General features: G+C 45.5%; 1 long non-coding RNA gene across 3 annotated transcripts; it reads left to right on the top strand.

Annotated features, from left to right (window-relative positions):
• The first annotated feature begins 28788 nt into the window (after nt 1-28788).
• LOC137449740 (uncharacterized) lies at nt 28789-135237 on the top strand. Of its 3 annotated transcripts, none has more exons than XR_010989477.1 (5): nt 28789-28923; nt 64129-64201; nt 74173-74229; nt 101654-101991; nt 134715-135237. It is a non-coding gene; the product is annotated as an uncharacterized lncRNA (long non-coding RNA). The 3 variants fall into 3 exon arrangements; XR_010989475.1 differs by lacking the exon at nt 134715-135237 and adding an exon at nt 118323-119645; XR_010989476.1 differs by lacking the exons at nt 28789-28923; nt 134715-135237 and adding exons at nt 37551-38909; nt 118323-119645.
• Nucleotides 135238-143281: the final 8044 nt, after the last annotated feature.

Below are 143281 nucleotides of genomic sequence, written 5' to 3'. Positions count from 1 at the left end.
ACTGTGATGGATAGAGGCTTACTCGGCTTACTCGGTGCCGGGGACGATTAGCCTCACGTGGCAGGGGCAGCTCCCAGACTGGGTACCACAGGCCAGGCCAGTGATAAAGGCACTCGTTTGTACACACCGCAGGAAAGACTTGCCTCAGCTCCCATGTTGTCACAGAGGGGCTGGCATGACAGTATTTTAGGTTCCCTTCTAGACAAAGGCAAAAATCATATGCGGAAGAAAAAAACATGTGGCATTGAAGCTTCTGCTTCATTTCAGTTCCCATCCAGAATCGAGTAGGATACATTTCCCCTAGTTTGTTTAAAAAAAAAAAAAAAAAAGAAAGAAAGAAAAGGAAAACGTTTGCTCTGTCCATATGTTGGAGATTTGCTTTTATTTCATGCTTTCACTTGTCTGCACCTTGGTCTGTATCTTTGACGTGGTTTTTTCTTTCCGGTACTTAAGGGACTAGGAAACTACTTTCTCTAGGTGCCTGTGAGATACTTGTATCCTTCCCTTCTGTGATTATTGAGAAATCCATGACATTGCAGCGCTTGAACTCGGGGGGGATGGGAGAGGTGTTTTTTTTTTTTTTTTTTTTTTCTTTCCAATCCATGATTTCTATTAGCAAACTTGTGGCGTTCAGACGAGATGGGATCGGAGCCATCCCTTACGGTTAGAAGCAGCAGCAGACCAGCGGCAGCAAGGGCTCCCGCACTTCCCATTCGCTGAGGCTGAAGCCGATGCCGTTCTTCCGCAATGGGTGCCGGCCCGAGCGAGCCATCCCGCACGGGACGGGGACACGCACCTCTCCCCGCGCGGGCTGCGCTCCTCAGCGCACCTGCGGAGCGACGTCGCCACCGCGGGTTTTATTAATTATTATTATTATGATGATGATTATTTAGAAATATTTATTAGTAGGAAATGTCGGGGCTCACTGAGGCGCGGGGTAGTGCCGGGAGGGCATTAGTGCCAGGGGGGACAGTGCGGGGCGAGGGGCGGCTCCGCGGGACAGGGGAGCGGGGGCGGGCGCTGCGCGCTGCCCCGGGCTGCGGCCGGCGGCGGCGGCGGGGGGCGGTGACGTCACAGAGCCGCTCGCCAGCACAACGTTCCATTGAGGCGAGCGCGTGCTCCGGCGAGCACATGGGCAGCGGGGCCCGCACTGCTCCGCGCCCCTCCGCGCCGCCCGGGCTGGCCTCAGCCCCGGCCTCTGCCCCGCGGCCGGCCCGCCGACCCGCTTCCCGGTGAGTACCGGGGCTGCAGTTAGCAGCGGTGGGTAAGGAGAGATTGTTTGCATGGTGGGGGGGTGGGGGGTGGTGTTGTTTATTTATTCCTTTTTTGTCTTTTATATTTTTTTTCCTCATCCCCTTGCTTTACTTTTTGTATGTCTCCGGTGGGGCTTGCAGGTCACGTCAGAGTTCCCGTTTTAGGCGCTGGGGCTGGTGCAGATGGGGGGTGGGGGGTTGCATTTCAGTTTATTTAGTTAATTTTTTAAAGCGCTGGGTCACCGGTGGGTTAAAAATAGCAATCGCAAGCCGAAATCCATGTGGATGGGGAGGCGAAGGGCTCGGGATGCCTTCCAACGTCAATAAATGGCCGCGTTAAGGGCCGGCGATGTTTGGGGTCCGAAGTGACACGGATGGATGCGGTGCCCATCCCCCCTGGCAGCCCCCGGTCCCGCTTGCCTCGCTTGGCTCCCCAGGATCCGAGACAGCCGGAGCGGGGTACGCGGGGTGCCCACTCACTCCTCTGCTGGCCTGGGAAGAAAGTGGGGGCAGGGAGGTGGTGGTGGGGTCGCCGTGGCTCGGGGCGGTTGTGGTTGTTTGCGCTCTCTGCACTGCGCGGAAAATGCGCACTGTACGCTGGCCGGGTCGCGAGGGTGCATGCGGGGCCGGCCGGCAGCTGCCTGCTGCGGCCTGCGAGGGTCTGCGGGGCTGTGCTGTGCTGCCCGGGCCGCTTTAGCACGGCAGTGAATGTCGAGCTGGGTAGCACGAGGAGAGCCTGAGGAATAAAAGAGAAGATTCTTTGGAGGCTCTAAAGACCATTTTTACACAGGGTGTTTTAGGCCATCTTTTCCTTAAGTACAACTTTTAAATGCCATATTTTCTTTTTGTTTGTAATAATATCAGAATGTTTTCATTGACAGGGTGCTTAGGATTTCCATCTTGGTTTCTTAAACTGTTGGTTGCAGCATCTTAAAAATATCATGAGAAGAAATCCCAGCAGAACCGATAATTGTACCTGAAAGATGCTGGAGGCCTTGAGTGAGATCTTTCTAATTGCCTTCATGTTGACAAGTTTAGACATGTTTGCCTGTCCATGTATCTGGTCAGACACAGTGGGTTGTGAACCCCGCGCTAGTTCCTCTTTGCTGATATGACAGTATGCATCATTTAAGCCATTGATTTGGAACAAAAGAGCCTTTCTGAAGGTGTCTTGGAATATAGCAGCCACTGCTGAATACAAAGAGCACAATACACGATGTACATGGTCTCTCTGTATGAAATGGAAGTATTCATTGTGCAGAAGTACTGTCTCACTAATGTCAGTTTCTGCCGACTGGTCTGGATTATTTTAAAAACACTTATATATGCTGTTGTGAAAACACAAGGATATCAATAAGTCTAGCACTGAAGTGTTGACATCACTGTGAGAAATAAGGATACAAACTGGCATTTAGTTGTGTTTCATAAACATCCAGTTTCCTTTCTATTGTGATTTTTAAGATTGTTTGATAAATATGTATGTTTTCCAAGCACGTGGACCAGTCAGATGCTTCTTTGTGCTAGGTACTGCATATCTCTGTTAAATGCCAGTTCACACCCCAGGGAGTCTCAGGTGATCCTTCATGCTTTACATCATTTTAGTAAAGCACCTCTAACTTTGTACTTTTTTACTCTCTTGTGTTTCTCTTAGCATTAAGTCATGAGTCTGGCTTACAGCTTGCTTAGTATTGCTAGAATTCTGATCAATCTCACAGTAACTTTGTCTATGTTAAGTTATATTAAGGTAATTAGTTGTACAGGTGCAGTTTGTCAGCCAATGGGAATGCCTCTATACCTGTTAGGACCAAAATACACTGTACACCTATACATTCAGCATCCCTAGGAGCCTGACTGTATTGGTCTGACTGCAGGGACAGTGAGAGCAGTGCCAGCTCTCGGTCTCAGCAAGGCCTGAAGGATTTTGCATCTTCTGCATCTGCATGCTGATGTCTATGCAACGTCAGAGCGATTCTGCAGTAATGAAAATCAGGAAGGGCTTAGGCCTGCCGCTGTTGAAAGGCCCATCTGTTGCAGAAACAAACTGCGTGTTTGAATTAGTTTGGAAAATGGAATATTGGCTCCCTAGGTGAACACACATGCTTGCAATACAACCTTGGTGGGAGCTAGCAGCTTTCAGGCATGATGCTGAGTTCTGTCTCCTGACAGCACAGCATGATCATGCAGCTCTGCAGCTCTCTCCCTGTGCCCCTGCCAAACCAAAGCATAGATCTGGGTTTAATTAAGGACCTCATCTCCTAAGATTAGAGCCTATATTTAGTTCTTTGCAGGATTCAAACTGTATCTTCCTAATTTTACTTGAAAGGCTTTACAAAGACAGCTTATTCTTTCTGGAGATATATATATATGTGTGTGTGTATATATGTGTGTGTATATATATATATAAATAACTTAATTATTAGCAGGGGTGGTGACCCGTGGTGCCAGTGTTGTAGAGCAAGGCTAGGCAAAAAAAACAATTGTGTATCTGTATACTTTCAAGGTATCAGTGTGTCTTGTGTTCATTTCTTGTGTTCATTTGTCAGTTTCGGCTGAAGATACTCAGTGGGTTGTTACAGTGTTTTTCTACAGGCCTGTTTCTTCAGACTTTTTATGCAGTTACACTGGTGCAGCTGTAGTGTGAATTGCAAAGTAGGGCTTACAAGTATGCATATTAAAAAAAATACATATTTTTTTTGCCTGTCCATTGGTCTATGCAGACGGTAGTGCTTGCAGGCTACAGGAAGGAAAAACGACCTGGGAGGTGTTTCTGCTGCTTGCAGGGATGCTAGGGTTTTGTCTTCTACCCCCGGTACATGAATTTAGTGAAGGTTACTGTCACGTACCTGTGGTGCAGCACACTACAGCATGGAGCAGTTATGTGATGCAAGTGCATTGCCAGCACCTCACTGTTCCTCTTCACGGTGCATTACTGCTGGAGAGATGGAGGTGATGGGCACATCTCCTTGACCCCTCAGAGCAGAATGGTCTGAGTTCCTGGTTTGTGATCTAGGCAGGGTGCAGAGCTGTAAACTGAGCTTGGAAAGGAAAACACATACCTGGTCAGGAAGCTTTTGCCTGTTTGCAGTGAGGTGATACAGATCATATTTTGAAGCACGTTGTGTAATTTTTCTGTCTCCTTGCTGGCTGACAGTTTTTGTACTGAACACCTGCAGCTTACTGGTGAGATTTATGAAGAGTGAGAAGGGAATGAAGACAATGATCTGCCTCGTGGAACCATTAGCACGGCGATGGGGCACATTTTCCTTCGTCACAGCTGCATCTGCTCCTGAACTGGTCTGTCTTCTTATGTAGCAAAGTGCTTGGTGCCCTGGCAAGCAACACCACTGGACATTTGCACATTGTTTATTTATACCCAGAGATGCAGTGCCTGCTATTTGCCTTGTTGGTACAGTTCAGTGGAGGACAGCATTGTTATGAGTTAGCAGTTTTGCCATAAAGCATTGTTCCTGAGTTTTTTCTCACTTCTGTCTCTGGCAAGTGCTGGAGGTCATGTAGGATGGGACTTCCTGGGGGTGCTTTTTCCTCTTCGCTCCAAGGGGGCCATATGAGAATCAGTGAGACAGTTACTGGGCGCATCTGCTCTGCTGAGATGAAGACAGCAATCTGCAGGGTGACACAAACATGGACTGTCTGGGCATACAGTGTGCTTTGGACGGTCTGCAAGCATCCGGATCTCTATGATCTCGATGCCTGTTAATGCATTGCTGGCTGGTGTCATTCTTTATGTGAATTCAAAGCATGATTGTGAATATCAAGTTGGAGCTGTATCCTGCAGATCAGGGGCTGGCTGAGTATCACCCAGGGTTTCCAGGAAGGTTTGTCCCACCCACCCTGCTGCCTGTCACATTTTCACTGCTACATATGGTTCCATCCCCCATCACCTCCAAGGACTGCCTCTGGTATAGTACATAGGGCAGCAAAAGGCTCTCCAGAGCAGCAGTGACAGGTGGAGCTAGAATAAGTGTCTGGTATATAATTCAAATTGGATGTTATGGCACAGGTCTTCAGTGTCAAGGATGATGAGCCACTGGAACAGATTGCCAAGAGAAGGGGCAGTTTCTCTGTCATTTTTTCATATAAAACTGAAGGTGGAAAAAGCAGTAGAAGAAGTTTTGTATAAAAAGTATGGAATAGGTTCCTGCAAATCAGCTAATTAGAAAGTCCATTGATGAGAGAGAGGAGATGACTGTGCCCCCACCCCTCACCTTAGAAGTTTGGGTTGTGTGGGCATTGGGAGCAAATACATGCTTTGGAAGAGTGTGCTGAGCTGAGGTGGGGCACTCTATAGAGAAATAGCAGCCCACAGGCCTGGAAACCCTGTGCACTTCCATGGGAGAGTGTTGTTGCACAGGAGTGTCATTGCCTTGTGATGTTTTGGAAGACAACATTTTGTCATCTCTTTTGAATGCCTTGGTAAGGAATATGCAATGCCAAATGTGTGCATGGGCAAGAGCTGCAGGACTTTGAGGGCTTCTTGAGATGAAAAGATGGCATCACTGGGGTTCTCACCTACAAGCTGGGGGCTTGTCCAGCCATGGGACCCAGCTTCTCTCTTGGGGATGGCAATGAATGGCAGAGAAACCTAAAGGTAGCCCCCAAAAGCTCCTTGTTCGGTGAGATGAGGTCCCTACTGCAAGTGCAGTGCCCAGAGCTGTAGGCTGCTTCCTTCGTGGCAGGTGGAGAGCAGAGGTGGGTGGGAGAGGCAAGACCACATTCCATCACATAGTTTATTAAGCAGCTTGTGGAGGCCCTCAGCACAATGTGGATTGCACTGAGAATTCCCAGGCTCTGAAGTAGGCCAGTGCAGGGATTTTAGTGTGGAAAACTCTGGTCCAATCCTAACCACCCCCTGTTGTCTTCCCTTTGTCCAGCCAGTATCATGCAGTCCACTTCTTGGCATTCTGTAAACTCCCTTTCTGTGCCTCTCTGCTTCTGGGGTAACTGTTGATTGGATGCCTGGTCTGCACTTGAGACCTGCCAGTGGAGTTGAGCTGGTTAAGGGCTACGTCATGCTGGTAGTGTCTTTGGTGTGGGTGCAGCATCCTGATTCCTTGCACTGGTAGAAGTCATCATACTAGCAGTGCTGAAGGCTCCTTTGCATCAGGGATTTACACAAAGGTAGCAAACTCTACAGGTTCAAAGTCAACCAGAAGCAGATACAGGCCAGCCCTTCTACTGCCCACCTATGTACTACTTGCCTTTGGTCTCGGAACATTTGATGCCTTTTCCAAAGGATTTAAGAGTTTGCTTACCTTGGTTTTTTTTTCCTCCCCATCAGGAGTACTAAAACTTTGGATCTTTTAGCTACTGATGCAGTGACAATGGCCTGTGAGGTCCTGTATGAATGTCAGCTGGGGCTGGGGAACTATTGCCAGTAACATAGAAAGGAGGGAAAAAAAAATCCGATTTAGAAGTTTTGGTTTTGTTAAAAGCAATGATCTGTGACTCTTGGTTCATGCTTTGTATTTTGAGGCCTAGATTTGGTGATATTGCAGCTATGTCATCTTGAAAACATCAACTGAGCAAAATTTCAGCCAAAATGCAATGCATTACATTGCCTTATGCAGTTCCCTACTCAGGCAGGGAATGAGCCCTGAATGCCTGAGTGGAGAGGGCTTGAAGGCTGTGCAAGGATGAGTGCCAGAGGCTGGAGTGTTACAGCCTTTGGAGATTTAGGAAAGGTGGCTTTTCATGGCCAGCTTTCAGCCAAATGCTGTGTTTTTGCAACTTGGTGTCAGATCAGGTTTTGCCATCCCTGGCTGTGGTGCAGCGCTGACTTACATGTGATGGTTTATGTGGTGGCAACAGCAGCAGTGGGCTCATGCCTCAGTATGTGGGACACGGAGAAATGGACAAAGCCTAGGCTATGCTTTGACCCTTTATGTTACATCTCCTCTGCATGGAAAAAGGTTTAGTATGCGTCTCTCTGCTAATGTTAAAGTTTGGTAACAGTATTATTATTGTTATTACTATTCTCCTACTCATGATTAGCACTACCATTATTATTCTATTAGCTGTGTTTGAAGCATAAAGTTTATTATATATTAATGTAGTCATGCTGTAGTAGTCTCTAGATGTGTTGTAAATAGGTAGTCACATTTATCAGTGTTGTGACCTGTAATTTAGCATGCAGAGCAAAAAGCTACCATATGTCCTTGTGGAAATAATCAGTAATGTTTCCAGGCCTATTAAAATAATAATGGGTTGGTTGGTTTTCTTCCCCTTCCTTAATAAGAGTAGGAAAGTCTGAGATACACCTTCCCAGAAATGATTGTGGAGGGAGTAAAGGCCAAGAGCTTTGTGCTGTGGCACAGGCAACTAAAATGTTGCTCGGGGTTTAGATGGTGATGTTTGCTATGTCAGTTGCTGGATGATTTGATTTACAGAGGTCTCACATCTGTCTCTGTTTCTTCTCAATTTGCTTTTGCAGGTGGGCCAAGTTTTAAATTTTTCTTCAACGTTAAAAAGGTTACTATTAGATTATGTAAAAATACTAACAGAAAAGTATGCATGTTTGGTGTTACAGTCAGCCTTCTTTAGGAGCTGGGAGGTTGAGCTGCAGAAGGGTTCTTCCCCCCAGCACTTCTCTGTTTCTGTGGTAACCGCAGAAAAATTGAAATGCTGAGATTCAAGTCTGTTTGTGGAACAAGATGGAAGGAGGCCTAGCTTTCAGGAATGCACAAGAGGAGTAAACAAATGAGATTAAGAATAGCAGGTTCAGACAGGAGGGAAGATGCTGCTTTTTGCAGTCTCAAAATGCTGAAGCAGTGGGAAGTTAATTTTGAAATGTTTTTCTTATCTTGGTTGCTAGTATTAAAACCCACCAGACCTGCTTGTTACATGTGGCTTGGAGAGATGCTGGAGTTCCCAGTGTTTGGCTGTGGGTAGGATTTGGGAGCTCTGCCCTCAGGAATTAATTTCCTCTCCATCTCCTGTGTTTCTGCTTGCCTCTTTCATCTGCAAACACATCAGGACAGACACTGCCTTCTGTGTAGTTGTTCATGGCATATGACAGTAGAGCCCTGATATCAGGTGGGCTCTCAGAGCTTCACAGAAATGTTTGAGGCTCTGTACTTTTGCTTGGCGTGGTTGGAAATGTCAATGGTAACTTTTGTAGGTTGCCATCTTTGAGGGAGAGATCTGGTGGCTGCAACTGACACAGACAGGAGAAAAGCTTTTGAAAACTTCTCCCCAGGAGGCTACATTGTAAGTGCAAATGGAAGGTTTGGAAATAAGACTTTCCTTTGCTTCCTAGCTTAGTATGACCGGTAAATGTGTTTCATCTTCCAGAGCACCATTGATGGCCATTCTTCATATGGAGGAGGAAATGGAGGTAGTTTGCAGTGATTTTATAATTTTGCTTTTAATGATAAGTGTATCAAGTACAATTTACAGGTTCCTAAGTGGTAACTTGGTTGTAACTATTCTTGAGGCAGGCTGTAGCCTGTTGACATTATCTGGTGACATAACCTGTATGTCATACTTCATACCTGGTGTCCCTGTCTTCCTCCCACCAACCTTTGCACTTGGAGCCCCAAACTGCCTTACAGTAGGTAGTTTGGCCAGGCAACTGAGGCTCAGGTGACCATGACACAATCTATATTTTTTTTTTTTAATATTTTTGCACCCAGTTGCTGCCAGGAGCTTGGGGCCTTGGATGCTGTTTGCTTCTTGGTGAGCAACAGTTCTCTGAGCTCCAGCAATACAGAAGAGCATGAAGAAGGGGTGGAAGATTCTGCCACTGCCATGTGGGCTCTGTTGTCTGATGGTACTTGTCCATGGCCTGTCAATTGAGTTGGTGTGTTGGGAGTTCTCTTGAATTTTCTCTGGCAATAAGCTCTTCTCTAGCTCTGCTTCTGGTGTTTCTGTAATCTCTGGTTCATTAAGAGATCTAGCCCCATCTTCCTGGGAAAATTCCTGGCCTTGGCCTTGATATTCATTGTATATTGACAACAGCAATGACACACCTGTGTAGGGAGCCTGTGAGTGAAGGAAGCTCCACACAGTCCAGAAAGTTCCACATCATCTCCACCTCTCTGTGGGCAGCTTGCTGTATCTTTTCTACACTGACTTCTGTTGAAAATGCTGATCAGTTTTTGAGGTCTGTTATTTCTTTTTTTAGGGTGCTCCCTGTAGTGCCTCAGGTAGCAAAAAGAATGTTTAAAGGTTTGTGCCAAAGACCATAGGAGTTTTCTGCAAGGAAATGAAGCTCTGCTTTCCAAGGGTCCAGTTTCACATGAACTGAGCAACCTCAGGAAATGAAGACCACAAAAAATCTCATCACATTATGCTCCAAGTTGCAAGATATGTTCAACTGAAGGTCCTTTTCTAAATACATAGCAACATTTTGTATGATGTTTAAAGACAGTTAAGGAACACACAAGGAAAGTAGGACCCTCCACTGCTGAGGTGGAAGAAAAAGAAGAAAGAACATGTATTAGGTGCTAGTTCACCCAGAAGATAATCTGGTGATGACTGCGAAGTTTAAACTGAGCATTGAGAAAAACACACTTGACTGTACTTCCAGGTACCTGAAGTGATTTGAGCCTTCTCAGAATATAGAAAAGTTAGGAAATAGTGAGACTGAGGTGTGTGTCCAGGCATCCTTAACTCTGCCCTCCTTTTCCTCTGTTCACCCCTTTCAAATTAAGAATTTTCGGGGGTGCTTGGTCCAAGATGGACCGTGGTGGAGACCAAGATTGCATCATCCAACAGGCTAGGCAGATGGGCAGAGTCCAAGGGCATGAGATTTAACACATCCAAGTGCCGGGTTCTGCACATTGGCCACAACAACCCCATGCAGTGCTACAGGCTGGGGTCAGAGTGGCTGGAGAGCAACCAGGCAGAGAGGGACCTGGGGGTACTGGTCGATGGTAGGCTGAACATGAGCCAGCACTGTGCCCAGGTGGCCAAGAAGGCCAATGCCATCCTGGCCTGCATCAGGAACAGTGTGGCCAGCAGGAGTGGGGAGGTCATTCTCCCCCCATACTCAGCACTGGTTAGGCCACACCTTGAGTCCTGTGTCCAGTTCTGGGCCACTCAGTTTAGGAAAGATGTTGAGTTGCTGGAATGTGTCCAGAGAAGGGCAACAAAGCTGGTGAGGGGTTTGGAGCACAAACCCTATGAGAGGAGGCTGAGGGAGCTGTGGTTGCTTAGCCTGGAGAAGAGGAGGCTCAGGGGAGACCTTCTTGCTGTCTACAACTACCTGAAGGGAGGTTGTAGCCAGATGGGGGTTGCTCCCAGGCAACCAGCATCAGAACAAGAGGACACAGTCTGAAGCTGTGCCAGGGGAGGTTTAGACTGGATGTTAGGAAGAAACTCTTCATAGAGAGAGTGATTGCCCATTGGAATGGGCTGCCCGGGGAGGTGGTGGAGTCACCACCACTGGAAGTGTTTAGGAGGAGACTTGATGGGGTGCTGGTGTCATGGTTTAGTTGATTAGATAGTGTTGAATGATGGGTTGGACATGATGATCTCAAAGGTCTCTTCCAGCCTGGCTGATTCTATTCTATCCATGGGCATGGGTAGTGAGATACATCAGGAACATGCATTTTATCTGTCAGATGTGTTAAATGTTAAATTATATACATACACACACATATATATATATATATATTTTTTTTTTTGTTTTAGATTGTGGATGGGCTCATAGATTCCAAGTTAATTCACATGTGATTCTTCATCCCTGTCTCTTTTGTATGTCCCAAAATGTGATATTTAAACAAATCATCAGTCAGAAGAAAAAGATTGTTAAGATTGTTAGGGACATTATGGCCACGTTAGTTAGGGGGTTGTTCTTTGTGTGGTTTGAGGGATGTGGTAGTTTTGATGTAGGTTACTACTTGATGTTGGTTGTTTTAGTAATGGAGGATCTTTATACAATCTCCATTAGTGGTTTAAGTGGGATTGCAGAGAACAGGGAATGGGTGGCTCGTTGCTTGTGCTCTTTTGTACTTAACCTCTTCCCAGTTTCCTGTCTGAAACTAGATTGTTAGATGTGCACATCCATGATTGTCATGTATGGTGAGATGATAGCATCTCCTTTGGCATGTGTTTTGCTCCACTCTGGTCAGCTCATCTTATTTGCTTATACTTTCTATCTATATCTTGTTTTCACTCTAGGTCATTTCTTCGCTGGGGCAGAGACTGACCTTTCTATTATATTTTTATGTAATACTCAGCACAGACACATTTGTTGTGTCCTGCTCTTGGTGATGCTGTATGTAATGCCAATAACTAATAGAACTGATACTTCTCTTGGGGATCTGTGGCTGGCTGTGCACACAAGGGAGATGTGATGGCCGTAAGTCTGCTGCTGCTGTGAATAGCAGTAAGTATGGGAGCTACCTCAGTACAAGCAAACATCCTCATGCAGGTGAAGATTGTGCTGACCTGTCAGAGACAGTGGCCCGTGGTGAGCTGCTTCATTCAGGACAGTGTAGATAAAGCATGGCGCAGTCTTTCTACTTATATATATATATATATATCTGCATCCCAGTAACTTCTCTATGTATTCTTACATATATACAAACTTGTAAGTGAAAACATCATTGCCTGGTTAGCTCTAATTTTGCTTCTTCCTCCTAGTTTCCCTCTGCTTCTCTTTTTCTGTTCCACTTCGTGTTTGGCTTTTGTGCCTGTGGTGTTTTTGGTGTTTTTCATAGGCATATTTCCTTTTTTTTTTTTTTTTTAAATACATTCTTTGCCCTTTATTTCCTCTTCTGCCTTTTCATTGTTAACCTTTTCATCTGTGTGTTTCTGCTCCAAATCAGTTTATAATTTCTTTTTGTGTGGCTTCTCCTTTCTCTTACCAGGGCCGGTTGGCCAAATAACTTGTTAGCGTCCCTGGATGCCCCGAGAGTTTGTGGCCCGAGGAGCAGCTGCAGCTGTACCCCTTATTTCTTGAGAAAAAAAGGAATAAAGGAGTTGGATCTGCTTTCATTTCCCTTCTTTCTAAAGGCAGTCTTGACCCAAGAGTTTAGGCTTTGCATGCCTACTGGTAATTGCTGTTGGTGTGGCTGAATGGGTGTTTCTCAGATCTTAGGCTTAAGAGCAAAACTGGGGTTAATGGCCATAGTGCTTCTTCCTTGCACCCCGGGCTTAGTGACGTTCCTTTCTTTGTAACTGCAGTCTCCACCCCAAACCCAGGCTCTGTATCCTTGCTGCTACCTCTCTTACCTCTGTGCTGCTGATTTTAGTAGCCTTCTGGCTCGCTGCAAGCCCAGGGGTTTTTCGCTTGGTTTCAACGCTGTTTCTGTCCTCCAGAGGATGTGGCCCTGGTTTGCAGTGGTCCTGCAAGGGCTGCCTTGCCCTGATGACAGAGGGCTTTTGGGTGTGTGAGGCAGTTGAGCAGGTGGGTTTGTGTGTGCATCGGTGATGGTGTGAGTTGAACAGTCCCCATGCCCAGAGGGTGCTGCCTGGAAAGAGTGGGTGAGCTGTGCTGGGAGCCGGGTGGCAGTTCAAATAGAGTTGGAGGGCATGTTCTACGCAGTGCTCCCCACTTCTCTGCAGGCAGTGCAGTGTCTGTTAGGGGCTGACTCACAGATGATAAAGCTGAGTATTTTGACTGCTTCCCATTACAGAAATGAGGGATCTGAAGTTGGGGAATGCTTTGATGTGAAGAACACACTCAATATCCCTTGACAGTAGACATTTTATTCTTGGCTGCATCAGCCTTGCAGCAGTCAAGTTGGTTGTGTGGCTTTTCTTGCACAGCTGCTATTTTTTCCCCAAAAAAATCCCAGGACTCAGCACTGCATTTCCTGTGCTGGAAAGCCAACGTTTCCCAGCTCCAGTTTGTGGTGTTGGTTTCTTCGATGGGTGGCAATTCCTGAACGTGCCCAGCCTGCACTCCATGGAGGTCAGATTGGGTGAGCTATGCCAAACATGGTTTAGATGAGTGGATCTGTGCAGGGGGCTCTCCCTCAGATGGGTGGAAAGTATTTTCTTTTTTTTTTCTTTTTCTTGGAAAGATGTAACCTAAGCAGAATACTTTAAGGGGTATCATCAAGGTGAATAAGCTGAAACCAAACTCCAGACTTTCCTCTTCGTGTTGCTGATGATAATACCTGAAATGTGAACACTCAGTGTCATGTTTCGTTCATGATGACTTTCCCCACCCCCCCACAAAGCAGACTTCTTTCCTAAGTGATGCAAGTGCCCTGTGCCATCCGTCCCTCCCCTCAGCCCACCTTAGACAAGGGGCCATTTCAGGCCACGTTCATAACTTGATCTTACCAATGACCCTTGCACCCCAGGATCACTTAGTGCCAATTGTTAGGGTGCTTTGCTATTTTCATGACACTCAGGCCTGATCCTATTTCTCTTACATACCCAAATGAGATTGTTTTTCCCCCTGGTTTAGGTTGGCTTGAGAGTGGGCTGTTTCTCTACTTGTAGGTTTGCTGCTGTCAGTCCACTGCATACAACGATAGCACCTGAAATTCCGTAGGAGCTTTTGGGGTGGCATGATGGTGAATGGCATTGGTTGACTTGGGGGATTCAGAGGACCTTGTCTTGGAAAGTATAAGGAGCAGCCAGTGTCTCAGCTAGCCAGGCAAGCAGTTCCAAAAGAGTTTTTAAAAGGTCTGTTGTCTCCAGAGCTGTCTTCGTGTAGATTGCCCCTAGTTTGATGGCAAGGTTTGTGCTGCTGCTGCCCCTACATTTTTGGGTTGAAGTATGATAGACTTGTTGTACCAGGGTAGATGCTTATGTTTTTTCCTAGCCAGCATTCTGTTTCTGGCCCTGGTCAAAGACAGGTGTTACAGGGAAAAAAAACAACAAGGTGGGTGAAAGTGAAATAGATGTCTAAAAAGTACCCAGATAATATGAACAGTTTTATACCAAAACGTTTCAAGTTCAGGTTGGCTTGTGCCCAGGTCGTGCCTGCCCGCTGGAGGGCTTGGTGCTGAGTTGTAGGTGGCAGATTTCAGCTAGCTTAGAGCATCTAAACAAATAAATCTTTTTCTCCACACATGCCTCCCCCCCCGCTGCTATGGCCTATATCTAAGTGTGTGGCCTTTGCTACTTGAGCGTCTCTTTTAGGCAGCTAAAAAGTTTTTCTAAGTAAAATATGTTTCTGTGTTGCAGTTGAGAGATAAATATAGCTGGTGAATTGAAAGAAGGCCATAGAATGTGCTATGTTGCCTTTCCCAGTGTTTTTCTTCTTTTTGTGGTGATTCTGTGCTAACTCCTAATGGAAAACCTTGTGAAAGATGTTATTTTTCCCGTTGAAAGAAATTACATGCCAGAATGCCATTCACTGTCTTACCCTGCATCCAGGAAAGGATTAAACCCCCCACCCCTCTCCTTCAGCTCAGTGCTGTGTTTGGAAAGCAGGCGCGTTTGCAGTCCAGCCAGCTCTAATAATAATAATTTGGGCTGAGAAGCTCAGAGCAGCCTGTGATTAGCAAAATAATTATTGCACAGTGTATAAATTGAGAAGTGGGGGTTTTGACAAGGCAAAAGGAACGCATGCTGCAGCTGCTGGGGGGGGGGCAGTTGGCTCCTGTCACCTTGTTGATGTTCTCCATGTCAAACTGGGTGCAGGAACAATATGGAGCAAAACATGCTTGTAAAATGGTGATTGCTTTTCAGGCTTTCCAGTAAATTCTGCTGATGAAAGAGTAGCCAGAAAACTTGTAAATAAGAGTTTTGCACTGTGCTCTGCTCCTCAGGGTAAATCTTTTTGTGTGTGTGTGGTTGGACTCAGTGATTTCAGAGGTCTTTTCCAATCTTAAGGATTCTGTGATTTTTCTAGGATTCTGTGATTTTTTTAAACATTTTTAAACTTTTTTTTCAGTTTGGATGAAGTTGTTGCATTTGTTTTCTCTGAGAAAACCAAACTTTGAGGAGCTGTTTGCTTTAGGACCTAAAAAATGGGCTAGGAAACCTTCCAAAACTTTTTCGTGAGTGCTGGTTCAGATCCGGGTCAGAGGCACTGAGACAGACATCTCTTTTATACGATGCTGTTCTGACATGTATAGAGCCAAGTTTGTAGGCTCATAGCTGATGACTCGTTGCCTTGAAACCTAATCTTCCCTGCTGCAGAATAGCAAGCAGGACATTTTACACATGCCTTCCCCTCCATGCTTCGTCAGCAAAGGCAGGGTTCCTGCCCTACAGCAGGCAGGCTGCTGTGCTGGAACTGCTTGTGCAGGGAAGCTGGGAGATGACACTGTGCACAGGAGTGCCATCAGCTGTCACTGGTGTGAGGCTTTGGGGCAGAGTTCACCCCTGGCTGTGTGTTTAGGCAGGCCCAGGATGAGGGGCTGTTGGACCTGATCCAGGCCAAAAAAATGAGCAAAGGTTGGGAAATGCTTCCTAAGGATGGTGTTGAGATGGGCGTCCCCAGACCTGGGCTGTAGATGGGTCTCTGCCTGGGCTGCTGCTCAGTCTGTGTACCTCCCCCTTTTAAAAATAATTTATCTGCAAATAAATACTGTATAAATAGAAATTAGCCATTTGGGGAAAAAAGGGTTAAGGTAAAATAGATGTAGGGTACTCTTACGGGTTTAGATCAGTTTAACTGAGGCCTATTAAGCTATAGATCTCTTCCAGTCTGCCTTAAGTATTTGCACAGGACTTATACAAGTAGTGCTCTGATTTTTGTTCCCTCGTGGTGCTTGCTACTGTAATAGACAAATAATAATAATATTTTCTAAGTGCCTTAATTAGGGTTGTTTTACTTGAGGCAAGCAGGTGGAGTGCATCCTTTGATCCTTTACAAGCTTTGTTTTTTGTGATTTCATGTTCTTCTTTCCTGTATCTCTTTTGTTGGCAATAATCAGAAGGATCTCTTGTGTTCGTGCATGTATGTGCATGTATGGCTATACATACCACACATTCTCACATGCATACTTTCGCTCTTTTTCTGTAATATAAAGTGTATGTATACATATATAGTCAAAGATAGCCCTATATTGCCTGCATGCAACTAAACAAGTCCTTAATATCACCACATAGAGTGCAGGAAAGCCCAGTGAAAATTCTTCTAATAAGAGGATATTCTGGTCCTCTTGATAATCAGCCCCCCATTGTAAGCTTGTTTTGAGTCACAGGTTTAAATCTTTGTTCCACTGGAAAGATTTTTATGGGCAGCCCAAACAGGCATTAAATCCTTTTTTTAAATTACATTTTTTTTTTTTTTAAACAGAGTTGCTTAAAATAGTGCAGATTCTGAATCGGAAGAGTGACTCCAAGGGAAAAAAGCAAAAAATTAAAACAATACAGATCTTAATTTGGTGGCACAAACCTTTTGTCCCAGCCCAAACCCTGACAGAAATTTGGCAGAGGCAGCAGTTTGGGTTTCCTTGCGGTGAGACACTATGCTTGCAACTGCTTTGTGCGGCTGGGGTTCCATCTTCCCTGCTGGTTACCCTCCCAACCTCCCCCCAACCTCTTTTATGCCAGAGATGCCAAAACAATGCCACTTCTATGCAGATTTATTCCCATGTTTCCTGCATTCCTCCTGTATTTGCAGCAAGAAGACTTTTTCTGGGAGATTGTGCTAGCATTCTGGATATGTAGCAGCCCCATGATTTTGAGTTTTGACCTCATTCTTTTCCCTTCTCCCATACTGCAGGTAGGACATACCCAAACAAGCCTGTGGCTCTGCACAGCTTCTCCATTGCCATCATTCCACTGGTCCTGCACAGCTTCTCCATTGTCTTCATTTTCAGTGGTTGTGATTGCCATGGCAGCAGCAGTGCTTGGGATTATGATTTTGTCGTGACAGAGCATGTTGTTGAGACACCCTGTGTCTCAGAGAGGGTGTGACTTGTGCTGACAGGATGGCCAGTGTGTCAGAGGAGTCGGTGCCCTGGTCAAGATGAGCTGGGAAGCCTGCCTGATTTTCCAGGGCTGTAGAGGATACTCCTGGATACATGATGGATTTTGCAGGCATCATTGCAGCGATAAAGCTCAAAGCTCTTAAATTTCCTTTTGCTCTTAATTCCCAAGACATCCAGTATTGAAGGGTGGCACGTATTGTTTTCTCCTTCTTGTCCAGTTGCTGGTCTTAGTGTTGATGTAGCAGCTGTGTGCCCCTCAGACATGGCATTGCCCTTGTGCCTGCTGTGCTGCAAGTGGATGAACAGCTTTCAGTGCAGCTCCTTCCTTACCCTCTCAGGTCCTGCTGGCAGAGGGGAAGGGCTTCCCTCTTACCAGGCTTTACTTATCTCAGTGCATACCTTGCTTGTTTGCACTTTGCCTGGGTAAACAAGAACTGCACTTTCATTGCTGCTTTTATGGCACAGGAATGGCAGTTGTTGTGTAAAGTGCTCTACACCATGCAGGGTCTGCATTCACTCCACTTTTGCAGTCTCTGATACTTCCTTCATTCCCCCAACTCTGATGCTGAAACATCTTTCCAAAATTAAAAAGTGGCAGTGATCTTATTTTTTCCTTTGAAACAGTCCCTGAGCAGGGAGGCATGGTGAGGTTAGCATATGGAGCTGAAGTATTTATTATTGATGATGCCTTTAAATCATTAAAGACATTTTCCTTGCATTATTTAGGGGAATTATGATATTCATCATTAATGGAAAGATGTCTGGGGAAGTGTGTGATTCACACACATAAATACCTTCTCTCCTTCTTTCACTATTTGCTGCCTGTCTTCTCCCAGCTCTTGATTGTCCCTTTGGAGTCAGTGTTTGTACCTTCTGCAGCCTTCCCCTTGGTATAGGTGATGTGTGGCTGCATAGAGGTGAGACAGGTAACTTGCTGTGTCACCAACCACTTACAAATAAGGATGTGGTAATCCAGCTAAGGAAATAAGGTTTAGAAACACTTAGGTACATTTGGGGGCTCTTTCTAGCAAATGTTACTCAAATTAGTGTTCTTTATTTTACTGTCAAGTGTAACTGGAAGCATGAGCAATCCTGGCATTAGGTGTGCTTGTCTCCTTGTCTCCCCACAGTATGATGCAATGTTGCAGCTGGGTTTTATTGCAAAAGGAGACAATGTTAACTGATAATTTGGTTGTGACAGGGTTGGCTTACCTCTGCAGAAGATGAGAGTCTCCCTGCATCAGTTAGTTTTACTGGATCCTTAATTGTTACAGCATTTTTTTTTCTTGCTGCCACACAGCAGCAACTTTTTTGGGGACAAATTTTCAACATGAGTTTTGTAACTTACTTGCTGCCCTACAGGAGTTCAGTATTCATCAGTGGAGCAGGCTAACATCCATATAGTAAACTCAAGTCTTGGAAGTAGCTTTACATCATTAATATAAAAGCTATATATATTTTTTAAAGAAGAGGGTATTTAGGTGGAGTCTTAATTGTTGATATTATTTTGGCTGAAACAATGTATCTGCCCTGTGCAGAGTCTGACTCTGGGAGGCAAGATGGAGGCAAGAGCAGTGTGAGGAGCCTCCATGCTAGGTCAGGAAATATGAACATCAGCTTCAAAGGGTTATGTGGAAAGGATGAAAAATGTGCTTTGAGTGAGTGGCTTCCTCTAGAGCATGCAGAACAGAAATAGCCTTAAGTGAAAAAAAATGAATTTAGATAAGAGATTTCCCCCTTCATTCTTCTTCCTGCCTCTACAGACATTTGTTCCTGGCTTTCAGACTCAAAAATCCCACTTGTGAGAGCCTTCAAAAGAGTTAATGTTTTTTTGTCTTCTCTCCATACAGCTCTATATGGGAATACAATTTCTGTGCTGCTACTTCACCCTGTTTTATTGACACTCTGCTTGACCAGCCTCTCATGCTGGAGAGGGTGAGGTGTTGCTCACCTGTCATCTCAAGCTTGCTTGAGTGCCCTTACATGGTCTTTCTGGAAAGAGTGGGGTAGCACAAGCAGGGACCTCACATGTGCGTAGCAGCCTGGGACATAATGATTTGGGGAGAGAATGGGGAGGAAAGACTCAGAAATTTTTGTACTCTGTCATATTTTGCAGCTGTTCTTGGGGCTCTTTGCGTGAGCTGTTGAACCCCCCCACACTTGGTTATGAAGGGCACCAAGTAGTGGTATTGGGGGAAAGGAGGCCCCGCGCCCTGGCTTTCACTGCCAATCAGTTCAAGTCCAAGAACATAAGGATTTATTGTTTCTCTCACTCCACCTAATCTCTCCAGAGAGGCTCTGTTTAATGTCTTACCCTTGTTTGAAATGTGGAATTTATCTGCTGCTATTATTATCCTAACGCAAAGGGGCCACGAGACTTTTTGTTTGTTTCATCCCAGTCCAGTCCAAATCACTTTTTGCTGGGATTCCTGGCTCTGGGATGGAACTGCCCAGGCCATGTCCTTTGCAAAATAATGTTTTTCCCCTTCTTTGACAGCAGCCTGTCCTGCAGCTACAGCTCATTTTATTCTGAAAAGTGAGTGGAATGGCAGGCTGTGCAGGATGTTTCTGGAGGTCTTATTCCCAGAAGCAAGGTATCCTTCATCACCAGAGGAGGCAGAGGATGGCCTTCTTAGACAGAAACTCCATGCAACTCCACTTTTGTGTGTCTGGATTCCTTCCCAGCGAACTCTAATCCATCCCGGGAGCTAAACTGGGCCCTTTCCAGAGAGTTGCTGCTGCTGAGTGGGATGCATCTTGTCACCAGCAAGTGACTGCCATCCTCTCTGAAGTTGCACCACACCCCAGTGTTTTCCCCTGTGCCTCCCAGGAAGCGCTTCGCAGCCAGCTGTCCCTTGTGCTGTGGATAACATCCCATTTATCTCCTGTTTGGGACTGTGCCGGCGCTCACGGCCGGTCATGCAGCTCCCACGAGGCCACGTTGGCTTTGCCGGTGCTGAGTATCCTCACAGGCACGTGGTCCTGGCCCCCTCCGGCTGCTGCTTTGGCAGGGAAAGGGGAGAAAAAAAACCCTGAATTCTTCACCGCTGACTGCAAAGGGCAGTTGTTTACTGGGATTTTGGTCAGAGGGAGCCTCAAACAGTGAGGCTGCTCTGAATCTGAGCTGTGAGGTTGCACCAGATGAATCACAAGAGCGGGAGGGAAAAAAAAAACTCTTGAGTCATACTCCCTAATATGATAGAGTGGATTTGCTTTGGGGTTTTTTTATGTGCTCCTATGTGCTGACTAATGCTTAGAGAAGCATCAGAAGCCCTTTCTCTGCTGTTTAATCCATGAAGAATGCTGCCCTGTCTCCCCACTCCGTGTCTCCATGGTCTGTCTGAGCGCAGTGTCCTCGTATCTTCTCAGCCAAGCCTGAGTCCCCATCCAGGAACTACTCCCCCCTCCTCCAAACCCTTCAAATGCCAGTGGCAGCAGCCTGGATGCCAGTGCTGGCTCAGAGGAGGGGATATGCCGGTTGCTGTTTGTACCCCTGCCTCTGTCACTGCAGAACAGCAGAAGGGGAGTTCCTTAAAATACCTCTGGTTTGCAACAGGCTCTGAGCATCTGAAAATGATTTATGAAGGGGGTTTAATATGGTGACAGCCACCCAGCACCCACAGCCTGCTGATATAAATACACTGCAGCAAAACTAGCTGTCATCTTCTCGGAGATGTTCCTACAGCTACCTGAGCCTAAGACCCTGAGGAAGTTTAAATTGATATGTTTTAAAAGGGCATCTGATTTTTGACATTTTGTTCTGTCAGCTCTGATTGTGCTTTTGGGTTCAGACTGCATAGCAATTCCTTCTCTGTTAAATTCCTTCTGATTAGATCTCCCTCCCCAAAGGATGGAAGTAATTTCAGTTCTTGTTTAAGGAAATGTACCTGCTCCTAGCCCTTTGCTTCTACCACAGTGTGGCCAGGGATGGAAGATGAAACTGAGTCCCCAGGACTGGTCCCATTTGCAGAGGCAGCCGACATCCCTAGTGAAGTTGCTGAGAGACCACAGTGGCTACAAGGGGTTAAGTTGTGGGTGGTAAGCTTGTCTCCCCAGAAAGGGCAGCTTTGGCCTTGGGAGCCAAGTTTTGACTCTTACTGTAACTGATTAGATTAGTATCCTGGATGAAGTAACTAAGTGACATTACTTATGCTATACTGCCAGTATAAGCTGCTGCTTTTGACTGTATGCATTAAAATACATCTTTTAGTATTTACTTTGCTTCAGCTGTGCAGAATTGAAAACTTAATCCATGGATGCACGCCTGTACTTGCAGAAAAATCAGTGTGAGCAATTTATATTTCAGTGAGAAAGTTGTTTCGTTGCAATATGAGATTGTTCTTTTTGCCTTAAAATGGCCTTAATTAATTTGCCATTGTTACAGGTAGTAGGACAAACTGGGTCCAGGAGTGGCAGTTCTGAGTTGCTGGGGATAGATCTGAGTTTCACTGCCCTTTGGGTGTCCTACACCCAAAACCACTCAGATGGAGCAGTGACCCATACTAGGAAGCTTATAGGTTGTTTCAGTTTTCAATCCCCTTGTGTAAAGTTGTTTTTCAGTTCCCTGATGGCATTTGCTACCTCCCTGTAGGAAAAGAGGAAGGAGTGTTTCAGGAGGATAATGCATGTTTGGGCAATGCAAATGCCACCTATGGTAGGTGGTGTTGCCCCCACTTCCCTGCTGCTGTGTACAACTCTTGCTGAGCAGCTGAAACCAGGTCCCACAAAAAATAAGCTTCTTCATCCAGAAATAGCCTTTTTTCCTGCCTTTTCTTCCTACTGCCTCCATAGAGCTATTTCTAAATTGATTGCATTTTTTGGAGCTGTGGGTGTAGTCTGAATTTTCTTACAATTGTCTTTTTGTCAATTTAGTGGCTCCTGGCAGATCTTAAGTCTGGATCAAGTCAAGGCAAACGTGAGATGGCCTGATCTGTGGAAAGGAGCTAATACGTCTTTGGGAGTGAGGATGGGGAGTTAGCAAGTCTCTGGATATGGATTTTTTTTTTTTTTCTTCTCCCATGTGTATGAGATTTAAGGGGGAAAGGCAGGCTTTGGATAGTAAAGTGAAAATTGTGTTTTTTTAAATACTAAACCATTTGTCTGTATACAAAATGTTGCTGATTTGATATTTCATTAATTTGCCTTTTTTTTAGCCATGTTACCCGTAGCTATGCAGATGATGTGAGTGATCTTACTCGACTTTGCTCACCTGGTACACAGACAGACCTTTTCCCAGTCAAATCCAGCAGCTTGACTTAGGATCACTCCCCAGCCTGCCTGATTGCTGCCTTTGTTTGCTTTCTCAGCCATCCTATCTAGGCCAGCCTTGTCTGCTGACGTGATGTGACCCTGTGATCTCTGAGGATAGCAACTCCTGACATATGAGTGAGCAGGGAGGATAGTAATGTTTTGAATAAATATCCATCCAGGTGAGCCTGGCCAAGAGTCTGAAATGACAAGTGGATTCTATTTGCAAATTTCCCCTCCCCTTATACTTAATCTGAATAAAATGGTGATACTAATTAAATTCATGCTCTGCTGGAATGTAGAAGAGGCTAACGATGAGTGCATTAAAGCAGGTGACATGATTCCAGCAGCTTTACTGGGAGGAATGAATTACCGCTGCGAGGCTTTGATAGAATGAGGGCAAATTTGTATAAGATGCCAGCGTTTCCTCTTTGCTTTGTATTTGCATAATTCCACGTGCTTCCACAGGACTCCTGGTTTGCAAATGGTTGTCCAAATGTTTGGTAATCCTCAGCAGCTTGGGGCTGTCCGTGGCTCTATTTTCTTGTCTTGAAGGGTGGGGAGACATCACGCTAGATGAGGTTTTGCTGAAGGTGGAGCTCCTCCAAGAGATTGGCACATGGCCGGGCACAGCAAGACCTGTCTAAAACTGGGCTTGTTATATTCCAGAGTAAATTTGGGTACTACCTTAATTTAGATTGAAAGCAAAACTCCTGGTTATTCCTGAGCAGCCGTAGTTGGGTGTACCTTGTGGTTTATTGTGCTGAGGTGACTTCAAATTTGTCTCTGGCTGGTTGCTTCCAAGCTTTAAAGAGGCTGGAGAACCTGTGATCAGGTTTTGCTCTGTGTTCTGAGTGCCAATGAGATATATTTCATCTTAGATAAATCCTGTGCTGCAGCTGTGCCTATATACAGCTGCCTTTTCTGTTCATTCTGTTGTGGGTTTGAAGACATCCAGGGTCCCAAGTTCACTGTGTACTATGGGGCCTGTGGGACCACTCAGAAGATGTGCAGCCTCACAGGGAGATGGGGGTATCCTGTCTGGTACAGACCCACCGATCTCATGAAAGCCTTCACAGCTCCTGAATCAAACTGTACATTAGAAGGCAGTGGAATACATGAAATGAATCAGTTCTTGTGTCCTGGTAGTTGTATTGAGCTGCTGGCAGCGTCCAGAAGGAAATAGCGTCATGTGTTGGCAAGGCAGCAGCCACATTTACTGGCTTAACTGAGATTTGGTCTTTGAAAATCTGCAACTGAAAGGCTAAATTATGAATTTTGGACTGGAAAGTAGCTTTTATCTAAACATACAGATCTGAAAGTTGGAAACCTGTCAAAGGTACAGGCAAAATACCGTGAGTACCCATGAAAACAAATGGTTTAAATTGAGCAGTAATTTCCCTCAAAAAGTGATGGAAGTATTTGAGGGATAAGAAACCAGAGTGTCTGCTGTAGCAGCAGGCTGCTGGGTGGTAGGGTGGAGATGCACTGGGTGGTGGTAGGGACAGTGCCTCTCCTAAAACAGTCAGATTATAAGTGATTTATTGTCACATGCATGTGAAGAGCTTTCAGTAGTAGACAAGGGTGATGGAGCCTTACTTGTTACTTAAGTGCTGGCTAAGGGTAACAAAAATCAAACAGCAAACGCTACTGAAAGCTCTGAAGCTCTTGTCTTTGGAAGAGTGGGGTAATCCCTATGGACCTCGGGAGGTTGTGGCAGGTGATCTCCCAGTGATGCACCCCTTGTGGTAGATGTTGTCATCTGTCAGCTGTCAAATCTGCTTCCTGGAGGCTGCCATGCTTGCCATGGTTGGCAGAAGGGGAGTTGTGGCAGCCCCTCAGTTGTTACGAGTTGTAGCTGAGGAATTAGTTTAAATCATTGATTTAATTAAGCTGGAGAATGCAGCAAGTTGTTTGTAGATGATGGTGATAAATGCTAGCAGAAGTGTCCTCTTGTGTCTGCCAGCTGTATGGATCTGCTCTACAAAACATCTGAGGTTCAAGGCTCAGCATTGAGCAAGAGCGGTGGTTGGTTTTGATCCTGTCTGGTGATTCCTGTGTCACTATGTTTAAAAGTCATCCTTTTCTCTGTGAGGCTTTTCACATGGTCTCTGGAGGGTTCACATTCTTCAGAATTATTCTTGGTCCCTTTAGATAATGCAGGGCTGTGATCTTTAGGTATTATGGCCTAATGTGCTTTGGGGTGTCTTAATGAATAGGACTTCATTAATGCAACTGAGCCACTTAAAAATAATATACAATAAACTATTGCAAGTTTCTGGGTTGTGTCCATCCATGAGAGTGCTTGAGGGTTTGGATTTAGAATACAATTTCACAGATGCCTCTTTCTGGGCAGGCACACAGGAGAAGCATGGCAGGAAGTGGTGATATTAAGCAGTTGAGGATCACAAGTTCTCTCATCCTCTGATTTCCCACAAGTGGGACTATTTATACCCCTGTTGGGCTGTACTACAGTTGGAGAATGGAATTCCATGGAGAATGGAAATCCCTCCCAGTCCCACATGTGGTCTTCAATGGCTTTATGCTGTCGTGAACACTCAGAATTGGACAGGAAGATAGAATGGCCTTACCTTGGCTTGCATGCATTCATGCAGACCTCTGACAACATAACTGTTAACATTCCAGGAAATCCATCTATTGCCCTCATTTTTTGGTCCTGACTAGTAATGGTGCAGGTATTCAAACTGCATGGGGAACCATGTGGGAGCTGTGCAAGTTCCCAAACCTGTCTGAGAGTACACGGACCTCCTCAAAGTAAAACCATGTTCAGAATTGCTGCACACACTTAGGTTTTGCTTGCAACAAGCCCTTTGCATCCAACTTGAGTAGCCAGGTGGACCAAGGTTGGCAGCTGTGAGAAAATACTCCCCTGAAAGAGTGAGTTCTTACACAGATGTGGCTTGTGTTGGTGAGAACAGCTAAACTGGGCCTTGCAAACTCAAGGTCAGAACAGTCGTGTAGCTGTGGAAAGAGCAGGCTGGCTTTGTCATATCTGGATATTGACATGTTGCATTTTCTGGTGGTAGGTGGTGGGAAAGCACGCATCTGCTGTGAAATGAACACCACTTTCCTTGGAAAAGTACTTACCAAGATAGCAAGTCTTTCTTGATAAATGTAACTTTGCAGACTGTGTTTGTAGCCTCATGAAAAAAAATGGAAAAGGTGTCTAATGTGTTGAACTATTTAAAGGACAGGTCTGGAGGTTTGAAGGTAATGAATTCTAAAAATAAACGTTAAAATGATTCTTGAGCTTGGGCCAGGTTATTTCAAGATCAAAATCAAGGCCAAGGCTCTCCAGTATAGGTTTTCAGGTCATTTTTATTGGCTATGTTAACCCATGCTCCTTTTGAGGCAAGGAAAAATGGTAATATCTACCAGGATCTTGTCACTCCTGAAAGTGTGTTTCTAAGGAGCCCTGGCTCTTCTGTCAGTCTTATGTTTGCAGCCCTATTGCTGTATTGTGTGAGGCCCTTTCCTTTGATACATCAGTTTACTCATCAAGAAAAAAATAAAGCTTCATGCTCTTCTTATAATCAAGACTCTGGTAATATTTTCTGGAGGGGGAGGTATGGTGATATAGTGACAAGGTGTAGAAGGATTTAAAAAAAGATACTTGAATGAATACATAATTGCCATCAATGTAAACCCAGATAGGCAGATGAAAACAACAGTGACTAACAGCTAATGTAACAACCTCTTGAGCGTTCTGATGTCTCAGCGGCTGTCTTCAGCACTTGTGATAGCTCAGAAGTCCATTTTGTGAGCACATCAGCTTAGCTGGAAAGAGACAACTGTCTGCCTGTTTGGAATCACCCTTGCACTGCTGCATGTGAGAGCCAGAGTTGCTTGGCACCGGAGCCACGTGGGCACTGGGGAGGACACAGAGGAGAGCAAAGTTGAATTAGGACCAGGCATGAACAGCCTGGTCCAGCATGAGAGGCTGTGTGAGTATTTTGACGAGACCAACATCAGGTGAGGATCTGAATATCCTCTTGTTGCTAATTTCTTATACATTTCTGTGGACTGATGCACTTCTGGTATGTTTTTCCTCTGTAAATCTCCTAAGCTGGATGTCTGTCCTGGTTTTGGTGGGGATAGAGTTAATTTTCTTTCTAATAGATGTATTTTGGGTTTAGTATGAGAATAATGTTGATAACACTGATGTTTTAGTTGTTGCTAAGTAGCTTATCCTAAGTCAAGGATTTTTCAGTTTCCCATGTTCAGACAGCAAGGAGGTGCACAAGAAATGGTAGGGAGCGTGGCCAGAACAGCTGACTCAAGCTAGCCAAAAGGCTTTTCCATTGTACTGAATGTCATGCTCAGTATATAAACCGGGGGAGGTTGAGGTGGGGGATGGATCACTGCATGGGGACTGGCTGGGTGTTTGTGAGTGATTGCCTTGTGCATCACTTATTTTTCTTGGAACTTTTCTCTCTCATCGTGACCTTCCTTCTCATTATTGCAATTATTTATTATTATAATTATTAATGTTTTAAAATGTCAGTTATTAAACTGTTCTTATCTCAATCTATGAGGTTTTTTTTTTGTTGTTTTTTTTTTTTCTTTTTTCCTTCTGATTCTCTTCCCCATCCCACCAGGGAAAGGGAATTATTAGTTGCTGGATGGGTTAAAGTGCCACAATCTACCAGATCTCTTGCTGGCTCTTAGGTCACCAGTCTGTAGTGTTTTGCTGCCTCACAAGAAAGCTGGGGACCTAAAGCTGGAAAAGCCAATGCAGCTTTTTGATATGGTGGTGATGTTCTTGATGAGCTGTTCCCTTGTGGCTCTTTCTGGGAGCCACAGAGTCCTGTGTGTGAAGCTGCAGAGGGATGAATAGGGGCTGAGGTCTGGCAGGAACTTCGGGGGATGACACCAAGCTACCTTTTCCTAGGACACCTTGCTCTGATCCCCTGGCTCTGGGGATTGCTTTGGGCATGGGGTCCCCCCGCTGCAGCCCTTAACTTGCTGTGTCTCACAAGGACATAACTCGTACCCCAGGACCTGTTGGAACAAGCGGCTACGATGGGCCGTGTTTTTCCAAGATAATCTTTTATCAGAAAAGCAGCTTGTCAGATGTAGGTGAAAGGTGATGCTGACATGCTGCTGGCACAGGTCAGCAGCCACTTTCCCGCCTGTGTCCTCGGCTTTTTATAGCCTTGCTTCATCACGCCGCAGCTGCCACCCGCCTCCCAGCAGCTCTGGGGTGGCAGGGCAGTGCTGGGGCTGCGTGCGCCGGGCAGGCCGCAGGAGCACGCACTGGCGGCCGAGCGCTCTGCAGCCATAGGTTTGCTGGGTTGCATCAGCTGCAAACGTCGCTAATCCCAGCTCGCAAATAAGCAGCATCCCGGTGTGCCACAGTGCTAGGTTTGCTGGATTGCATCAGCCGCAAACGTGGCTGATGTGATAGCCTGACTCTCAAATACGCTGCATTGATAGGTCAGAGGAGGGCAGGAGGTGTCATCTATGGTAGAAAAGCCTGATTTAAGTTTAATCTCATAAATACTTCTTTGGGAAATAAAAAAAGAAGTTGCTGTTAGCCCTGAATCATGATGCTCATTGTGATATTTTTGATGTGTTTAAGTGTCTTGTCCTTCCTTCTTTAACCTTGGAAGCTTCTTTCACCAAATAACATCCTGCAGTCTGATTGTGTGCTGTGTCTATCAGCTTTGCATTTGCTATCTTAAGTAAATGGGGAAAACGTTCTGGGAAGGCCACTGACTTAGAAATGAGTTCAGCCTAGGAAGGAGAATGGCAAAAAGGGTTGTCTTGTTGAACAGTCTTCAGAAGGTGGTTATTTCAGGTATTTCAGTCAAATAGCCCTGAAGACTTAAAGGTTGATGCTAACATTGCTTCACCTGCAGTAGTCCCCCTCCATTTTTTGTGATAAAGGATAGGCATCTATGTGAAAACACATCTTCTGTTTCCCTACCCTGTCCCTGAAGCAGATCATGACCATGAGAAAGAAATCCAGACTCCATTGAATTAGTGGAGAAGCTGAAGTGGGACTATTTCAATCATAGAATATCAGGCTGAAAGAGAGCTCAAGGATCGCCTGTTCCAATCTTTCTAGGTTTGTGTCAGGCACAGATCTGGGTGCTTCAGGCTGGCAGTGATAGATGGATCTGCTTTTGGTGTATTTGCACGGTAGGTAAGAGACATCCCTGACGTTGCATGTGGGTTTGGCAGACATGCTGGTGGGGTTTTCTCCCTCTGTGTGGAGGTTTTAGCTGAGCTTGGGCAGGGGTGCAGTGGATGGTCAGCTCAGCCTTTTGGACTGGATGTTCTGAGACTCAGGAGCAGGCCTTGTATGTAAATAGAGTATTTAACTGCATTCACATTCAGCAAGTGGTATGTGGCTAGGAATTCCTTTGATGCCTTCAGATGGTAATGTAGTAATAACATAATCCTATTTTTCCTTATTTTTCTCTTGTTTTAGTTGCACCATGCAAGCTCTTCAGAAAAACCTGGCCATTAAGCATTTAAGAGCCTGGAGTGACTGAAATACTAGTAGTGATAAATGAGTGAGAAGAGGTGCAATGCATCATTGGTCTTGGAATAAAAATGTGGAAGGCTCTTTGGGTTGCAGGAAGGTGAGTTGGCTTTGTGTGCACGTTCAGGCATCAGGGTGATGGGGATGCCAACCCGGGGAGGTCCATCTGCCCAGCTGAGCTGGAGCCGGACTGCTGCACTATTTGTGCCTAGTGTTAAGGTTGGTGGAACACATCTCTGGGAATCAGGAGCTGATTTCCTGCAGCTCTCTGCTGCTGGTAGGCTATGTATTTAATTTGCAAACAAGGTTGCACAGGAGCTCGGCATGTTTGCATCTTTGTTTTGGGGTTCTTTTCTTCCTCTTGATGTGACTGCAATAATCTTCATAAAGGGTAGAGGCTATGTAGGTGAAGGCAGAGTGATGATGACATTGGAGGCTTGGTAGGAGTGCCTTGGTTTTGAGGAGGAGGATTAAAGCTGTGGTACATGATAGAGAGTGCTCTGCCAGTACAAGACAATGAGTAAAACATCCTTCCAGAAACCTGGCAGATAGAGGTGGACCCCAGTCCTTGATGGGAATTTTTGTGTCAGCAGAAAAGAGATTTAGTCTTGAATATCAGCAGAAAAGATGAGTCCTGGGCTGGAACTTCTTAATGTAACTGTATGATGCAATAAGTAACTTTTTCATGTTGCATTTAGTTAAATCAGTATAACATCTGTATTTGGATGAAGCCTGATCCAATGTTATTATGAAATCTTTCCTAATAATAATAATAATAATATTTTCTTTCACCTCAAGCAGGTCCAGAGCTCATGCTCATTGACTTTGCAGGGCCAGCATTTGTTTGGATTTGCCAGCTGAAATGAGTCAAATTATTCCATGGGCTTTGGTTTAACGTCAAACACTTTTTTGTTATTATTTATGGAATATTGAACATGTGCCCTTAATAAGTAGGAACTTTAAAAAAAGTAACAAGAGGACAGGGTCTGATCTGCCAGAATTTCTCTGTGCTGCTATTCCCAGGAACATTTTGAAATCTTCACCTCAGTTGCCTTTGCAGAGCTCTGTGCCAGCCCCTGAGCACGTGGGGTTTCTTCTGGCCTCTGCAGGGATGCATGGACCTCAAGCCAAGTGTGACAGTGTGCAGGGAAAGTCATTTCCACTGGGCTTCTGTCCGGCTCTCAAGAGGAGGAGGCAGGCACTGAGAATTCAGCTTTAAAAGGAGCCAAACCCCAAGAGCATTAAAAAACAGATTTTTCCTTCTTAGCCCATACCCCTCACTGGTTCTCTACTAGCATTGGGCTGTTTTGCTTTGCTTGTAAAAAACATGCCCAGCAAGAGCAGTGTGTGTTTCTCCCTGGGATGAGCTGGTCCAGAGAAGCAGTGGCCTCAGAAATGTCCCCTTTTGACCTCACTGGACCAGCAAATCAATTTGATGTTTGTGAGGCTGATGTTCGATGTTTGCAGATGCATTGGTCCAATGCCGTAGTGATCAAACTTCACCAGCACTGGAGTCTTTTGCTGCGTCTTTGTCTCTCCAGTGCCTTCAGAGGACCAACTCACTATTCCAGCTACAGTGACTAGCACATGTCTATTTTCTTGGAGTTGAAATAGTAGCTTAACAGGGAGAAATGCAAATTCAGCATCATAGAGAGATTTCAGGAGGATGTGGTTGATGAAAGCAAACTTCATCTACAAAGGGCATGCTTGGAATTGGTTGATTTTATCTTTGAAAAGTAATGGGGTAGTATCTTCAGTTCCTTGGTTTTTTAATGGCATCTAATTAATCTCTATTAGCCACTGATTTTAGCACAACTCCTTTGCTTCTGGAGTGATGTAGTCTTGTGAGAATTTCAGCATTTGTTTTGACTATAAAGCATGTTTCTAGCCTTTGTGGTGACAGCTTAGATCCTGAATGCTTAAAGAATAGGTCTTAGGTAAAGAACTAAAAATATCATGAACAGGAGGATTTTTTTTGTAGCTGGCTTAGTGATTTTTATTTTTTTCCCCTTTTATTGTAAGCTGCTAACTATTACTGTAGATCCAGTATCACAAATAAAAGATAGCTAAAAGTGACTGCAAATTTCAGACTAAGCCCTGCTCTGGGAAAGTGGGATGGTTCATGGTGACCAAGCTGGACATGGGAAGCTGTCGTTCATTCTGGCCAAGGCAAGAAGCTAATTACAGTGAAGTTTCCCAGTTCCCTGGGAATTCCACAGTGATGCCTCGCGAAGGAGCCTGGCACCAGGCTGCATGTTGGGATGTAGTGAAGCAGCTCTGGACATGGAGGAGCAACTCCATCTCATACTTGTGAGATCTCTTGCAGGTCCCTGGGGCTACATGTGGGCTGGTGGGAGAGTTAATAGTTCCTTACTGATGGTATAAATGTGTCCACTTGGGTGTGAACATTGGGCTGGAAACCTCGGTGAACACCAGTTTCCAGTGAGTGGGCAAATACCAAATGTCTGTTTTGCAAGACATTAAAAGAATTAAAAAGAACAAACCCACAAAAAAGGTACTAATCAGATTCCCATCAGGCTGATCTGGAGCTTCCCCTCTCCAGTGGATGTGACCATAATCACCGCATGGTTTGTGTGTCCTTACTACATGCTTTGTTAGGTATACATGAAACTCCAGAGTGGTTGTATCCCTACCAGATACAAGTCCCTTTTTGTTTCTTTTGGAAGAGAAGTCAGCTTGTTGGGAGGGCTCTTGTCTAGCAGTGTTCATGCAAAAATGGCTTTTCTGTGTGGCTAAATTCCTTCATTGTCTTTAATCTCCCGTTTAGGTCTTTGTTGTGGCTGGTTGTTGCCTCCTGCATTCTTGCAGCAACTGGGGAGCCTCTCAGGTCTTTTCAGAGGTTGTGGAGGACTCTGGGTTCCTAGCTACCTTTCCTCTGCATTTTTAAGAGACAGTGTGACATTCAAGTACAGCTATTGGGTGTGCAGACCTAGGCAGCCTTGTCCTCTTGTCCTGAAGATATTTCTGCTATAGCTATGGATCTCAGAAATGGAAGTATTGGTAACACTTCATAAAAACTCTGCAAACATAGAATCCTCTGATTCCTTTTCAGAGGAGAAGAGCCACTGCTATATTATCCCTGGGTGTTAGTGACCAGGTAGTCTGTATATACTGTGGCCATCTCCTGGTTCAGTTGTTGAAGAGTTACCAATGAAAACATAAACTTGATGATTTTACACCTATCACTTAACATTTTTGTAGCAGTGTAGGTCATGGGAGACATGCTCCATAGGGTAGAGCTGAACCCTGTTCCAGCAGCAAGATTAGCAGCAGAGGGCTCATGGCTCCTAGTATGTCCTTTGACCCAGGCTGTTGCCAGAATCTCACAGATCTGTACCAGCAAAGCCATGTGGAGGTTTGTCTTGTAGTGAGGAAAATGGTGCTTTTGCCCAGTTATACTTGAGAAAATGTCCTGAAAGGAAGGGTGGGCCATGCCTTGCTCCAAGGGTGCTGTCAGGGAAGTGTGCATTCTGCTTGTAGAACTCTGAGGCATTCTCTTTGAGTGTCTATCAAATACCTTGTGCTCTTAGATTAGACACTTCACACTTTTGACTGAGGAAAGCCTGTGAGAAGTCCAGATGTATTGGTGGCGAGTTGGAGTTGGGTCAAGATACAGACCCAGCCTTTAAGCACGGTTGTCCTAAGACATGGCTTCCCCAGTGTCCTGGAAAAAGAGAAGGACTCACATACCACAATGCATTGCCATCTTTGTTCCTACTCTTCCTGTGATAAGCGCTGCTCTTCCTGGTGGTTTTGCTGAGGGGTATTGAAAAGGCACATGCTGATTGTCCTGTGTGCTCCTCCTAAAACTGAATGTAAAAGGCCTCACATGGCTTTTTCCACTGCCTTCATCTCACAGCACTGTGCAAACTGCAACCACTTTTGTGTCCTCCTGCATCTCTCAAGGCCCATATGAAGCAGAGATTGGGTGGATGCAACTTGGACTGGCATGGCTTTGCTTCTAGTAAGCTGGTGGACTCCATCTCTGCCTCTTTCCTAGGCATTGCATAAGGGCAGGAGAGCCTGCAATAAGTGTGAACGTTGACATCTGCTGAAGAGAGAGCTGAAAGGTCTGCAATTGCTCTTGCAGCATGGCCTGGTACCTTGTTGGGGTAGTGATGGTCCTCCGTAGGCTGATTGATGTATTTCGCTTAAGAGAACTGTCAGGAAGGGCTGTTCTTCTACCCAGGTGTGGGAGCCTGCTTTTCATTTTGATGCACAGATATTGAGTCCTGTTTTGGTAGTTGAAGTTGGTAAGTAAAGATTATTGATTTAAATGAGAGTCTATTTTAAAAAGCAAGAAAACAAGCAAAACTGAGATCCATTTCCTCTTGCACTTGAAGTGGCACAGCTTATCTCTGCAAACTTAGCCTGGGGGCCAGCTTTTCAGTAAAACTGGCTTTGAAGCCAGAATCCACAGTTCTGGGAGAGAAGTCCTGCCCCTTCTTTACATCCCTATGCCCTGGATCTGCAAGTCTGATTTTATTGCCTCATGTGCATCCCATACTGCAGTGTTTGGGAACTGAGATGGGCCAAGGGTATCCTATCCTGCAGTACCTTGTGCTGCTGTATGGTGAGAATGGGCAGCCGGAGGGAGAGTGCAGGGCTAGTTCATGCTTACCTTCCAGTTAATTTCTTAGGGTTTTTAATTTATTTAGTTTTTTATTTTCAATGCAACAGTCTTCTATTTATTAGGAGAGTGTCTCCCCTCACTCATTAGGGAGCATTTTGGTATTTTTCTCTTAGTATAGCTACTTCAGCTAGTGCAAATGGAGCACAGGGCTATTAAATCTTACTTTGGAAATGGTCCAAGGTGGCATAGCTGCTTAAAATACAAGATTGTGGACAATTTGTTTAAAATGTTGCTTTTTGTCTTCAGAATAAAAAGACTTAGAACAGGCTTCATTGTAAAGGATCTCAGCAGTTTTAAGTAATAGCATCCCTGCTTGTGATACTTCTTTGGAATAATTTTGTGAAGATGAGATAGGATAGTCATGACCTGCACTTTGTATGAGAAATTGAGCTGTAAAAGTACAACTCTTTAGGCTCTTGAGTATTGGTTCAGGTTGGTTGGCAGATCCATACCAAGAGTAGGTGAAGAGCCTTGGGTGGATGTGAGGGGGAAGAATTTTCGTGATGGTATCTTCAATGGAGCGGCTAAGTTGACATGTTAAAAGTGCACTGCTTTATGGTACTACTACAAGAATCAGTAGTTCTTGGAAACACTTACTCCTTCAAATATCTTTTGGTTGGAGTTTTCAGGAAAGAGTTGAATTTTAGGATGAAAAACAGTAGGGTGGGACATGCTAAGTGTTCTTGCCTCCATCTGGTTTTCCTAAACTACTCTGTAATACAAACGGTTGTGTTACAGGTGGTATCTCAGACTGATGCAGGTTTATCAACTCTTGCAAGTCAATGAGCAAACTGTAGTGGTCTCCTCCTTATTTGCACTGCTAACTGGGTCACCTGGTCACAGGCTGGTGGAGCATCCGTGAAGTGCCCTCCCCTTGTTAATCATGTCCTGCCCATAGCTGTTTTTTTCTGAGCTAGGAATAAAAACTGTTGCTTTAGAGGTTGCTTGGGAATGGCCAAATTTTTGAAGCCCTCAAAAGCAGTCAGGTTTCTCCAAGAACATAGGGTTGCTCAGAAAGAAAAGGAGCAGCAGCCTTTACTTTCTTTTTTTGGGGGTGGGGATGAGAAATGATTTTTACAGTTTTGTTTATTTCTCTGTTATAAAGGTGTAAATGATATAGGCACATGGTCAAAGAGACTTTTACTGTGTCCTTTCAGGACTCCATAAAGTAAACAAATTTGTATTTCCTCATTGATAAAACCCACAAATCCTGCTGACCTGAAACCCCCTGATTTTGCTACTTACTGCTATGCCAGGTTCAGTTTTAAAATGCTACCTAAGAACAAGGAGGTAATAGGCAAGGTAAGGTTTGAAAGGTGGCTTGAACTGATTTTCCAGGTGGATGTTATTGCAGGGGGCACGCTGGGCTTGATTCTGTTCTCTTCCTTCCACCAGTGCTGGTGCTGAGCCTGCTTTGGCTCACTAAACCAGAAAACCATTTCCCTGTGGTATCTGGGACACCCAGTATAGTGAAGTGCTGCCTTGCAGCAAACACACTGTTTGCTTAAAATGAGCTAGAGAATGGAGACAAAAATAGAAAAGTTTTTTTTGGTTGGTTTTGTTTCTTTTTTCCCTTCTTTTGCTGGATGGCATTCACTTTAAGCAGTTTTCTGCACCTGGAAACGTTCTTCTGCATGGGGATGAAACAAAACCGTTTTGGGAAGTTCACCTTGTGTTTAGTAGGGGATTTTGGTGTTGGATCATAGTGTTTAACAGGTCCCTTACTGCACTTAACTCACATGGCTGAAGTGTAATGAACCTAATGAAGTGGAAAACCAGCTCTTTCCTTAAAACAAAAAGCATAGTCACAGAAAACACCCTTTGTTTTTTTTTAAATAGGCCATTGCACTGGGGACTCTTTTAAGGTTGAAATTTAACAGGTGGAACTCCTTACTCTTCTCTCTTTCCTCCCATATTTCTTAACTAATTAGCAATGAGTATTTTTTTTTTTTCCATGTGGTTATTAATCATTTGGGGGCTCTGAAGCAGGGCATTCTTTACTTGCTGCTGTTTTGCTTCAACTCATGTTGACTTGTTCTTGCTGCTCTTGGAGAGCAGTCTTGGCGTCCAAATTCTGCTATGTCGAGGCAGATGCCTTCTTTGCTTGTAGCTGCACGCATGCTCAGCACGTTGTGCTTCTTCATGTGGGTAATTGAGTCCTTGCAGTGTATGAGTAAAGGGAGGTATTCCTCATCAAGGGATAGGGAGGATAAGCATGTTTCTCAAGTGCTATCCCATGGCTTGAAAAGTGTGGATATTCTTCAGGGCTTTGCTGCCAACCTACTGCATAACCTTCAGTAAGTTATTTAGAGCAAGACCTAAACTGTTTGTGTTAGGCAATACTCACAGGCCATCTTCAGGGAAGGGAGAAGTAGAAGGCTCCTCAGAGCCTGGAGTGACGTGAGCTAGAGGTAGGATCTTAGGAGCAGGCAGAGTGCTTATTCTTAACAACCTGGCACATTTTAAGAGTGGAATCCAAAGAACTGGAAAGTTGACTTTTCAGACATCTCTCCTGGGCATGAGATTTGGAACTTCCGCATCCCAAACTGGGAAGCATGGAGACAGTATCTTCACTTGCATCCAGGCATGGAAGATGCTGAGGATCCTCTGTACCATTAAGAAAGATGCTTAAGATGAACTTGAATCATCTGTCATTGGTTTATCATTTGTCGCAGCCCTTACAACCTGACTAGAACCCCCCATATGTTTATGTAAAAACATGGTGAGTACAAGATGATGGTCAGTGAGCACTTCCATAGCTCTTGGGTCTACTGCCATCCATCTGGGCTTGAAGGGAGATGATGTGAGTGATGTGAGTGATGTAGTGTATGCAAGGTGGTAGGGAAATTAAAAGGAAGAAAACAAGAAAATCAAATTTTTGCTCATTGGACAGGGAGGACCATTGGGCTTGTCTCCCAGTAAACACATTGTACATATTGACACATTCATGGTGGAGCCAGGACAAAAAGCCCTGCTTGCTGCTCTGTGCACAGCACGACAAGGGGCTGGGTCTACAGGAAGTCTAAATTCTCTGGTGACAGGAGATTTATCTCTGTCTGCTTGCTCATATTTTACAGGTAACTGATTAATAGAGAAAACTGTTAGCTGAGGGATTTTAGGCAGGTGTTCTCGATGTAGAAAAATAAGTTTTACAGGTATTTTGAATGTCAGATAATCATCAAAGTGGGTGAAATTAGCTGTGTGATTGCTGAGATGGGAGTTATTTTGGGGAATTAGAGTCCTTTTCTAAAATGTTTGCATCACCCTAGGGGTTTGGGTCAGACCTTCCTCAGCTTCAGTTCATGTAATCAGGAGGAGATTAGCAAATATTTAGTTTCCTAATTCTCTCCATAATTGGAAAAAAACCCGAGAAGCAAGGGAAAGGCAATTGAATTTGTTTTTTCCCCCTTGAATTGAGAGAGTTCAGCTGCAACCCCATCTGCAAGCCTGACTACTGACTTTCAGTTGCCTCGTAGTAACTTTGGATTTGGGTTTTGTAGTTAACAACCCAAACACATTGCAAAGCCACAGTGTCATCCAGTCCCGTTGGTGGCATCACAACCCAGTTTAGCTTGGATTGTGGCAAGGCTGCATCTTGGCTGCAGAGAAGGCAATTTTTTGATTCTGTTTTCCCTAGGGGGGAAGAAGCAGGTAGGTTTCCTGCTTGGTGATTTAAGCATGACCAAAGTCTGGGGGGGATCTTTGAGGGTCTCTTCCAACCTCGGTGATTCTGTGACTTTTATTTAAAATAAACCTGTGATTCTCCTAATCAACCCTTTAAAGAGAGCATCTGGAGAAAAACGTTGGGGTTTTGTACACTCAGTCATGCACTTGATTTATTTATTTTGAAATACCTGATGACATTTCCGCTGTTTGAGAACAGATAGGACTTTATTGACACAATTAACAAAACAAATGATTATCACACTTTTTATTTAACCCTCTGCTACTTGATCTATTTGCTTGCACTTTCGTTACTCCTTTGCTTGGCTACAATGATATCACCTTCCTGTGCTGCTGGAGCTAAAACAGCTTTTGGCTCTCAGCTGCTCTCTGTTGTGTTTTGTTTTTTTTTTACAGATGAACTAGAAAGCAAAGTCAGGCAAAGAGTTATTTGAGTTTCCTTTCAGTGCTTGCTAGGCATTATTTCCGGGCCTGGCAATTGCCTGGGTTTGTGCGACAGTTTTCATATCTTAAAATAACAAACAAAAATCCTAGCAACTCTACTCCCAACACAATTAGTAAGACCAGATTAAAAAGATTAAAACACAAAACCCAAACAACCCCCTCCCAAAAACCTGAAAAACAACTCGACCAAAAAACCCTCAGATTATATTGTTTTGATACGTACCTAATACGAGAATCTTTGTGACTAATTCCCTGGGTATTTTGAGCCACTTTGCTGGGATGTGTTTGTTTTCTTTGAATGTAGAGGTGGGAAGAGTGGTTCTGCCTGGCAGGAGGTCAAAGAGGGTTGTTATACTCAAGAGCTGCATGTTTCTGAGATGTCAGGGGCAGGATTCTGCTGATTGATTGGGCCAGAGCTCAGCGCAGACTCCTGACCCTGTGATGCTCCTCTTGGTGTGATGCTGCTGCTGATGGATGGACATTTTCCTCTGAAATCAGGAAGGTGGGTGGTCCTGCTGACCTGCCACCTTGCAGCTCTTTCCAGTCTCCTCTTCTCTGATGGAGAGCAGACCTCATTAGGTTTAGAAGGAATGGAAAAAAAAAAAGGGGGGGGGTGGGTGAAGAAAACTGTCTTCTTTCTTCTGACCAAAAAAAAGGTGGCTTTGGAAGGGTCTATTGGTTAGTGGCTTGTTGTCTTCTTTGTCTCACATCACCTGGCACCTGTGAGGCATGTGGAGGTGGTGGCTTCATGGTGTGCCTATGCTGTGTGACATTCATTTAAATAAATCACACATAATCAAACACAAACCCCAGCATACCAAAATCTTTATACTGTGCATAATGAAATCAAAAGATACAAGTTTGCGTGGGAATACGCCTTGTCCAACGTGGCAAGAGCTGTCATATAACAGCCTGTCCCTTTTCCTCTGAAGGTTCCAGCTCCAGACTTCCCACCTGTTGGAGCAATGTTTGGAGGAGCCCAGCAGCGTGGTCCTTTCAATACCTTGTGAAGAGTTTTAGGACCATGGGATATATGGACCCCCAAAACCTTCTGGAGAGCACTGGCCATGGATGAAAGCTTCTGGAAATTCCTACTGTCTTTTTACCCTGTTTTTTTCCTGGGTCATCTTGTATCATTTGGGAAGGAAGCCAGCCTCTCTGTCCTGAGGATTACAGCAAATGGGTCACTTACTGGAATACCTCCCCTTGATTTTCTCAAGATGGAGTCATTACTTTGCCCAGCAGAATGATATTTTTTTCTTCTCTAAGTGTTTTGCCAGTGCAGCATCACTCATGTCCAGCAGGTATGTAGCTGGTTTTCCCATTCATTAGCCAGTTGCTGGCTAATGAATAATTTTGTTTCCTTGCAGGATAGCCATCATTTTTCCTTATTAGCTTCTGCTAAAGGTAAGACCTTCCCAAGTTCTTGGTGCCATGGTCCGAAGGTGGTTTTTTTGTTGTTAGGACACAGATGTAGTTTTGCATACAGGTTTGTGTGGAGTGGTGGGGTCATCTTCTGAAGGGTTTTCATGCCTAATGTAAACTTCACATCTGAGTAGGATGGTGGAAGTGTGCATATCTCCTGCTCCTTATTTCTCCCTCTAGATTCTCCTGGACTCTGGGGCAGCTACCCACTGTGTTTGTAACCCAAAGCTGGCACCGGCAGTGTGTAGATCGGCTTGCTTGGCTTCATCATCTGGTTTCAGAGGAGATGACATGAGTCTTTAATCCATTTTTCCTCTTCTTAATGTCATTTCTACTGAAGAATAGGATTCTGAGGATGATTTGTCATATGAAAAAGAAGACGACTTTAAATTTTAAAATGAAAACTATCCCTGTTCAATATAGACCTGGATAACTCAGTAGTTGTAGTGACAGCAACCAAATTTGCAGCTTCTAGTCAAAGAGTGGGATGTTTTTGTGAAGGTGACAGGTGTTTTTCTGTTTTCTCTAATGCTGTATCATTGTGTTGGTCTCTGTGGGTATGTGTTTGCTGCCAAAATCATCCCTTTTGTCAGTGTGCAGGTTTGGGTTGGATCTGCTCATGTGTGCTAGTGAGCAGATCGCTTCTTCTGCAGGGTGGAGAAAAAGTTGGCTCTTTGAATCTAACTTTCTTGTTTTCACTGTACAAAGAGGAGGTGCTGAAGAGAAAATGCTTTGCTGTACACTTATTCTGCGTTCCCCTAAGCATTTGTGAGTAATTAAAAGATTGATCTTGCTTTGTAAGCATGATTTTGCATCAGATTAAAGGAAGGAAGTAGGGGGGAGGGTAGAGCCTGTGTGGTGGGAAACAATTGGTTGCCTTGCTCTTGAATTTGTCTGTGACCTGTAGGCCAAATGGAGATGGTAGACAAAGATTGAGGAGAAAAAGGTTCTTTTCTTTAACTAACAGGAAAATCAAGTGCTTTCTGTGCCTGTAAGAAAGGCTAGAATTAACCATGGGGATTTTCCCATGGGAGGTAAGCAAAGGGTATTGTGCCAGTTTAGTGCGGATGGTCAGTGTCACCTCTTATGCAGCGTCATCATGTGCCAAGAAGGACCTTCTCCAGCAGGATTGCTTAGATGCTTAGTCCAACAGCATCTGCAAGAGCCCACCCTCAGGGAGAATGGGGACCCCTGGCATTGCTGGCATGTTATTTGTGCTCTGTTTGCAAAGGGCATCTCTTGTGACCAGGACATTCAGCATTTGACTTACCCATGCTGTATTGTGCTCCTGCTTTGCTAACTCAGCATGCTGCAGTCCAACTCAAATGACATAGATAATGCACTGAAAAGTGATTGTCTGTCTTCTGCATGATGTCTCTTCTGTGTGCCTGAAGGCTTTCTCTGATGGCCAAGAGAAAGAAAAAGGGCAGTTAGGAAATCTGTATCCTGCAGCTGACTCCCTTCAGTGACTCCATCTGTATCTCTGGTGAGCTCACCAAATAATTTTATTAGTTTGCTTGAGTTCATATGTGAAAGGTGATAACATTATGTATAGTGGTATTTAGGTTTTCTTTTCTCCCCTAGTTTTTTGTCCTTCAATCCACAGAAACAATTTAGTAAACTAAAATAAATGTTGCTGAGATTAACCTGGGCTCACCAGGCCAAATTCCACTTGTTTAGATCTGCTGCAAGTTGCTGGTTTGCAGCTCAGGTTTGGTATGTCACTGCATGTGGGGCAGCAGAGCTAGAATCACCCACTAAGATGCCCCTGGCTGGGTTTTCCAACAGCTTGGGCATCCTGGCATCAGTGTCCTCCCATCCCTGCTGGTGGACCTAGAGGGAAGGTATGGCTGGTCTGTGCAGGATCTTGCCCTGGATGGGCAGACTAGTGGATACCACCATAGAGCAGCCCTGGTGAAGGCTTTTCTCAGGGCGTCCTCCTCCCGTGCACCAAATTAAGCTATGACTGAAAATCCCGGATCTGGCTGTGTTCTTTGGCTTGGGTTTCAGCCCATTCAGAAATAAAAGTTTTCTTTTCTTAACCTGGATTAACTTTCATGAGTGGGCAGGCCTCACTGTGTGGGTTGATCAGGAAGGTTGTTCAGCTCATTTTTCTCTCTCAGGAATATGGAACACAGTTTTTCCCATCACTGAAATTTCTGGTGTTTTATTAACTAGCTCCTAACAGTTTATAAAGCACCTAACAGAGAAGGAAAATTGGCAGCCAGAGCTTTTTATCTACAATTAAAGCAAACACCATTGATACCTAAAGTACTTTTCTTTTTTTTTTTTTGGTGGCCAGTTGTTTGATAAAGACATTGCAAATCAGATCTCCGCTTGTTCCTGTAAGATGTGAAAAGGGCCTTTGTCAGCAGTGCATTGTGGTGCAAAGAGCTTTATCTTTTGTATGTAACTAGGAACTTGGGCTTTCCTTCTTGCAGGCAAAGAAAAACCTAATTAGAACCCTGAACATCTCGGGAAGACTTGGAGCCTGTGTGCAAAATGTGTTTATTGGTTTCCTCCAGGTTGTTCTTGCTCATTCTCTTAGGAAAACCTTCTCTATCAGTTGATGAGACGGAGTTGCTTGGGCTTCCTCTTGTTTAGAGAGCCAGAAGAGGTGTAATTGCTGCTTCTACACAGCTTTCTTCTGGGACCTTGAGTATGGGAAGAGGTATTTGCTACAACTGTGGAGTTCTAAGTAGTGTTCAAGGTCATCCCAGAAAATGGGATGTCAGATGCTCTGTTCTGGTGCAGTTGCTTCGGTGCTTCTGGAGATGCCTTCAGTTTGGAGACTGAACAAAACCTGTCCGTTACCTGGGTAACCTAGAGCAGCCCCGATGGTGCTTGCCCTCTGCATTAACGTGAATCTCTCCTGGCACCAAGCAAGAAGAAAATCTGTGGTAGATGTACCCAAATCTCATGTGCTGCAAAGGGAGTTGCACGAGGGCTTTCAGACACCCAAGAGTCTGCCAGTACTTGGGGGTGGCTTGAAAGTTAGAGCTTGGCAAAGAGCAATGTTTTGGTTGGAAAATTTACAGCTGCCTTTTACAGGAAAGAAAAATCATCTCAGGTTTTGTTGAGAGCTAGGTCTCATCCTACACAGACATGGGGCAGCTTCAAAGGGAGGGTAATTTAAGGGCTTTTCCCTCAATCAGAATGAACATCCAGGCTGGGGAGCTGCCAGGTGCATCCCTGGGTGCTAGTTAAAAGATGAACTCCATCAGCTCTTAAAATGTTTGATGATAAAATAGCAAGTCATGGTGCAGAGCATTGGGTCACAGTGTTCTTTAGTGGATAGGGCTGTGGGGAGATGCATGTTATTAATTGAAAAGAAATGCAAAAAGGTTCAGTTTGGCTGCTTGTAAGGGTAATTGTTTTGGGTGTGTGTTTCAAAAGCACATAACTGATTATAGAAATCACGGGCTAAGTCAGTATTAACAATGGTTGGATGACAGTGAAAAGCAACCTTGGCACATTGCAGGGATGTTCTCGTCATGACTAACCCCTCTCACTCTCACCCAAGAGGAATTTTTTTAGTGCCCAGCACAGACAAGTACTGAAATTGCAGGTTTGCAGAAGTTTTCAAATCTCTCCCCAGCTGGCAGGAAATAAAGGAATTGCAGGTATGTATTAGTTTAATGGAAAAAACAAAAAACTCAAAGCTACAAAATAAATTTGACAATGAAGCTTTTTTTGAGGGAGTCTTACTTTCTTAATGGTTTTGTGAGTTGAATGTATTGAAGCCTTGCAAAGGAAGAGCATTTAATCTACAGATGCTGTCTCTTGCTTGATGGTTTCCTGCTTCTATAATTACTTGCAATTCTCTGGAATTGGGGCTGAAACTAGTTTCAGCTTTTGGTTTGTGGGCAACCTACCTTGCCTCCTCAGCATGCTATATGTGCAAGGGTTGGGGGCAGTATATGCAAGTGCTTGTAAAGATTCTTATCTTGGCTGCCAAAAGTCCATTTGCCACTTTCCAATTATTTGCAGCTGAATCTTTGCATTCACTTTCTGGAACTGCTGATGCTGAATTATTGCTTCAATCTTTCTTTCCTATCCTGTCTGGGGGAGGGTTTGGAGTATAGCATGCCCAGGGCAAGAGATGCTTTTATGTACCTGAGCCCATCCTGCTGCTGCTGACCCCAGGACCGTGATTTGGAGGACACTGGCTTTTGCTCACTGGGCAGTGCTGACAGCAAACTCAAGCAAAGCAACTTAATTGTGGATCTCAGTCCTTAGAGTACACTAAAACCATCCACCACATTTTGCAGTGTGCATTCTTGATCCTTAGGGTCTGCCTTTCTCTTGGCATGTGCCATTTGTGCCCAAACTTTGTGCTTTTGTATTTCTACTTACTCTGTTTCTATAAGCAAATATTCCTATATTTTTAAAGTTCTGGAATAATACCACTAATTGTTGAATGATGCTCTATTTTTTCACTTTGAGGTGTTTCTTGGTGCTTTATATTGACTACAGCATCACAGACATTACTTTCAGAATAATGATCTTAACGTGTAATCTTTGCTTTTTCCATGAGTGCCAGCATCTGCAGATGCTGATTAAGCAGGCAGAGTAAACACTTAACTTTATGTGTTGACTTGCTGTGCTGCTTCAGGTTGTAAAGAAACAGTGAACTGTATCAAAAGACATGTCATTGCTGATGCCAGCAAAGTAGGACTATCTGTTCAGCTCCTGAATCCTTTGCATTGCTTTGAGGGGCTGTGCAGAGCCAAAGGTGTCGATGGGCTGTTTTCTTGGGCTCTCATCTGCTGAGCAGCATTATGTGGATTAATATTGAGGAACTTGTAGTGAAATTTGTCTCATGCCATGAAAATGTAAAGCTTCCAAAGCTGGCTGGCATCCCAGGGCTGTGAGAGGCCCTTGGAGGGGGCTGTTGGTAAAGGCAGCAGGATTTGCACCATCCCAAAGCAGTGAGTGAGACATGATCTGAGGAGTTTATAATTAAGGTTTTAATCATCTCCAAATGATGGTCTGGTTGTTGATTTCAGGCAGCAGACAAAAACTGACAGGCAAGAATGGCTGCCACAGGAGAAGCCTGCCACCAAGGGAGGGCATCTGCCTAATCTCCTGGTCCTGCAGCACGGACTCCAGTTCAGCAACACAAAATTGCTTTGGGCCAATTTTTATTCTGAGGGTGTCTTTTTTGAACTAGAAGCAAATCTCACACCCATCCTCCTGTTTTGTCCCTGACAATGTTTTGGAGATTTTGTGGTTTCACTGGCTCTGCTTTTCCAGGAAACCATCTTTGTCCTGTCTCCTTTTTGTAAATGTCAAAGCTAGGAGATTCACTTAGAGACCCAAGGCTCCAGCAGCAAAAAGTGGACCTGAGGGTGTGCTTTGCTTATGGGCAATAAAACTGTATATTTTTATATAGATTATTCCCATCCTTGATGCCTGTAGAAAGTGGACCCCTGTTCCCCTTCAGGTGAAAGATCTGGTTCCAGCCTGGGCTTGACATCCCAGTTTGCCTGGCCAAGAGGGAGAATGCTGGGGACATTCACTAGTGTGCTGAGTAATGCTGGGCCCTCCACTCCGCCCCTGCTCCTTGCAGGCTGTGGAGGCTTTTGTTGCCTTTTGGCTCAGACACCTCCAGTGCTTGGAAGTGTCCTTCTGTTGGCTGACAGCATCCTTGTGTCAAATATATGCTGGAGTGCCATCACCCTCCCTGCTGGCACTGTCACTTGGCTTTCATTAAACTGTTTGCAAGGAGACACTTTTTTTCTGCTCAGGTCCCTCTGCAGTTTTATTCAGGGCTGCATTTACATCATCATCAGGTGGTTTTTATTTGACCTTTGCCCCACTTAAAAATTAAATACTGGGATACTAGAAAGAGAAGTAATCTCCCAGATAAGCATTTTTTCTCCTGATCTTCTAGAATTCATGGGGGAGCTGCCTTACCCTGCCTGTGGATGACTAAGGAGGAAATTCTTTTTTGGTTAGGATAATGCTGAAAGTTCACTGGAATTTTTTTATCATGGGTTTATCACTTCCTCCCTTCAAATTCCTAACTCTTACTGTGCAAGGCAGGAAAAAAAATAGCGGTGACCACAAGTTACAGAATTTGTCTTCTGTGGAAAAGATGCTGAACAACTAAATGGTGCTCTCAGGTTTGCCATGGTTTTCATCCAGTTGTATAAACAGACTGAGTAAGAAACATGAATATTTGAGCATCTGCCATCTTCCAAATGTGGGTGTGGGGGTTTTTTGTTTGTTTTGGTTTGGGTTTTTTTTAGGTGTTTGAGTTAATTAATGCCCCTATCTCTTGAATATAGATGAGTGTAAACCCACTCATCATTACACAGGGAAGAGGTTTGGGTTTATCGCAGCTCTCAGAGATGGCAGGGTTGAAGTCAATTCTATGTGTAAAGAGTATCTTGTTCATCTTGTTAATCTTCATACCTCGTTTTTTTATATATAGAGGGGTTCTGGATGTGTGTCTCTAGAGAACACAGATGGAATTTAGCCAGAGGGACCCTGCCTTCCAGTTAAGCACATGTGTTTGCTTCCTGGTGGTGTTACAGTGATTGTGCTGTCGATCCTTTTGCAAAGGCTTGACAGTGCTGCTGCTGAAAAGCTTTGACACTGCAAAGCATTGTTTACTTGTGAAAATATTATTATATTTTGAATATCTATTATTCATCTCTTGTGCTAAAATGACATTATATCATAAAATCGCTCTTAGATTTCAGAGGAAGAGCTGACTTTTGTCCCTGGCTCCCTGTGACAGTGCTGGGAAGTGCTTTACCCTTTGTGTCTCTGTAGTCCCCTTTTATGAATTGTGAGTGACAGTAGGGAAGTATAAAAGAGTGCAGAGGAGCTGGTTTTGATGTTCATAAAAGGCTTTGATAAAAGATGCAGCACATAGACTTGATATTATTTCCTATTTTTAACTCCTTAAGAGCACAAAGTGCTCAGATCCAATATTTATGTAAAAGGGGAAAGGGGTTGGGGAGGGCTATATTTTTTCTTTTTAATCTCTCTGTATTTTTGGTTTTTAGGACTAGGTGAATTAAAATAGAAAACTCTCTCTCTTCTGTGCCCCAGTAAAATCTTACTTTTTTCCATGAAGCATCTGTGTCTGCCTTCCATTAAGCAAGGTCAACATCATGGTGTTAGCGGTGTAGATGGTGCTGGAGGAGACCAGCTGTGGTTTTGAAGGCTCCTTGGTCTTCGCGTTGTGCCTTCAGCCACCTGGTTATGACTGGATCCAATGGACTCACCAGCCATGGTAATGTGTGTGGCAAGGTGTGTGTTTCCAGTAATGGGTCTCTCCCTCATGACTTGGAGAAATAACATGAGAGAGCCAGGGAGTAGCTCCTTTACTTTCTTTAAGTCAGATCACAGAAAATGCATTTTTGAAGTAAATGTCTCTGCCCGCTCCATGGTGATGAGAGGCTGTGTGCAGGCTGGGTAATTGGGATTTTATTAATGAAAATGTTCATTCTTATTTCCAACTACCACCTTGCAGTCTCCTTTTTATCTTGTCTGCAAGCATGGGATCCTGTGTATTTGCATGTATTCATGCACAGATGAGCACATCCATAAAACTTCATCAGATGCCTTCTTGCATTTGTGCATAGGCACAACTGGGTAGAAAATGGTGTGAGGAAGGGTTTAGGTAGTGCATGCACACATGGCATTGATAGGGCTTTTTGCACAACTGGGCTCTTCATCCATGCTGGATATTTAGACTCCTCTTGATGGCAGGGTGCAAACCTGACCTCGAGATCTGTCCGATGACAAAAGTTGTCCTCTTGCTCGACACCTCATTTTCTATTTTACTGGGGCAAAATGCTTTGAAACATCTCTAGGCAGAGGAGAATGGTTCCCTTGTCCTGTGGAGAGCCCCAGAACAGAGCAATGTTGCTGAGTCTCACCTTGCCACAGTGCTGATAGATAAAGAGATTATCTTGATGAGGTGAGCACAGCAATAGTTGTCAGTGGGAGGTTTGAGTTCTTAAGAACACTCATCCAAAGGGCTGTTCAAATCGGATGCTGGGTTTTAAGTAGCTGGATTTGGACAAAGATGTCTCAACTTCTCACTCATACGAGGTGATAAGTACCTTCTGCTCAGTTCCTTTTGAAGGAACCTTCAGGAATGAAGGGATTGCCAACCTTGGGTAGTCATCGGAAGATGCTGAGAAGTGTGTTTCCTTGGATGGTATCTCCCTCTCTCTGCTGTTCCTCTGGGATGTACAGCAAAGATGTACGCTGAGATGCTCCTTTTAGGTTGCGTCACCGTAGCACTATGCCTTCTTGATAGCCTCACATCTTATGTGAACCGTTGTGAGTCCCCAGTTACATCCCAAATGGAAGACTCCAAAAGTGTTTAACTGGGCTCACATATGACTTTACAGGATGAAAAAAATTAAATCTCCCTGTCTGAAGCGCAGTCTATTTTTTTTCCTGGGCCCACTCATGCAACTGTGTAACGCCACATGCAAGAAGGCGCTGTCATTCTCTGCTGCATGACTTCTTCGACTTGGCTGGTTTGTAGCAGAAGTGTGTCAATAAGTACAGGTGTCTTTTCAACCTCTGGCAGGCTGTCCAGTTAGCTGAAAAGTTTGGGTGTCCTTAGTTATTCTGTAAGGTATGGGAGGATTTATTGTGCCGTTGGAGTGGACCCTGTGGTAAATTGGAAAAACTGTTGCTGAATTGAGGAGAGACAGAAGTGACAGTCGGGGTAGGACTTGTTGAAGCAGAGTGATGCCATGCCTTGCCTGTGGCAGGTTGGTTGCACAGCCTCAGACACTTGGAGAATGGCCTCAGAGCATGCTGTTCAGCAACTCAATGCTTCAGCTACATTTCTAGAAGCAGTCCAGCTGCCTCGCTGTGAGTTGGGGGTGGAGCAGGCTCCAGAGCATACCAAGGGTTCCCCAAAACCCTGGGCTCTGTGGAGCTGAGCAGAGCTGTGCCAAAGCATCTGATTCAGCATGGACTTTTGCTGGCAGGAGCTACACCTCCTCTTTTGAAAGAAGCTGGAAAAGATGCTCCAAAACAACCACCAGAGAAAGTGTCCAGATGAAAGGTCTGGTAAGCATCAGGGTCCCCTCTGCTGTGTTTTCAGGCTCTTCTGTAATCAGCTGTCATTTTGGGATCTAGGCATATTGGACCTCAGGGAGTATGGATTGAAACTTAAACAAGCAGTGACTCTTCTGTAAATATTTAGCTCACATTGTTTAGAAGCTGCTGGGAGCAGGAGACAAAATACATTTAGAGTTCATGACTGTCTAAAAAAGCTATCAGGGGATGGCACTCAGTCACCAGATTGGCTGGCATGTAGATTTCGAATAGCTATACCTCCTGTTTCTCGCTTCCTGAAGAAAAAGATGCATTTAATCACTCATTACAGAGACATGAGGTTGCACTCTGGTAGAGTTTACGTTGCTGCACTGGGGATTCAAATAAACACAAAGGTCTTCAGCTTGGCAAGTTGAGTGCCCAAGAGGTGCCATGGTATGGAGTAAATGGGTGATGTTCCCTGTTTCTGCACATCTTTCTTTGCAAATTTGGACTAGTCATCTAAAGTACATACATCTGTGTGGAAGAGGGATGTGTGTCTGAGCATGTGCTTTTATCTGACCACCTTGACAGCAGGACAGGACAAGCTGTTCCTCAGGCTGGTTGCTGACAAAGGAGCTGGGGTCCCTGCTGGGGTTTGTCTGGACAATGCTGAATCTTGGGCTGCCACATTGTTCCTTGCTCTTGCAAAAGCCTCGATAGTGAGGTAGCTCTGTCCCTGTCAGCCTTTTTTTGCTTCTTAAAGATGAAGATAATATCCTTTTTTTTTTTTTTTTTTTTTTAAAACTTTGCAGAGCTCTTGCAAGAATGGTAAAGAATGAAACGTGCTGATAAGACACAGTATCAGTAGCCAAGGCGGACAGAGGCGTGCGTGCTTTGAATAAGCAGAGACCTTCACCATGCACAAGGGTCTGGGATTATTGATTAAAAAGAAGAAAAAAGATCAATCATTGATTCCCTCCCCCCCCTTGCCTTGCTCTTTTAATACAAAGTACTTGGAGTTGGACTAGATTGTAGGTCCTTTCCAAATGAGCTAGCCTATCCTATTAATAGAACAATAAACCTTAAATATTTGGTATGCCTTATGAAATGCTTTGCAACTGCTCGCACCACCCCTGCCCCTGGTTGCATCATTCTGGGGCTTTCTGTACCAGGATGCTCGGCATGCCCTGTCCCTGTGGTTGACTGCTTTGCCTGGAAGATTAATGGCAGAGGAGCAAATGCAGAAGGACAGATAAGAAAAAGGTAGATTTCTTCTTTGCCAGCTGGCTCAAACCACTTTGGGATTTGAGAGAAAATGTCAGTGTTTGAGTTGGAGGTGGTGGTGAGCTTGATGGGTTTTCATTTTCAATAGTTTCTTTTAGTGCCCTTCCTAATTTAAAAGGAGGGGTTTAAATTATTAATGTTTTACCTCCAAAGTGGAGGGATTCCAAAGCCTTTGGCAAATCTCTGCTGAGGCATATAACATAGAAAACAGCCTCATGCTTTTTCCCAACTCCATCTTTGACAGAAGCCTCTCCTGTCCACAAGAAACACTAAATCTGTGGAGGTGGCAAAGAGCTTGATTTACGTAGAAGGTAATTTTCTCCAATGGTGTTTGGCCAGAAAACATAAAGATGATAATGATTTTTATTTTTTGGCATAGCCTTTGCAAATCCCTGTGTAGAATTCTGCCTGTTGCTGAAGCAACACTTTGCTAGGGGTGAATGCCAGTGCTCAGTCCCAAGTGCTGCCTGCGAGAGATGGGTGTCCTTAGCTGGTCATTCTGGCCCTAGTCCCTGCATCATCCTGGAGGTGAGAGGTAGCTGTGGCTTCAGACATCAGTCCTTACCAAAGCTGTAGTTAGAGCTCAAGTCTCCTGTAAGATTTATGACTCATTTGCTCCCTAAACCTTCCCATTGACTTTGGGTATTTGTCCTGATTTTGTAACAGATCTCCTTGCTACTTGAAAGTGAAGAATAAAGTATTATAACTTTGGCTCAGGGCAGCTGTCCAAGGGATATATTGGGATACACTTGGCCTTTGAAAAGAAGGACTTTCGTCTCCAGCCTTGTCAGTCCCTCTGGCTCCTGGAAGTTTTCCTTCCAAATGGTTACTTCAAACCTCAGAGAAGAAGTTTGTGTTTTTTCAGAGCTATGATTAATGCCGTTTTTACGCTTCATTGCAAAATGCTGCACAATGAATGAGACCAGCAGGGTGGTGGTTTATGGGTGGGAGGAAAGAAAAAAAAATCATCAAACAAGCGCTTTCAGATGCTCTTTTGGAGAAGTGATGTGGATGTGTGTGTTATATAATCTCCTACAAACTGTGGGGTTGCATTCCTATTAAAAGGAAGGGGGAAAAAATGGCTTAAACCTCATCTATGGAAAGAATGTTAGAAATAGTTGAGAAGGTGAATAATTACAGTTTTTTCTGCCCTAGGTCAATGAAAGCTAATTTAGTGCACAAGTCTCTACAATTACAGAATCACAGGATGGTTGAAGCTGGAAGGGACCACGGGAGGTCATCTAGCCCAAGCAGGGCTACCTACAGCCAGTTGCCCAGCACCATGACCAGATGGCTTTGGAATAGGTCTATGGATGGAGACTCCACAACTTTCCTGGCCAAGCTGTGCCAGTGGTTGATCAACCTCACAGTAAAATTAGGCATAGTGTATTGTATGTTCTCAAACCAGTCATAGGTTCCTGCTTGTTCCTGGTGTGGCTTGGAAAGTTTGAGGGCATGTGTATGATTCTGGGTTGGAGTTGGTTTGTGCACATGGGGGACGTGGCTCTGCATCTGAACTTTGTGTCTTGGGCTCAACAGATCTTGTTTGGGGCTTGGCACAGTATGCCAACAACGGACCCTTCAAAGGTGTGCAAGGAGTCTTGCTGCATGGTCTCCCTGGTTTTGTTTTGAGGCTGTTCCTGTAGCTGAGCCTCTATCCAGCTCTGCTGACCTCTGCTTCCCTTCCCTTGACAGTGTGTGGCTATTCCCAGTCCACAAATCTCTTAGCCGCAGGAATCTGGGATTCATTTGTTGGTTTTAAAGTGAGGTTAATTGCAACTTTGAAGTGCTCAGCATCAGCACTGCTGCAGCATCAGGTGCTTCCCCGGAAAGCCCTGTCTTGGTGGCAGATCCCAGGAAAAAGAGGCCAAGGGGTTTACTGTGGCTATGTGCACAACGTTTCCTTGTCTTGGCGACACAGGATGCTGGCACGTGTGGGAGGTCACCTAAAGCCATATGGGGACATTGGGATCAGAAGAGATGTGCTTCTTGGTGGCTTCATGTGCATCCCTCACACATGAAAACACAAAAGCAAACCTAAGACTAGACTTGAGATCTGGTTCCTCTTCCTGGTCTCTAGTGTTTCCTCCTGTCCTCCATCCATGGAAATCAGTAACCCTTGTTTGTTGTCTTGGGTGGGTTTTTTTGTGTTTGGTTTTGTTTTCCTCTCTAAGCCTCTCTTTTGTGTGCCATTTTGGTTGATGATAAGTGGTAGGAGCAGCAGGAGTGAGATGGTGGTACCCAGTGAATGCTCTAGCTGTCCACAAATGAGTCCCTGCCACGTTCAGCCCTTGTGCCAATGACAGAGGTGTTTTCTCATTAAAAATAGACCACAGACAATGCCACTTCCCGAGGACTGTGATTTATCATTTAATAACGAGTGGTTACTCATTTCCTTCGGAAAACTTTCTGGAAGTGTTATTTTGCTTTCTCCTCTTGCTTCCTTTGCTTCCTTTTTTTTTTTTTTTTTTTTTTTTTTTTTTTTGTTTTAATTTTTTTTTTTTAAATCCCAAACAACACAAATCAAACAACAAATTCCTGCAAAGCCCTGCGTTACCCTTCCGAGCCACTGAGTCTGTTAGATGAAGTGTTCCCGTTTCAAATGGAAATTGTAGTTATGCTCTAAAAGTCATGAAAAAACAAGTTTTAACCCTTTGGGCATGAGCTTTTCTCTGTAAACTCCTGTAACACTGAACCCCTATCTCAGCCAAGAGAAATAGCATTGGAGAGACAGCTGGGTAGGTGAGACTTGAGGAAAAACAGTGGTCCTGACCCTGAATGTGGAGCTGATTGATTGACTTTAAAGAACATTTTGACTAACTGCAGGACTCGTATCATCTGAGTTGCCAGCTCTTAGCTGTGATACCTCCTGGCGTTGCGAGTTCTCAAGGCGGATGGAGAACTACAAGACAAACTCCTACCAAGTCTGGTATTTTAGTAGCTTTGCCCAAAAAAAGTGCTGAAGGCTCTTGAGTAGTTCTTGAGGAAATCCCAACAGCTTGATAAACAAACTCGGGAAATGTACTCTAGATGAAATCATCGTAAGTGGGTACTTCAGCTAATAGAAATGGTTCACTGTTGGATCAGGAGGGCATTTTGAGGGTCAGTAGCAGATTAGGTGGTAGACTGCAGAGAATGCAGATGATGAAATGCAACTAAGACATTTCAGGTACTCTAGGTGCTACTTAAAATATCTTCTCTTGCAGTTTTCTTAGTTTGAAAAGAAGAAAAGAAAATAATTCGATAAAGACATGCACAAAACAGTGCTCTTGGAAACAGGATGCTGCGTGTACGCAAAATGAGCAGTAACAAATTAGCTGCAGGAAGGGATCCGAGAGTTACAGTGAATTGCAAGCTGGTTGTAAATCAGCAGTTGAATGCTGTAACTAGAAAAGGAGTTCTTGAATAGCCCACAGAAAAAAAATGCCAAAAGTCTCAGTTGTCCTATAAAACCTCACTTGAAATACAGCATCCACTCTCAGCCCCTCTATTTTTAATATGAAAGCAAGTAGCTTGAGAAGATGAAGCTTCTGCTCAGGAAACTTTCCTTAGGAGGTAATAGCTGGAAGGTTTGCATATGTTGAATGTAGGAGAGAAAACAAAACAACCCACAGGTGTCAGGCCGTGGTTTGATGTGATAATGTCTTCAGCAGTAATTTAGGAGCCAGATACCTGCTCTCCTGGTGCTGGCTGTACTGCTGCTCATCATGTAGTCTGTTGTGTAGCCACAACCTGTATGTCTGTCAAGACTGTGAGCTGTGACAAGGAGCTTTTGTTAATACAGAAAAAGCTGAAACATGTCTCTGTATTTTTTTCCCCAATTATGGTTACACAGTTTTGCCTGGACAAGAGATTCAGGAGGGAGGAAGGAAGAATGGTAGGGAAAGGAGAGGTGGTTGGACACCATGTAGAGTTTAGACCTGAACGGAACATAGCAGATTTGAGACCGCACCTAATATTTCTTCATGTCTGAGAAGAAAATTGCATACAGGGAGCTGCTTCTTTGGACACTGACTTCCAGTTCATCATCTCTGTCATGCCTGGTAGCAGTAGGGTAGGCTGGCATTTCTCAAAGCATAGGTTCCAGCTCCTGGTGGTGGTGGTGAAGGATAATGAGTGATGCTGGAGCTGGCTCAAAAAGCGTTAGAAACCACTTTGTTAGCAGCACAGCAACCCTTCCCGAATGGTGGGGTGAGCAGTGCTCATCGCTGGGAACTGCAGCAAAGTCCTGCTTCCTTCTTGGCAGAGTTGTGCTGGTGTTGCCTTGGAGAGTGGCATGAAGAGAAACAAGCCAAGAGAGGGTTCATGGCTGGGTGGCTGTTCAGTGTCTCTTCTGGCCCAGTGTTTCTGCATCCAGTTTTGACATGGTTTCTGCCCTGTTGATTCTCCTGAAGCTGAGTATCGCAACACCTCCTGATGGTCTAAATCCACATTTTAACATTACTGCATTGCACTTGATTTCTCAGCTCTTGGGAATAGTTGACCACAAATTGGTCACTGTGCTGTGATGCAAGTTGATTTCCTCCTCTGCAGATGCTAAACCAAATAGCCCAGCAACTGCTGTCTGATAGTGATGTTACTTGACTGGTGTTTGCAGCTGGTGGGAATCTTCTGGAGCCATGCAAGCCTGGATGATTCAAGCTGATACTTATGCTTATGATTAAATGCTAAATGCTTGGTCTGATTAGTCCTACCAGCTGTACCCTCTAGGGAAAAGAGGGGTTCTACTGCAAGAAGAAAGGATATTCTGGTATTGGTTATGCTAATGAGAATGCATAGCATCAAAGCTGAAACAGTGTGTGCTGAGTTTTAAAATCACAGGAGGATATAAAAGTGCCTTGAAGTGGAAGATCATAGATAGGAGGCCCTACTGGGTATGCCTGGCCTTTTTTTGTAGGCTGCAGAGTTTCCCCCTATATTTTTTAGGCTTCTCTTGCCTTGCTGCATCCCTGCATAGCAAAGAGCACAGAATCTGTGCCTACTATCTTGGAGGGTGTAGATGTGAATGTTGCTGGGAAGATCTAGGCTTCAGTTCCAGCTTAACTGATGCTAAAATTCATCTGGGAAAACAGCAACAAACAAACAAACTCCCACACAAGAAAAAAAGGAAACCCCAAAACCAACCAAAAAACCAACAACATGAAAAAACACTTGTGACATGCTGGCACTGAATGTGACTTGTGTTGATCTAGATTGCTTAAAAAATTAAGCTGTGGTAATCTGTATTAAAATACAGAGAAAATGAAGAGGCGAACAAGCAATTTGCTATTAATTTCCTTTTCAAGGCTAACAGTCTGGGGCTTGCACTGGGAAGTCAAATCTCCAGACAGTTCCTAGGCATCACTTAATACATGGAGACACTTGAACGTGTCCGGAGAAAGGCAACGAGGCTGGGGAGACGCCTCGAGCATAAGCCCTATGAGGAGAGGCTGAGGGAGCTGGGGTTGTTTAGCCTGGAGAAGAGGAGGCTCAGGGGAGACCTTATTGCTCTCTACAGCTACCTGAAGGGAGGTTGTAGCCAGGTGGAGGTTGGTCTCTTCTCCCAGGCCACCAGAACAAGAGCACATAGTCGCATACTGCACCAGGGGAAGTTTAGGGTTGAGGTGAGGAGAAAGTTCTTCACTCAGAGAGTTATTAACCATTGGAATAGGCTGCCCAGGGACTTAAGTCACCGTCCCTGGAGGGGTTCAAAAAGGGATTGGATGTGGCATTTGAAGCCATGGTTTAGTTAGTCATGAGGTCTTGGGTCACAGGTTGGACTTGACAAACTTTGAGGTCTTTTCCAACCTTATTGATTCTATGATTAAAAGGAGTGACCACCAAATGAAGTTTGCTGAATGGCAAGCTTGTGGTAGGGCTGGTGTGGCAGGACCACTGCTAGCAAAGCTCCAGAGCTCTGTTCAGCGCAACTGTTAAGCTGTAGTGGCATCTTTAGGATGCAGAATACCCATTATCTGCAGCTTGGAGTGGGTAGTTTGGACGGTGCTGAAAGTCTTGATTTTCTCAAATGCTCAGAAGGGGCAGGGGTGAGCCTTGAGCACTGAGGATAAGTGGTTTTTGTTTGGTTGGTAGGTTGTTTTTTTTGGTTTGGTTTGGTTTTGTTTTTTTCCTTGCAAGTTTGTAGTCCTGGAGCTTGCAGAATATGTCTTTGTCCTCATTGTGTCTCTTCTTCAGTGTACTTCTGCTTACTTTCCTTTGGCTGTTTTTTTCTCCAGTTGTCTCATGGAATTTTGTTCTAGACTTGCCTTCTGCTTCTTTTCCTACTTGTTGCCTTGCTCAGTGCCCTGATACTTCCCTGTGGTGGGTTTGAGAGAGAAGGCCTAGCCTTCTCTCCCCCACAAAGAGGAAGAAAAAACCACAGCTAGCCCAACCGGAGAAGCAAAAGGGAAATGCTATATTTACAAGCAATGTGGAAAATGCAGGATCTGTACACAATTTACAGTATTTACAACATATATACAGAAATGTACAGCAAAGTGAAAAAAAACAATAATACAGGAACGAAATTCCCTCCTCCTCTGGAGGGTTCCCACCCTGTACCCCCTTCTCTCCCCTTTTTCCCCAAAGAGGGTTAGAAAGAGAGAAAAAGGCAGGAGATGAATAAAGCAGAATATTAGTAGGCCACATGCTTATCTGTTCAAGATCACTCTAGCAGGGAGCCCAGAAGCAGACGAGCTGGACAGGGAGAAGGAAAGGAGCGAACTGAGGAAAGTTCCAACTGAACTCAAAACTTAAAGTTGCATTCTACCAATCTACCAATGAAATTCGTTTAGAATATCTGATTGTTTTTGTTAATGTTCCAAAACATTCAGCCAGAGTGTCCCAGCACTCTCCCTTTTCTTAAGGGCACAGCCTCAAACGCTCACATTCCCAAAAATGAAAGCAAAGGAGAATAAGCACCTGTAGGGTGCTGAACCTGGTTCTGAGGTGGTGATGGGGGCCTAGATGCTCTGGCTTGGACATGTGGAACAGGCTCACTGCTCTGCGGGGAGCCTGTGTCCCATCTGCTCACTCTCCTTGTGTGCAAGCATGCCATTTGCTGGCATCACCTTTGCCCTGCATTTTCCAGGTGTTTCTCTGTGCAATAATATGTGTCATATTATTAAAAACCAAATAAAATGGGACTAGCAGGAGCTCACAGGCTTCTGGGTTGGGTCACCACCTCTGCTTGGCCAGCATGAGGAGAAACTTCCTCCTGCAGAGTTGCAGTGACTGAGTTCTTTGGCAAACAGCACTGTTTGCATTCAGCTGGCGAGGGCACCTTAGGGCAGCACCAGCTCTGGGTCTGCACTGTTGTGGCTGCAGGTCCTGATCCTGATGCTCACATGGGAACCAAGCTTGGGAATGTCTCTGGAGAATGGAGTCATGACACCCTGGCACCCTACCTTGCTTGTGTTAATGAGTTCATGGATACAGTCCTGTTGGCTGTGTCTACTGAAATCTCTGGTGACTCACAGCCTTTTTGCCCAGCTCTTGCAAGTGTCAGGATTTTTGCTGGCACCTCTAACCTGTTAGTGTGTTTTAGCTGCTCTGTGGTATGCCCTGTTTTTTGGCTCCTTCCTTCTGTACCCCCAAATCATTATTATCAGCATGTTTTAGCAAGGCTTTTGCTGGCCTATGCACTTTTTATCTCTGCTTGGACTTGAAAGGCCATGTGGAAGAGTCTGCTCTTGCTTGGTCCAGGGGACACCACGCATCTTCTGCCTACCTGGGTCTAATGGGTGAAGTGATGTGTTGGAGAAGAGGAGCTGTGTGTGAGTGAGTCCTTGGGTTTCACTCTTATATTGCCCCCCTCCTTGCAATGCAGATGGAGAAGAGCCATTGTAATTTCACTGCTGGTCAGCCCTAGGCTGGTGGCAGCAGTGGTGCAGGGACATGTGAGACTGAAGAAGTGCCCATGCTTGGAGCCACCTTGTGCTCTTTGGGGGAAACTGGTGGTTAAAGCAGCATTTTGTGCTTTGATACAGCTGAAAGATGGGATTTTATATTAACCAATAAAAGATTTACTTTGTGAGTGTGGAGGTGGAAGGGATTGGTTGTGGGCCAACCTGTGTTTCACAACCCCCCCATCAGGGGGTACCTGTTAAATAGTTGCTGGTCAAGAGAGGAGAGCTGCTCATTTTGGGCAGTGTCTGTCCTGCTTCACTACCATTCATCTTGCCTCTGCCCGCCTGCTTCCTGGAGGCTGACCTGAAAGCATAGTGATGGCAGGAGGAGTAGGACCTAGTACTCTAGAGTAGGATTTGTCTGGGATGTGTTTAATGTTGTTCTTCCCTTTAGTCAGTTCTCCTGTGAAAGCATCTCTTGGGCAGATTCAGTGCCTTGCTTGGGTGGTACCCGCATCGGGCATCTCCATTGTGGAGAACTTTGTGTCATCCTCCCAGAAGGGATGCTTGTGTGTGCTGATCTGCCATAGCTTTGCTTTCACTTGCTCATCTCCTGGGGCACTTGCTCAGGGCAAGGCATCAGTGTACCAAAAGCAAGGAGCCTTTGCCAATGACCACAGAACAGTGATACACCAGGCATTGCTCTCCACCCCAACTCTCTCCCCATTGCTGTCTCCAGTTTTCCATTTGCCTCTTCTCCAGCTCCACGGCTGTGGGCTGCCAGTGACCCTGATGAAATCTTATCCTGGCACCTTCCTTCACTCTTCCACCCTACTTTTTCCTCCCTCTCCAACTGCTGAGTTGCTCTAATAGACTTTGGCTCCTGTCCCAGGAACAGCCTCTCAACATGCAGAAACCAGGAAGGCTAAAATAACACTTAAAAATTGTTAAATAAATAGCAATCGGGCTCTGCTTAAATGGGAAGCGTAGCTTAATTTGTTAAGGGCTTTTTTGTCCTGCCTTGGATGGGGGATTTGGCCGGGCGTGTGTGTGAAGCGTTTCTTCTAGCTTGTAATCTGTGTGTCATGGCCCCAAGTGGGCAGAGAAGGATTATGCGACTCAGAGTTACTAAACACTTACAGTAAAAGTGTAGTCATCCTGAACCTCATCCAAAGAGCTTTAAGATTTTTTTTTTGGGTGGTTTTTTTTTCTCCCCCCTCTAGTCTTTTCCCTCTGCCGGCAGGATGCTGCTGCGTCACTTGCATTCTTCACCTCTACTGCCTTGTTGGGAAGGCAGAAATCCTTCGAGCGTGGCAGTAACTCTTTCCAGGCTTCCAGCAATGGTCCAGGCATTTACATCCCACTCCGTTCCCTCTCCAAGAGCACAGGGGCAAGTGCATCCCCTCTTCCCCAGGAGAGGGGCAGCTGTCCATGCAGGCAGAGGTATCCAGCTTCCCAAAGTCCTCCCCCTCTCCCCCTCCTCTCTTGCACCTTGTCAGACATTGTGCAAAAACAGGGTAACAGTTACTGTCATGTGAGAGAATGAGGATACGTGTTTGGAAAACACCCGGAGAAAACAGCTGCTGGGAAAGACTCTGCTGGCTGGCAGCAGGGATTGACTTGGATACCAAAATACGTGTGTCATGGTGAGAAAGCATATCTCAAGAAGGTCATGGGGAAGTGGCTGCTTGCCAGCACACACCTCCCTCCTGGGGCTCCTACTGTGTTATCCCAGAGAGGTGGTGCTGGATCTTGTTGTCTTCTGTGCCTTGAAGCTGGATGGGCTGTCCCTGCTGGTTCTTGCCCTTTATTCTTTCTGTCAGCTCTCAGAAGATGCTTCCCTGCCCACCTGCCTGTCCAGCCATTCTCAATGAATATCATCCCACTGCCCACATGCAGAATGCATTAGTGTGTTTTTCCCAGGCAGTTCTGAAGGTATCCTGGGGCTCAGTCTATTAGGAAGAAACATTGTTTCTGAGGTTGTGCTGGCAGTTGCTTCTTCTCAGCACAAAAATGTACCCCACTTCATTATTTTAGCAAGGAAGGGGTACAGAAATTTCTGTGGTGTCTAGGGCAGCAGTGGTTACTGCCATCAGCAGGGCTCTGTGATGGGGAGGGCTGTGCAGGTGTGGGAGATGTGAAGTACCTGCACCCTGCAGACCTGTGCACCAGGAATCAGGTTGTGCTGCTCTTTGCAAGTCAGTTAAGAGTAACAGCAAAAGGGTTTCTTTATAGATTGTTAATTGTACAGTCAGCTCTTCCCTGGATTTTAAGGTGACTGTTCCTGATGGGCAGTGGTTTCTGTGCTGACTCAGTAGAGTTATCAGGACATCATAGCACAGGAGTGAGCTGTGGTCCTGATGGGATCCAGGGTGTCTGCACCATCTGTGCAGAGCTGTAGGGATCTAGCTTTTTGGGTTTTCCAGATCCCACCTTCCCCACTGCTCTCCCTCCCCCTTCTTGGGGGTGCATGACTCACCTTTCTCCATCAATCCTCGCTGCTACGTTGCACATTTGTGAATGATGCAGGAGATGCTCTGCTGCACCAAGCCCTGCTGCTTTTTCAGACTTTTCATTTTTTTCTTTTATTTTTCTTTTTTTTTTTTTAATTAAACTTGTGGATTGTCCCAGTCTACTGTTCTGAGTGGTAGAAAACTTGTCTGTGTTTTGGAAGACAGTTGTTTTCTTATTAACTAGCTGAATGGGGAAAAAAAATAACCTTTACTCCATGTAGTGGGAACTTTGTGAATCAAAATTTTGTCATCTTCTGATCCCCGAAGCCATTCATAGAAGGATGAGTTGTGGGTCAGAGAGGAGCTTTGCCCTTCTGCTGCACTAGCTGTGAGGCCTACAGGGGCTGTCTGTCTGAGTGTGTGATGAGAGCAGAGAAAAGCTGCAGTCCTGGCCTGAGCAAGGATACCCAAAATTAACATCAAAAGGAAAGGAATGAGTTTTCTGAACGGAACCTGCAAGCCTTTAATTCTTTGCAGTAGTGGTACCCTGGACCTGGTTATGTCATGCACTGTTACTGCAGCGATGGAAACACAGGACTGTGTATGGAAAGAGGAATCTTTTGAGAGAAGGTGTCATAATTTCAGATGTTTTAATTTCCCCCTTTTCACCCCAGAATTTCCTTTACTTTGAACAGGTTTTTTGTTGGTTTTTTTTTTCACACTGGCCTGCCTTTCAGATTGGGTAGAATCATGTTTCTTCAATATAGAAAATGAATCTGGCAGCCTGGTGGTGTACTTCAACCTCCCAAAGAGACAAGCAAGCATAAAGCAAGAAGATTGACTGCGTACTAAAATGCTCCACTTATTTAAGAAAATATAATAAAATCCTCTGTGAACATTTGGTTTTGACTCTGCTATAAAACTCCCTGGCCAGTAAACGGTGGATCTCCTGTTCCCATGGAGAAAGGCAGTTGCAGTCTTAAGAGGTTGCTGTGGGAAAAGAGGGGGGGGAAAAGATCCACTCTTGGTCTTGCAAACAAAGGTTGCCTTGGATTGTGGTCACATGCTGCAGTTCAGCTGATCTTTCTCATGCCAAAAGGGAATGATTTCTAGTACTTGCCTGAACCCCACTGAACTGGTTTAGGGAATTAATTAGAAGAAAATTATTCAACCTTTTTTTTTCCCCCTCAGTTTTTTGTTGTTCTTCCCTTCCCCTAGCTAGTTTTCTCTTAAATTGCCCTGCATTGATTCAGCAGGTTAGGTGAGCCCGGGGAAGCTGGGACAAGATCACCTCCTTGATGATATATGGGCATTGCGTGAAGGTAGCTGTGTTTTAAAATGGCACCATCAACAAATGTCTTCTGGCTTTTCCCTGTTGGGGTGTAAAGGAGTCTCACAGGTACACAGACCTGGGGGTTGTCAAGCTTGGTAAATCATACTGCTGGCCAAATTGCATCATGAACAGCATGGCAGAATCACCTGAAAGAGCATTGGGGGGTTCTTTGCAACCCCCAGGCACACCAGATGAACTGAACTGGTGTTGGTGGAAAACTCACAGTGCATGTCTGTATTCTGTGAATACTGTTGGCCAGGTCAAGCTCCTTCCCTTGGGTACACCCCTTCGTTGGTGCTGAGGGCAGATGTTATGGCTGGACATCACGTGGAATTGCACAAAATCCTCTGCTTTGCCTTCACAGGGTTGATATTTAGCTAGGTATATACATTAATGCATTATATGAGGCTTCTGGGGGCATAGCCTGTGTAACAGGTTTAGCCCTCCTGGGCAGTTTTCTCAGGTTTTAGAGCTTACTTCTAATCTTTCTAAGATGTATCAGGTCCATGGAATTCAGAGAATACTTTCTCTGAAGGGTACAGTCTCAGCAGAGACAGATACTGAAATACATTTTGAGATATTGTGACCTTGTCCCATGTGCCTGCTGGGTCTGGCAGGGTCCAGAGAGCTGCTGGGCTTGCAGTCCCCAGGACCACTGCTACCCAGCTCAGATATGGTATTCCATGTGTCTTTAATTACCGGGGAAAAAGTCAAGCCCCTATATCTGGTTTTTACTGGGTTGATGTGGTTTTCCCCCCCTCCTTTGTTTGTTTGCTGGGTTTTTTTTTTCTTTCTCTTCTTATTTTTTTCTTTTCTTTTTTCTTTCTTTTAAGTTTATGGTGGAAAAGATACCTCTGTTTCTTGTGTGAGGTGGAAAGAAATACTTGCCACTTCCCAAGTTTTCTGTGCTCCCTTGTGTCGCACACTTTGTTCACAGCACCAGGTGCTGGAGATGAAAAGCTTTGGTGCGTGCTCCCTTCAGGGCAATGTGGATTTCTCCTGAAAAACCTTGGTTCTAGTGACTGGTTTTTTAAATGCCTAAAAAATGAGGCTTGTACCTTATCTCTTGGGAGATCATTGGTGGATCCATTTCTCAGAAAGATATTTTATTCAGTCCTTTAATGCCATGCCACTCCCTTCATTCAGATGCCTGGAGTCTTTTATCATGTCTCCTCTTACTCCTTGCTTAGCCAAGTTGGCCATATTTAGTTCTTTTAATCTTTCCTTGTAACTCAGCTGTCTTTAATCATCCTTCTTGATGTCAGCGCGTTTGATGCCCACTTTTACAGAAAACAAGCCTAGGGTTTTTTCTGTTGTGCCTGCAAATCGCTTGGGAAAGGTCCCAGGAGAGCAGCCATAGCTCTGCAGCTCTGCCCAGGCTCATGCCTGGATTCCTCAAAAGCTCCCTTGAACATCATGGTGCCAGGGAAGATTTCTGGCTCACCTTGTACGCCATCAGACTTGGCATCCTCTGGGATTAATTATTATGTTTGTTTTTTGGATGTGGGCAACACACACCCCCCCAAGATATTTTATAGGTTGGGTTTCCAGGGGCAGATTTCTCTGGGCATCTGTAGGAGGGTGCAGGTGCTGATGGTGTTTATGGTACGAGCCCAGGAAGGTTACCGTAACATGCCTTTCCTTCCTGAACCTGCCAGCAACAAGAATGAGAGAGATGTTTGATGTGCTTCTGTGATCTCAAAAGCAAAGCCTGGTCATCAGATGTTTATAGGTGTCTGTGCTGCAGGGCAGATGCTGCCAGTAAATGGTGGCCCCTTCTTGCTGCAGGTATTGATGTTGTCTTTCCTGAGTAGTTAAGCTACTTACTTCGAACATAAAGATTGCTGCTAGCTGTTACCAAGTTGAGCACTTCAGGGCAGGGTCTTCAAACTTGGCTATCTGAATTTGATTGCCTCCTTTGCTGCATGGAGATGTCCGGAATTCCCCCCACATACCTCTTTGAAACCTGTTATTTCAGTGGGAGCTGTGTCGGAATGCTTGAGACTCAATCATTTTCTTAAAATAGCCACACTCCCGTGCTGAATCGAAGGGGTTAAGGGACCACGTCTCCGGGTTTGCTGGGTCTGGGCCATTTCTCTGCAGCTTGGGGTGGCATCCCTGATATGGACTTTGAATTACAGAGCACTTAAGGCGCAGGGCCTTAAAGGAGGCCAAAAGCTTGTCTGTCCCTCCCCCACCTCCCCTTGTGATGGAATGCTTCTCATACTCTCCCAAATTTAGCAGTGCAAATGTGGCTGGGTTAAGTAGGCTGAGTGATGAGGCTATTCTGATGGTAATAAAGGTCCTCTTAACCCTGCTCTGCCTCAAGCTCAGCTGCTAGAGCAGCTGTGTGATATATGGCTACCTAATATATGGCTGCCCTCACAAGGGGTCCTGTGGCCTGAGAGGAAAGAGAGGACAAAGGTGGGTGGATAAACTTATCTGTGAGTCTAGGGGGACAAGGATGAGGAGGCAGACTACTGGGGTCACCACTCTGCACCCCAGCACAGCGCTGGGGACCTAAGCAACAGCTTGATGTCTGCAACCCTCAGGCTGTGATGTGGGGTGTCAGCAAACCTAGAGGTCACCACAATGAAACGTCCACATCCTCTCTGTGATGCTGCTGGCATGCTCTGCATCATGGAGCAGGGGTCCACTGCCTCCATCCCTTTTCCTTGCACCTCTTGACCAGCCCTGGGCAAGCACCAAAAGAAAGGCGTTTCTTCATCACCCCAGGCTCTGTGGTACTCCTAGGTGCATTTCCTCCTTCAGGAACATTTCAGGGATTGCTTTAGAGCTGATAGTGAACATTGCAGGAGGACTGGATAGTGCTCACTTTGGTGCCCCATTGCTGGGCCATCATGGGTGTTAGTCATGCTCTAGGGACAGGCTCGCTCTAGGGCTTCATTGTTGATGTCAGTCTTCTGGTGTGGAGGAATATGCTGCTGCATCAGCTGTATGTGAGAGACTCCAATCCCTTTAAATGTATCTGTTTAATAGGTAATATAACTATTAAACAAATACACAAATATTTAAGTAGATATATAAGATACAGTGTACATATAATTGCTTTCTGATGCAGCCTTGTTTTGAAGAACTGAGGAAATGAAGAGTTTTGGTTGTAGGGAGGGGGCAAGGTTGGCCTTGCTGATTTTTCTTTTGCTGTAATGTCATGTAGGTCTCGACTGACTGCTAGAAGGAGACAGTGTGGAAGTGAAGTCAGCTTCTGCCAGAGTTTCCTGGGAAACAAGGTGAGTAGTGATGGCTTTCAGTACTTGTAAGCCTGGAGGTACTAGCCCTCCTGGGCTTCCCTGCACCATTTGGGTAAGACCTCTTCTGCTGAACCTCTAGACTTCATTTTTGTTACACATTTCCTAGTATTTTTCATCTTCAGGGATGAAGGGAGGATTTTAGACTGCTGATATGCCTGGGGGCAGTCACAGGAGGGCTGGAGACTTGAATATGTTGAGGTCTTGTCCATTCCACAGACCTTTTTCTGTCTGTATTTGGGCTTCATAGCAGGGGACTTTATTCCTCTAGATTTAGACCACTGCTGCAATTACCTACTACTGTACCGGTTCTCCCCTAGCCTCCTTTGGCAGTCACTGGAGGAAAAGCTTATTCTTAGGAAGCACCTGACCCTGACCTGCTGTATCATCTGCATGTAATGAATGTTTCCTTTACAATACCTGCTTCCCCACACTGTCAGGGCAGCCAGGATGGCTTGTTTGGCTACGGGTCTGCAAGGCATGTGTAGTGGCTGCACCCTGCATAGGCGGACTGGAATGCAGGGTGCTTGCTTGTGGCTTGGGGTGTTCAAACCCACTGCGTGGAAGCTTGGGCCTCTCCTAAGCTGCCTTTAAATTTTCTTCAAGGTTTGGACACAGCTTAAATTAGTGAGCAACTTGTCTGAGCCTGCTGTCAGTGTTTATACACCCTGACTGGCAGCATAAGTACATTCCTGAAGGATAGAGTATAATCTCTGAGGAGGTTTCAGTCCAACTGGGTCATCTCACACTGGCTGTTGCAGCCCCAGTGGGGACCAGCAAGATGACTCCAGCCCCACGGGATGACTTTAGCCTCAGGAGGCACTGCACTGAGACTCACTGAGGCTGCTGGGGCTGCCCATGAATTTCCTGGGAACCAGCCCTGGAGCCACTTTGGCCTTTGGCTTTTTGAATGCTGTGGCTTGTGGCTTTTCAGCCATGGGAAGGTTTGGAGTGGTGCTTAGGCTGTCCCTGTGGAAACCTGACACCTGTAGAAGGATCATCCATGTCCCAGTTACTTGGCTATGGTGCAGCAGCCCATGGGTATGGTAATGTGAAGCACAAAGACTTGAGTGTCAGGGTTCTGTTGATTAGCATTTCAGTGCTGCTACTGTGTAGGGGCAATTCCACCTGTCTTGGACCTCCAGGTATCCATCTGCTTTTGCCAGGCCACCTCCTCCCCATAAGCTTTTCCTCTGAGGGACAAGAACATTGCTTTCTGCAATTTTCTGCAACTTTCTGCAAGTGTTTGTGGAATGCTCAGCCTGCACTGGCTGGTTCATTTTGTGTGGCGGATAAATACTGAATAGAAAAGGTTAAGATTTAAGTATTGTACTTGCTGCTGTCCCTAAGCTTTATGCAACTCTGGAAGATTTTTGCTTCACTTTTACTTCTGCTGATGCCCTCAGTGGGTGTAGCCCATTTATAAGGAGGGATTGATGTTGATGGTTCCTCATCAAGACTGTCTCCTTAAATCAAGGAGCAAATATAGTTTGCGTAGTACATTAGTCTTGTTTAAAGTGGGCAAAGAGAATGTGTGTCTGTGTGTGTTTTTCTTCTTTGAAGAGTTTCTTCTGCAGTTTACTGTTAGCTTTTGTATTACAACTGCAGCCCTGAAGAGAGGAAATGCTCCCTTTTATAGTGAGGGAAACACTATCACAGTGAAACTGTAGTCATTGCCTTTTGCCTGAGCCCTGGCCATATCCAAGTAGAGGACATGCACATCTTCTGCCGTCTATCTGTCTGCTTTAAGGACCAGAAGATGTTGCAGGGACTCGTGGTGTGCTTTGATTTGAAGCATACTTCTGCAGGTCTCTTTGCTCTCAGGTTGTGTCTCAGTTCTCCATACAGAGGGATAAATGGAATCCTTGGAGTTGTGGTGAGAATTGATGAGCGATGTAACAGGAGATCCTGTTGCTGTGGGTAATGCTTTCTGTAGTATCAGTGGTTCCCAGTGAAGAGCCTCGTTTTCACTTGGCTGCCAGCCCTCTGGCTGGCTTTTCCAGGATAAAGTTCACTGCAGCTGGCTTACCTTTTCGATCCCTCCTTTCTTGGAAGCATCTTTGTGCTGGGCTGACACCTCAGATACTCGGGGATGTGGAGCCACCAAGCCCGTGATTTGGGGTGAGGATCTCTGCTTTCTTTGGGTTTGGTTAGCTGGGATGTTTTGGAATTCTGTAAGCAGGGAAAACATGCTCGTCTCCATCTTGACCAAGATGAAATGAGCAGACTGCCTGAAGTGAGAAGATCTGCAACTGAGGTGGTTTGCAAGCCTTAACTGACACGGCTAAATCTTCTGAAGGGGTGTGAATTGGGGGTGGGCAGAGAAGGTTTGTTACCTACTTCCCAGCAGCTAAAAGCAGGTGTTCAGTCAACCAGGAGTTGCCCTAAAGGCAGAGAATAAGGATGCAAATAACCTGTGAAACATAAAAGGAACCATCTGAATGCCCCTTTCTGCCGCTAAGGAAGTTTACCTCCACCCTGGGTAATTTGCATAATCAAGTTGATCAGCCCTGAGAAAAGACAGTTGGGTCCAACTTGACAAGATAACCTTGTCAAGCCTAAGGATCTTGCAAAGTGGCAACGAAACCGGACTTGCTGAGCTGCTGCCCATTAGATTGATGCAAGTATGACCTCAGACCAGCTAGTTTAAACCTACCAGGGAAGGCTTTTAGGCTGTTTATCTCATGTTTGATGCAGAAGTAGTACCCCAATCCAACCAGCTGCTGCAGGTCGAGGGGTAACTGGTTAAGCAATGATACCCCTCAGCTCAAAATTACTGTGGATTTAGGACCTTTCTTGGCCAGTGTGGTGATGCTGAGGATGAATTTTATACCCAGCCTGGACGTAACACTCAGTCAGTGCTTTTAATAAAGTTTAGACTTTATTTATGTGCAAATGTCTCCTCAGGTGCCATCAGGCACTCAGCCATGGCTGCAGATGCTGATCTTCTGTGTCTCACCTTCGCTTTTCTGCAGCATGATGTGTCCTGCTTCATGTCATAGATAGTTTCCTGATGTTAATGAGTGCTTACTCACCCCCAAAGCCAAGCTGCTGACTCTTTCACCAAGTGGGTTAAATGCTTATTTATTTTGTGGACTGCTGCTGCCCACTTCTCATTTCACTTGATATGTGCAGGATGTGATGATGAAAATCCATTTGAGCTGTCTCTTATTTCAGGCATTTTGACTTGTTTAAAGTAGCTTTGTGGGGTGATGAGTGTGCATGTGAATACCTAAGTGGAGAGGTCATGAGCTAGAAGGAGAGCAACAGACAGGCAGCCCCATGCTCTCTGCAGGCTCTATCCTTGCCCATGTGGGCACCCAGACATTTGATCAAAGGTTTTGAGGTGTTACATCCTTACAGAGCTGTTGCTATAAATCTGGAAAAAATAAATGGTGACGTCGTTCAGTCTGGGCTTCCCTCAGCTCCCTGCATTTTCCTCTTCAGGATTCAGCTGCTCCTCATCAGCATCTCCCAGCATGATCTGGGCCAGCTGCTGTCTTGCCACATTAAGTGGCTGCATGTGTCTGTGCTTAGAGAGAGTGCAGTATTGATTCAGGCTTGTGTGATCTCCTTTGCAAATCACCTGATCTGCATGGCCTTGTGGGTCTTGTGTGTTCATGGGAGAGATCCAGTACCAGACTGTGTATATTTGGCTGAACCAGGTGTTTCCTGGTCTTTTTTTTCTCTCAGGTTTTGCATCAGTGGGTTGTTCATTTCTGCTGCTTCCTATTGCAGTTAACGGTGTCTATGGATGGTTAAGTCACAGACATGAAAACTTGCTCTCAGAGGTGGTCCGTATCATCTGTATGTTCTTCTTGAGTGTCTTCTTAGTCCCTCAGTGCCTTTGCCTTACTCACTGTGCACAGAGTTGCTCTGACCTTGGTGCCTCTCCTGGGTGTGCACTACATTTCCTGGAAAGCTTCAGGATGTAGCATAAGCATCTGAGGGAGATCCCAGATGTGGTCCATTGTGGGACCTGGGGGAGTGAAGCTGAGAGGGAGGTAGGGAAGTCCCAGCAGAGCAGCTGGCTCATTGGTGTCTCCTACAATACAGCAGGACCTAGCAGTCCCCAAAATGTTGAGCAGGAGGCACCACAGAAGTCTCTAGTGCCACCAATAGTGGAGGAGGACAGCCAGCCCCTCCAGGGGTGGAGATGGTCTCACCTTTCCAGGTGACCCCGTTTAATGCGGCAGCACCTTGCTCATAGGAAAACATTCCACATGTCCTGCAGAGCCACATTTTGTGGATGTTCATTGTATAGTCTGTCTTAGATATGATGGGATAGATGTTTAAGGGTTTAGGAGGAAGCAGGGAGAGGTCTCAGACCTCTGGACCACTTGCAGTCAACGAGTGATGGCACAGGTGGGCATTGAATGCAGCTGCAGCATATCCTGTAGAGATGATGCCTGTGGTGAGATGTTGTCCTTGTGCAGATGTTTTGTGTTTGTAAATTTGACCTTTTTGAAGAAAACTGTTCATTTTATGAATCCTGAAGTTGCATTTTGGAAAGTAAAATGGAGTAAGGAGGGCTGAGGTCAAGAAGGGTTCGTAAGTAAAGCAGAGGCATATTCTGCTAATATCCAACTGCTCTGGGAGTAATGTTTTTAACCATAACCCTGGGTCATAACTGCTGGCACTCTTGCATCTTGCAAAAAGACTTCTATTGCCTTGGAGAAGGTAGCATGCAGGCTGGAGCCAAGAGGTTTGAGGGGTCCATGCTTACAGATGGGGTGAATTCATGTTGCCAATGCACCTACGTAGGAGTCATTTACAATGGGATAGGAAGCCACACAAACCAAACTGCCAAAAGGTTGTGTTATTTTCCTTTTGCTCAGTGTGTTTCATGAATTTGTCAACTAGAGTCCCAAAACGAGGACCTCAGAGGTCTTTAATAGCAATAGATGGAGTTTAGCTCTGGAGGAAAGGACTGCCTTTGTGAGATGGAGGGATTGTTGCTCCAAGCAGCTATGCTGAGAGCCACTGACTTGGAACATGATGGGTGGTGGCTTTCCATCTTGTAATTCCTTGTGGTCAGGACAGGGAGAGTTGATTGATGTTCCTACAAATTGGCCATGTATAGTGACATGCCATGAATACCTCCCTTCTGGGCTGCATCCTTCTGTGGGAAGGCATCAGGTACATGTTGTGATGCAGATTAACACATTAGACCATACTGCATAGATTGTGCTTTACAGATGACCTCTTCTTGGGAAGATTTTCTATTCAGGCAAAGTCCCAGAGAGTCTAAGTGGATAATTCTGTCTGGTTTATGGTACTCCCAAATGCCTTGGTTTTTTGGATAAACAGCTGAAACCGCAACCTGTGCTCTTCCCCATGATGCTGCTGCTGTTGTGGGCAGGGCTGATGGACAGTTGAGCAGAACCAGGTGGGAATGGGGCAGAACAAGCATTCCTTGAATCCAGGTGCTGGGAAGTCACATTTTGCATTGATTATCTGGGAGGAAATGCCTTGACAATGGGGGAAAATGCCAAATGGAATTTTCATATTTCTGTTAACAGTTGTGCTTAAAAAAAATGAAAAAAAAAAAGTCTTGAGGCTTCTTGGGATTATTTTTGGTGTGTTTTATGAGAGCACAGATACAGCTTTTTCAACAGTTTGCTTTTCCAAAAGCAGGAAGAGCCTGAGCTTGACTGTGGGGCACCTTAGTCCTAGTATTGCCACATACTTCGCATATGACCTTGAACAGGCCGTAGAGCTAAACCTAAAGTGTGACACGGCATTCAGAATACTAGCCCACTCAGAGATGTTGTACTGGCAGGACTGTGTCAGTTGGAGCTGGTATTCGGTGTACCTCACTGCTCCTGAATGTCTGTTAGGCTGAGGTTAGGTGTAAAAAATCCTGTTTCCAATTTAAGTGTGACTTGCAGTCAGTGGGAAGAGGGGGAGCAAATGATGCTTTAGAGCAGGCTATGCCTTCATGGACCCTGAAAAGTTTCCAGATGACTTACATTGAATGCTTAACTTTTAGAATAGAATAGACCAGGTTGGAAAAGACCTTTGAGGTTGAGTCCAACCTATCACCCAACACCATCTAATCAACTAAACCATGGCACTAAGCACCCCATCCAGGCTCTTCCTAAACACCTCCAGTGACGGTGACTCCACCACCTCCCCGGGCAGCCCATTCCAATCGCCAATCACTCTCTCTATGAAGAACTTCTTCCTAACATCCAGCCTAAATCTCCCCTGGTGCAATTTGAGACTGTGTCCTCTTGTTCTGGTGCTGGTTGCCTGGGAGAAGAGACCAACCCCCACCTAGTTACAGACATAATAAGGTCTCCCCTGAGCCTCCTGTTCTCCAGGCTAAACAACCCCAGCTCCCTCAGCCTCTCCTCATAGGGCTTGTGCTCCAAACTCCTCACCACTGGGATTATGGAGAGAGCAGTCCCACCTTTTAATTTCTTGGTGTCTCTGTTGCTTGTATGTAAAATGACTTGAATATGAAGTCCTTGATTCTCTGAAATGAAGGACAAATTCAGAATTTGGAGCTGCTGTCTGGCCACAGCAGCAAATGGGTGATTGTGTTTGGAATAACAAGCTGACCTTGGCCTTAGGCAACATCTTTGAAACTGCCAGCATGGCATGAGTTAATAAACACACTTGACTTCCTCCTGATGAACCTATGCATCAAGGCTTTGAAAGCAATTTTACTGCTGCACACCACCACAAACCTTTTTATTTCAGACATTACTTTCATGAAGCTTCAAATAGCACCCATGTTGAACTGAAACCAAAATCTCCAGGAGAGATTAAGACAATTTCACTTGAGCTTTCTGTTGTGCCCTCTTGCAGGGGAAAAAAAAAAAGGGGCTAAGATAACCAAGGTCAGCACCTCACTTCAAGTTGCCAGTAGAGTTCCTCCAGGGGAGAGAGGGATTGAGTTACCCCATGCCTGTAATTCATTCCTTGAACCCACAACCAACTAATCCTGTAAAACAGCAGAAAAAGTATGGGAAAGTTAGGAAAAGCTTTTGCTGTAAGCTGAGCTGGGCAAATGATGCTCAGAGATGTGTTGAAGTCATGGCTTTTCTCTTCAGCAAATGCTAAGGATGGTTTTGCAATAAAAGGCCTCTGATGTCTGTGGAGTGTGGAGTAGAAGATGCCTCTTCAAATGTACCATGCTTGCCCCTGTCTTGGTGGTAGGTGTTCATTTTTGGGTGCAGTGATTCTGATTAGGCTTAGCACTTAGCTGCTCAATATAACTATTAGCTTTAGTTGAATTTGATTAGTTATTGTTAAATATTATAATAGACTTTGTTACAAAGTAGTACTACCTTCTGTTTATTAGTCTTACTTTTCTAGAGGAGTTGTTAAATGCTTCCCAGCCCTGGCATGCTCGTGAGGACCCTTTGATGACCTTGGACACATTAGCCACTTCTGGGGAAAAAACCCAAAAAACTCTGGATATCCAGATTTTCATTCTTTTTCAGTCTCGTTTTGCACTGTGGCTTGATTGTTGCAAAGTCATTGAGCTAGCTACAGCATGACTCTAATTTCTGTGCTTTGAGTATTATTGACATTTTGCCTTAAGTCTCAAGGATGGTATCTTGACATTCCCTGCCAACATTTCTTTAGTAAATGCTGGACTAGCCTTCAAGGAATGGATTTGATGTTCTGCCGATTTTGTCATGTCAGGGCTGCATGATTTAAAGAAAACTACTTTTCAGCATCAGTCTGGTTTAGACAGCATGTGGGTGCAATCCATGATGTCAAGAAGATAATTTACTGCAGCACCCTAATGCATGCAATTATTTTTTCTTTTCCCCTCCCTCCCCCCCCTCTTTTTTTTTGTTCCCCTGAGATACCTCCCATGGACCTTCTGGCTGATTTTTCTCTCATGAGATCTGATTTAATCATCCTCTGTTGTGGTATGTAGGGCTTCAAGCCAAGAATATCCACTGTTTTTGAAATGTGATCATTAGTGTTCAAAATAGGCTTTTTTTCCATGATCCTATAACATTTTACTGTTTCTCTAATACGCTAATTTTATCCCTGCTTTGGCATCCACACACTTGGGTGTTATTTTGGTGTGTACTTATATCTTGCATACAGCTCTGTGTGCGTACACATCGCTGTATATGATTTATGTACAGCCTGCTTTGCCTATGCTGTCACGAGGAAATCATTCTCACCTTTGGGGTGGAATATCAAGTTGAATGTGTCAGGTCCAACAAGTCCATTGCCAGACCTATCACCTATCCTACTTTGCCTCCCTTCATCCTCAAATAAGACTGTTGCTCCACCTGGGCAAGAGATGACACAAACCATCCAGATCCATTTCAGTTGCCTATAGTTGAGGGGTATGCGGGCTTTGTAGCTGCTAGGTGGAAGCCCCCAAATCTCCAAGTTACAGATGCTTGTTGTCTGCCATATGTGCAGACAGGCATGGGTTCACAAATGTGGTCAGAGCATACATGAGAAAAATGGCTTTAAAAATGGGGTAAAGACCGCCCTGAAAGAGAAGGGGAGATGTACTGCACTATGACTAGGGGTCACAGGCGTCAGTGAAGACTGGAGACAGTAGTTGGGGCAGAGGTCAAATGTGTCATGGTTGATGGAGATCAGTGGGAAGAACTCCTGCACTTGATGGCAGACTTGAAAGGAAAATTCTAATTTGGATATGCAGATCATTACCTTGAACAAACTGGTTCCCCCTTTGTTTCTTGTACACTTTACTTTTCTGCTTTGCTTACTTTGCTTTCCTGGTGTGCCTACGAGGGTCATGTGCACAGACTTAGTAAACGGAGGACTGTGACAGTGCCAACATTCTTTTAGGGTGTGAAAGGAGCCAAAGTTAACCACAGGGTCAAGTCACGGAGGAAAAGTGGAGCCTCGTGGTCAACTCTAACCTGAATGAACCTGTGGAGCAAAATGCTTACTTAATGTGCCCATCTTCTGGTCCTGCTGGAAAAGGTCATTCTCTTTGCACAGACATTCTTGACCTTTGTTACAATGGCATCTCTTCAAGGCTTCTGCATAGTCATGATTGTATCTACTGAGGATATGGAGACCTAATCTCTTGTGACCTTGACAGTTTTACATATTTGCCTAATGGAAGTCGCAATCCAGTTGAATTGTGACAGGCTTTATTGTAGGCAAGTAAAGGTTTCCAGGAAGCTCTGGAGTTTCTAGGCTGGTGACCTGAAAACAGGTACATAAAATGTGTCAAGTGTAGAGTGGGGAGGATGACTTGTTGCTTTGGGACAGCAGGATGTGATGCAGCTCATATACACAAGTAACGTGCTGTGTACCTTGAATGCCAGTTTTGAGATTATCAGCTGAGGCAGATGTTGCATCAGAGCAGGACATTGCCACCTCTGAAGAGGGGTTCTGGTGGGTCTAGTATGACAGGGCAGACTGTAAACTGGATTTCAGCTTGATTTAAATCAGGTTGCTGGGGTGAAGGAACAGGTAGATCTCGGTCTAAGGAGCACCGTAGCTTGCCACTGGGAGGGCTGTGACTAATCTGTGCTGGTGGGCCTCCATTCTCTTTGGTGGGGTTGTTATTGGTGGTGGGATCAAAAATACCACTTTTCTGCAGAGGAGACATTAGAGTATGGTAGAGGCCGCCAAGATGTTAAAATGTTAAGCCTGAGTTTTATCACTAAATGTCACCATCAGTCAGCAAGAGCCCTGCAGACAAAAGATTTTGACAGTGTAAAGTTTCTGAAGGAGAGAGGACTCTCAACATGATTAGCTTAATAGTCACTCAAGCCATACACAGTTTAGGATGGGGCCAGTGAGTGTGTGGACATAAGGAACTCTCCTGAAATTGGTGTGGGTCCTATTAGTCAAAGGAAGATTTTCCTGCTTGGTCCCTATGTTCTCCAAGCAAGGCAGGTTGAACATTGTTGTAGCTGACTCTGCAGGAAGGCTTTTTCTGACTCTGTGACAACAGCACTCAAAATTATGTGTTATTCCCTTCACAGATGAAGCAAGGAGAAGAAAAATGTCTTATGTCAACCTGGCCTTTGAAATACAAATGAGTAAGACCAACCTCACTTGTAAATGTCATAGTGTGTTTTGTGCACTCCCTTGGTAATGTGTTTGCTTTTCTTTCCTGGTTGATGCATTTTCAAGCTTTTGCTTCAAGTGATGCTTTGACAAAAGGGAAAGGGGAGAAGAGAGTCACTGTGCTGTATGTGGACTCCTGCAGGGCTTTTTCTCCACTGGGGAGCTGCACTGACCCTAGGCGGATTTGAAACCATCAGCCTGCGCCCTGTGCTCCTGTGAGAGCCCAGCTGATGGTGGAGGTACCTGCAGCTTCATTTTTTTGTTGTCAAATTTGAGGTAACAGTGCATGACAGGGCACTGCACAGCTTCAGCTTGACAGCCTCGGCTTTTTCTATATGCCATAAACTCCCACTTAGAGTCTTTCTGTGTCCATCTCTCAGGCAGTGTGTGCTTACTTGCTGAAGCCCATTCCTCCTGTCATAAGGATGAGTTATCCTGTACTGGACCACCATGGAGCCTGCTGCAGGCCACAGTGCCGTGCTTACTGAATGTCCTTTGAGATCAGCTCTTTACTGCCTTTTGCGTGATGCTCTTTTGGAGTTTCCAGTAACTCATACAGCCTTTTTTTCTGGATTTCTCCCTTCAAAACTGAATCATGTGGCATATACAGAGCCAAGACTCAAATAGGATATGTAGCTTCTGCAGAGAAGCTGATTATGGAAACAAAATTGTGTTATTTTGAGTTATACCACAATGGGCTGGCTAGCTCTGGTGATGTTTCTGTTCTGTGTGTGATTAACCTGATGGTGACAGTAAAACAAAAAATAACATTGGAAGTTGAGCAAAGCTTCAGAGTATTTTGGGGTGCTAGGGGATACTTACCCTAAAAACTTAATTGTTTTAAGCTAATTTGATGATTAGTTCAAGCCAGCTTTACAGACTGCTTTCTGAGTAATGGACATTTCAATGGAGTTAATCAGAAAGAACTGCAGTTTCTTTTAACCAAGAGTGAAAATAGCTCTCAGACTGAGGACAATGTGTAACAGCAATGACTGGATCTATTGACTTAGCCAGAATTATGCAGGATAATGATCTGGAAATAACTCACAGGCCTCTGAATGAAGGCTGAAAATCACTCTGGAGCTTTTCTTGTAGTTGGTGAATAAAGTTGTTGAGAGGAGTATCAGGAGATGCTTTCTGAGTTCAGGTGGGCTAGAGAAATGCTCTGCCATCTGCAAGGGCAAGACTGGGTATCCCCAGTCTTAATTTAACCTCATGCTGTTTTGCTTCAATCTGAGATAAGAGGAAAGAAGCCTGTTGGAAGAAGAAAAAAAAAAAAAAAAGTCCTGGAACAAAATTTTTGGCTGATGAATTTTACTGCAGCAGAGCTGTTTTCTGAGAATGACAGAGCCTAGAGAGAGGGCTTATCCATCCCAGCTTGGATGCTCAGATTTGCAGTTCAAACCTATAGCCAGTACTGCATGGTGGGTAAATGAAGCGACCTGGCTGGCAGAGAAGTACTTGAGTGCTTCAGTAGAAAGGTTTCTCAGGATATCCATCAAGCCTGCCTTCTCTAGTATTTTGGGTCCAGGAGATGGACTGTGCTTTCCCCAAATCCTTTCCACCTGATGGTAATTGAGGACTGAGAACTGGTATGCACTTCTCCATCTCTGTTGTGCACAAGGGTAGCACTGTGCCTAGCCTGCATCCCAGTGAGGGGCTTTTTCTCCAGAGGATGCCTCACTAGTCCAAACCATGCGGATTTGGCAGGATATATGGTGTAGTGGGTGCAGCCATCATATACCTCCTTTCTGTCTTCCTTCTGTTTGATATGATAGTTTCCTGCCCCCTGCTCCCCTGTTTTCAGCATTTGAATTAAAAACATAATCAACCTGGTATTGTGTAATAAGCTACCAAGACTGTTGCTCATCCCCATGATGCTCAGCCATGGAGGATACACACAGGAGCCCATGCTCCAGCCCTATGCCTGGGTGCCACCCTGTGCATGAGTGTGATTTAGAAAAATGTGGTGGCAGCCTTCCCAGGCAGAAGTGGGCCTCACCTTCCCTGGATGAGCTCATCTTTTATTCCAACACTCTGAGCTCAGAGTTTTTTACAACACTCTGCTTGTATGGGTTGCTGTCTTTCCAGAGACCTGAAGTTGTGATAGAGACCCATGGATGGAGCATCTGATGGAGCTCCTTGGATGAAGTGCTGAGCCTGCTGCTTCCTTGGCAGGAGCCTGGCAGGCAGTTTGCCTGTAAACTGCTAGTATTTAGTATGGTAAAACAAGGCTTTATAAAAAAAGTTTTGTGTTGGCAAGGCTGTGCCAGTTTGCTTGGTTGCATTCACAAAATACTGTTGTTTGTAGGAAGGTGCTGAAATATTTCCTGTAGCCCCTTGCAAATGGATGGTGCAATGGATGGAGATTTGTTGTCCTCTCTATTTCTCTTTCTTTCCTGTCATTCTCTGTTGATAATTGTATGCCTTTCTGCTTCATGTTTCTTTGAGTTCACTTAAAAACTTCCAAGGTGTGCTGTTAACTTTGTTGAGTTTGAACACCTTTGCTTTTGCTATGTTGAGTGGTGCATGCTGGTTGATTTATTGCTATTATTGCAGGTTTCCCCAAGGCTGCCTTAGATATCAAAGGTATATTTGCTGAAAAAAGGAAGATTTCTACTAAAACACCATCACACCTCTGACACTTTCAAGTGCAACTCCCGTTGAGCATCTCTCTGGTTTTATCTTGGCAGTTTTAAGCTTATTAAAGGGGCAGGATTCCTGATTTCAGCTATTTTTACTGCACATGTGTCATCTTTCTTGAATGCTACTTTTGCAGCTGGATGTCCAGCAGACTGGTTCGTGGTGATTGCAGACAATTTAGGGCATGCATGCAAACCTGTGGCATCACTGCCTGTAGGCAGTGGCAAGCATCAAAGTGGCAGCTCTTTGGGGTGGTCTGTAGTAGTGTCTTCAAGGTTTGGGGAAGTCCTGCAGGGAAAGTGTATGCTCCATCTGGCTGAGCCCCCTCCTTTGGAAGCTAAGAATAGGTCCAAATTTACTACTTGCTGCATCTTTCCTCCCTGTGTGATCTCTCTTTTCCTCTCAGAGTGCTTTCCAGTTCCCAGCCCTGCAGCTGAGATGGTCTGGGGAGGAGCATCATGGGCTTCTATGCAACATGTTGGTCTTGTGCTACGATGCTGACTTCCCTCTGTGATATCTCAGGAGTGATAGATAACCCCTCTCTCAGCTAGTGATACCCCCTTACCATCCAACCCTTCTTTCCTGGATGTGTTGCCCACCCTGCACAGAAACAGTCATCAAAGCCTTTCAAAGCCTGAACATCACTTTGTGCAGGTGAATGTCTTTCAGACATGATGTTGGTGAAAATTAGGTCTGCAGCTTTTCTATATTAACATTTCTGGAAAGTATTCCTGCTTTATGGAGGAAGCTGCTTAGAGTCACAGCTTTAAGGCTGCTGCCAGCAGAGATCTGTTGGCAAAGGAGTCACTACAGCAGTGGCTGTAGTGAGTCACCTACAGCACCTCTTCCCTTATGTGTGGGGGCTTGGTGACTTTCCACATGCTGCTGTATGAAATATTTGGGGCTGTGCTGATGAGATGGTCTCCAGGGATGCCACACAAGCCTTGTTGGGCTCAGAGACAAGTGCTTTTTAGGATGGATGAAGCAGTAAGCAGGCCAACTGCAACCCCATTCAAATATTTTCCAAAGAAAATCCTATTTACAAAAAAAAAGAAAAAAAAGGGAAGAAAAAAATAAAGAAAAAGTCAACTGTTGAAGTGTTTTGAGATCTTGCAGCTGCTCCTGCTTGGGAATGAGCCTTGTCAGTTTGCAGTGCCTACGGGAAAGGGAGCTGGAGAGGGGAGGAGTTTGAATGGGTTCAATTCCAGAGAAGGACACTGAGACAGAAGAGTTATTCTGGGGAAAGGTGAGTGTAAAGCCATTTGGTGAAAGAACAGGAGCAGAGAGCAGGTTAGCATGTTTGTTCCCAAAATGGTTTGTTTCTTAAGTGGCAGGAATTTTGTACTATTAGCTTGCAAATTACTCCAGCTGGTCTTTAAAGTCAGCTTCTGATTGAAAAGCAAAGAGCAAAAGAAGTGTGGGGAATAGAGCATTTCTTTTATTTTTTGATTGCTGAATATATTTCTCTGCAAAGTCAAGTTAGGGGCAAGACTTTAGGTGGCTTACTGTGGAAGCACTGTTTGTTTGAAACACAAGGGAGTGGTTATTTTTGCTGTATTTTTTCTTTTTTTCTCTATTCTCAATGTTCAAACTTGATTTCTGGAGAAAACAATAAAAAGTGACCAAAAAGTGTAACCTAATTTCTTTTCCACCTGCCATTTCCCAGTGCTCTGGATTGTAAACCAGCAGCAGCAGCCACCATCCTATTCTGTTGTCTTTTCTATTGCATGTGAACCTGTTCTTGGGCAGCAGAACCAGGTGCTGTGCTGTTTTCTGCTCTTGTGCCCTTTCTGGGGGTTGGTTTGACAACATTTATAACCCATTGCTGGCACTGTGGGGTGAGCCAGCAGCGTGGCTTTGATCCAGATAAGCCCTGGGCATTCAATTGCCTTTCCGTGGGATCAGGCTGAACTCTCCATATGAAGGTTACGTTGGCTGCTGGCTTCATGCTGGCTGTGGGAGGATAGTAATGCTGCATCGAGTGCAAAATGAGTGGAGCACATAAATGATGCCTGACATGGCTCTGCCCAGCACTGTTCCTGAGCAGACCTGGATGAGCCAAGCATTGCCAGATCATACTACCTTGCAAAAGTCTTGTGTTGGTGGCAGGGGCTGCAGGGCCTTCTGTGTCCTCAGGTCTTGTGTCATCAACAAATGACATGATTATACACAGATTCCAGTGGATTTGACTGTGTAATTTATCAAGGTATTGTCGTCCCAGCTCAGATTATTAATCCAATGAATTGTGGCTGCCTCCTGCATTTCATCTCTGTAACATCCTCATGCTGCAGTGAGATTCCTTTATACTCTTCCCATTTATTCCTGTGTTATAATTCTTGCTGCCCTTACATCTTTTGTAGGATTCTGCCATCCTTGCTCTATTTTCTGATGGTTTGGAAATCTGCTTACTTGGGGATTTTGCTGCTTGATTTTCTTCAAATCTTTTGTTCTGCAATAATTCCTTCTGTGTTTGAAGTATCCACTGCATAATATCTTGGAGACAAAATTTTCCCAAAAGTGTGTGTCAACTTTTCCACCAGAAATCTTCCAGAATCTGCACTATCTGAATTCCTGTGGCTTGTAGGACAAAGATATTCAGTGAGCAGCATCTACATGTTTGATACGGTGGGGACATGGTGGGCCATGAGGTCTCATGTGCCTCAGATTGGCGTATCCAGCTTTGCTTCCCATGCAGTGCTGGTGCTCTCCCTCCAGTGTCTTGTCCTCCCTCTGCCACCAGCATCTCATGAGCAGGAGGAGCCAGTGCAGCCCCTGCTACCTCTCTTCCTGTCAGGCACCTGCTATTTGCCTCTGTCCTCCCAATTAATTATGGTTCCTTGTCTACACTGCAATGCCACAGAGCTGTGTGCCAGCCACTTGCCTTTGCCCTGTTGAAACATCCCTACTTCCTCACCTGGCACTGCAAATTTCTGGCTGCTCATTTGGGGCTTTCTGGGCTCAGTGAAGACTTTACACAAAATTTGTCACTTCTGTCTTAGTCCTTCCATCCCCATTACCCCACAACATAACAAAGGGCCTGGTCTGCCCGCACCATCACTGGTGCTGTCTGTGCTCTACAGCTTCAACCACTGCATTGCCCTTTGAGCCTGGCCATGAATGGGGTGCTTGGGTCTAGCTTGACAGGGTGGGGTTTGCACAGCACTGTCATGCCAGCTTTACAGGTGACAGCTGGAATAAAGCCTTGTCATAGAGTGGAGTTTTTTGTGCAAATGCACGATACTGCTGATAGGTTGTGATGAACTTAGTTCAAGTTAGGACAACATTATTGAAATTATGTATCTTGAAAAAAAAGAAATGTTGGGAAAGATGGCTTGTGGAGATGAGTCATGGTCATGCCATTCGTGGGCAGCAGCCCTGGTGCTTGGAGGCAAAGTGTGGCCCAGAGGGTAGCATCACTAATTCAGATCAATGGAGCAGCGGCAGAGCCACACCTCAAATCTGTCAGAGTCCTTTCTGGCAACCCACTTCAAAAAGGGCTTTTCAATGTGGTTTAATGAACAGAAAAGAAAACCCAGTCTGGGGCATACACAGGCTGCAAGGAGGAGTTACCAGAAGCAGGCATGTGTAGGAGTGATCAGAGCTTCATGCTCCTGGACTGAGTACTGTGAAATGGAGACAAGAGCAGCTTTCATGTCTTCTCACATGCTTTTCTTTCCCCTCTTGAATGTTTTCTGCCCTTTTCAAAGCACTGTGTGCATATTCTGTTTCTCTTCTGCTGGACTAAGCAGTCATCTTCTCTCTTTTCTTTAGGTGGCTTCTTCATGATGAGGTAGGCCATGGCAAAATATATTGTCAGAGAAAATAAATGTCTGGTCAAGGAATATGGGTATGGGTCATACCTTAGGATACTTTTTGCTGTTTGTTTGAAACAGTCTGGAATTCTTAAAGAAAGTTAGAGAGATTTTCCTTAGGATGAGCTACTTGCAAGTATCCTCCCAACCAGACTGAGAAGCCTCAAGCAATACCTAAAGAGAACCCAACACCCTTCTTCAATTGCCAGATTGGAGTCTCATTTGGGGTTTTAATTACATATTATCATCTTCCCTTCCTCTTCCTTCTAGTCCGCCTTTCCTTTCTGCTGCTCGCTGGCCATGTGATGGTCTGTCACCATTTCTGCCACCTCAGGGAATGGTGCTGCTTTTTCATCCCTCTTCAGCCCATGTCCTGGTTCTGACACTGATCCATCCACAGCTCCCTGTGCTGTTACAAGGTGAACTTTTGTCCATGCTGAGTTTTCTGCTGGTCGTTAAGCTGCTTCTAGCTTCTGGAGAGGTTTGGTGGGCATGGGGGCCAACCATGGCTCTGGGGAAGCAGGGCTTTTTGGCTGTGATATGTTGGATTCAAGCCGTGTTGGGTTGCTGAGTGGTGAGTTTCAGCCCAGTCCACCAGTGGATGGGTTTGTGCTTCCTTTTTAGCTTTTTCCTTTCCCCAAAATGGTAACTGCCTCAAGAACCCTGAAAGCACTGAAGTGTAGAAGATCATTGTTTTTTTTTCCCTCTAGACTATCTTGAAAGTAATCCAAGCCCTCCGCAGGTAAACACAGCATAGGGAAAAGTCTAATACACTATCAGCTCCTTTTATTTTAGTATATGGCTATCTTGTCATCTACCTATGTCTAGAAATACACCTTCTTCTCTTGTATTTCTTGAGGTATTCCACATAAAAGTGGTTGAGACTGGTAGCTCCTTGGATGGTTCATCAGGCATTTCCAGGTGCCATCAGTACACAAGGATGATGATGATGTAGCAAATGACTATTCCCATCTTTTAAGGGATACATATTGCTGGCAATGCCTTTTGATGATCACTCAAGATCTTAAAGCCTTTTTTTGTTGTTGTACATTCACACTTGATTTGATATTTATTGAATTTCAACTCACTCTCTTCCTTGTGAACAATTTCCTTTTTGTTAAATAAATGCTCCTTGCAAACCATAGGAATGAGGTCAGTGTTGTTGTGGGGGTTTTGTTGGGTTGGGTTTTTAGTAGCTGTTTCCACCCAAGGGTGGATTTCCCTTCATTAATGCACCTTCTAACTGGTTTTCCAAACCTTTCTCTCACCTTGTGGGTTTCTAAATACTTTTGTTGATGGAGGCGTGGGATCCTTTCAAGGAAATTTAAGTCTTCTGACAATAGAGTTGTGTTTCTTGTAATATTTTCCCCAGGCCCATACAGTATTGTACATGGCTCTCCAAGGACCATTCAAAGAGGGCTGAGTAGTACATCTGTTCACTTAAATCTATTCTTTTAAATAGTTGCTAGTTATGGTTATTAGCAGTTTTTGTTGATGATACAGAACCCATCCATTCTCATGTAACTGTTGCAGAGGACAAAGGAGTGGTTGGGCTTTGCCCAGGGTACACACCTCGGATATAGGAGCTTGGGCAGAGTGCTGTACTAATTTGGCTCTGTGGCTTTTGTCTGTAGTTGAATTGAGTCCCAATCAGCTTTGGGCACAAGTGGAGCAAGTCCGAGTCTGCCCATATCTAGGCAGACACATTCCACTTGGATCACGTGAAATCTCCACTCATCGGAGCCTTTGGTGGACCTTCTTGCCTTTGGCTGTACCTGTGAACTGTGTAGCACTGGATGTACAAAATAAGCAAAACCAGCCTGAAAATTCCTTTAATGTGAAATTGTTGTATGACAGACAAAGGGAATTGAAGTGTTCAACCAAGCAGAATCTTGCTGTTTTTCAGGTAATAGTTTTCAGCCTTGTACTTCTTGGAGAAACCCTAATCAAAAATGCTGGCAGATGGTTTATAGGACAGGTGATTGCAAGGGGATAGGCACAGTCTCTTTCCTGAGAAGTGTTTTCATGTGCATGTGTGCAAAAATGGCTGGTGTGAGCCATGGGAAATGCTTCCCACAGAGGAGGGCAGAATGTGTCTCTTTCTGTGCAGATGCAGTGGGCTCCCTCTTCATGGGCCAAATCGATCCTGAACCTGCAAATATATGGCTCAGCCCCAGCAGAAAACACTAAGAGAGACAGGAGAGCTCTAACTTTATGTCTGACTGTCTGGTTTATGCCTGACATCTCTCATTACAGCATCAGTAAAGGCCAAGTTAGCTAAAAAATGGATTGAGAAAGGGAGGAAGAACCCAACCCTGCATCTCCTCACCTCCTTATGGTGAGGGTGATGAAACACTGAAACATTGCTCTGAGAGATTCCTACCTCTGGAAGCATTCAAGGTCAAGTTGGATAGGGTTCTAAGTGAGCTGATCTAGTTGAAGATGATGTTCTTGGTCATTGCAAGAGATATTTGCCTAGATGACCTGTAAAGATGCCTTCCAACTCAACCTATTCTATGATTTCCAGTCTGGTAGAGAGACCATCACTAACATACGCTCATGGTTGAGTAGTCAGCATGGAGCTTGTGCTTGCAAGTAAGAGTGATGCTGTGTTTTTCAACACATAAAAAAAACATCATGGTGGGATGCCTTCCATGCTACTGAGAGGGGTGTGCCAAGCGATGGTGGTGGGAATCCTTTCTGCTGTGATTTGTTTTGGAACAAATAGGATGTCTGTGTAACTATGTGTAACAGTAGGGCACCTGGGTTTTGACACACTGTGAAATGTCCTCAGGTAACTTGTGGCTTCCTGGCAACTTTATGCAAGTGGCCTAATTGTCCATATTCTCTACTGTAAAGCTGGTACCAAGTGCAAGCAGATCCTTGTTCTTGATGGGTGTTTAAACATGTCATTTATACCAGTGACGCTAGGAGTGCTAACTGTACTCTAGAGCCTATCATTCTTTGTACAGATATTGAGTCAGAGGCTGTCCACCCCTCAAAGAGCTTACTGTCTGGACCAATGACAGAAGGTTGTGGTTGGATATGTGTGGATGGGGAAGTAAAATAAAAATGCCAGGATGCTATAGATCATTTTGGCAGATGGGTCTCTGAACACCAACAGCCTCACAGTTACTGAGTTTTCTTGTAAATGTCACAATGAAGGAGAGTTTTGATGAAGTTGATGAGTTGGTTTGACAGAAATTAGGAAGGAATTCCTACTAGACAAGAGAGAATAGAATAGAATAGGATTAACCAGGTTGGAAGAGACCTTTGAGATCATCAAGTCCAACCTGTCGTCCAACACTATCTAATCAACTAAACCATGGCACCAAGCACCCCATCAGGTCTCTTCCTGAACACCTCCAGTGATGGTGACTCCACCACCTCCCTGGGCAGGCCATTCCAATAGCCAATAACTTTCTACGAAGAACTTCTTCCTAACATCCAGCCTAAACCTCCCCTGGCACAGTTTGAGACTGTGTCCTCTTATTGTGTTACAGGTTGCCTGGAAGAAGAAGACCAACCCCCTCCTGGCTACAACCAACCTTCAGGTAGTTGTAGAGAGCAATAAGGTCTCCCCTGAACCTCCTCTTCTTCAGGCTAAACAACCCCAGCTCCCTCAGCCTCTCCTCATAGGGCTTGTGCTTGAGGCCTCTCCCCAGCCTTGTTGCCCTTCTCTGGACACATTCCAGCAAGTCAATATCTTTCCTAAACTGAGGGGCCCAGAACTGGACACAGTACTCAAGGTGTGGCCTAACCAGCGCTGAGTACAGGGGCAGAATGACCTCCCTGCTTCTGCTGGCCACACTGTTCCTGATACTGACCAGGATGCCATTGGCCTTCTTGGCCACCTGGGCACAGTGCTGGCTCATGTTCAGCCTAGTATCAACCAGTACCCCCAGGTCCCTTTCTGCCTGGCTGCTCTTCAGCCACTCTGACCCCAGCCCATAGCACTGTATGGGGTTATTGGAGAGGAGAAAATACTCAATATCAAAGACATTTTCCTCTGACTGGCCCAGGAGACCAGCTTCCAAAGTAGAAGTCAACATTTTTAAGTCAATAGTACTGTAGTTAGTTAGAGAGCTCTTGTGTTATGAGATAGTGAAAAGAGGAACCTTGAAAATGTGAAGTGGAATAGAAAACATGACCCATAGGTGGCAAACTATTTGGTCAGGAGAAGCTGGGTTTCTCAGGGAAGGATAGTTGTCTTGGCTGTGATGGGGAAAACTAAGAGCTTTCATGACAACGGCAGATTGGGATGTTGGATGCAAGAAGGTCCAAAAGATGTCCTGAGACTTAATTTTGTACATAAGGAGACCAGTCTGAAGTAGAGACAAGAGTCTGTGCTGGGCAGATAGAAAAGGATGGGATCATGGCAGGAGTCACAGGACCCATGGGGAGGTCTTTGATGACTGAAGCTTGTTAGTGTTCAGCGTGCTTTAGCTTTTGATTGGCCCTGAGCTGGTCAGGCTAGATCATCGTAGGTCCCTTCCAACTGAAATTATTCTATTCTATTCTGTTCTATCTTCAGAAGTAGCTTTCTGTGTGTGCTTTGGTCAGGGACCTGTGCTGCACCCTTGCCCAGCAAGGTGTCTGCCTGGCTCCACATTCTTTCTATCCCATCTGCACACGTGGTGGGGATGCTATTCCCATAAAACAGGCATGTGCTGACGTCTCCACCTGGTTACACAAGCTGGCTCTGGAAAACTTCTGCTCCTAGATTACAAACATAGCAGGACTCTGTCTGCTGAGGTTTAAGGTTACAAAACACACACTTGTCTGCTCACACGGCTTAACCAAAACCACCTCGTTTTTAGCAGTTTGTGAGAGTTTATTCATTACACTGCAGCCCTGGAATGCAGGAATGTGAACAGTGTTAAACCTATTCATTTGGTGGGGAGACATCTCCTCTGCCCTGCTCCAGCATGATTGACTTTAATGGTAGTTGCGCTACTTGAGCTGTTGACTCTCTGCCATGCCAGCCCTCCCACCACAGCTGTGTGTGGCACAGCACTGGGAAGGAAGGCAGGAGCTGGGAAGCAGCTTAGGTTCATTGTTTGAAGCAGGGCTGTCCTTCCCACTGGGATGCACCCCAGATCATACCCTGTGTCTCTCCCTGGATCTTGCCCCACTCACACCTTTTCCCTCTCTTGTGTGCCTGCTTCAAAAACCACTTTTGTGCTCTCCCTGATACTGGCTCTTCCAGGGAGGGGAAACCTGATGGTGCCCTCTCCCTGGCAAGCTCTCAGCCGTGCAAATGGCCTCAGCTGAGGTTTGAGTGACTCCTGTGTCCTTGCCAAAGAGCCTGTCCTGCAAGTCCTGGGCCACCCTGCTTGTGTAGCATTGCTCCAGTGTCAGCATGAACAGTTAGACTTGTGGATGAGCTTTTGCTCTGGAGTCCAGGCAGGAAGGAGGAGGAGGACAGTCACTCCCTAACTCTTGTGTGGCCTGCTGGGGAATTTATCTTGCCCTTTTTTAATATTAGTTATTTTTTTTAGTGCCTCTGATTAACCATCTCCAGATGGATCTAACAATATCCTGGCATTTAACATTAACTATTGATTTTATAAGCCTTGTCACTTTAAAAATGGGAAATTAAACAAAAAAAAACCCCAAAAACAAACCCCAAGAAAACATCAGTAATTTTTGTTGGCTTGTTAAGAATTTGAAAGATGCAATAAAATCGGATTTTAGGTTTATTCATGCTGCCCGTTCCCAGAGGAGGAATGCAGTGCTCTGCACGACCCAGCTGCCTGTGGCAGCTGCTGCCGTCACTGCTCTCAGCTCCACTGCTGGAGTTTCACATAAAGGCCCTGGGAAGTTGGGGAACCCAGTAATGCTGGATCCACGCTGCAAAGAGGAGTGCTGTGTGTTAGGTGTGGAAGTACAGGCTGGGTGGCTGTGGAGAGTTTGCCTGTAGAAGCGAGTGGCATGGGTACAATAGCACTGTTGACCTAATAGAAGCTGGTACCACTGAATTTGAGCCTCAGAGACACATAGAACATTTTACTGAAGGTAGTGGTAAGGCTGTGTCTAAAGGAGGTGCTTTGAAGGGTCTGCAGTGAGAATGGAAGCAGCCTAATTCAGTGAATTAGCTGGGGACCAGACATTAGCTGTGGACCCCAAGGTTTCTCATGATGCTCAGTGTCAAAGAGGAGACAACCTGTGCCTCAAAGATGAGGTAAAATTAGTTCACAGCTGGGATACATTTGGACAGAGTCTCAGTTGCACTTACTGTACTGTGGAATTAGTTGAACCCTCTCTCCTGGTAGGACTGGGCAATGGAGTGTTGAGCAGTAAAGAGGTTTGTGTAGCAGCCCTGTGTTTGGGATGGTCAGGTGCAGTATTTTGGTACTTAAATTCTGGATTTTAGGCCATTCCACTAAGCTGCTTTGTGCTGATGGTTCATAGCTGTACAGCAAGAGCTAGGGCAGAGGTGGTCTTCTGTGCTCTGTACTATGCTCATTTTTGGTCACAGATATTGGCTAGTAGATAGTCCCCATACAGTTTCCTCTTAGTGAAGTTGGTAGACTTCTCTGGAGGTGTGTGTGACCTTTGGACACATCACTCTTAGTTGCTGTGATGATAATCCTTCATGTGTACAGTGATTTAAGAGGTTACAAGAAGGCCAAATGAATTGTTACTAGGCAGGTGAAGGGACGGGATAGACGAGATGGGGTCACTAGAGCAAGTGGAGGGTTTAAAGAAGAGCGAATAAGTCTGGTAGGATAATAGACTTTCCTGGCTGCTGTCTTCACCTGGCACAGTCTCTGCCCTAGACTGAGAAGAAGCAGTTGCTTGAATTGGAGAATACATATGACAAATAGAAATACTTTTCTTCATCTTACATCTTTGTGGTCCTCCAGTCCAGGTGGACCTGCTGACCATGGGGTGTTCTCCATGATCACCTGTACCAGTGGCTCACAGTCGAGCCCTATCACAGCTGCAGCCCCTGGCACTGTCTCTACTGCTGCTGAAAGGATCCATCTTTGCAACCTTTGGGCAACCCTAAGGTCCTGTTTGCTTTGATATGGACTCTGTACGATGAGGTTCACTCCACATTGCCTATCTCCTGTTTCTCAGAAATGCCCTCTCCTACACCCCCTGGTGTGCATAGTTGTTTAACCTGAACCTTTGGCACAAAAGTTTTGGGACTGGACAGTGGTAACAGAACAGAAATCCTCAGTGCTTTTTGGTGTGTTTTGCTCGCAAACAGCACAGCTCTTACTCTGCAGAAAGGCAGCGTTCCTCAGCTTTAGAAACATCTCATTTCTGATGGGGATAGAAAAAGTGAAGCAAAGAGAAGCAGACTATCAGCTTAGCAGGGATAGTGGCCACTGCTTTCACTCTGTGTGATGGTGGGGCACACCCCACTCTGGGAAATACAGTAGTGCCATGGAACCGCCCCAGCTCACCTGCTGGTAACTCATACCCTGCGGCAAGGCAGCGCTGTGGGATGGATAGACTTGTGCTAAACCAGTCCTGCCTTCTGTCCTAGCAGGTTGTTGAGCAACACTGAATGGGTTGCTCAACCTTTCCAAATTGCAGTTTCTCCATCAAGACGATGTTGCTAATAACACTTAAGTAGTCTTTTAAGTGCTTTGAGATCTATGGAAGGGAATTAGATAGGAGAGAGGGTAGGGAAAGGGATGCAAATGTCAGGAATATGATTGGGAAATCTTTTTTCGTCATATCACCTTTGAATGTGTTCTGATCCCATTGCTACCATTGGCTTTCTAGAGCTAGATCAAGATCAGGACTGTGGTTAATGAAAGGTCCTGAACTTTGCTATTGCTGATGGGTGATGCTTGACATCGTTACTGTGCTGATAGAAAATACTGTCTCATAGAATGTAACCGCTTGGGATGGAAAAGGTCCTGTCACTGTGCTCTGCCCAGATTTACCTGCAGATGATGGAGTTTTTCCAACAGACCTCTTAGGATGGTGCAGTTGTTGACATGGTCCTTTCATAGCATCCTTGCTGTGCCAGCCCTTCTCCACAGGCTTTGTTGTCCAGCAGTGGGTTGTCGGTTGGCATTTCAGGGATCAGGTTGTGCCAGCCCGTTGTTGTTTCCCAGTCAAAGAGAGCGCAGCTGGTGACTCGACACTTGCACAGTGGCTGTTGCACTTCTCTCCTGGCATCTCTGGCTGAGCTCAGCTGCGCGTGTATGCACATGCAGAGGAGCGGGACGAGCGCCGGCAATCCTCCTTCCTCCTTCCTGGTGCTAGGGCTGGCTGGTGAGCCGTCATCAAAGCAAAATTTCCAACTTGTGTCTCTCTTCTTGGAGGCTACGTGGCTCCAGCATTGGCCCTCAGTGGCGCTGCAGCCTGCCTGGGAATGGGCACAACTCCCGCATAGCTCCTGGGTCGACTCTCATTATGGAGGGCGTGTGCTTCGGAGAGGGTGAGCTGTGCCTCTCGTTTTGTTTCGCCGCATAGCAGCTGGGCTGCAAAGCCAGGATGCAGAGCTGAGTTTCTTCCCCAGGGCTTGTTCTCATCGGCTCTCGCTCTGGCTGGCAGCCCTGGGCGGCACGGAGCAATGATTAACACCAGCTCTGGATGGCCAAGCCTTTCTTGCACTTGCTGAGCTGTGCTGCTGGTCCTCTGGGTGGGAACCCCATCAGAGCTGCTCTGTTGTGAGGTGGAGGGCTCAAACCCTTGCCTCGACTTTCCCTGTGCTCTCTGTGATCGTAGAAGTCATCTCCAGGGCAGAAGTCATGACCTGTGCTCTCCTGCTCCAGGGTCCTCTCAGAGTTGGTGGTCCTGGGATAGCTCAAACCCCCAAACTGGGTACTTTGCTAGAGATAGAGGGGTGGTGATGAGTGTCAGAGCCAAGAGGTGGGTTGTTCTGCCCTTTACAAACCAACTGGAGAGAGCTATGCTTCAGAAGCTCCCCTGGGATGGTTCCCAGCTTGGCATCTCCCTGTGTTACTGGGGTTACTGGGTAAACATCACCATCTTGTTCTCAGATCTGCTCACTGACCTGTGTCATGTGTCCATCAGAGTGCAACAATTAGAGCAACTTGGGGTGATTTTAGGAGACAGAGTGGTGTGCATTGCTCAGTTATCTCCTTCTTGGAGGATAAAGAAGAGATTGCCCAGAGAAGCTGTAAATGTCCCATCTCTGGAAACATTTAAGATCAGGTTGGATGGGGCTCTGAGCAACCTGTTATAATTGAAGATACCCCTGTTCACTCCAGAGCAGTTGGACTAGATGACCTTTAAAGGTCTCTTCCAACCCAAAGTATTCTATGAGGGCAATTCCTAGACCATCTAACCCAGAGGGGCCGGTCGGTACAGGACATCCCCTTGGCCTTGGCACGCAGAGGCAGGAGCTGCAGGAGGACAGAGGCTGACCCAGCATGCTGTAATGTGTGGCATCAAAGAGATGGTTGTGTGTGTGTAGATCTGAGCACTCTCATCATGCAGTTACAAATTCCTCCTGAAATGGGTGGCTCAGGTCCTTGTTAAAGCTGTCTCTAATTCGGAGCCGTACTTGCGCAGGCACTCGTCGTAGAGTTTGTGCCTGTTCTTCGATAGCAAGATGCATTAGTCTTAAAGCCAGCTGCAGAGGCAAAGCACAGGCCTTCTCTGCATCTTCTCACAGGCCATGCCTTTCTGAACACTGAAGGACATAATTTACATTTTTGGGGACATTGCATGAAGACTTTTGGCATATAATGAACTAAATACACGTATCACGAGTATGTACAAAGCTGTGCAATGTAACTGCATATGAGGGGATCAGCATCTTGTTACTCTTCTTGATCAGAGAAACTGGTGAAGATGTTGATTCTTTTGTTGGTGTTTTAACTCATGCTTGCATTGTCCCTGCTATATCCCAAGCTCCAGCCATGGGTTTCACTCTTTAGCACCTTTAGACAGAAATAGCTTGCCTTGGGGTTGCAGTCAGTATTTCTAGCTGGCTCCTCTGGTGCCATGGGGTCATATGGTAAGGCATGGTATCACTTAGCCAAATTCATTGCAGTTTTTGGACAGCACATGTAAATACAGCTAGTCACTAAAAATAAAGACTTGTGGCCACGCTCGAAGGCTTATCCCTTTGGCAGCTGAGCAGTGTTACTGTGAGATCCAGCCATCCTTCTGCACTGCTGCACCCAAAACCATTTCAGTCTGTTGACAGCAAAGGATGCCACTGAATCCACTTGCAACAGGCAACCCATCCAGCTGACGTGAGAGTATTTTTTTCTCTGCTCCAGGCTGTTAGTCTGTAGATTTGGTTCTCTGATCCAGTTCGAGGTCTTGCATGGCAAACTGGCATGTACTGGCATGGCTGAGAGGGAGGAATGAATAAAAACAATATCATGGATTGGTCCCAGTGCCAACAAGCTTGTGGGGGAGAGTCACCAGCATGATCATGTCGAAATCTTGGGAGCTGCAGCTGAACTTGCACTTCCTTGGACTTTCTACCTCTCCACTCTTCCCCACTCTGTAGGGTAGTTTGGTTGATGATGGTAAATACAGAAGTCTGGATCCAGGTATCTGCACACAGAATGTGTTACTTTACACTCTTACTTTTAAAGTTTACAGCACAAAGTGGTGGAGGTTGGGAGAGTTTTCCATGTTACTGTTCACATTGTCATCTTTTTCCATATTTACATCCCATCCTGATACTTTGTTAGTATCAGTACACAGAGCAAGACCACCCTGGTAGATGTGAGGTCGGAAGGGATTGAGCTGAGCATCAGGCTCGAGGCTGGAAGCCCACTCTGGCCTTTTTTGTCATTCTTGCTTTAAATGAGCCAAGATGCCACCTTCCAGCAGACATATTTCTATACAGCTTGTGTGGAGTTGGGTTTTGAACCTTTTGCTGGCTGTTTTCTTAGCAGTGGGTTGTTTGCCAGCATCCTCAATGCATCACAGAGATGGAGCCACTGATGGCTCTGCAGGAGGGTTGGGCTAGATGACCTTTAAAGATCCCTTCCAACCCAAACCATTCTGTGATCCTCAATACTGTGGTCCAACAGGTGGTTATTTCTAACATGCCCAAGGTAGCCTCTTTTGAAAGAGAGGGAAGGAGTCACGTCCTTCCCCTTTACAGCCTTCTTTTGAGTGTGTGACATTTGAGGTGCAGCATTTTCCCTGCTTAGTGTGAAGTAACACCAAGTCTTCTCTTGTATCTAGGGCTTTCGATGGAGCCAAGTGTTAACTCCTGTGCCAGCCAAGCAGCTTTGATTCTGCCTTGCAGTGGTGTGTGCATGTGTCCAGGCTGACAGGGGTTGTAAACACCCATTTCTTTCCAAAGTTTCCCTCGCAGAAGTCGAGAGTGAATGAAGCCAAAGCTCCCTATTGAAGTTTGGTTTGTTGGGGTTTTGTTTGTTTGTTTTTAATTTTTCCTAATGTTCTGTGTGTTTTAAGCACTTAATACTGGATGAGAGGGGTTGCTGTGTCAATGTGTACCTGCTATATCTCTTGCTAGCTCACAGATGTCACCCCAGGTGCAAGAGAGGATGATAACAACAGCTAAGTCCTAGAAAGGTGTTTCCTATAAATCCTAGAGAGGAACCACTCTAATGGGAGGTGACTCACGGCAAACTTGTTGCTAAAGGAAGAAGGATGGTTTTGAACGGTGGTGTTGTGACCCGAAACTTAAGCCTGTGGCTGGGTCACTGCCCTTCTTTCAAGTTGTTTTCACTGGGCTGGAAGCTTTCTTGTTACGCATGGAATTGCATCCAGGGAGGATCTGAAAGGTCGCTTAACCCTTTGCCACGCAGTGAAAGCAGAAAGGAATGCTAATACAATAAATCCAGAGTAATCCAGCCATCCCCCCCAAAAGACCCTGAAAAGCTGAAAAAACACACAAAGGAGGATGCTGGGTTTATATTGCCTGTTCAGCAAACAGCCCACATCTGGCTTGAGGCTGCACCAAAGGTTTATGCAGTAATTCAGCGCTATTTGGGATGTAACACAGGTAGCAGTGCCTTTTCCCTCTCCTCTCTCCTCCCTTCATCTTTGCTCTAATGCATTTGACTGAATTACAGAGCAAATTCATGCCTGTATAAATACCAAGTGGGAAAAAAAAAAACAACACAGCAGAAACCATAGGCATTGTTTAGGCAGGTCCTTTGATGTAGTTAAGCCACGAATATAAACCCTGTGAGCTTTGTGGGATGGTTTTAGGCTAAAAGGGTCTTGAGACTGGTTTGTTGGGTGCCTTATAAAAAACACTTTACAGATGTTTCCCTTCCCAGCCATTCTCTCTTTATGTGTGTGCCTTGCAGGAAAGGCACTTGTATTCTTGGCTCCAAAACTAAGCCCCTTTTACTGCACAAACACTGCCAGAGATCCACAATGTGTACATACATTGAACTCCTCAAAAGAGATAAGTCCAGGTTCAGGGGCTGCTGGACCCAGCTTCCACGTTAGTATCATGGCTCCCACCAGGCTTTTTGGGAATGATGGGTTGCTCAGACTAGAGCCTGCAGCCAGTGTTGATGTCAGGAGTGGGACTATGCTGGCAGCGCTGGGTCTGCAGCAAGGAAGGAAAGGACAGGGCAATTTGGCAGCTGGGCTGTGTATTCATTTGGGAGTGTGTGAAGAGAACTAATCCATGATGCTCAGGAAAGAATTTGGCTTGATACTTAAGTACCAGCTCCCAGGAAATTGCCATCAGAGTAATTAGCATGTGCTGACTTATTTGTACAGTGATAACAGCAGGAAAGTATTGAAGCAGGAAAAACAAACACATTATTCATCTGAACCTTCAATGCACAGCCTTTACCTGACAGTTCACTCTCTGCGATATGCAGATCTATTTTTAGGCTTCCAAGTCAGACGGGTGCTTTTTTCCCTCTGTTTGTTTAGAGTTTGGGGTTTTGTTTTGCTGACATAAATTGGAAATGAATCTGTGCTTAGAGATAAACAAATGCGTTTTTGAAATAAACCTTTTGAATACCAAAGAGTATTTTCTGTGGAAGTGCTGAGGCATTGCTACAAGACTCCTGAAACTTGTGCCCTTGCAAGAGGGGTGAAGATGCAGCAGGCAGCAGCCAGGCTTGGCAGGGGGAGGTTGCTGTGCAGATGTAGTTCTGGGTACTGGAATTGGATCCCTGTTTCTGTTGGAAGTATTTGATGTAACCATGAGCATCTTCTTTAGCCCAGGTTTTGCTGCTCAGTGGCAAGCAGTGCTTAGCCAGCCAGGTTAGAATTGTCCTGCCAGATGTGAACACCAAGGAGAAGGTTTAGTAACTGGGATAATAATCATTATTAATGAGAGGCTGTAGGAGAATCACACGGAGTCTCAGAAGATTGTGGTTATGAGGCATTTGAGGATGTTTAGGGAAAGGCATCCTTATATGTATGAGTACATGGAAAAGCTGGTAGAGAGAGCAGGAGGTGTTTGGAAACCCAGGAAAAAAGCGAGTGTGAAGAAATGTGTGGATTCACCTTGGAATGGAAACAATGGGGATGAAAGCGTTTGCTCCGCCCTTCCTTTCCATTCCTCCCCGCTCCTTCTTGCTGCGGTGTCACCCCCAGCCACCCGCAGCAGTGATTCCCTGCCAAGAACTTATGCTAAATCCTTTGAAAGCTCCTCTTCTCCTTTGACAATTAGAAATAAATAAGAATGGGGGCAGAAGACAGGCTGTCTGCAGGGGAAGAGAGCTGAGGGGCCCCAGGGTTTCTCCTGGAGATGGATTTTGTGAACAGCTGAGGAAATCACCAAGGCAAAGCACCTCCCACAGCCAGCAGCTATATCACAAGCACCTCTGGCTGCAAATGCAATGCAGATAAATCAGAGTTAAAGTGCCTCTTTTAAATACCAAAGGCTTTCAAATATTCAAGCTAGCCATCAAAAAGGCTAGTTACCATCTCCATATCTTGAGATCTTTGCATGGAGCCTGCATGCCTCCCTGGAAGGTGGGGGGTAGGCAAACACTAGCAACACAGCTCAAACTGAAGGTGAAGGAGTGAAACTTGTGACCTCTCTTAGGAAAGATTGAGCCTGGCTGACCCAATGGTCCTTAAAGTGATTCCAATGCTTTGCAGCTCGAAGCTACCCTATCCACTTGCAGTCCAGTTACCCCATGACTAGCCTGCCCAATATTTTCCAGCTGCCACATGCAGGTCTTGGGCTGGAGGAGGGTGAATTTTGACTGCAGCCTCCAGATTTCTTATGGACTGATAGCAGCTCCTTGATTTTTGTGCCACAGGTTAGTTCACTCTTCCTAATTCAATTGCTGTCACAGCAGGGCTGTGCATTTTAAGCTCTGAACAAAGAAGAAACAGATGTGAGGGAAGGCATTGCGCATGCATGACCATGAACAAACACCATAGAATCACAGAATAATTTGGGCTGAAAAGGATGTTAAAAAGATACATAGTTCCAATGCCACTGCAATGGGCGGGCATACTTCCTACTCTCCCAGGTTTCTCAAGACTCCATCTGACTTGGCTTTGAACACTTCCACTTTGAGCCTCCACAACTTCTCTGGGCAACCTGTTCCAGTGTCTCACCACCCTCATGGTGAAGAATTTTCTTCTAATGTAAATCTAACTTCTTCCAGTTTGGAGCCATTGTCCCTGTTACTGTCACTGTATTCCTTTGTAAAATGTCTTTCTCCAGCTGTGTCATAGGACCTCTTCAAATACTGGAAGGATCCTATAAGGTCTTCACAGAGTCATCTCTTCTCTAGGCTGAACAACCCCAACTCTCTCAGCCTTTGTAGGAGAGATGGTGTTCCAGGCCTCTGATCGTGTTTGTGGCCCTCCTCTGGACCCACTCATAACAGTTCCGTGTTCTTTCTGTTTTGAGGGTTCCCCCTATGCCACTATGTTGAAGACTTCAAACAAACCAGCCAGGAGCTGGGATTTGGTTTCTGTTTGCAGGAAGGGCTAGACAGTCACCTTTACATCCATAGGGCTTTTCAGCTTTGTAAGAGAGAATGCTGAGAGTGACCATGTGCTGGGGCAGATGTGAAAATCCTGGAGTCAAGAAGCACAAAGGGAACCTGGAAGCCTAAGTATGATTAATATCAACAGGCTTTTGGGCGACTCAGAGTCGAGAGCTTTGTTCCTTTAGCTGAAGTGCCTTTAATCCATGAATATGGACCTCTTTATGCTCACTCAGCCTGTGTGAACAGAGAAATTAAGATGTGACAATAATAGAAGCAAACCAGAATCATCAACAAGATATAAAAAGACAACAGATTTTAAAAGTGCATGTGTGTGCATAGTACACGTGTGTGTACATAAAGCTAGATGTTTTAAGACTATTTCTACATGTCTGTGACTTTTAAATATTTTTTGATGATTACTTCCCAGCTTATAAATCTCTCCCATTTACAAAGAAAGACAACATTTTGATGTTTATATTTTCACATGACTTCAGAAGCTACAGCATTTGAGAAATGTACCAAATACTGAGAAATTTGGTGTCACGAGGGACTGTGTGGGTCTGGATGAAATTGCATGGTGCTGTTTGGTGTCCCTGGCGTGTCCCTGCTGCTTGGGATGGAAGAACCATGCTCCATAGTAGGGATTTCTTGTGTAAGCAGCTGGGAAAAGTGATTCCTTTCTCGATTTTATTTCCATTTCCATGTCCACTGGTAAGTCTGGCTGCCAGATGTCTGCAGAAAGCTAATTGAAGGGACATCCCTCCAAATGACAGCTGGTGCTGGAGAGCTGCAGTTGTCCCTTCTCCTCAGCTTCTGAGGAGGGTAAGGGGCTATGTGTACTGGGAAATCACCTGAAGAGAAATCTGACTGTGTGAGAGAATCTTAAATCTTCTTCTATCAGAGTTAAAAACAAAACAGAAGTTTTCTCTGCCTTTCATAGTTACAAGCCAGACCAGATTGGAAGGGATCTTGAAAGATCATCTGGTCCAACCTCTCCTGGGAAAGGGAGCCTAGGTGAAATTATCTAACAGCTTTTCCAGTTGCATCTTGTAAACCTCCAGTGATGGGAGACTCCACCTGTCTTTTGAGAGGTTATTCAGTGCATGATTATTCTCACTGTAAAAATACGTAGTTCTTTTATCCTGCTTTGGTTTTGCCCCGTTGGTGTAATATATTTACTTGTTTTTATCTGGTTGTGACTTTTCCCAGTTCCTTATCTGGAGAGAAAATAAACAGAGGGTATGAGTTTCTTGTTTTATCAGCATCTGACTGCTGCTCATGATGGGGATCTGGTGCTTTTGCTGGTCTTCAGCAAAATCCACATCATGAGTACAAAGGACCTGTGGATGAGGCAGAGATCTTTGGGACCACTGATAATTTGGCCTCTAGTCCTTTGTACCTCATTGTTTTCTAGGTTTAAGGTCATGGTGCTTGTTTAGTCCAGCCTGCTGTGTAACACACATGCCTTGAATTAGTTTCTACTTTGATGGTATTTGGGGACTGAGGCATACCTTTTTGGAGAAGAAAGAGAGGCAAGGTGAAAGAATATCTTTTTATATTAAAACTTGCTGGATTGTTGGCCATGCTGGTTGGAGGACTTTTCCCTCTGTTAATTACCTGCAGTGTTGAAAAATGGTATCTTTGTTTCTCATTTCATTTGCTGTTGAGTTTCAACTTTCAACCTTTGGTGGTGTTATGCCTTTGTCTGGTAGACTGAAGAGCATGCTTCCTGACAGGTACTTACAGGCTGTGAAGTACCTTTCAACTTTCTCTTTGATTGACTTCCTTGAACTTCTTGGTACAAGCCTGGTTTTGTTCTTGTGGATGTTGTCTGAACTCTCTCCAGTTTTTCCAGCGTTGTTGGAAGTGTGGATACCAGTATTAAACCTCACACTCCCATCGACTATGCCAGCCCAAAGATAACAGGGCCTCTCTCTCTGCTGGTACGTGACACCCCTCATTTGTGTGTCCAGGCACTGTGAACTGCCTTGTGAGCTCATGTTGGGCTAATTATGCCTCTTAATTCAGCCAGTCCTGTAGGTCTTACATATTTGAAAAGCTTCCATGTATCTATTTTTTTAATATGCCGAGCGTATCATTAGTCTTTTTGATGTGATTTTTTCCATGGTTTGCATTCTGGAAGCAGTTTTAGTCTAACCTTTCTCACTGTACAAGCCACGTGTCAAAATTCTTTGTGTATCTGAGGGCAGTTAGCAACCTGTTTTACAGAGCTGTGGGAAAGAAAGTGGTTCGTGAGAGGGAAACAACACTGAGATGTCTCTCTGATGAGTGGTGGGACATGAAAGACCATGTGCCACTGGGATCCAGAGTCCTGCAGGTTTTTTTTTTACTTCTTCAGCTCTTGATGGGTTGGTTTCTCCTGTGGTTGTACACCGTGGAAATGGTTAACCGGCAAACCCTGTGCCAGCCAAACATGTCCTTGCTGGTGGAGGAGTGTAGCACCAAGCTCCTTGCTTGGGAGTCACTGGTTAGCTGCCTCCATTGAGGTTTTGGATCAGTGCTAGTGTATTTCTTGAGGTTAGAATTAGAAGGCTGACTGTGTTTCCAGTTGGGGCACTTTTATTGTCATTTTTATGTTGTTTCTTACATATAATGACTCAGAGGAAACAGAGGTGTTGATCTGGTAGGGAACCTAGAAAGCCTTTTGGTAATAACATCCAGATGTTTCCATAGCACATCTGTTTAAGCCACTGCTGAAGTCATTCAGCAGCCTTGCTGGTGCTTTTTACTGCCTGCTGCTATGTGTTGTGCTAATTTATTAGAAATGCAGGAATGGAAGAGGGGGAAATTTAGACAGCAGTAGAAGAGGGACAATCAGCTGTTGAGGAAGTGTGGGAGAGGAAGGCAGTCCACATCATAACCTACATTATTCTTGCTTTTACCATTTGGGTAAGGTGCTTTGAGGTAGCCTTGCATGGAATTTCTGTAAGTGCTGTGCCCCAGGTTTACCTGGTTACAGGTCACTGTGTACTTAAGCTGTTGCAGCTCAGCTGTGTGGGCAAGACATTGGTCCATCCGGACATTGACTTCAGCTGAGAACAGGACAAACTTCACTTGTACAAAAACCAGTGTGTGAAAAGATATTCCTGCCTGTCCCCTGATTTGTGGGAAGCTGTTCACTCACTGGTTGTATCTGTGTTTAGCACTTCAACACTGTCTTGCTAATCCCTGTGCCAGGATTGTCAGCATGTGGTGTTCCTTCCAGGGAGGGTCAGCTTTGGGACAGCTCAGCTGCACTGTGCCAGGGCTTCAGGCAGCCAGGATGCTACTGGAAGCTGTGATTTTAATGTCACTGTGTCAGTGTCATGCCCTGCCCAGGGGAATATCATTGGCAGCCTGAGGATAATGCTCCGTATTTCCAGATGTCCTGAGCCATGAAGTCTCTTTCTAGGCTGCACATTACAAACTCTCAATTTACGGTCACAACCTTTCCACTGCATACCTTGCCCCAGCGTGTGCTGGAGTTCCTCACACCACACTACTCTTTCTCTCTTTTCCTCAGTGACTTCTGCTGGTGACTAATTTTCAAGGTCATAGAGAGCATGTCTTCAGATCATACCAGTCTGTAGTGCTCACTGGCAAGTGCTGACGTGGACACTTGATCTTGAAAGATGCTCAACAGCCATAAAGTCTTTGAATAAAAAAGAATCTCACCACTCCAAATTAGGGTTAGTGTGTCACCTCCTTCCAGGGGTAGTGAGCTGACGTTGGAGGTTGTGCAGGTTAAAATGGAGGAAAAAGGTGGAAGCCTGTGGTTAAGGTGTGGCAGTGCACTTCACTGAGCAGGAGACATTGATGTGGTAGGTGTGTGTGAGATAGATGGCTCAAAGGCGTGGATCTCATCCTATTCATGTTTCCTACTGTCTAATGTGTGACATAGCATCATAACCCAGCCAAGGATGCACTGTCAGGTGCCTTTGGTTACACGTCAGAGAGCACAGGAGGGAGAAGGATGCAATGAGTAGCATTGTACAACCCAAAAGGAGCCTGCAATAGTTTGATATGTATGTGTGGACAGCCAGACCCCCAAAATAGCACAGAAGATCTTGGAGCAAGAGAGACAGTGTGGCATATGAATGACACAAATACAGAAAGCATCAAGATATAGTCAGAGAGACTCATCTCTGGACTTAGAGGTGGTACTGTCACCCTCATGGCTTGCACCCTGTTCCTGTCTGTTAAACTGTCCTTCCCATGTACCCAGGGAGTGCCAGAGTCCTCTGCTTGCACCATGCCAGTTATGATAGTGTTTCCTTCCTCTGCCAGTGAGGTGATCCACACCTCTCACCTTCCCTAGCAAATATGTGTTATCTCCAGCTACCTCCTAAACCTGAGCTAGCTTCTGTGTCATCTAACCTGCCAGTCCTCCTAGGTTGCTAGGTTGGAGTTTGGAGTTCATTCCTAATGAGATAGAGCTGCTGGTCTGTTCTTCCACAGCTCTTACCATCCAAAGAAGCCTTATTGACATCTCCATCATGTTGATTCTCCCTTTTTTTACTAATGTTCCCTGAAAGCAGATGAAGGCTTGTTATTTCTTTCTCAAGACCACTGTGCTGGACTGCTTATATCTGTCCAGCGTCCATGGGGGGACCTCCTGGGTGTTCAAAAAAATCTTTAGAATAGAATAGACTAGAATAAACCAGGTTGGAAGAGACCTTCAAGATCATTGCATCCAACCTATCACCCAACACCATCTAATCAACTAAACCATGACACCAAGCACCCCATCCAGACTCCTCCTAAACACCTCCAGTGATGGTGACTCCACCACCTCCCTGGGCAGCCCATTCCAATGGGCAATCACTCTCTCTATGAAGAATTTCTTCCTAACATCCAGCCTGAACTTCCCCTTGTGCAGCTTGAGACTGTGTCCTCTTGTTCTGGTGCTGGTTGCCTGGGAGAAGAGACCAACCCCCACCTGCCTACAACCTCCCTTCAGGTAGTTGTAGAGAGCAATAAGGTCTCCCCTGAGCCTCCTCTTCTCCAAGCTAAACAACCCCAGCTCTGTCAGCCTCTCCTCATAGGGCTTGTGCTCCAAACCCCTCACCAACTTTGTTGCCCTTCTCTGGACACATTCCAGCAACTCAACATCTTTAGTAACTGATAAAGTAACTAGGTACTGTATTTGTTTCTCTCTGTACACAACCCCCTGTTACTTTGGACAAAACTTAGAATTCAGTCTAGATTTGTTTGTTTGTTTATTAATCTTTCCTGCCTTCTCATTGGACCAGTATTTTATACACAGTGAAACAGTGTCTGCATTAGTATTAATCAACACACAATGTAGTCATTTTGCTAGTCTATGTGGACCTGCAGTTGAGCACTGAAATGGTTTTACGATAGAACTTCCATGTAAAAGTAATTAGATTGCATTGTGTATCAAAACCAATTTCATTTGGGTAAAGCACTTCAGTGTTTCCTTTGTTACTAGTTCAGCTAACTGGGACATTGTCACTAACAGGCCACCATGTGGAAGCTGAGAGCACCCTCAGGAGCGAGTTGGCTTCAATAAATCCTCCTTTTTTGGGACATGTATAGTTAAATTTTGGAGGGGGTTGGCTACTGACAGTACATCTAAACTTTCTGACTGTATTTATAGTTTGGTTTGTGTTTGAAACGACTCTTTGTTTCTAATTCCAGTTACCGTGAAAAGTGGGAAAGTTTATGACAATGAAGAAATTTTCCCAACTGTTGTAGCAAAGTGCTTTGAATCAAAATGAGTCTGAATTTAGCAACCTTTCAAATGTCAAGTTTTTATCGGTTTTTTTCACTCACTCAGAATGTGAAAAAAAAATCAAGTTCTTGAAACCCTCTGAGAATGATAGAAGTGGGTTTTTTCAGGTTTCTTTGACATCCCTTGTTCTCTCTGTTTGAGTAGTAGCTACTGTTGGCTGAATTTACAGGCGAGAGCAAGGTGTTCTTCTACCAATTCTGCAAGGTCAGGGTATCCTTCGAAGGGTGAATCAGTCATTACTCCCTTAATAGTAACAGAAATACTGTATCAAACCTGAAATTTGTCAATCTGTGCCAATTCAGGTAGTAAAATTGTCTTTTCGTTACAGGTGCATCCAGTGGGTGATGAAGCTTGGCAGCTGTGGCTTGGCTTGGATTACAGTGTTTCCAGTGAGGTTCTGAACTCATGAGGCAACCTAGACTTTGGGGAATTTCCAATATCACACAAGGAGAAAGAATGGAGTTGGCTGCTTTGCACAAGTAACTAAATCAATGCTGTGTTCCTGTTGGGAGTGCTTATAAGGAGGAAAGCCTGGAGTATAGCTTTCATTTCAGAGATGGGTTTTGCCCAGGAGGTTAATGCACGAGGGAAGATAGAGGAAGGAGAAGTGGTGGTGATACAAGCCAGCTTCCTGACATCCAGAGTGAGACTGAAGATCAATATAAGGTAAAAAAAAACCCAAACCTCAACCAGCCAAACATTTTCCCTTCTTCCCTCCTCACTCAAATATCCATTGGGCAAGAAGTGGAATGAGTCCAGGCATTGATTTTTGATTGAGTAGTTTCTCCTGCTGCCCCCAATCTTCCTCCTGTTCCCTTGCTTCCTTCCTGTGTCCTGTGTGACCCATGCCTGCTTCTGCAGTGCTCATCACAAAGGCCAACAGGTAGTTGACTGGGCTTCACGTAAAGATGACCAGCAAATCTCTGCAGTCTTACATGCCCACATAGCTAAGATTTAAGTTTTCAAGCATCTCTGCATAGACACATTAAATATACGGCTTCTGTGCCTTTAATTTATGCCAGAGTAACTTGCTGCTTTATTTTTGGAAGTGAGGATGACAAGTCTCTTACACTCATCCGCACTGTTTGCAGCTCTAGCTTTAGAGCATGGCAGTGATGTGTTTTCCAAAATTGATGAGATACAAAGAGAGACTTAAATAGGCCTATCACACTGCTGTATTCAAAGCCAAAAAGTAGAAAAGTAGGAGCTGGGAAAAAATAGATCAAAATTACCTGCTTTTAATTTACCACCTTTGGAGAATTGGAAAATATTGGTTGCAGAAAAGAAAGTTGAAGCTTGATTTATTTTTTAGCTTGTCTCCTGCTGGAAGTGTTTTTTTCTCATAAACATGTGTGGTTCCTTGCATGTGCTCTGCTCTCTGGATTGCTGGCATTCTTTGGAAGAGAAGACTGGCCAGGGTGGCAAAAGGTTATCTTCATCTAGGTCTTTTCTAATGGTACAACTCAACAGCCATGAGGGACCTGTGATTTTCCTCTGTTGAACTTTGTGTATCCAGCTGGTTTCTGTGAAAGTTGTGTGGTGGTAAAGGTGGAAAGGTCTCATTGGACTCTTCCTCTGAGGTTGCTAGGTGTGATGTTGCCACGTAGGCCATGGCAACACATACATGTAGACCTGTATCATCATGTTAATGTTCCCTAAGAAATGTGGAGATGATGATAAATGATGAGTTGAACTCCACTAAGATTAAAATCCACTCATTTTCTGCAGAGGTTTCCTTACTGCCCCTCACCCTTGTGTCCCACGACTGAGCTGGAGGGGCCATCTCTTAGTATTAGCAAGAAGTTTTTAATCTCTGTGACTCATACAGTCATTGGTTTAACTGCTCAGATTTTCATTGAGTATACCAATGGTTAGATCTGGTGATGGGAAGATAGCACTGGCTAGGAAGCAAGATTGATTTCACAACAATGAAGAGGTTATCTATAACTGACTATCTGCATACTATGTTTTTATAGCAGATTTGAATCAGAGAGAGGAAGGACACTTTCAAAATCTGAGACTGGTCAAGTTCATTGGAAGCATCAATTTGAAATATTTGGAGTTTGAGTGTGAGTTTCTGTTTCAGAGTGGATGTTTGGATGTTTACTTTTGAAGAGTGAAATTCCCCTTTTTAAAGGTGATGGTGAGGGATTGTGTGATACATATTGAACAACAGCCGTGCTGATGAAGATGAGAGGAAATAGAAGTGACTGTACAGAAGCGACACCATCTAGTTGGTTATCTCCCTTGATAATAACCAAAAGAGGAAAGAGTGTAAGAAAGAGCCCTCTGGGCATGGCATGAGTCTTCCCCTGCAGATTGTCTCAGCAACCAATGGGTAAATGTGCTAAGTGCTTCTTGGAGTGTCCTTGAGTTGTCCCCAGATGCTGCTGTTGAGGCTCAGGTTAGGGAGTTCATTACTTTGAGCAAACCCAAGCCATGCAATGTCAGGCCTTATATCAAGTTCATGTGGATTAGCCGAGGTCATCAAAGTCACAGGTGCTAAGCTGGACTTGGCAGGGGAATGTCACAGCACTGAATGGACTAGTAGTCCTGCTCTAATGACTGATGCAGATCTCAGGAGAGTGGAGTTCAGCTCTTGGACCTCTGTATTTCTGTCATTTAACCCTCCCACTTCCTCCCATGGAAAGCATCTACTGGAAGCATCTACTGGGAGTATGTCGAGAACACTGGTCATATCTGTGGGCCTGAGCTCCTGTGCAATGAGTAGGATTTAGCAAGAGGAACAGAAACCTCCACTCAGCTCCATCCTCATTAGCTGTGTAGTATTGATGCCTCCTCAGGGGCTTGATGCTCAGAGGATAGAGGTACAACCTCTCATATCTCGCAGGAGCCTCTTCCAGGCCTCCAAAGAAGAATGGAGTGTAATTTGGCACTTATTATTTCATTGCATCAGCTTTTCTGAGTCTGAGAGTGCTCTTTGCACAAGCAAATAAATTACCCATCTCATTTTGCTGTGTGCTCTGCAGACAGCCATATGTTTGAGCCTGATAGAGATTCTTATCTCACGGGCTAAAATTACTCAATGGAGGATGACATTTCTTATCAAGGGCTTTGCTGAATCAGAGAAGGCCCTGGCACCCAGCTCTGAAACACAGCTCCTCTTTGTCCAGCCTCTTGGCGCGGAGATAAATGGATTTGTGTCTGTAGGTCAGAGGCACTTACGTCAAGGTTTTGTAGCAGATCTGAGGATTGTCCATGTGCTCAGGAGGACAAGGAACTGAGGAGGGTATGCAAGGCTGTTCCTTTAACTGAAATTGAGGAGCCTGCAGCTGTTCAAACACATCTTCACTTGGAAGAGCCTTATATCCATGGCTGATAACTTCAAGCTTTGCAGCCAGTAGGAGCCAGGGACCCTTTTCTCCCACTGTGTTTAAAGGCTCCACTTCAAATTAGGTGGCGTGAATAACCATCCCCTCCTACTGGCAGCCACAGCTTTTCTCCAGACTTACTCACAGCTTGCATAAAGCTTTGTCTCTCCATGCTCCCACCTCTTTAATGGATGGGTTATTTTCCTTCCTCTTTTTCCTTTTCCTCCCCTGTGCTCTTTGGATTTTATCTGGTAGCTGATGGTGATACAAGGTGTTCTCTGGGTGTTTAGAAGCTTCTTCCTGCATAGCATATTCTCGCTGCTTTCTCTTTGTGATGCTGAACTGACAACATGGGGCATTCAGCTCCTAAAACCTGTCTGGGCAAAGCTCTTTATGGAGTAGAGATGAACCTGCTGATATATTGTCCTTTCCTCTATCTATGCACTGTCCATGAAGGCAAGTTCATCCCTAGGAGCCCTTCTGAGAAGAAATCAAGACCTAGACACCCAGTCAGACATGGTCAAACTCTCTGTAAGGGGTTCCTAGAGTATGTGGCTCTGCATTAGCATCTTTGTTTTCTGCTCAGAAGAGGGTGTCTTTGCCAGGTTGATGCTCTCTCACAGTGTCGTACTAAGAAAAGGCATAGTCATGTCAGTTCAGAATAAACCTGGCAAAATGCCCTCTTCAATGGAGAGAGACACCCTGTTTGCTTCTGCTAAATGGTTTCCTGAGTTTTGTAAATTTTTCTATGGCTGTACCAAGTTACTTCATTCACCCTGTAATAACAGATGGCTTCAAGCCCACCTGTGGCAGCCCCATAATGCACAGCAGGAGGTCAAAGTCCCAGGTGTTAGGAAAAGACATTCATTAGGTCAGTGTAATATTCACAGACCGACTTCCCTCCCACCGCCCTCCCCCCGCCCCCGTACTGCCTAGGACATTGTGGCTGAAGATCCCACCATGAGCACCCTTGCTTGGCTCTGCTCTGGTGTGCTCTCAGCAGCATAGGATGGGTCTGAAAGTGATGCTGCCTGGAGGCAATTGCTTGATTTCAATGAGCCAAACCACCACACCGCTTTCTGCAGTGCCCCATGAGATGCCTGGAGATAGCCCTCCCTGCGTGGCAGTGGGCCAAGACTCTGCCAGAAGTGGCTCCTCAGGGATGCTCTTTTGCTGTTTGCTGCATCCATCCTCTTTGTCAGCCTGCAAGAAATGCTGGTGCTGGTGAGTGCAGCATCCCTAGTGAGCCTCATCCCTGGGGCAGAGCAGTGGGTGTCAAGTGAGCAAGACAGTGCTGCCCTCCTTGCAGCTGTCACTGTTCCTGGGGATGTGCAGCTTCCCTCCTTCTCCTGAAACTGTCTGCAGCCTGATACTGAGGGTTTTCCATGTTCTGCCTCTTGCTTTCTGTCATTGAGCCCAGTACCCATCAAAGCTCACAGCACAGGTGTCCTAGGTGCCTTCAGGTGTTGTCCCACATGGGCTGAGTCGCCCTTCCTTTAGACTTTTTCTTTTCACCATTTTCCTCCCCAAATCATGCTGAGTCACCTTGGTCTCATCACACAAACCATTAGCTGGCCTGTCAGCCCCTGGCCCTGTGCCGCTAGTTGAGCAACCACTGCCCAGATAGTGGTGCCCTGAGGTCACACTAGCATGGAGGTCTCCGAGGCAGTGGTCCTTGAGCTTTACTCCATGGTCAGGTCTGCGTAACATCGCACCACAGTCAGGTTTTATTCATTACCTGTTGAAGTATCTGTTTACCTCCAGTTTGCCTTTAGGTGCAGTGCTGTCCCGTCCTGTGGAAGTGGGTGGTTGCCTCAGGGGAGGGATTGCAGGTGGTCACGAGGAAGTGCCATGCTCAGGGCTGGTGGCCAGCTGGGGCAACCAGCCAGCATAACCAAGTCACTCCCAGCTGAGTCAGCCTGGCTTGTCCTGATGGGTGCTTGCTTTTCAGTCTCTTGCAGGGTCATGTTGGATTTGTTGAAAGAAAGAGGAGAGGGGGTTTCACTCTAACTGCCAGCTGTGTGAGCCTCACTGCACCTTCTAAACTGTTATGGATAATCTTGGTTGAGTTGGACTCGGGCTGCATACCCACAGTGTGCACCTTGCATGCCCACAGCAGGCAGCCCACACCCATGACATCATGGCATGAACCCCACATACCCATAGCATGCACATCTCAAGCATGTCAAGATTATGTGCCAGGTAGTGGTGCTTGAAGTGATGAGGAGAGCTCATATCTTTGCTTTCAGTTTCCAGGCTGAGTTTGCAGTTAGAAAAGAAACCCTAAACCTGTAATTTTATGTCATCTGAAGCAATTTCTCTCTAGAAGCCACAAGAGACAGTCAACCTGGAACTCACAGTGCTCTTGCTAGGAACCATTTTCTGGGTTAAAGTTGCATGCTCTTAGGGGGAAGGTTGATGCAATTCCAATATATGGATGGGATGTTGTCAGTGCCCAGTTTTGGTCCTCCTCTGGCATGGTCTTGAGTAATGTTGGGGTTCTGGTTAGCTGTGGCTGGTAGCTGTCCCATGGGTATTTCTGGGAGTGTGAGGATGAGAGCTAGAAAGGCCCCAGTGTTTGAATCCTCAAATCTGTTCAGCAGAGCTGATGCTTAGTCAGGTAGGAGTCTCTGAGTCTAGAGAAGCCTCCAAAACATCTGCTTCACGCTGAGAGCTTCCCCGTACTAGCATAGGCTTGTACATCTGAAGCAGGACAAGCTGGCAGAAATGCATTAACCACATGGGGAAGAAGTAGAGGAGTTTGGTCCCTCTGATTTTGAGCAGGTCAGAAAGCATCTGTTAAAAGGAAGATCTTCAGTCAAAACGAACTGGGAGCCTCTCCTTTATAACTTTGGTGTCTTGAAGGCACAGAGCCTGTTTTCAGAGTTGATGTGGACAAACTCTGTGTCCCACACCCTGTGCTTGCTCAGCCAAACTCTCAGTACCAGCTTGTCCCCATCCAATGTCTGTCCTCACATTCAAACGGTGCTTGATCACCTTTCCCACCTGATTTGTTACAGTGATAAATAGCTCATTTAGGTAATTGCCATCTAGCTTTAATTAAGATTCTCAATGCCTTTTTATTCTAAAGTTGAAAAAAAAAACAACCAAGGTTAATCATGATTGCTTCAGCGTTTGGGAGCATGCAGCCAGGTGCCCTTGACTTCAGCAGTGATTTAAGTGGATGTGTAAGTGCTTTTCTGATCTGAACCAAAATTACAGTAAATCTTGATGACTCACGGCAGGAGTCTTTCATCTGCATGCAGGTCTGTAAGTGAAGGAAGCATTGACAACTCTTGGAGCCAACAGAAAGAATGTGCAAATCCTGGCAAGGAGGTGAATTACCGTGGAGTTCAAAGCATGACATGCTCCTTTATGTGCTCTATTTCAGTTGTCATGAGGGAGTTAGCTCTTAAGATGTGATGTTAGGAATGGGCATGGGGTTGTTTTGTGCCTTCTGAATGTTGCCAGCCATTCAGGAGGGTGGGTGCTGCTGTGTTTCACAAACTCCAGCTGGCTGAATATCGTGGGATGCAGGATGAAGCTGCGCTGGAGTCACTTGTTTCATTTGATGCTGCAGCAGTAACTTTACAAAGCAGTTGGTTTGTAGCCTGGGAAATGTTTTTCTGCTGACTGCATCCCTAGCTAGCAATTGCCCTCCCATTCTGAAAGACGAAAGCAGGAAGAGTGAAGTTCTGGGTGAAGGTTCTCAGCTCTCAAAATCAGCCTAATAATTTTTTTTCTTTCTGATTTTAAATACTTGATCTCTGGATTATTCTTTGTGGTATATTTGGTTAGGCTTTGCAGAATCATTACATTGTTACATTATTATTTTTTTAAAATTTTAAAAGAGGGAAGTGTCCCAGCAGGCATAGGTGCAGATCACTACAGGAGTGCATGAGGTGCAGGCAGGTGGCAATGCCAGTGGCTTAGAGGTCAAAGCCAATCAGTTTATGCAAAGTTATGAAGAAATTCAACCTTATGAGGGCATTGAGCAGCAAAACTCCTTCCCAAGGAGAGACAGAGCATCACTGCTTTGCTCCTGTGACAGAGGGAAGGATCCAGCTCTCTTCCCCAGGGAATGGGCTGGTGCATCTTTTCCATCTCTAATGTCTCTGCTTCCTCCTATCTGATGTAAATAATTTATAAGGATGGAAACATGATCATGGGGCTGTCTGTGCAGCAGGAATGATAAAGCCTGAGGCCAAGCAGTGTGCTGGGGACCTGGTACCTAATGCAGTGCCTGTTCTTCGTGGGCAGTATGCCAGGGGGACAAGGGCTGGTTTGGTACTTACTAAAGTCACCCCATCCAGCTGATTTCTTTCTTCCATCTTTTCCTCCATGTATCCTTGTTTGTTTTTTTCTCTTTCCTTTTTCTCCTGTCTTCAACTTTCCTCCCTTCTTTTCCACTTACTATGTTCTGCATGTTAAAAACTGGCAGCTCTTTTTACTGGGCAATAGGAGTTTATGGCTGTGATTGAGCTGCAGGTATTTTGGCTGCATTAAGAACTAAACAAAGAGACTGTCACTTCTGTACAGGTCTGGCTTGAACTTGGGGTTGAAAAGTCACCTGTCAATGAAGAGGGACGTCTGGAAAGCCATGGTGGCAGTGGGGTGAGAAATAGCTTGAGGTGACAGTGGGTAGGAAGATTTATATCCATCTTTGAATTCACCATATATAAGTAGCCAGTGAATGTAAAACTCAGGAGGCATGGTGTAGTGTGAATCCCTGTGGTGCAGCTGCAGCAGAGTTTAACTGACAGGTCCCGGGACAGTCACATGGGTACTTGCAGCTTTCTGGAAAGCAGCACGAAGTAGAGCCACATCTTGCTAGTTGTGCTGCTGCCTTGCTTGGCAGACTTGCTCCTCACCTGGAGCTCCAGAGATGGGGGGAAAATAATGCAGAGTGCTTTTGCCTTTCAGAAGGGTGGGTTAGCAAGCACAGCACCTGGAGATGTTCATCTGAGAGACAAAATAAATAGAGGCAAAACTCCAGAAGAGATGCCTTTATCTACCCTTTTGTCTCACTGGAACACCTCTCCTCTGAGTTAAAACTGAGAGAGTTAGAGTTGTTCAGCCTGGAGAAAACTCTGGGGAGACCTTATTGCAGCTTTGCAATACTTAAAGGGGCCTTATAAGAAAGATGGAGATGGATGAGATACTTTTTAGCAGGGCCCGTAGTGGCAGGACAAAGGGGAATGGTTTTGACCTGAAAGGAGTTAGGTTCAGATTGGGCATAAACTTTTCACAATGAGAGAGGTGAGGAATTGGAACAGGCTTCTCAGAGAAGGTGTGAATGCCTGTCCCAAGGAAGTGTTTGAGGCCATGTTGGACAGGGTTTTGAGCAACCTAATCTAATGGAAGATGTCCCTGCTCATGGCAGAGGGGTTGGGCAACGTGGTCTTTGATGATTCTTTCTGACCCAAATAATTCTGTAATTCTTCAAATCCTGGAAGTTGTGATCTCCCACTGCAATTGATCCATTTACATTAACTGAGAGGGAAGAAACATGGCAGTCTCAGTCTGTTCAGCAGCAGAGATATTCTCATGCCAAGAAGCCACTGGCAGCTGCATCAAATCAGAGGTGGCAGGTTCAGGAGAAAGGTGTAGGAGCAGATGACCCCAGAGTCTGAGCATCCCTTCTCCTGAACAGGTGAGCTGGGTCAAAGCACCATATGAAAAACATAGACAAATGTCTGTGAACCTGCAGAGGTATTCTTACGGAATATTGCTCTTCTTTGGATCTTTGAGGAAACAGGTCAGCCTTTCAAACAGGGGCTTAAGCATAATTACACTGAGAAGTGCCATTTGCTGGCTCGTTTCTCCTTGGGCTTTCTCTTGGCACCTTGCTCTGGTTGTTGAGAGCTCATTTCAGTGGGTAATTGCTTGTTCCCGAGCCTGGGTGGCTGGTTTCATCAGTCTTCCTAGTGTCACTCTTGGAAGTAAATTGTAAATATGTATATTTAAACTTAGGGCTTTCATTATATCAAATGCAGGAGCAGGGTCTCCTTTTTGTGCCACCTCAAATTTATCCCTCAAACAACATGTTTAATCTTTCAACACCATTTCAAAATACTGCAATAGTGTTACGGTAGACTCAAGTATTATAGTTAATTATAAGATCAGGATGCTCAGGATGTTCCTGGGACTCTATGCTGTGCTGGGAGTTTTTGGCTTCTCTTTGAGACTTGTGTAAACCGCTCTTTATTTTCAGCAAAGCATCTGTTTTAGCTTCATGATTACTTTGTCTTTTAGACTGAAAGAGGCCTCAAAGGGTTTTAACCTCCTGCTTCCCCTGCCTTGTAATCTCCTCAGGGTTTGCCAGGCTCTTTCCCAACATGAATGGGCGGCTGGAGGGGGAAAGAGGGAAGTGGAGGAGGGGGGAATTCACTTCCGATGAAGTCAGCTGAACTCCATCCTGCAGCGGGTGAGCCGGGAAGGACCCTCTGCATCCGCCGCTCGTGATGTTGCCAGCGCCGGATTACACAGCGCAGCCCTGCACTGGGAAGCTGGTGATGACTGCGCTCCCCCACTGACAATCTTCCCATGGGAAGCTTTTCCTGACAGGAAGATGCATGGAGTTGTTAAATACTTCCCAACCTCTTGCTGAAGTTACTATTTTCTCAATTTAGTTTCACTTTATTTATGAGTTAGGTGATTATTAAGGGAAAAACAAACAAACAAACACAAACCTCCAGCCTTTTTTGACAGTTTCTGTATTTCTTTTTCACTTTGAAGTGTTGTGTTCTACATTTAAGTAGAGAGGTGCAGTGCATGTCAGCTTTGGTGAGTACCTCAATGAACTGCTTTATCCCAACAGAAAGGGATATTTTAGAAGAATTTAGGTCATAGCTTTGAAACTATTTCATCTGCTTGCAAATGAAGAAAGAATCATTTGCCAGGCATGTCCCTTCTTTCTTCCCAGCCTGCTGCTTTCTTTTTGTGTTCCCACTAGTGGTTTTCGAAGTCCCATCCATGAGTCCTCATCATTATCACAGACCTGCTTTGCTGCTTAGGCCCCATGCACCTCCCAAGGACCTGGGCTGCAGTGGTCCCACAGCCAAATTACTCTGATGGTGGTACAGAAGAGAGGGGTCATGCTCCTTTCTGCTTCAGAGTCCTATGAGAGATCTAACCTCTCACTTGACCTCAAGGAGGATTTCTGCACAGCAAAGCTGGTGCTTGAAGCTGACTGAGGATGCCTAGGTCTTCTCCTAGGACTACTGGAGCTCAGTGGGGATCTTGGGCTGCTGTGGACCACCACCCTTGGCCCTTGAACCAGCTTTGGGTTTCTTTGAGTGCCTGCTCCTGAGTGTGGTAAAGAACTTGATGTCCACTAGAAAATGTGACTGGCAGCAGAAGCCTTGAGTAATATGATACCATGAGAGCAGGGAGGAAGTCATGGAGGGAAGCATGTAGAAGGAAGGAAACTACTCCATCCACTATCTTTTCCTTTCCCCAGCTCCATCCTTCCATCCTCCTCCTTCCTGCTCAGAGCTCTGCCTCAGGGGTTTAGCCTTCATTTCAGGAGGTCCCACCACCCCTTCTGGTTAGGAAGCCGGTTGTGCAGCTGATGGATGCTGAATTTTTTAAGCCCTGCTAGATGTTTTTGTTTGTTCATCTTAGACATTGAGCGTGGGAACAGTTGCAGCCTGAGATGATGGTAGCGAACAGTTTTGTCTAACACGTATTTCAATTTTGTTATCTTGCTGCAGCTATTTTCACAACACTCATATGAAAGGTCAGCTTATCTCACTCCTGCCGTGGTACAAATGGCTAAAGAAAACATCCCTGTTTGTTTGTAGTGAAACTGGTATGGTTTGTGGCTTTTATGTTTTTTTGTCTTTTTTTTTATCATCTTGAACTCTTGAGCAGAAGGCAACAAAACACTCAAGGGCATAGTCTTATCTCTTCTCCATCAGTGCAAAGGTAGGATAACTACCTCCATTTACTGTGGGGTTGCATTGTCTCATTTTCAGACCCAGGCTCTCTCTTTTTAAATGAATAAATTGACCCCTTTGCAAATGGTGGAGCAACATTAATTTTCCACTCCCTTTTCTTATTTGTTAAGGTAGGTTGCTTTATAGTTATTAGGGGGCAGGTCTCCTATAGCACAGCAGTTGCATTGTCATTAAAGACAGTATTTTAAATTCTTCTGTACAGGCAGCTGCATCAGAGGGATAGTTGTAGAGGAATTATTCAGCATCCTGGGGCAGTGCCAGGATTGCATCCACGCAACTGCAGCTTGCAAGGTTGGACCAGAGGTTGCGCACATCTGACTGCCCTGCGTATGGCTACCTCTTACAGCAGCTATGTGAAGTTTCAAAACTAGCCTGGAAGCTGAGGAGATGGCAGCCTGAGCAGTGGAGGGCTGCCTTGGTTCCTCAGCAGTGCTGGTCAGGATTTGGGCACTGGAGCATCTATGGGACATCAGGGATTTGGGAGAAGAGTTGTGGGTCTTCATGTTCTTTCTTTCATCTGTTAGCTGGTATGGTCTCCTGTTGCCAGAGCAGTGTTCAGGAGATGCCCTCCAGTGTGGCAGTGGCATTCATCCAGCCTGGAAGGCTAGTCAGGGGCTTGTTTGCTTTTGTAATTAGTTTAACTGAGAGGTTGCAGGCTGGAGGAAAGGCAGGCTTGATTTCTCATGTCTGCTCAGGTGCTAGGCTGAGACTGCTTGTCTCAGCCCAGCAGAGGGTTTTATAATGTCTCTACAAGTCTTTGTGTCTCTGGCCATTAGCTAGATGCAAATCATAAGATTTTTTAATTGGTTGAAGTTTGCATGGAGTAAATGAGTCAGATGTTTCTCCCTTTGCCATGGTCCTCCTGCCTGCACATCAGTGCTGGGTTTGAGCCCGTGCACCAAGGGCTTCTCGTACTGCTCTGCTCCAGCAGCTCTGGGTCACCTGGAAACCAGGTCCAAAGCATGCATTCCTTTGATCATTGATTAGTGAAGTCGGCTATTTTAAGGTAAATGTTACAACTTGGTGTGAACTGTCACCACAGTTGCCACATGAATGGTGTGAAATTATTGTCAGGGAGCCAGTCCGTCTGACATGGAAGGTTTTCCACTTCCTTGGAGGTATAGGAGAGGACCTTTTGGTGCTCCTGGGTGTTGAGGAATTCAGCCTTGCAGCCTTTCTGAGAAGTTATTTTTCCTGCCTGCTCTGTAAACTGTGAAAATGAAGCATGCAGAGGAAGAGATTTACCCCAGATCGTGGAGGATGTTGCTGTGCTCAAGATCAGAATCTTCATCTTCTGTGTCCCAGTTTTGTGCTCCATCTATTAATACGCTGACACTATTTTTAGCCCTCTTAAGTAGCCACGTTGTTTGTAATTAGCCTCACTAATAATCGCTCTTCCATACGCTGCAGGTCCCATCAGCGGAGCAGCACGCTCCTCTGAGCAAAGTTAAATACAAGGGCAGCAAATGAAAGGCATCCGTATTTCAAGTTGGTTGTTACTGAGCTGACATGTGTCCTTGTAGCTCTGGTGATCAAGCAGCTGCCTAAATACATCTCCTGTATCTTGGTTAAGGACGAGGTGTTACCATTCGGGGTTTCCGGGGCATTACCTTGCTGACCTTTGAAGAACGTGAAGCAGCATGGTCTCTCCTCTCTCCTCTCCTCTCCACATATGCTGAGTCAAGGCTGCTGCTTTTGAAGAGAGATAGCATCTCTCATTACCTAGAGCTGGAAACTTAATTAATGGCTGCAGACATCTTAGACGATGGCTATACTTACACCCCGGCATACAAGAATTAGTAGTTACTGTAGGGATTGGGAGAGTTGGAGTAGCTGGATGAAGCGACGTGACCAAACCAGATGTGAATCCAGAAGTAGACTGACTGTAAAGGGATTGACTCTGAGGTGCACTTCTCTTACGTGCCACCAGTGGCTGTGATTTTGCTCCATAAAAAAATGCAACTACTGCATCAGCATTTACTTCTCCAGGGTAAAGGTGCTGTCTCAGAAAATGGACACGTTAGTAGTTAAGAGGAACAGACTAATTTCACATATTTTTCTTAAGAATCCATTCTCCAAACTTCCAGGTCTAAAAATGAGGGACCCAAAAATGTTCTTCATCTTGTAGGAAATGAGAAGCTAGATGACCGCAGTACTGTGCCACCTCGTTGTGTGTTCACTTTGTGACTCGTACAGCAGAAGTTGTAAGGGCAGCCAAATGAGCTCACCTTTCAGAAGATGCCCATGTTAGAGGGGTTATCAGCTCTACAGCCATGACCTCTTGTGAGAGCATTGCTCAGTTGCCAACAGATCTGCAAAATCTGTGTGAATGTCACCATGTTTTGTGTGCAAGGGGTTTTTTTTCTCTGCTTCTTTGGTATAAATGTATTGAGATGGCTATCTTTGTGCACACACGCATGCAAACCAAGCTGGTTCACTGAGCACAAGCACAAGCCATGTGTGCTTAAACCAGTGGTCTTTATTCAGGCAAAGCCCCTGTTGAGTTTGCCTTGCTTCTGTAAATTCCAGAGCCTCAGTCCAGAGCTGGCAGTGCACATTTGTTTGTCTTTGTACTGTAATACAAATGGGTAATGCTTGTAATATGACTACCTTTATTTACTGATAGAAGTGCATAGAGCTGTGATAGATTTCTACGTGGATAATTATTGATTTCTTTTTTTCTTTTTTTACTTTCCCCTGCAAAACCATCTAAGCTCAATGCTGTTAGACCATGTTTTCAATTGATTTAGGGCTGAAGATGTTTCTTTTTTTCACCAGAAGTTAGTGAGGGCTGGCAAAATGGCATTTTCTTTTACAGGAATCTCCTAATCTCTGTCTAATTTTGTGTCACATGTGCTGCAAAAGCCCTGCTTAGGCTAGATTACAGCTATGGCCAGTTCAGTTCCTACCCAGTGCTTTATTTGCATCTTGAAAGTAAGATGTAGTGGTTTCCCCCCCCCCCTTTCCCCCTGTCTACTGATTTCCTATGAAATTTATATTTAGATATTTAAAAGGCATATGCAATTTTGATCCTGCATCTTAAAAAAAGGGGAGGAAAAAAAAAGCCCCCAAACCAGAGAGAAAGACACTTCTAGAAAGGTCTCAGAGCAGCAGATGTGCACCTAGAAAAGTAAGGGAGATAAGAACTGGACCCAGGCAACAGCCTGTCTTGGGACCCCACCTGGGTCCATTTCTTGTGTCCTCCACATGAATTCACATGGGAAGAGGTAGACAGAAAGGGCTGGGAGCAAAGGGCCTGGAGCTTGCTCAACCCAGTTTAGATGTATTGTGACCTCTCAAAACTGAAGGAGCTGTTGGTTCAGGAGCGAATGGAACTCACTTGGCATAACTTATCTTAGGCTAGAAATGAGAAAAATAGTTTCTAACCATGTCAGAAGAGAGGGTTTAGAGAATCTGTTCAGTAAGAATGGTAGGAGTGAGGTGTTTGGTTGGTTTCTGGGCAGGATTTTGTGTTTGTAGATGCAGATGGAGTTCATGCTCCAGGAAGGTCCTTAATCCTAGATGGAAAAAGAAAAAAAAAAAGAGAGAGAGAGAGAAAAGAAGATTTATATATGATGAAAAGGAGTGTGAGGATTCAGGAGAGAATAAGCTGGCCTGGTTTTAGTTCTAAATGGCTGTCCCCATACAGAGCCTGTGTTCAGTAGTGGGGGAATAAGTTTATTTTGAGGTTGATGTTTAGTGCTGAAAGTGACTGTCTAAGGCTGTACTTACATGGCCTTTTTCATCTGGTGTGAATGTGCCAATACCAAAGGGGCTGGTCCCCTCGACTTTGCTCTCTCAAATTGTTTTTCAGCCCATGCTTGGTGTTGGTGCTAGGGGGTAACGCAACCATGCAGCAACCTGGGTCGAAACGCTGACTTGAACAAAGTTTAACTCAGAAAACAAAAAAGGTAGTAAAGCTTGTTCTTGATAGGGTTAGTTGCATCATTTACCTTACAAGAGCTTCTGTCCCTAGTGAAGGCAGGGAAAATGGAGGTAGTCCTGAGTAGCTCTAGGGGGTGCAGTGTGAAATTATACCATCACTGGAGCCCTCAGTCCAAGAAGGCCTTGGGTCTGGAGGAATGCCACAAAAATGGTGAGAGGGCTGGAATGCCTCTTGAATGAGGAAAGGCTGAGAGAGTTGAGGTTTTTCAGCCTGGAGGAGAGAAGACTCCAGTCAGACATTATTGTGACATTTCAATATATAAAGGAAGCTTATAAGAAAGATGGAGAGAGACCTTTTTGCTGAGGCATGTAGTGACAGGATAAGAGGCAGTGGTTTTAAACCGGAAAAGCACAGGTTTAATTTGGACATGAGGAAAATATTTTTATGATGAGGGTGGTAAGACACTAGAAGAGGTTGCTCCATAGCTTAGGTGTTTGAGGTCAGGTTTGACGGAGCGTTGAATAACCTGATCTAATGAAAGATGTCCCTGTCCATGGAAGTGAGTTTGGATGAAATAATCTTTGAAGGTACCTTCCAATCCAAACCATTCTGTACTTCTACAAAATCGTGCCCTAGCCATGACAGAGCTTTTGTTTTCCAATCCTTCAGAGGGAGGAGTAGATGGAGGTGGCCATCTCAAACTTCATGCTTGCATATAGAGGTCTCAGGGTTTGGTGGTTCAGAGTTAGTCCCCGTGGCTGTGCCCTCATGCCTACTGCTCAGTTTCAGACAAGCCAATAGCAACATTGTCCTTCCCTTAAATCTCCTTGGCCCATAAAGCCTCACCACCAGGCTGTAAAAATTGCAGATGGGCTCCTCTCTGCTGGCAGGAGTTTTCACAGCAGCCTGTGTGAAATGCTTTGGTGACTTTCTGATGTTGGGGCAGGGTGATTCATACCTGGGTTTTTCTCTTGCTTTCTGCCCTGTGACGCTGGGGAGGTGTTTGGAGTTTTCTCTCCCTCCACCTCCACTCTCCAGCTACCCCTCTGAAATCTCTGTGAAGCACCTGTGTGATGACTCAGCCCCTTGGGAGACCTTTGGGGTATTTCCCCCGCCTCCTCAGTGGCAATTTCTCTGGTGAGAAAGTTCTGTAAGGCTTGGCCTCAGGTGCAGGCAGGCAGTGGACACAAAGGTCATGTACAGATGGGTGCAAAAGGGCAAGCGTGGTCCTTCAGGGTTGCTTTCATCAACCAGATTTGAAACAAGGTGGCTTTGTCTTTTTCTTTTGTTAATTGCACTATTGATTTAGCCACCATTTAGTTTCTGAGTTTTAGTAAAAGCAGGGTTAGGTGAGGAAGCATCCCTTGTGTTCAGGATCATTTTGCACCCAGTGCACATGTGGGTTAGGCTTTCATAGACTCAATGACCTCAAGCAGCTGTTTCCTAGGTGTTGGTTCCTTACTTGGATGCACATTCACTGCTTATGGCAAAAAAAGTGATGAGCACAGACCCCCAAACTGATACATCTTCAGTAAGCTTGAGTTTCCATCCCAAAAGCTGCATCTTAAACCACCTCTGCTGTAGGTGTTTGCTGCAGTGTCCACCAGCAGGAAAGGTCATTTTGTGGTTGGCTTAGTGGTACTCCATACGGACCTTTATAGTTGTCTTGGTCCTCCTGGTGTGCCTGTTTCATCCCACAATCCCCAAGCCAATATTACCTCTGCTGCTTTAGATGTTGTCTTGCTGCACAAATATTGTCTCCTTCTTTTTACTTCTTTGATAGCATGTTCTAATAGTTCTTTTTACTTTTCTTTACAGATGTATGTGGAAAGTATGACTGGCAGGAGCAGCTTACTCACCATTAGATAAGTATTGCAGATTACTCATCTTAGAGCAATGGCTGAGGTGGATATATTGTTTTATAACAGTGGTAGCATCATGCCAAGAGCCAGGAGCCTTAATTTCACCATCTGTGATTTCCATGAGCATGCTTTGGTTCTCTAGCACCCTTTCCCCCTTGGTTTGTCCATCTGAAGAGTTTGCAGAAAATGTTTTTCTTCCCCTGATGGGATACAGGGTATGGGACAGCTCATGTTATTTCAGGCCATATTTCAAGATGCCACCTTGTAATGATAGCTAGTAGCCTTGTCTCGTTAGTGGATGCCATTAGTGGCTTTCCTCGATTCTTTGTGGGTTTTGTTTTTGTTTTTGTTTTCTTTCCAGAGCCATTACCCCCTTCTCCAGCAGTACAAACAAGAAGTTGCAGAAACAGGTAAGGCAACTGCTGTTGCAGCATGTTAATTTTGAGTCATTAAGGGTGAAATACTGGCTGAAGTAAAGTGAAAAAAAAAATCCAGTTGATTCAGCGTCAGCGAGAATTGTACCTAGTGTGCTTGGCTCCATGAAACCACTCGGAATAGCTACGTTTGGGGACAGATTTGCAGGCCACCCAAGAATGTGTTCCTGAACCTCCCTCTGCTTCCAAAACTACTGGCATTACGGCTGGGTGAGCAAGAGCTGTTAAGATTTAGGAAGCTATGAGTGATGGGGAGGAACCTTTCCTTGGGGAAGATGCAGAAGGACCTGAGCTGTGAAAGTAGGGGAATTTATGGGATAGTTGGAGCTGCTGGGAAGATGTTAACCTAAGTGATTTGGCAGGGGGCTGTGATGGCTTTAGATGGAGGTGAGTAGATAGCTTGGAGTGGTGCAAAGAGCCATACAGGAACAAGGGAAATTTGGAGTCAAAAGGCAACATTCTGAGAGAGAGCATTGCAACAAGGGATGTGCCAACAATGGTAGTGTGCATGGCTCTGTGTGATGTTCCTGTTTGCTGTGTCACCAGGAACAAGTGATACCCCACTAACGGGTTGGACCATGATGATGAATAGCTTCAACACAAGCAGCACATCCCTTCTGCCAGTACCACCCTGGGGCAGGAGCTTCCAGTGAAGCATTAGGTGTGGAATCTGCTTTGCAAAGTGTTTTGTGCCAAGGGCTATATGGTGGTTTCAGTTCTTCAGGATGTTGTGCCACTGGAGTAAAGAACTGTGTCCTGCTTGTGCTATAAAAATAGATTACATTTCAGCTGGCTTCAGAAACTGCTGTAGAAACCCCTGCATGACAGCTTAAACATAGGCTCAATTAGGTCCCTGAGTAGTAACGTGGAAAATGCCAATAAGGGCCTTTTTCCTTTAGAGTGTATCAGATACTTGTGTGCCATGAGTTGATCACAGGTCTACACTGTTCTGAGTGATAATCTGGTGTTGCCCTTTGGAGAACAAATGGGGATTTGGCTTTTGGGGATTGTGCAGCATCAGCTGGTGAACACAAGGATAGAGGCATCAGGATCTTACTGGTGTGTTCTGCTTTGGACATGTCCTTGTACAATGATGTGCCTAAAGTGCCCCCTTAACTCCAATGGATGCTTTTAAACATCACTTGGTGGAAATACTTCTGGGGCAGAAGAGATAAAACTCCAGCCCCTGCTCTGCTCACCTTGCATCTCTGGGGTCAGGATTGCAGCTCAGAGGCAGTGCTTCCCTGTGGGCGGCCTCAGCCATACATATTCAAATCTTGCAGCCAGGCGTGTCACCTCACTGTGCCTCAGGGCTGAGAGCCATGGGGGCTTTCCAGCCCCACCAGCCATTATTAGTAAGAGGCTTCGCGGGTGGTATGTCTTTGGGTTCAAGCTGTGAACAGCCAGTGGACTCTCAAAGCTGCTGCTGAGCCTTACAAATAGTACTGCAAAAAAGTTTCCGAGAAGCAGAAGAGCTTCCCTAAATACACAAACTTGGTGTCCAGAGCTGCTGAGGCGTGCGCCGGTGCCAAAAGCCTGCTGAGCCCATGAGGGGATGCGTGCTCTTGCTGTCACTTGGAAGCCTCAGCAGTTAGCAGATAAGGATAAAGAGGTGGTTGCTAGGGTTTTGCTTCTTCCCTGTCTGAGAAGTTGGATTTTTGGGGCTGCTTGTGGGTTTGTTGGGGAGGTAGAAGAATGTAGAGCAATATGAGTGACTTGCATAGTAACTCAAACTTGTGCCAGCTGAGCAGCAGGATCAGGGATTATAGATCCCAGGGCACCTGAAGTCCAAGCTGGTTTTTAAATCACACAGGTCATTTAAAAAGAGATAATTAATTTCCCAAGTTACTCAGTAATGCCAACACACATTCCTGTGAATGGCTCATGAAGCACTTGCAATTCTCTTTCATGAAGCACTTGCAATTCTCTTTCATGAAGCACTTGAAGCCTCCAACTTTTGCCAAAGGTAAATGTCCTATGAGGAGAAAGTTATCCGCCCATGCAGCATTTTCTGTCTGGGAGTCTCAGGGTGTTTTGCTGAGATATATTAATACAGATGTGCTGAACATACTACTTAGATCTGCATGCTCTGATAACCATCCTCAGGTGAAGTGAATCCCTCTGGAGCTGTTTGAGATGTTGCCGTTCCCAGTTCCCACCTGCCAAGTTTCTAAAAGCTGCTGCTTGCGGAGGCAGGGCTATAGGATGCATTCATCTGCCCCTTAGCCATTCTGCCATAGGAGTACAAGACCGTCTTTGCTTACAGGGAGAGCTGGAGCACAAGTTGGGGAAACCAAAATGCCTATTCTGCCTCCCCTTGTTGGAGGGATGGGGGATTGACCTCTGGAAGCACACCAGGATGGATCAGATACATCTCAGATGCCAAAGTTAGGCTTTGAGAGTAGTTCTGCCCTCTGGAAGTCACTGCTCCTTTCCATTTGAGTAGTTGGTGAGGTGGGAGACGTTGCATGGCACCCCTCCCTGTAGGTCAGCAGGGCATTTGATTTCTGCTGTACTCTGTTGTCTGTGGGGTGTAGGGTGTGATGGTTCTGATGAATGAAATGAATTGCACCTTCATCTTCCCTGGCTCTGTGGTAAACTCTTCACCAACTGCAAAATCTGTCTATGCTGACTTCTTCAGATGCAGACACTAATGCTGCAGACAATTTGTTTTGGATCAGATGAGACATGCCCCTAGCCAGCTCACTTTGAAAAGAATTTTTTTTTTATTTATATATATATGTGTATATATGTATATGCTTTAGGTGGCTATAGGTGAGGGGAGATGAATCCCACACTTCCTGTAGCAATGTCCCAGGCTATGGTGGTCTGTTTGGTGGTAATTAAAGCAAGTTTTCTGTGTCCTTTAGCAGCAAGACTTAATTTCCATCCATTTCTGATGAAAAAATGTGGTCAGATCAAGGCTAGTTTGGAGAAAGGAAAACTGTTACAGGTCATCAGTAATTTGGCAGCACACATCACTCACAGGCTCCACACCAACTGTAGCTGTGGAGTTGAGAAGGCAAGGGCTTCAAGGCATGGCACATGGACCGTGTGAGAGATTTTCAGGAATAATGTTGCTTGAGGCAGCATGGGGAAGGCAGGAGGTAAATTCTACTCTCTTTCCCAAAAATGTAATTAGTTTTGTGGCAAAAATTGCTCTGAGACTTGGCTCAAGGGTTCCATAATTTTAAGGCTTGCCATTTTGATTCTGGTACATAAGTTACATAGAAGAGTTTCCTAGGTGTTTGTCTGGACAAATTGTACTGGGCAAGTGTCACAAGATGCTTTGATGAAACTGTAGTGGTCCATCATGAATAGGCTTACCAGTGGCCATCTAAGAAGCAGACATCTGAAATGTATTTTAAATAGTGTCAGGTTTTTGTGATGGCTTTAGAGGAAAAGCTTACAACCGATGGGAAGCCAACAGAGGAATAGTTGATGCTTCAGTCAAATTGACAAGATCAAAGTCTGCCTCACCATCTCAACACACATCATCCTCTAGGCACTAGACCAGTCTTGGGGAATTCTGCTCCCTCTCCTTATGGCCTCTCCAGGATGTTGCTGTGCTGCTGCTTACCGTCAATCACAATTGAACTGGCCTTGTGAACTTTAGGATGCTCATTGCAAGGAAGGAGCACATTGAGAGGGTATTGTGAAGTTTCTCCTTGGCTGATTCAGTGTGTTTTCACCAAGGATGAGGTCACAAGCTCTTCTGCTCATGTATCCCATTCCCTCATGGAGAAGCCATGCTGGCTCAGTCATCTCTTCCTGTAAAGCCAGAGCCCTTCACGTGCTGGGCCAACACTGTCTTTATTCTGGTGATAATCTTGTACATCTAATGGTTGTGGCACAACAAAACTGAAGGTATCCCACAGGATACCACCTAATACTGCCAGATTGAAATGAGAGGGAAAAGCTGCCTTTGCTTGGGCTCAGCTCACCTATATCAGTTTCTTCACACTGCAAGGGCTGATGGCATCGGGGAAAGTGTTTACTGGAATCATAGGGGTCAGAAGGGGGAAAAATAAGCAAATTAAGTCCTTCTACTTAACATGCAAAAGCATTGGGTCATAGTTGTGGAAGAGGTAAGGGAATGTTTCATCCTGCACCTGATTCAGCTGGGCCTCCCATCCTGCTGTAAAAAACAGCTCTTTCCTTGGATTTTTGCCAGCGTTGTCTCCAAGCCCCGTGCACTGCAGCTTGTCCCGGCATGTGGCATGGTGTTTGTTTGGGTGTGGGTGCTTCAGGAGCTGGGCAGAGTCTATTTTTGCCTTCCTGATAACAAAACATCAAGTCTGCTTTATGCTAGAAAGACCAATGAGGAGTGGGGCCAGCCTGGCTGAACACAAGACCACAGGCAGTGTTTGCAGTGGGGACAGGAGGGATAAGGAGGGCTGTTGGCCATGTGGGCTACAGGTGGCCCCCTGTGCATTAGGACATGACAGAGACCTGTCATTCTATCACATCTGTGAGCATCTGTGAAATTATTCAGGCTGGTTGTTATGTCCAGGTGTCTGTATGCTTGGGACTGGAGAGACTGGGGCTTACTTTCTCATTACACCTCATTTTGCCTAGGTTGAGGTGTTGAAAAAAAGAAAAAACAACTAAAGCTGGGCACAAAGTACAACCTCTTGTTTTCCTGGGCTGTCTGCTGCCTCTGGAGGACCTCAGACATGGGAGCATGGGTTGATGGGCACTTGGCAAGCAGCCTTGAGCCAGAGCACAAGGACGATTGTGACACTGAGACCTTGCTGCATCCCTTTCTGGCCACATCCCTTTTCCTCTCTCCCTTTCAGATGGTCTGTGGTGCAGGTGTACAGGGGCTGGCTCTGCCATCTGCACAAGTTACAGTGGCAGCAGACTTCGCCCCTGCAGGGGGAATTTTTCCTGGATGTTGCAGTGGCTGAACAGTTAGTCCAGTGCTGATGTTGCAACAGATCTACAGCTGTATCTTGATCAAGAAGGAGAAACACCTGCACTGGACTGTGTTGAGAGATGTCCCAAGTGGACAGCAACCCCAGCCAATAGGTCCCTGCAGTTCCAATGTTCTGCCTGTCCTAGTTGCCTTTCCCAGACAGTGAAGGCAATGGCAGCCTGGGCAAGGAGGATGACAATCATTTGATTGTGCCTTGGAGCCTTGGTTACTGTCCGATTTCTACCCTCTTGCCTCCCCTAGCTTCATGTTTTTCTTTGCATTTGGAGCTGCCGCCTGAAAATGCTCAAGCTAAACCCTGCGCCCTAACGGTTGCTCATCTGAAAGCGTGGAGCCAGCTCACAGCAGCTGCTAAAATAGCAGAACTGAAGTGGGGAATGAAAAGTGAGATGGTGATTAAGACCTGATTTCCTGTTGTGGCCCCACAGGGTTCCTGCTGGCGATGGGGACGTTGGTGGCATTGACAGCCGTGGTGTGAAATGTCCCAGCCATGGGCCTTGGGCTGGCTGAATCACTTCCAGGTTGTCCTGTGTTAGTTATCTGAGTACTTTGTGAATGTAGGTGAGTGTGATAGGCTGGGCTTGGAGACATGATGTGGGTCCTGTTTTAGGAAGGGAGGGAGGCTGGGTAGCACTGTGTGAGGTGATCCTGGCTGAGCTGGGGTTGGGAACAGCTGTGGTGAGACACCGGCTGGGCCTGTGGCAGGCTGCTGTTTGTTGGCTTGTAGTATCTAGAAGAGCTGAAAAAGCCCGCAGGATTTGGGACACTGGGAGCAGCAGTCCTCTGGCTGTTTCTGCAGTCTCTGACAATAAATTGCTTTGGACCCACCATCTGTGACTGGGTGAGAGGAAATGCAAGGGAGAGAAATTGCCATTGAAGGGATGGTGAAGCTAAGTGTTAGAATAAACCTTTATTAGAATAAACCAAACCAGATTGGAAGAGACCTTCAAGATCATCGTGTCCAACCCATCAACCAATCCAACCCACCCAAACAGCTAACCCATGGCACCAAGCACCCCATCAAGTCTCCTTCTGAACACTTTCAATGATGGCGACTCCACCACCTCCCCAGGCAACCCATTCCATAGCGCAATCACTCTTTCTGTATAGAACTTCTTCCTAACATCCAACCTGAACCTCCCCTGGCGCAGCCTGAGACTGTGTCCTCCTGTTCTGGTACTGGGTGCCTGGGAGAAGAGACCATCATCAGCCTGTCTACAACCTCCCTTCAGGTAGTTGTAGAGAGTGATAAGGTCACCCCTGAGTCTCCTCTTCCTTGCTACAAGGGCACACAGGTTGTTCATCTCTTCTACTGTTTGGTCCCTCGTGTACCTAGATGTCATAAAACAGCAAATACATTAGAATTAGTTTCTCTATTGCACCAGAAGTTCTTGCAAGGAGGAAATGGCTGGGTGCAAAGGAGATGGTGAGCTGATGGTTGTTCCTCTGAGGACACTATTTCACATGCACTCACTAATATCCAGTATGTGCCAAAGGCAGCTTCTGGTTTCTTTCTCACGCTGGGAGTGCAAATCGCTGCTCTCCCTTGTGTGCTCCAACAGCTCCTATGCCAGTGCTGTGGAGGTTTGAACCTGATATGTTTGAACAATCCAGATCACATTGGTGTAAACTGATAGGAGTAGTGTTGTGCAACATGGAGATGGGACTTTCCTACATCACCTCGTCCTTTTGAGAAAGCCAGTTGCAAAACCCACTGCAAGGATGCCAGAACCCTGTCAGCCACAGCATTTACTCTGTGCTTAGTGTTACCCATCTGATAAAAGAGCAGCTGAACAAGCCCCTTGCTGCCACAGCTGGTGGCAAGGGAAAGGAAGGAGGACAGAGAGAAGGTTGTTGTCTCGGTGCAGAGCACCTGGAATCATCTCCTCCATTTTTGCAGTGGGAGCCATAGCTCCTTCCCCTCTCTGTGCCCCCTTCGTGGTGCCTGGTGTGCCAGGGGCTTGTGGTAGGAAATGGGTCTTTGCTGTGGTCCCACCATGGGCATGTGGCCCACCAAGAACCTTGAGCACATTCCCTGCTGGGTAACCTCACAAGGAGCTGCCACATGCTCTAGAAGGTGGTTATTGCAACCATGTGGCAGGGGGACGAGAATCAGACAACCCCAAATCTGCAAGTCCACCTCTGTAATTGTGGTCACCCTCCCGATCTGGCCTACCTGAGGGGGTTCAGGAAAGACATTCATCTCATGTGACCATGCTTGTGTGAACTTCTGTACCCCTCAGCAACACACCTCCTTTTTCTTTCTGAATTTGAAATTCACAGCAGCTGCCATCAGCCCTGGTGCTAAGCCCACCACGTTCTTTCACAATCCATTGCTGTGCAAAGGACAGTTGCCACTTAATTCAGCACTGTCAAGGATCACTGCCTGAAATTCACTGCCATGTAGCATTTGGCCCTTTTGGCTTTTCTTATCTCCTGAGGTCTTCTCCAAGGCTGCTGCTTCTTCTACATTCATGCAGCACCTGGCATCACCAGCATGGCTGGGACAGGCTTCTATAGTATGGCAGGCACATAAATGTCCTGCTCATATCAGATCAGTATTAAGGAAATGGAAGTAAAAATGTAAATAAGCTTTTTGCAGAGCAGGTCGGCACAGGGGAGAGGCTCTGTCTTTGGTGGTGTCAGGGAAGATGTACTGATGCACAGCAGCTGAGTTAACTGCCCCAAACCCATAACCTCTGTTCCCATTTCTTTCCTCTGGTCAGGCATATTTCTCTACCATGTGCAGGGTGGGGTGTGCATGGCCCACAAGTGAAAGCTGAGGAAGGGGGCAGATGCCCTGAACCTTATCATTACTGTGTGAGGAGGGGGAGCTTGCTTGCAGAGCTGCCATGGATAAGAGGGACAGTTTACATTCTGTTGATTCCTTTTTATCCCTGAGGAGTTCAAAGTGCTTGCAAGACTACTTTCACAGTGCTGAGAAAGGGATGCGCAATAGGTTTTGCATAGTATGTCCTTCCCTGCCAGGAGAAGAGCACCTAAGCACTACAGCTGTGGCACTGGGAGACAGAGTTCCTCAAAGGCAACCACTCCTGCTGGCAAGCAAAGCAACACCACAACACAGCATCATTTTAGGAGTCTGGAGGAAGAGCTGCCCAGGATTGTTTGGAGTGTTTTAGGAATTATTTCAAGGAAGAGTGGGTTGAAGGAGAGGAAATAGCACAGGCATGGGAAGATCAGCAACTGCTTTGAGCAGGGAGGCCAAGGATGGTGTTGCTGTGATAGCAGGGAATAGACTACAGATGAATTTGCTGTGCAAAGTACTATCATCCTGAAAGATCTCAAAGGTCTCTTCCAACCTGGTTTATTCCATTCCATTCCATTCCATTCCATTCCATTCCATTCCATTCCATTCCATTCCATTCCATTCCATTCCATTCCATTCCATTCCATTCCATTCCATATCAAACTAAGGAGGAAACAGCACCTGGCTGGAGGAAAGAATTTAGCCTTGGTCTAATGGCATCAGACATGTTCCTTAGTCCTGGTTCCTCAGCCTAACAGTGTTGTAGAAGACCTGAAGACTGTGGAAAAGACAACAAATTTACTCCAGAGGTGTATTCTTCTGGGATGATCCGAGTGCCTTTAATTAAACTTCTGCAGCCATGAATGGCAGTTCTGCTGTCAGCTGCAAGTCATGGCACAGGAAGGCAGCAGGCTGTGCCACCATCCTGCCTTTCAGGTAGTGATCTTGGAGTAAGGAGGATGGGGCAAAAGTGTGGATGAACTGTTGCAAGAGGAAATATCTGCCACAGTGAAGAGGCAGGAGAGGTTGGCCAAGGTGGTCCTAGTGTCCACGCTGGGCTCTGGAAGAGGGCAGGCGTGAACAGCTCACTGTTCATATCACTGAGGATGTCATCCAAATAGCAGCTCCACATCCTGCAGTGCCTTTCAAGATCTCTGCTATCTTGGATGGCTACTTCAGTGTGTGGCCATGTTCGTGACCATGTCTATCAAGCAGTACTGGCATATGGAGCTTGGGAGCTACATGGGAGAGCAGTCAAAGGAGACCTTGGCTGCCATGAGCTGTTTCTAGTATCCTTGCAGCTTCCCACCTTTGCTCAGTCTGAAGTTGGAAGATGGTGCTCACACCTTGCAGCATGTCCAGCCCAGGTGCTGCAGGCTACACTTTGATGTTCCTTCTCTTTGCCAGATATGCCTGCTTGTCTTACTTGCCAAGCCCATGTTCAGCATGGTGAGTGTCAGCAGCGGAGCCAAAGAATCATCAGTGTGTGTTGGACTCTGTTTGCAAAGCCTGTGGAAAGATGGAAAAGGTCATTTAGTCTGGTGCAAGGGAGGAGGAAAGGGGCATAAGGAGCAATGCCATGCAGGTTTGTCACATTCCCTGGAGGAAAACAAAGCATCTCTGCAATGATAGAAGAGCAGCAGGGAAATAGCTGGAAAACGAAAACTGTCTTGCCCCTTAGCAACCCTCTCTTGTATCTCTGCTGTCACGTGTCTCTTCTCCGCCAATAGAAGGGAATAGAAAGGGAAGGAAAACAACCAACCAACCACAAGATGGGTTTTGAACAGATGCCAAGATTGATTTAATTGTATGCATGAAATTCGTTAACTTCCGAGTGATGTGGCTGCTGCACAGCACAAATGACGAGCTGCGAGTGGCGATGGCAGCACAGCACCAACCTGCCTAAAGGTTCAGCAGAGCAGAAGGATTGACCTACTTCCATCAGCTCTGTGAGGAGCACAGGCAAACAAACACCCTCTGCTTGCCATCGCCGCGCTCCCTGGAGGCCTGCACACCCCTCTGTGCAGGGTAGAATGCTCCTTCTGGGCTGGGGGGCTGCCAGGGAGCCCTGCATCACCCACGGACTTCAGCACAAGCCCAGGGCTGGGTAAAGGGCCATGTGCCCATGGGAGGCAGCTCACTCAGAGCAAGGATGCTTGACTGCTGTTTTCTGGCTGTCAGTGATTTTCTGGTTCTCTCACCTATTGCACCCATGAAAAAGCACCCTCCAGTATTCTCTGATAACGGGCCTAAAATGCTGTTGCAGTTGATAAGGGTGATAAAATCACTTATGCACACTACCATGGCAACCTACAGCAATGGCTCTTTGCTCTCAATATGTCTTTGGTGTGAGCACAGATGTGTAGTTTTGGCTGATACTTGCCTGGGAATTACCCAGATCTAGAGGGTGAGGGTTTGGCTTTGGTTATGGGCTCTGCTGTGGATCTGTCCTTGCTGGCCGCCTCTTGGAGCAGGGGCAGCTTTCTCTTGCACCTTGATGTGAGCCCTGGCAGTGCAGATTGCATCTTGAAAGAGTTGTCAGCACTGAGGATGAGGCTTCTGAAAAAGAAATTTGTTTCCAAATGAATTTCATAATAGTCATCAAGAGGAACTGCTAGATGTCTGCTCCCAGCCCCACCATCATGCACATGTCAAGTACCAGGATCCTCCCTGCAGGCAGTGACCATAGCATCCCTATTAGGTTGGCATGGTGCCTCCTGGCCAGGTAACCTCCTAGCTGGAGCTCAACAACTGAGTTGCATGTTGATGATGCTGCCTCTGGTACAAGCCACAGCTTGAACTCCTCCCATTCATGTGGCAGTTGTTTCCACTGCTAATTAGCGTCAATGCAAAAAAAAAAAACCCTGAAAAACAAAAGCCCTGTGGAATTAGAAGTGTCTGTCAGGTGGTGAAGAGAAGAAGATCTCCTGAGCCATGAGGCTGGCAGTGATGTTCTTGTGGTAGGGAGCATTTCCCAAGGGCTAGAAGAGACCAGCAGAGATGTTCCTGAGGTACTCAGGTATAAAACTGTGATCTAGGCTGTACTGAAGATCTCCATATAACTAAATGAGATGCTGACTTGGGAGGGAAGCTTAGCATCAGTCTCTCCTGATTATCAGTGTTGACCCCAGATTGGTAATGCCAGACCTACCACACAGATCATAGTGGAAGTCAACTAACTTGGTGGGGAACTTGCTACTTCAGTGGGGAAATGAGACAAAGCAGCATTGGGGAACTTGTCCAAGGTCATGCAGAGGAGATGACCGAGAGTTTGTTTCCCACCATTGAAGCTTTGTCCTTTTCCTCTTCCTGTGTTGAATGTGGTTTCTTCTGATGCCACAGGACCCCTCAGCCAAAGCAGAGAAGTGTCACTTAAGTGGGGAGATGAAATAAGAAATGGTACTTCACTGAGCAATGCTGAGAAATTATACAGGAATGAAAAACATAGGACAGATGGTAGGAAACCAGCTGTCTGCTTCTGAAGAGAAGACATCTTTTCATAGCACTGAGACTGCCTTCAGGATTCATGATTCAGCTTTCAAGTCAGTTGTTGATAGTGGGGATGTTTTCATTTTGACTTCATCTGTTGACAAGATGGTAAAAGCTCTGTGAGGACACGTATCTCTCCATCAGGTATGACTAATTGTACTGGGACAGCCACGTGTGCAATAACACTTCTGTTTTTCTCTGGAACAGCTCCATTACAGACTGCCTGGTAGCTGAGCTCCAGCAAGCGTTTTTATGGGAGTTTGCTGATTGTGCAGCCCAGATAACCTGTGAGTGAGCAAACACGGAAAGCATTGAACATTCAGCTCAAAACCCAGAAGCAGGCTTGTTTCGCTGCTCATCTGAACCCAGCCTTCAGCCGTGTGTCGTCAGTGCTTTTCAGGAAACTGGCTCATCTGAGGCGCGTCATCTGGCCACCGATTGCTCTGCTTTAGGGACAGCCACCAGGGCCTCGGCGAAGGCCAGGGTTTGCGGCTAGGTGCCGCTGCCTTTGCGGTTCAGTGCTGTTCTCTGCTTTCTCCATCTTCTCCTTGGAGATCAAAATTCAGTCCCTTCAAAACTGGTGCTTTTTGGAAAGAGAGCAAACAGCGTGACTTCTCTCAGAAAACGTCCCCAAAAAACCCCAGCCCATTGCAGAAGCTGGCAAACACTTTCTCTAGATGCTTGATACTATTCATCCTGTTTCTGCAGGAGCCTAGGGATGAATTTAAACTTCTTGTAGCTAAACTGATTGCCCCCCCCCCCCCCCCCCCCCTCAGGGTAGCAGTCATATATATACATGAAAGCCATACTTGCATCCTGTCAGCACAGATGAACCTCTGACCTCAATATATCGGCTCAGTGGTCAACAGCCTTGTGCAGAAAGGGCTTTGGTGTGCAACTCTTCCACTTGGCAGAGTTTAATCTCTATGTGGATTACAGCAGAAGGCTCTGTAGAAGAGACTATGCAACTTTAAAGCTGTGCTTGCCATTGACAGAAATCATTGCTTGCTCCTCAAGGAGGCTTGAAATCTGAAAACCGCACTAAAAGCATCTTCGTGGGCAACCTCCCCAGCATAAGAAGGTAGCAGAGATCTTCCTCATCTCCTTTCCCCAAGGATGGAGCTCATCTTTCCTGCCAGCAGCAAAGCACCTTTGATTTAGGAGTACAAGAATACTTCCATCATGATGCCAGCATGGGGCCATAATTTATAGTTGGATGTTAGAGGAATTAGTAGTAGTCAGAAGGGTGCTGCAACAGAAAGTATGACCATGTTCTCTCAAGGGTGAACTCACTACAGATGAGGCATCCCTTCAACTCTTCAAAATTAAAGTGTTGACCCATGGCCAAGGGTAACCTGTTGGCTTTGAGGGTGGTTCCTCTTGCTCCTGTTGGATGGACCATGGCGGGAAGAGGAGGCATGCTGGCTGCCAGTTCGGCTCTAAAAACGATGTCTGTGCAAAGTCCGTCCTTGTCTGGACTCCAACTGGCTGCTGTGCACAAGGCCTTCACACAGCTTCCTTAACAGGCTCCTTTTCACTTTTTCCAGGGACTTGCACTGTGCCTCATTTCAGAGGCATCCAGTGAATTAACATACTGTTGCTGCTGCCTGGGTAATTGCAGGCCTGGGGTCTGCTCTGCTCTGACAGTTCCCAGCTTCCCAGACAGAAAGCATCCTTCTCCAGTAAACAAGGCTGCAAAGTGTTGCTCTAAAGCAGAGCTCAAAGGATGGAGGAATGGGAGGGTTGAAAGAAGAGGGAGAGGCTGATTCTGAAGGCATCTCTTACTTCAAGACCTCACCTACCGAGGAGGAGGAGGAGATGGGGTTTATAATCTTTATTTCTGTACTAATATACTAATTTTGACTGAAGCTGTGGTTTCTCTTGCTGATTCATACAGACCTCAGTATAGGTGCAGTTACAGAAATTCAGGCCAGCACAAGGCACTGCAGGGCTCAGAAACTGCTTGAAATTAGCCATGCTGGGTCTCATAGGAGTTTCAGCAGAAGTTGAAACTGAGTGATCTGATACCCTCTTCTGTACTGAAAATACAAACCTGTGAATAGGTAGGTATAAAAATGCTTACTCTTCTCAATTCTGAGCACAAAAAAAGCCCCATGTGTGGATAACCTCTTAAAGCCCTTTAAGGCCCTGTGAGAAGAGACCACATCTCAAATTACATTAGCAAGCGTATCTTCAGAGCTGGACAGGTTTCATAATGTGCATACACGTTTGCATTTTTAATAGATGTTACTTGGTCAGGACTGACTTTCAGGGAGCTGTAGAGAGTGATAAGGTTCCCCCTGAGCCTCCTTTTCTTCAGGCTAAATGACCCTAGTTCCCTCAGGTGCTCCTCGTAAAACTTGTTCTTACGCCCTTCACCGGTTTTGTTGCTCTTCTTTGGATTTGATCCAGCACCTCAATGTCTTTCTTATAGTGAGTGGCCCAAAACAACACAGTATTCAAGGCAAACCCCTTCTCTCTCACATCCTCCTGTCTTTGCCCACCAAGTGCATGTGACACTTGACTTGTATGGATTCCTCTGAGAACCCGGAGCTCAGCAGCTCTCTCTGTAAGGTCCCTTTTCATCTCCTTCATTGTGACATTTCCTGTCTCTTAGCCACATAGGTTATTTTGACTGGAAGCAAGACGTTGCTCCAACAGCCTTTACAATACAAGGGTTGGAGAGTGGGGAAGGGGCATGTTGGCAGTACAGTTGCTCATCCCGTGCCAGAGCACTGCAGGTTGCAGGGCAGAGGGAAGGCTTCTTGAGGCTTCTGCATCCTGCGGTCTAGAGGCTGCAGTCTTTGGCAGTACAAGGAGTCTTTTTGTCATCTGTGCTGTGCACAGTGCTTAGGAAATCCTGCTTGTTGTGTAAATACGTGCGTGTATGGAGCAGGGAGGAGATGTGACTGCCCTGCAACACTTCTGTGTATTGCACCTGAGATGCGGGGACAGAGGTTCCTTGGCCACCAATGCCCAAACTGAGATGGACAGCTGTGTGTGGGTCACTGTGAGACTGCATGGAGAAGTGGGGTTTGTCATGTCCTGAGGGGAACATAAAGTACCTTTTGAGCCTTTATGGCTTTGGGATGTGTTTGTTTCTCTCAGGTCTTTCACTTGGGGGATATTGCAGTCCCCAAGCACTGAATAATTTCCAGTCTTGCCTCCAAAAGCTCTGCATTGGTGGCAGTGAGAATACGGCTTGTAGGACTGCAGGGATATCAGATTAGTCAGTTGTGAGAGCAGACCAGGTCACTCATGACTTTGTTCAGTCAAGTCGTGAAAACATCTAAGGATGAGAGTACAGCAGCCAGCTCCCATCTCTTGCCTGTTATCACATAGAAAAAGTTTTTTTTAACATCCAGTCTGTACCACCTTTGTTTCAAATAATGTGTGTTGTCTCTCATTCTTCTGCCAAACACCCCTGTGGAGAACCTAGCTCTGTGTTCTCAGTAACCTCCCTGCAGGTGCTGGGGACTGCTGGATCCCTGAAAGCCATCTTTTCTCCTGGATAAACAAGCCCAGTTCCCTCAGCCTTTTCTCTACAAGTAGATCTATGAGTCCCTGGCCATGTTGGTGCTCTTCCACGGGACTTGCTCTGGTTTGTCAATGTTTTTCTTGTACAGGGGTCCCAAAATTAGGTGCAATATCTAGATGTAGTATAAGGAGTGCTGACATATCTCACATGTGCTCCTGCAGCCTAGGATGCTGTTGATCTTCTGCTGCAATTTCTTTCCTAAGGTCCCAGTTGGCCTGTAATCCCAATGACTGCCAACCCAACCCTCAGCATCAGCAGAGGTGCTCAGCTGCAAAGTTAGGCTATGCTTAGACCTGTCACTGTGCTTGCAAAGCCTGAGTGCAGCCAGGAGAGAAACATGCTTGTCACTGCTGATGTTGTGGGCTTCAGGAGGGAGAGGGACCAAGACTGTACAGATAAGGCAGTGCACTGAGTTTTGCAGAAAAATACAAGGAGGTGTAATATTATAATTGCCACTGTCTCATTTTACTCATCTGTAAAGCAAGTTTTTACTCACTGCTGTGCTCCTCCTCCTGCAATACCAGCACAAAGGCTTGTTGAACAGATCTCACTTGCTGTGCTCACTGCTGGGGATGAAGCACAATTCCTGGTAGCCATGTGTAGAGGAATTGTGTATGCATGTGTGTATATCATACTGAAACAAAACGCTGTAGTTTCATTCAGTGCTGCCAGCAGTTAGTGTGTGAATTTCAAACCAGCAAGCTGTATTCTTTAAGATTCAAGAGCCTTGGGAAAAGATCTCTTTTTAATCCTGTACTAGTTTAAAAAATGCTGGGGTTATTAGTGCAGCATTGTAGAAGTAAAAGACGAAAAGGAGACAGAGATGACAGAAAGAGCCTTCCAAGCCTTTTAAAGGTTTTCTGCTTTTCTGTTCATCTTCTTTTCAGGAAGTGAGACTGATTATATATATGGGATAGGAATGAAACCACATATCACAGGCCACTGTCAACTTCATGAAGTGACCACATTGAAAGAGTAGTGAAAGATGTGTTCTTACTCGCACCTTCCTAGCCTGTAGGAAACCTGACTGTGGCTTACAATTGTAGTAGGGTGAAGATTTGCATTTTCAGGTCGGCGGTTTTCCTTTTTACTCTTCCACTTCTTGCAAGCTAATTCAGTGCTGTGTTAATTGTGAATCTGGAATGCAAATCAACTCACCTGCTTGTTTTTCTTTCCTTTTCAAGTTTTCTAACTATGGAAGTTCTCCTGAGGAGCTGCTGCATCCTGCGCTGCTGCCCTCGTGATGGGACATAGGACTGAGAGTGAGGAGGAAGTGCAATGTGCTACTGCAAGCTGCTTTTCTGAGGAGAGAGACTTTCTGGCATGCTGTACAGTGCCAAAAGCCATCGTATCCCTTACAGCCATAATCCTTATTCTTCCTTTTTTTTTTTTTTTTTCCAGGACACATGGTATTTCCTGTCAGAGCAGCTCTGTATGCAAATCAAGGTGCTATAACAACAAAAATAAATATCCTGAAAGCAATCACACCAGTAGACTCAGAGCGCTGGGGAATTCCTACTCACCATTTTCTAATCTTGTCTTTTTTTTTTCAGTTCTGTACGAGATAATATTATTTTGTCTGCTCTTTCTTAACAGTCTTTAATGCTCGTCCTGCCAGACCTCTTGCTTATGAGTTACAGTGCTTCTTGCATTTTGCAGGACTCTGTATCAGTCTGCATGAAAAGGCAGTAAGGACTGGAAACTGGAAGTAACAGTTCCTGTATTTCTGCTCTGCATTGCTCTGATGCATTGCTCGACCGACTGGAAAGATGGGCAGAGTCCAATGGGATGGCTTTCAACAAGTCCAAGTGCCGAGTGCTGCACTTTGGCTATGGCAATCCCATGCAGAGCTATAGGCTGGGGTCGGAGTGGCTGGAGAGCTCCCAGACAGAGAGGGACCTGGGTGTGCTGATCGACAGCCACCTGAATATGAGCCAGCAGTGTGCTCAGGTGGCCAGGAGGGCCAATAGCATTCTGGCCTGCATTAGGAATAGTGTGGCCAGCAGGAGCAGGGAGGTCATAGTGCCCCTGTACTCTGCTCTGGTTAGGCCGCACCTTGAGTACTGTGTCCAGTTCTGGGCTCCTCAGTTTAAGAAGGACATCGAAACACTTGAGCGTGTCCAGAGAAGGGCAACAAGGCTGGTGAGAGGCCTTGAACACAAGCCCTATGAGGAGAGGCTGAGGGAGCTGGGATTGTTTAGCCTGGAGAAGAGGAGGCTCAGGGGTGACCTTATTGCCCTCTACAACTACCTGAAGGGTGGTTGTAGCCAGGAGGGAGTTGGCCTCTTCTCCCAGGCAACCAGCACCAGAACAAGGGGACACAGTCTCAAGCTGCGCCAGGGGAGGTTCAGACTCGAGGTGAGGAGGAAGTTCTTCACCGAGCGAGTCATTCGGCATTGGAATGGGTTGCCCAGGGAGGTGGTTGAGTCATCGACCCTGGAGGCGCTCAAGGGGAGATTGGACGTGGCACTTGGTGCCATGGTCTAGTCATGGGGTCTGCGGTGTCAGGTTGGACTCGATGATCCTCGAGGTCCTTTCCAACCTAAGTGATACTGTGATACTGTGATACTGTGATGCTTTGTGGTGTTCTAGCTAGAGCTGCACCACACACTATAGATTGCCCTGTGCCTGTAGTGGTGATCTGCCTGGAAATGTGAGCCCAGAACGTTTCAGGAGGCTCAGGAAAGGGAAGAGGAGAGGCAGAAAACAAAGAGAAGCCAGCAGAACTTTACTTAGTAGCTTAAACAAGAGGACTTCCCTGGGGCACCTCAAGAGATACTGTGCTCAGCACTAATGCAGTGCTGTGAGTTGGTCACCTCCTCACTTCAAGCAAACTCGTTTCTACCAAGCCTGTTCCCTCTCAGTATCACTGTAAGTTCAAGGAGTTGATCAAAACCTTGCTCACATCAGGCTCCCATCCTGCTGCCAGCAAGCATCATCACACTGATGCTACAAGTTGTGAGGGTGAAAAAAAGATCTGTAGAAGCAATGCAAGAAAAGAACATGTCAGAGCAAGAGTGAGCTCATAACCGCATGGCCTGAAGAATATTCCCATGCATGTCCGTAGATACCCACTGCAGCCTGGGTCTTGTTGAATCGCACTGTGGTTGCTCTGGCCTTTGTGTGGGTGACAGTGATAATTGTTGTGTGTGGTGTTTGGTTTTGTTATTTGGTTTTCCTTGAATGTAAAATTAACAGTCAAATTGGCATTGGTAGGGCAGGGAGCCTGGTGCAGCTTTTATCTACCCTGAACCTGGGGACAAAGGAGGAGAGGAAAAAGGCTTGACTGGTTTGGCAGCTGTGTGTGTAACGGTCCCAGAGTTCAAAGCAAAGGACACAACAGTGAGCAAAGGACACAACAGCCAGATACCCAAACCCGCCTGGGCTTTGCCTGATAAGTCACATTTCAAAGTGAAAGGCAGTCCTGAAGGGGGGCTCTGTTGAGTGGCTGAGGCCTCCAATGCTGAGTCTTATTTAAAGGAGGATTTCATAAGGAGTAATACGAACAGAAATGACTCTTTTGTGGTTTTACACATTCCAGGCATGCCAGGACTGTTCCTGTCAAGGATGGGCAGTCTCCTGGGGTTTGGGTGGTTCTTTTTTTTCAGGTTTTTTTTTTGGTTGGTTGTGGTGTTGTGTTTTTTGGTTTGTTTTTTTTTTGGTTGGTTGTTTTTTTGGGGGGGTTGGGTTTTGTTGGGTTTTTTTTTAATATTTGCTACAAACTAGCAGCTGAAATGGTGAAAAATAAATGAGAGTTGCAAAATCATTACAGTAGCAGTAATGGAAACTCTAAGGCTTATCCTTAAACTGGCTATGGGGTTTCACACCTGCTTCTGTGCTGCTGCATGGTGGGGTCGCTACTTTAGCCTGTTATGACTGCTTCAGGCTAGGTGATTTGAAAGCAGAACTTTAACTGTTGGTTACCCAGAACCTTACAAAGTAGTGCTTTAGGCTTTTTTCAGAAGCAATACCTCTTCAGCTGAACCACTCATGATTATGAATCCCTTTAGTGTCTGTGCAGTCATGTGGACATAGAGCATCCTTCCGTTATGGCAGCAACATCAAATTCTGCAGATTCATGGGTACAGAACTGGGATACAGCTACTCCTGCTTCAGCTGCACTTATTTTTCAAACAGGCTGTCCCAGCTCAGATTGCACCTGTACACTTTGACAGAAGCAGGATTGTAATTGATGCAAGATCTTCCTTCCATTCACTTTAACTGTGCCTTAATACAGTCTCAATTTTCACATGTGGTAAAGCACTAGATGGTTTTTGTAGAACTGGCCTGTTAGATGAGTGTCCAATGGAAAAGCCTACATGTCGTATGCTTCTAGATGTGTGTTGCTTCTGTTGCCATTCTCCTGTGTGCCATGTAGGTAGCAGGAGCTCACAGATGGCTGAGAGTGCTGTGGCCAGAGGTGTTACTGACATAACCTCACTAGCTCAGGTGCCACAAGGAGTATGGCTGTAACAGAATTTAATTGTGAACCTCGAAGTCTCCAAGATACCCTACAAGAACAAGCATCTTTATCATCATCATCATCACCATGCTGACTGCAGCCAACTCGGCACCTCTGCAAGCTGGAGTTGCACCTTCACCTGCTGTGCAGATGAGACTAATCCCTTTACAGGGGGAGTAGAAAACTGAGCCAAACTCATACCAACAGAAACTGATCCCTGGGGCCATAGACACCCACTCGGAAAATGTTTTGGCCCTAGCATGAGTAGTGGCAGAGAGGGGGATGCAAAGGGCAAGAAAACATCTCTTTTAAAGTGGCAGTAAAAGAGACACTGCTGGAATGAACTATCTGGTTTGGTTTTATTAGACATTAATATGGTTATTTAAGTGATGAACAGGAACAGGTTTGGATTTAGAACTGGTGCCTGAAGCTCCTTCCCACTCTCCAACACAGGCTGACGTAACAGAAAAATCTCAAGGCTGTCACCTATGCTGTTACAGGTCCGTGAGTGAAGGAACTTTAGCTGCCAGAGTTGTCATCAAATGCTGCACTTGGGGGATACGAGGAAGGAAGAGCTTGTGTTAATTCAGTGCTCAATGTGAGTATTTTTCACCTGAAAGAAGTTTGATCTTGCAGCCTTCTGAGCTGCTTGCTATTTTGGGTTTGTTTCCTTAAAAAAACAAAAAAAATGGTTTTCTTTAGCCCATCAGTGCTTTCAGCCACAGGAATCTGGAAACAAAAGTCAGAAGGTGTAGTCAGAAATTAGCTGGCTTTTTACTAGTCCTGTCTCTTAGGGGATAGTTTGGAAATAGATTTTGCTCTGGCCTCTCAAGGTCTGTGTGGTAGAATGATTTATTTCTGTATCAAGCTTTACAAGTGGCAGAAAGAAACCTATTTCTGTAACCAAATAAATGTGCTTTCCTTACAGGTCACAGAGCAAGGTGTATATTTGGAATGATTTTTTTCTTTTTTTGGGAACCAGAGTAACTTTTCTGCTATGTCACCCAAAGTCGGAAGAAGAGTGGACCTTAAGTTGCATTTTAATGTGGATTTCATCCATTTGACCACATCAGTAGGTCATGTTGAGATGCTCTGGTACTCTTCTCTTGCTGTGCCCTTGCCTGACATTGTGCATTTCAGAATCCATTTTCTCTCTTTATGATGGCTTGAGATTTTTCTAGAGAGGGCAAAACCATAAAAACTTCCATGTCCTTGGGAAGACTACAGCAAGTTATGCAATGGCAGAGAAATGCTGACAACCTGTAGCAAAGCCAATTTTTGATAGCTAGGGAAGTGGTTAGCACCTCATTTGACGTCCTCACATCAAAGCTGGACAGTAGGCTGGTCGAGATGCTCAGTTTGAACCACAAATTACTGGGCTTCAGGCAGAAATCACTGGATGAAATTCTGTGGTCTTTATTAGGCAGGAGGTCAGACAAAATAATTTAGCTGGTTTCTCTTGTCTTTTAGAATTTATGAATCATATAGTCTGTGGTGGGTTTTTTTGTTTTAGTTTCCCTAAGGACTTTGCCTTGGTGGCATGCAGACAACAAATCTCATCTGCTCTCTCATCCTTTCATCATACTGTGCTGCTTTTGAATGGTCCTAGAAGAACAATGTTGTGCTTGTTGCTTACATTTTAGTATGGGTGACAAAAGCAACTCTACCTTAACTATTATGGGCCTCCCATGACCACAGGAGTGGTTGATGTCTAATGCCACCCCTGATTTAACAAACATCTGAGGACTGAGTCATTGCTGCAGCATAGCCAACAACTCTGTTTTCTCTGCTCCACATGGGAATTTTGCACCATTGCTCTTGTTAGTGGCCAGATACTCCACCTGTAAGCAATGAACCTGGGGTTGCAGAAACCAGCAGGAAAGTAAGAGACACCTTTCTTGCCCTAGTGCGTAAAAGTCCCTGAACCTCTGGTTCCTTCACAGCACCTCGTTACAACAGGGAAATTTGGGAAAGCCCAGATGGATGCAGTAATTGGAGAAGAGGAAAGTCATGTGGCAAACATAATGAAAATAAAATGAATGTGGAATAACGTTGCCTTCTCTCCCTGTCTGCAACTGGGATGAAAAGCAGGCATGAGGAGAGCACTTCCTAGCTGCAGCCCTTTCCTCCTTGCCAAATGTGGCTTGCGACATGATGTCACCCAGCAGTTAGAGGTTTTAGCAGTTCAGTGGACATCCTTGGTTGTATTCCCCAGGCTTGGCCTGTCTTTGAGGCAGCTTGGACCCACTGTCCTTGGTAAGAAAGAGTTCCAATATTCTTCCTACAGTGAGACTTCTGTCTGGACCTCAAGAGGGGCTTCTATCAGGGTTTTCAGACTAGTCTAGAGCAATAGACTAAAGTCCATTTTGTAGTGAGGCACTGGTATGTGTGATGAGATGGTTTGATGCACCCAAGACTGCTTTCTGTCACTTTGCCAGACAGCACAGAACAACCTGTATCTGAAGGGCATAAGCTGTCTACCTTTCCAAGTCAGGGGACCACCATCAGCTGTGTTTTGGGAATGGTCCATGTGGGCTCCTAGTCTTCATTCAAGAAGGTCCTGCTAAGAGAATGTCAAGAAGTGGTGAAACATCAGAGATTTAAGTACCAGGGACTGGGAGTATTTCCTCACACTGTTTAGTAGCAAGGATGTAATCAGCCCCTGTAAGCCAGTATCTGATTAAATAGCACTAATGAAAACCCCTCATTTGTGGCCATTGGATGTGCTGTGGTGTGGTTGGGAAGAAAGAATTTGGTCTAAAGCTGAATGAGGCTATCTGGGGAGCACAGTGTCAGGGAGGGAGTATTAAGGGATTGTTGATGTGAGAGGAAGTTCTTGATGGTGGGATAGGAAAGATCTGCAACTCTGGGCAGCAAGTAGAAGCAGGGACATGATTTTGTCTCTTTAAAGGGGACACACTGGTATCTGTGCTTGAAGAAGAATGCGGAAATGCCAGGAAGAACTCAAAGGAGAGTCACAAATGGGTTAACATTGCCAAATCAGAACTCTAGGCTTAATAAACTCTGTTCATCTGGCAGTTGGCAAATTATTTTTGATCCACTTTCAAATTACATTATTGAATGAATACAGAATGGGAGGTGAACTTGAAAAATGCAGCAGGTCAGAACAGGGGAGACTACCGATAATCCTGCTCTGATGATATACCCAGACTTGGGTGTTTCAGTGTATTTGACAGTTTGTTGTTGTTAGCAGTAGCAAATTTCCAGTGAGTGGAAAGGGGTAAGGAAAAAGGAGCCACCAGTCTATGGCTCCCTTTCAGAGGACAGTGGTGTGCTTCAGTCACTACAGCTCCATCAGGCACTTTGTTTTTGTGTGGGGCTCATCAAGGCAGGTAAGTAGAGATGGACAGATGAGTGTTTGCTCTGCTTCTGAGCTCTGGAGCCTGCCATTACTGCCAAGGCTAAATTCAAAAACCTTGCTCAGAGGGAAGGGTAAATCAACTCCAATGAGCAGCATAGAAGCACAGATGGAATATTCCCAGGGCCGAGTGAACTCACCGACAGCTCTCTTAGCCTGTGGGAAAATGAGCCTTTGGTTGTGATTCATCCTTGGTTTTGCTAAGCCACTCTTCTGCGCAGCAGCTCTGCTTTTCTGCATGCAGGGAAGGCACACCAGCCACTTCAACTGGAAAAGTCAGTCCCATAGTTACTCTCTTTCTAAAGAAGCAGTAGGAGAGCCACATTTTATTTACCTAAGGAAATCAGTGCTTCTCTATTGACCTTGATGGATTTGGGTTGATTTGTGTCAGCTGAGAAGCTAATCTGTCTTTCTATTTAAGCCTGTTCACAGCACATACAGTCTGTTTGGTTCATCTTTGGTTTATGTTTGGTTCAGTAGGGCTTAGTGGCCTTTTTTCATCATTATCAAAACAGTTCATGTTCTGATGACTTGGACATTCCCAGTTTCAGACTTGCAGCAGAAGCAGCATTACTCTTTTTCCAAGAGCCTCCAATTTGTTTTGGTGCTTGTCAGGTGCAAGGAAGAGTGATCTTGGTATTGCAGGCCCTTCCCTACAGGCATCCTTGGACAGCGCATAGGAAAGCTGCAACTGAAGCTTGTTATATATGAAAAAAAATAGTAGTTTTTGAGTGGTTGATATGTGGGAATATTTCAGCCTCTGTCTGTCTCTACTTTTTTTCAGTGTGAGATCCAGACACTGTCTTCTGTTCTTATTCCTATTTTAGTCATAGAAAACAGGCTGTCTGAGCAGCTACAGAAAAGTCTTGGGCCACAAACCCAAGAGACATGTAGGATGCTGGTGTAGCTCCCCAGTGTCAAGTGATCCTGCTGGAAGTTCCCAGGCTGGGACAAGTGTGGCAGTGAGACCACTGGACTGGCTCTCTCCTGCCTGCTTGGGACCCTGCAGTCCAGGGTACTGAGGTGCTGCCAAAACGCAATATGGTCTCATCCAGGTCAGCAAAGGAAACAGCAGTCTGCTTGTAACTGGAGTGAGACAGGGCTGTGCTTTGCCTTTTTAGAGCTGCCCAGACTTTCTGCACAACTCCATATCCAATGTCTGAGCTCCCTTTTCTCAGTGCCTGACTGCTGGGTGACAAGCAGAGGTACAAAATCCCTGCCCCTGGCCATCTACAGAGAAAGAAGAAGAGGTATGCAAGGACTAGCCCTGGCATTGCTCCCTGAAGGTGCTTCCAGCTGCCCTGCCTGCCCTCAGCGTGTCCAGTCAGGTTTATTAGCCTCTGGAGCAGATTAGGACTGGGAATCAAAAGGATAAAGCACAGTTTGGGGTCTGCAAACGGTTGCAAAAACCTGGGGCAAGAAGATGAGAGCAAGGAGTGATCATGTGCTAAGCCACTGCAGGTGCTGGATCAGCAGAGAGTAAACCAGCCCCTCGCTGCCCACACCAACAGCAGGCTCCTGCAGAGCTGTGTGATTCAAACAGCAGAGACATGGGGGAGATTTGCTGCTGTCTTTTGGCACCTCCTCTTACCCTGGTTGGTAGTTGTCACTGGATGTGTTATCTCATGCCAAACCTATTCATAGATGCCTAATCCTCTGCAGCCAGGCAGCTCGGTGTCATGGACTTTTCTTCCAGGAGCCAGCCATGTCGGTACCATTATATGTGTGGCTTTTGAACAACTTGGGCAAGTCCAGGCAGCAAGCCTGGGGGTGAGCAGGTGTTGAAATCCAGTTCTCCTAAGCTTGGGGTTGGCAGCCTTTACCCCAGGAAATCCTTCGTTTAGCTTTCCACCACAGCAGATGGGGTTGCTTCGATGTAGGAGAGAAGTCTCTGTGTGCTCTTGCATCTC

Source organism: Melanerpes formicivorus, unplaced genomic scaffold (assembly GCF_026170545.1).
Source record: "Melanerpes formicivorus ecotype bairdi unplaced genomic scaffold, bMelFor1.0.p_v2 SCAF_32, whole genome shotgun sequence".
NCBI lineage: Eukaryota > Metazoa > Chordata > Aves > Piciformes > Picidae > Melanerpes > Melanerpes formicivorus.
This window is presented reverse-complemented; position numbering and strand designations above follow the sequence as displayed.